A 144,179-nucleotide genomic window follows, 5' to 3' on the forward strand; every position below is an offset into this window, starting at 1 on the left:
ATGAGGGTGTGTGCACAATGTGAGCCCCATTTCCTCATCATGATACAGAAACAGAAACTTCTGGAGGTATGTCAACAGTTGGTGCAACATTACATTGCTGATGCAGCAGAGTTCTTTGAGCGTTTTGGTCACCATCGAAGAGTCGCGGCTCTTCTATGATCCTCTAGAGAACAAACGCCTCTCTGTGGAGTGGAAGCATACCAGGACCCTCGTCCCAACAAGTACTGGAAATGGAACACGGGGCTGTACGTTCAAAATGTTTTTGTTCAGGCGTCTAGTTTCGATGCTTCCCTTTGCGTCATCTTCACGTCCTATTATCAACGAAATAAGTATTTCCAGTCACTGGCTCATGTACAGTAGGATCCATTCCATGTGGTCACATGGGTGACTACACGTTCAGAATATACATTCCTGATAAACAGCAGTCCACGGCACCATGATAGATGATCCTTGACTGGAAGTACTTACTTGGTTGATAGTAGGACCTGAAGATGACGCAAACGTAACATTGAAACTTGTCATCGGAACGATAAATACTTTGAAAATACGGCAGTGGTTTTCCATTACCATTACTTGTAATGTCAGCTGCTGTCCTACACCACAAGAAGGATGGACTTTCACAAATTAAACTTGTCCCAAAAAGTCACGAAGTGCTCAAACAAATGACGACTGGTGGATTAGCGTCCTCCCAATACGACCTTCGACGGTGATCGGTACTGCAGATCACTGCACCAACTCCGCCGACGCATTCAGCATCGTCGCCACGGAAAATGGGGCCGCAGCCTTCTTCTCCAACACGACAACGCGCGGCCACGGACCGGTCACCAGATCATTGCCACCGTACGTGAACTAGGGTTTGCTGTAGTGCCACGTCCTCCATTATTCGCTGGAGCTGGCTGCTACTGACTACGCCCTATTCGACGCAATGAAACACATTATACAGGGTAAGAAACTCGCAACCAACTGCGAATATCATGCAGTTGGTCCACCAGTAACGCTGGGATGGTTGGAAACGCAAATACGCAGTCTGCCAGAACGATGGAAAATGCGCATAGACATTCGCGACAAATGGCTGTAATATAATCTGCACTCGTTAATTCAATAAATGATTCCTGAAAACACAAAAAAATTGTCGTGTCACTCTTTTTTATCGCCCCAAACATTTAAAATTGTAATCTATACCCGTCAAATTAACACAGTATTATTTTAAACTTTTGGCACGTACTGACAGAGGCATTAATTCATAATTCCCCGATATCTCTTTTCAATGTGTGGCAGTTTTTGTTTCTCATTATGAGGCACATCCTGTACCGTCGAACTTTCTGTCAGGGGAGAGCAATACATCGCTGCTATACCGGACAGATTTTGTACTCCGATACTTCCGTAAGTCAATTACTTCAATGTGATTGAAAACCATCGTGTTACCTCCTTAAGCTGCTGATAAGTACTTCAATTATACAACCAGTCTCAATTGCTGACTATCATAAAGTTCGTAAAAGTATCCACAGCATCAACTTAGGCGAAATATAAAATCGTTATTGTCATGAATAATACAGTTTTATCGTATCATAATGTTAATTACATCTCAGTTTATGAAAACTGTGCTAAGGAGTGTACATAATGACGTTGAAACTGTAATCGGTGTCAACATTATAAACTGATTTATGCCACACAAAGCCGCATTACGACATGATAACAGTGTATTACTCATGGTTTTATCACCTGACGATAACTATTTCTTATTTCGCCTACCATGAAGTAGTGAATACTTTTATACGCTAAATGATGGTCAGACGACTGAAACTGGTTGTGTAAATAAAGTATTTTTCCAGCAGCTCAAGTCGGTAATATGACTTTTTCAAATAGTCAACATAAGAGATGTGTGGCACCACCTCCTGAAAATACGTTCGAATAGGTTGTAGGAGTTACAACATGACATAAATCCCATTTAAACAGCTATAAATATCTTCACTTGACAGAATAATCTAGAATGATCGTATTGTTCATTATGAAAGTTGTAAAGCAAATTTTGTAGAAAAGAAATCGTTCGCTTCACACTCACATATTTTTATTCGGCATAGGGAAAACTGTTCGTGACTGTAATTACCAAACAATAGTGTGGTGAGCATACTGTAGGACCTTCGGTACACACACCATCAGATTATTTGACTTGTCGCTCTAACGAAGTAGGCGAGTGTCAGCAAAATGTCTCGTGGTCTCATTGTGGCGTGTTTATCTACTGCCGTTAGGTCATACGATAGAAATGACACTTGCACGCTTAGAATAGCAGATTGATAGTGACCAGCTTTAAACATAACTTGTTTAATTTTCACACACATTTATTAAAATAATAAAAAGCATTGACATTATGTAACTTGATTCTGGATGCTGTTTACAATTGACAATCTGAAGTTCCTTTGGTCTTGGTACGTTAATCTTCTTCTCACATATCTCTGATACGTGATAAAGTGTCTATTCATTTATCTTCATGGCTATGTACAGGAATATGATAATCTTACTAGGCGCAGACTAAAATTTGACTATAGACTGGTACACACTAATGTAGACTGGTACAGACAAATGTAGACTGGTACAGACAAATGCAGACTGACTAATCGGAGGTCTGTACACTCGTTATAATACCTCGCGCGTTCAGGTATCACTGCGCGAGTGTGATCTGCGAGGAGAAAGGGTTCTACGTTAGCAGCAATCTCATTGGCTGCGGTACATATTAATACGCGGATCGGTGGAAGCAGAATTCGGTCCGTCTCCATGGCAGCGCCATCTCGTAGTGCAGAGACGAACGAGTGCTGCGCCTGTGCTGTTGTGCTTAGCGGGGCGCGCTCTGGTGGGAAAGTTGAGTACGCGCTGACTACGCAGGACTATGTACACAACAAATAGTCACAAAATGTCTGCCGGAGAAGAAATTTTATAACGTACGTTTCCATGAGTACTGCTTCTATACACATTGTACTTGATACAAACCTGTAAGTGACCTGTGTGTAGGCATAAAATGTTTGCTTATGGTTTAAAAAGTTACTACAATTGAGATGCGCAACATCACATTTATAGTAATTTTTCTTGTGATTTAGCATTGGCGGTTACTTGTTTGTCACAATCTCATATTGCTACACCATATGAATTTACCCCAGATATAGACAGATAGTCGGACGTGTAATGAGCGTGGTTGAAATGTCTCCTGATGTTTCGGTTATTCTCACTTATCAACACATTCGTCCTCTACCTTAGTCGCCTGGGCGTGTGACGATCCGCCAGTATTTTCCTTACGGATGTTTATACGTGTACAAAATCTAGACAACACCATGCTTACCGCAGCTGCGGTCCCCATGTTGAACCATTCTATCATCATCACTGTCGGCAGTGATTCAATATTAATAAGTCGCCCAACAGTATAACGCGCCGGAACCTGTGGATTTAACAGCAATCGTTTTATGTTATGTCCCATCATATTCACCCCCTCCCCTACCACAACTCAACAGCTGTCGTAAGATGAAGAATATTTTATTCACTGTCAGCAAGCGCAGTAGGGCATAAACCCATCACATTTGCTAGCTATTAATCCTGCAGTTACTGAGTTATGCTCACGATAAACTATAAATGGCGCTTCTGTCACCCCTGTGTATTACTGCTAAAGGTTTTTAGATTTATTTGATGCCAACAGTAAATGTCTCCAGATAGTAAGTGCGATACGTATCAGTTATTTTTGAAAATAATCCAGATGTCTCTGTTACCTATTCCAACAAACAGTGATGCTAAGGATTTTTACTGTAGATCGTTTGTGAATAACGTACTGCTCCCGTTTAACTGCTTTTCGTATGGTATACATCTCATAGACGGACCGACTCTGTGCCAGAACATGTCGCTCTTGTTACATGTTGTCGGTTTTCATGTTCGGGTCCTATACCGCACATTACTGTGTACTTCATTGCAACCAGGAAACCGATAGACTGCCGTTAGGTGGTCGACGGTACCTTGCGGAAAACTGACAATCGACGCTGAAAGGTGTCGCTGGTGTATTCATGTATTACGTACTTAAAATTACTAATGTATTTCAAATACAGCACTAATCCAGTTACATGCACATAAAAGACTTCCTAATCGAATTTTTTTGATTACGTAAATTAATTATTAAAACAGAAACAAAATTTATTGTTAATACGTTCACTTCCAAAAGTGCGTCATATGTAAACCGAATGAATTATTACACTACTGGCCATTAAAATTGCTACACCACGAAGATGACGTGCTACAGACGCGAAATTTAACCGACAGGAACAAGATGCTGTGATAAGCAAATGATTAGCTATTCAGAGCATTCACACAAGATTGGCGCCGGTGGTGACACCTACAACGTGCTGACATGAGGAAAGTTTCCAACCGATTTCTCATACACAAACAGCAGTTGATCGGTGTTGCCTGGTGAAACGTTGTTGTGATGCCTCGTGTAAGGAGGAGAAATGCGTACCATCACGTTTACGACTATGATAAAGGTCGGATTGTAGCCTATCGCGATTGCGGTTTATCGTATCGCTACATTGCTGCTCGCGTTGGTCGAGATCCAATGACTGTTAGCAGAATATGGAATCAGTGGGTTCAGGACGGTAATACGGAACGCCGTGCTGGATCCCAACGGCCTCGCATCACTAGCAGTCGAGATGACAGGCATCTTATCCGCACGGCTGTAACGGATCGTGCATCCACGTTTTGATCCCTGAGTCAACAGATGGGGACTTTTGCAAAACATCAACCATCTGCACGAACAGTTCGACGACGTTTGCAGCAGCATGGACTATTAGGTCGGAGACCGTGGCTGCGGTTCGCCTTAACGCTGCATCACAGACAGGAGCGCCTGCGACGGTGTACTCAACGACGAATCTGGGTGCTCGAATGTCAAAACGTCATTTTTCCGGATGAATCCAGGTTCTGTTACAGCATCATGATGGTCGCATCCGTGCTTGGCGACATCGCGGTGAACGCACGTTGTAAGCGTGTATCCGTCGTCGCCATACTGGCGTATCACCCGGCGTGATGGTATGGGGTGCCATTGGTTACACGTCTCGGTCACCTCTTGTTCGCATTGACGGCACTTTGAACAGTGGACATTACATTTCAGATGTGTTACAACACGTGGCTCTACCCTTCATTCGATCCCTGCGAAACCCTATATTTCACCAGGATGATGCACGACGGCATGTTCCAGGTCCTGTACGGGCCTTTCTGGATACAGAAAATGTTCGACTGCTGCCCTGGCCAGCACATTCTCCAGATCTCTCACGAATTGAAAACGTCTCTTCAATGCTGGCCGAGCAATTGGCTCGTCACGATACGCCAGTCACTACTATTGATGAACTGTGGTATCGTGTTGAAGCTGCATGGGCAGCTGTACCTGTACACGCCATCCAAGCTCTCTTTGACTCAATTCCTAGGCGTATCAAGGCCGTTATTACGGCCAGAGGTGGTTCTTCTGGATACTGATTTCTCAGGATCTATGCACCCAAATTGCCTGAAAATGTAACCACACGTCAGTTGTAGTATCATATTTACGTCTAATGAATACTCGTTTTTCATCTGCATTTCTTCTTGGTGTAGCAATTTTAATGGCCAGTAGTGTAATTTCCTGGCAGATCACAACTGTGTGCCAGACTGACGCTTGAACTCTGGATCTTTGCCTTTCGCTGGTAAGTGCTCTACAATCGGAACTACCAAAGCACGATTCTCAACCCGACCTGAAAGCTTTACTTCTGCCAGTACCTCGTCTCCTATCTTCCAAACTTCGCAGAAGGTCTCCTGCGAACCTTGCAAGACTACTCTTACAAACTTGGAATGTAGGACGGGTAACGAGTCGTGCTTCGGCAGCTCAGATGGACGCCGGCACGGCAGCTCAGCGTGTTCGGGCAGAGGGTTAGCTGCCCTCTGTCATAAAAAAACTGAGTAAATGGATCAACCATTAACTAGAACAAGCATCATGGGACGCCCGCCACGCACAAATTCAACGACCTACAAAGAACTGAGCCGTATCTGTTTCATTTTATACATTGGATTAAACATTTGTTGCTATTCTGTGTTTAGTCTCCATCGGTTATCGCGATTATGCTGTTATCCTCTCTCTCTCCGCGAGTGGCAGCAGCGGTGTCTATCGATATTCTCACCTTGGACTATCTTTAGCCTGGCGCTGATAGTTCCGTCTGTGCTGTGTGCAGGCAGCTGGTCGGTTGGCGTGGAGCAGCGAGGAAATCTCCGCGGTGCATAGTTTGGCGGTGGCCACTGGCGGCGCGCACGAGCGGTCGGAGTGTGTGGTGCTGTTCCCATTGCTACGAGATCCGTGACTCACCGATCCTTGACACGAATGTTGACTTTTGACTTAATCTACCAGCAGGTCATGACTCTTCATTGTGTTGTTTGAATATCGTTGTCGGCTGTTGGGACATCCCCACGAGCAACAACGTGTATTTTCAAGTTGGCAAATTTTAGCCACCCTCCGATGGAGATTAACTGTTCATGGTTATCTTGAATTGAAGTGCGCCAGTAAAATCTTCTGCCTTATGGCCGTTAATGTTCTGATTATCTGCCTTGGGCAGTGATGTAAATTCAGGCAGTGTATTTTCCTCACTGTCTTGCACGGTATGTAGTTTGACAGCTCAATGTCTAATTGGTTGTGGGCGCCAATACCTTCTACGTTGTTCCATTGAACTCCCTGTTGTGCGCTAGTCGGGTGGAACAGAAGTTATCTTGTCGGTGGGTTCCGTTGACTATCAGTCGGTTGGGTTGTCGCCGGATCGGGAATGGTTGGTCTGACTGCCTGTCTCACCTAAGCGAGCATTTGTGTTTGAAATCCAGGCCGAGCCTACGAAACTTCTGAGCACCGTCGGTTTTAATGCATTTTCTTATTTGTTCTTGTTGTTTGAATTTGTATGGCTTCTAGCCGATTTTTAAATTATGGTCGTTTTGCCCTTAAGGCATAAGGTTTTTTGGGCCTTCGCCCTAATTCAAAGAACTGTTTTAAGGTAAGGCCTTGGCCTTTTAAAAATTTATTTTGGTTTGAGTTTTAAGTGATGGGTCTTCAGCCGATTTTTAAATTAAAGTTGTTTTGCTCATAAGATATCAGATTGTCTGGGCCTTCAGCCTAATAAAAGAACTGTTTTAAGATAAGGCCTTTGCCTCTTAAAATTTTGATTTTGTTTTTAAGAGATGGGCCTTCACCCGATTATTTAAAAAATAATTTTGTTTTGCTCTTAAGGTGTGAGATTGTTTCGGCCTTCAGCCTATTGAAAGAAATTATTTTAGATAAGGTATTCTGATTTTTAAATCTCTGATTTTGGCTTGAGTCCTACGTTATTGGCTTTCAGCCGATTTTAAATTGATGTGGTTTTGCCCTTAAGGCATGAGATTATATCGAGCATTCAGCCGGTAAATTAATGTTGTGTTTCTTGAATAATTTCTTGGCTGTTGTAATGTTTGGCCAAATAAAGTTGTATGTTCGAGTGTAACTGACAGCCACTTATTTTGGCCCCTTTCTACAATTTAAACTACCTGTCCTGTCTGCGGGTTTAGCAGGGCGTCGCACAAACAAAATGAGAAAAAAAAGATGATACAGCCCTAACCCGCGAAAGGCAAAGGTTCCGAGTTCGTGTCTCTGTGTGGCACATAGTTTTATTCTGCCAGCAAGATTTATGTAGAAACTGCTTTACGACTTGGTGCAGTTTCATTCGACTGACCGATTTCTGTATGATGGCACTTTATAATTTATATATATATCTACAGATATAACTGTGCAGTTACTGAAATCATAAAAATACACATTGTAGATTACTATCCAAATGACACAGCGGAAGCGTGATTTGTAACATAACGTCTTCATACTCTTATCGAAGCCAGTTTTAACTCGGTTTTTGCTCTTACAATGCATCTGTAATTGCATTTCATTTTATCTGTGTATAATTTCACGTCTTATGCATGCCTTCACTTATCTGAAGACGGTAACCATGCTCAAGGAAGCCGGTAATCGGTGATAAAGGTTATTTACAAGCGATTGAGGCTAAGAGGTCAACTTTCAAGTAATGACATTTTTTCAGGGCCAAATATGTAAACTGCATACAGAATATTTACTCTGTAGCTGATATTCGGGACCTAGGCAATCGTCAGGAAGCTGCCTGGACGTCTCACAAAAAAAAAAAAAAAAAAAAAAAAAAATGATCAGGTTTGATTCCATGTGGAAGTAGACGTGCTCAGCGACTGTATTTATTTCAGATAGCAAAGGGTACAGCAGGCTGTCCAAATAATGTTCTGTAGCAGTTGCCGATTAGTTCATGTAAGTACCACCACTGCAATACCTTAGCCACTGTTTTAGTTAGAGCCACCTGCCACCTGATTTGTTTTATGTACATAAATTTTCAAAAGTATAAAATAATACGTAAAATGACGAAGCATACGAAGTGTAACATAGTAAAATATATATAATACATGTTGTATATGTATCACACATGTTAAGATGGCACTGTACAATCAGATGACGTTCACCTAAACCAGTTATGTTGTACCTACAAAGAGTGGCTTCAGTGTGAACTGAGCGTCTGAGATGAATTTTTCAGTTGGGACTACGTGTATAAAGAAGTGATTTTAATGTTTTAACTTACATTAATTGGTATGTATTTTATCATTGACTCACATTTAAAGCTCATACAACTGTATATTTAATAAGGCATACATGTTACCTTATTTTTATTGGTTCCTTATATGTCTTTTAGCATTGAATATTGCCACATAATGACTGAAATCAGGATTTTCAATAAACTATATTGGCGACTGGTTCCTGTAGTATTTGCTACTTGACGCAAAAGACTGTTGAAAATCATTATCATCAGATAATAAATCAAATTATTTAAAGGAACGTACCCTCCAGTGGCGTATGTCAAATCCAAGAAGGCTATATTTGCAGTACTTACTATCTGATAATATTACGTCATTAAAATTTATTGGGTGGAAGTAGCGTATCATTTGTGCCAAACTTTTCAATTTTTTTGTCTCAGCATTCTTACTGAGACGTTCGTCTGTGAAGAGGCAGGAGACTGTAGTGCTCTGTCAAACGTTCACTTATTACAGGAGAGAGTTTCCTGCGGTTATCGACACAGATGTTGATAACTCGTTATTGAATTCCACTGCCGTGATCATCGGTGCCCTAAAGTCAGAAGGGCGGCTCGTGAGGGCTGTCTAAATGTTTGCATCCGCCTAGGGCGTCGTCATAGCAACGGGAGCAGACAGCAGATTTGCCAGCAGCATAACTTCGGTTCGCTCGTTTCACAACGTCTTCTTCTCTTGTGATATTCATTTCACACCGATGTGGCGCACATTAGAGAAGTCTACATCCTGCAAGCATCCTTCAAAGACAGTTCTCAGGAAGCTGGCAACAAGGGTATGCGTCCGTGACAAAAACAGATTAATATCAGAGTTGAGTCGTTTTAGGGAAGTATTAATATAAAATTGCTCTAATGCAAAGTAAACGATCAGAAGTGAAAAGCGTAAAAGCAGACAAAATAGAGAGTAAGCAGCACCGCAACAATTTGTGTTTTTCCCATTCACAAAGGGCATGCATACGTGACCAGAAAAATACCTCCACGCAAAAATATAAAGTAGAAACGACAATGTTTTCCGCCAGGACTAAGAACAAATGTATCTGTGTGTAAACTAAACGAAAAAGTGCATTTTCTTGTTTCATAAATCTTTATTTTTGTACGACCCAGTTTTCTAGTTTTTGGGTTGTATCGCCTTTTTCCAGTGCACGGTTGATTCCAAAGATCGCACCCTAGCGGTGACAAATACACGCCAACTTTTATTCCATTTTTTCATGATTTTAGTTACATATGTCACCTCTGTTGACTATTTTAACTATGGAGCAGTTACCTATCTGTTGTACAAGTTGAAATCCCGTGCTATACCCGCAGGACAGGACAGATAGTTTAATTTGTGGAAAGGGGCCACAATGAGTGGCTGTCAGTTGCACTCGAACATACTACTTTATTCATTTGACGAGCATTACAAGAGTAAGAAAACATTAAAAACAGAGCAAGCCAAACATTAATATTAGGACTTAATTCCTGGTTAAAGACACCATTCAGTCTCACGCCTCAAGGGCTAAACAACTTTAATTTAAAACCGGCTGATGGCCCATAAGACTAAAAAACAGGAATTTGAATTTAAAAAGCAGAAGACCTCTTAAAACATTAAATTAGGCTGAAGGCCCAAACAATCTCACGCGATAAGGGTAAAACAACTTTAGCTTAAAATCGGCTGAAGGCCAATAACTTAAGGCTCAAAACAGGAATTTGAATTTTAAAAGGCAGAAGGCCTTATCCTACAATTTCTTTAAATCTGGCTGAAGGTACAAACAATCTAACGCCTTAAAGGCAAAACAACTTTAGTTTAAAATCAGCTAGGAGCCATAAATAAACAAACAACAAGGGCAAATAAGAAAAGGCAGCACATAAAACGGCGCTCAGATGTTTCTGAGAGGAAGCCTGGAATTCAAACACTAACGCTCGCTTAGGCGAGACAGGCCCAACAATTCTCAATCCGACGTCAACCCAACCGACACACAGTCAACGGACCAAACGACACGATAACTTCCGCATCACCCAACCAGCACTCAGCAGAGAGTTCAATGGAACAATGCAGAAGGTATCGGAGCCCACAACGAATTACACATTCAGCTGTCAAACTACACACCGTGCTGGACAGCACAAACGACGAGGAGAATACACTGCCTGAATTTACATCAACGGCCAGGGTAGGTAACCGGAACGTTAACGGCCATAAGGCAGAAGATTCCGCTGATGCATTTCAATTCAATTCCACAGGAGGGCGGCTAGAAATTCGCCAACTTGAAAATACACGTTGTTGCTCATGGGAATGTTCCAACAGTGCACAACGAAATTCAAAAGACACAATGTGAACAGTTGGTGCTGGCTGGTAGATTAAGTAAAGACCCAACTTTCGTGTCCGGGATTGGTCAGCCACGGACCTCGTAACAATGGGAACAACCCCTCACACTCTGATCGCGAGTGGACGCCGACAGCGGCCCCAGGCAGATACGCGCCACAGAGACTTACTTGCAGATCCACGCCAATCGACCAACTGCCCGCACACGGCACAGCCGGAAACTAGAAGCGCGAAGCCAATGATAGTACAAGGGTGCGAATATCGATAAACGCTGGTGCTGCTATTAGCGGAGAGAGAGGATAACAGCATAATCGCGATAACCGCGGGAGACTAATCACAGAATAGCAACCAAGGTTTAATGCAAAGCATAACACGAGCCAGCCACAGCTCACAAGTGTTGACATTTATTATGATAACATGTACTGCAATTATTAAGGAACATATATTGCGCGAAGAGTGTCACAAGGGAGTAGTAAAAGAGGACGTCAGGGGATCCGAACACCCCTCCCCCTCCCCATCACCTATATTAAATTACACAGTACCTAATTGCTGTGTAGTGAAATAGAAAGATATTTTGGTTTTGAGTATACGACGAAAAAGCAGCAAGGTCAACGACTGCTTTACATTTACACGTCCACGATTCTATTGACTATCGCCAATCCTTATTTTAGCTGTTGCTTGTTTGAGTTCAGTTCTTGTTTCGTTAGTCAGATCGGTTCTTACCTGTAGTTGAATTTAAAGTAAGTGCTACCATTTATTGTCTTACTACTGTGTGCTGTTGTGACAGTTTCAAAATATGCCTATGTTTGCAACAAGAAAGTAGAGGAAAATCGATTTTTATTCATCCACTAGGTTATATTAAGCTAAAAATATGTACGCACTACTACAATAACCTAAGTATTTGTCCATAGGAGTTTCGTGTTAGCACTGGATTTGTTATTTGGATGCTGGTAGAAATTTTGGGTTGGAATATTTCATTATTTCCCAGTGAGGTGAATATCGTTGCAAATAGCATTATTTAAAATCGGTGTAAAAACATACACTTAGATTTGTCTGTGTCGCCCAAATATCGCGTTCATCAACAAAAATATTGCCCAAAACGTGATGGTCGCGCTTCTTTTAAAAATTGGTCGATGTTCTCTTACTAATAGCCCAAATGGAAAAATATCGCCCAATACGGTCACTTGAGAAATACAGTTATGATAATCAATTTGGATACGGGACGGTGGGAAGGGGTTTGTGGATAGCGGAAGGGGTATGTGATGACAGCACATTCTATAGTTTGTTCATTTGTAAAAGATTATTTTCAGAGTTGCTTCAATTCGTCCGAGCCGACTACGCTCTTGGAATATTGTAATAAAAGAAGGTGCACGATTAAATCTTGAAATATGCATGCAATCACGCACTCTAAAATGACTAAACAGGGACTACTAAAGGAAAAACATGCAGTGTCAGAGCTCAATCTTTTGGTGTTATGCATTTAATTTTATTTGAAAACAATGTACTACCAGTTTTTCAGAATTCTCCACCGACTTGGGGCAGTTCTGCGTGTTAAGCCGCTGAGCTGGCCATCGCTGGGTTTGGGAGGCGAGGTGGTCTGAAACCACCAAGCAGCAACCCTGAAAATAATTTTCTATGGTCTCTCGTTTCGAATTTAGGCAAACGACACAGCAAGTCCATTACTACAGGCTACAGTCAGTTCCTTCTCAACACCTTTGTTTCGTAACAGATTCCAGTTTCCGTAAAAATGCAGCCCCTCTGCCTCATTGAAGGCGAGCCGAACATCTCTTCAGAGACTTCCACCACTAAAAGCCAATTGATAAATAAACAATAATCCAAATTCTCCTCATTTAGGCTTATTCATCTTCCTGCCGGATCATTTTTAATGCCTAAAATTATCTTTCTTCAATTTCAAGCACTATACGAGACTGGAATAATACGAGACTGGAATAGAAGGGAGAACCGATAGAGGTACTCAAGGTACCGTCCGCCACACACCGTCAGGTGGCTTGCGGAGTATGGATGTAGATGTAAAAGAAGTTAGATACGCATACCTAAACGAGGAAATCTGTGGAAGTGTAACGTTGGATAATTCCGGAAAGTTTGCAGTTTTCACACCACAAATTGTTCTGGCTTCAATGTCGACCAGAGATCTCTTTATGCCAAAAGCCCTGTCAATAACAATCACTGTGACCCAAAAAATTAGCTCTTGTCTGTTACTGATCACGTTCTCAGCTCAAATCCAGACTGAAGGAAGAATAGCATAAAATGACCTTAGAGGGTGACTCGAGATGGGAGCCTAACTGCTTCTTAGTGGATTGACAAAATACAGCAGTCCTAGGTAACGCGATTGTATCTCTGATCATTGTCGAATAAAGTGGTATATGGTTATTTACGGAAATAAAAACAATCTTTTTAAGGTCTTCTTCAACAAATCGGACCTCCTCTTTGACTTGAAAGTGACGTGCACTTTTATGGCTACGTATGTACTAACATTTTGATGAATCAAGGCACCGAAGTTCCAAAACCGTTATCAGCTTCGCTCTTGCGTCGAAGGTACAGAATTAGCTGAAAGGGGTGCAAAACTGAATTAAGTGTACTCGCTCATGCGTAAATGGTGGGTTACACATCTCTGATTTTAAATTTCTGAAACTGCTTTTGAAACATCCCCTTAGAAAATTTTATAAATGATAGTGCTGGAAAACCTCTACGTTATTTGATTTCCAAACAGCTCAGCAGAACTGAACGTACTCAGACATTTCTCTCTTTGCTTATTCTGATCAACACTAAACTGACACACAATATTTTTTTAGCGCAACGCAATAAGACTTTGAATAATCCCTACAAAAGAATGGCCCTGACTAACAATAACCTACACCTTTCATGAATCACTTACCTCACAAAAATCTTCGTTACTCAAACTGCTGCAATACAGTGTGCGCCAATACTGCCAGCTGTATAAAAGATTCTAACTACTGAAGGCACTAACTACTTATAGGCATAGTTAGCGAATGAAAGAATTTGATAGAGAACAAACAATGTATTTACCTTAGTAATGTTCAAAAGTCATCATATATATATCAGTTCGTGATATCCATTATTACAAATTTACTCATTCTGATGGACACACGTCCAGACCGTCCGCTCTCAAAACTCCGCCATCTCTCTCACCACATCCACCACTGCTGGCGCCTCACCTCCAACTGCGCAACGCTATGCGCTGTTCACATCCAGCTGCCCAACACTACAATAGCGAATATTACAACAATGCAAACCAGTCACAGACTGCACACAGCACAGCCAGTGATTTTCATACAGAGCGTTACGTGGCGTTACCAACATAAAAACCTAAACAGCCTACTTACACTTTTAGTAAATACGCATCCATCTGTGTGTAGGACTTCTGCATCCAGTACGTATTTGCTCCTCTCGTTTAAGCTACGGTCAGTAAAAGATGGATCTGTCTTTCTTTATCTCCCGTTTCTGTCGTGTTCTCTGAGCCGAGTACAGTATGAGCAGCCAGTATTTTACAGCAAGACAAACACTTTTCGCATATGATTTTAGGAACCCTACTTTCCGGCCGGTCAGGGTAGCCGAGCGCTAAAGTCTGGAACCGCGCGGCCGCTACGGTCCCAGGTTCGAATCCTGCCTCGGGCAGGTTAGTTAAGTTTAAGTAGTTCTAAGTTCTAGGGGACTGATCACCTCAGAAGTTAAGTCCCATAGTGCTCAGAGCCATTTTAACGATTTGAACCTACTTTCCGTGGTGGCACTCTGTTTAGTTTTTCAACTCATAAAATATTCAACTAATCTCTGTGGAACACAGAGAAACACAGGGGATTTTTTTTTCTTTCAAGATGATACTTATCCTAAGGGGAACTCTTCGTATAACAGGCCAATAGTACTGTCACCTTTTCCACTGAGTGTAGTACGGATAAAGCATCCTTCTTCAGTTTTTGTTCGTAATTTTCCCAATAAATAAATCGAAGAAAGTGGACGTATTAAGGTGCAACTGTGATAAGATGTACAAAAGGAGCACAGGTCGTGTAGTTAAAGAACATCTAAATGAGCGGCTCAAACAACTCAGCAAGTCAGTTACAGTAAGGCGAAACTTGTCACGAAGATTGAGCCTATGGTCGTACTTGAACAAAAGTACCACACAAACGTAAACGAAGGTCAGATAGGCCAACAATTTTAACTGAAACGACGGTTTTGGGCTTCCGCCTGCTTGGTTGCCGGTCCGCAGCGCAAAGAGGATGCTACTGGTGCTTGCGGGTGCAAACATATACCGGAAGATGGCGCCACACACGAACAGGCCTCCATCAATAACGGCTGCTTCTTTAATTGCACAATTGTCGATACGCACGGGATATCGGTCCTTGTTTTCTGGAAGCTGGCAGTGATGAGAGGTGTACTGAAGTAATCCTGCGTCAGACACACAACTACCAAAAACTCCGTTACCACGAGCCACATCCTAGTAAAACTAGTTGTCTGCAATTTTTAGGTACTCCATTTATAAGCATGCTTGAGAAAAATTATATTTGTTTGAAAAAAAATTACTTAAATGAAATCTATTCGTGAAAAGGGCTGCACTTAAAAAATTAATCTATCACTGTCGTTAATAAATAAGAAATTTTATAAACTTTCGAAAAAGTGAAAAGTACAAAGCAAAACGTGGAAGCATCAACAGTACTAGCTGAAGACGCCAGCAAATTCCATGTCATCTCACCCTTTTATGCTTGCTTGTTCCACCATCAAGTCTCGTTCCAGATATCAGTACTTAGAAGTCGGCATAAATAGGACGCCTCCGACCAAATAGCGTATCTGCTTCATTACCCACTCACCGACTTTTAAAATTACTGTAGCGAAGTAGCAGCTAGAACGCCGTTGTTGAACGTGAATGAGCTGTGAGGGAGGGATCTGTGTGAACGATCCGCATTGTTGGCACGTAAACCATGTTAGCGATTGATGTTTGCATTTGGGTGGTAGTAGCCGGTAGTCGTCAAGAGAGAGTCTAGAAGTCGCTAAAAGGGGGGGGGGGTGGCTGATTGGCGGGGGGGTGGGGGAGGGGGGTAGGGGAAATGCAATATCGCTTCACAAAATGAGAGTTTGGGTCCTCTACCGACAAACTGGTAAAATTTAGTGTTGATTGAAGTTCGTTTTGGTAAGTATTTTGGAGTTTAGGGTAAAAAATGTGTTTTAATAAATAATAAGATGCCTATCTTAAGTTAAATGATATTTATTGGGTTAGATAGTAAGCTACTTTCCACTCTTATTCTTTTCCTAAAATGTGTTTTAAATACATTGTAGCCTATATTGCTACATCATTATTTTAGAAATAATGGAATCTGTTGGAGTAATACATTCGCTGATTTCTGAAGTCATTTTGTTGTATTCCATGGGTGGAAGGGGGGGGGGGGGTTATAGCTCCCATAGCCCCCTGCTTGCCAACGCCCATGGTAGTCGTTCCTTAAAATGCTACTTGGATGAAATGATACTTGCAGAAATGACACTGCGACAACCGGATAATTTTGAAGTCGTGAACTGCCCAATAGAGTTATTATTCATTTACATTTTTTTCATATTTACTTAAGAAGTTATAGCTCGTTGCAGTAGTTTTTTGGAAAGTAATTGAACTATTTCCTTAAGCCCAATGGTTTCTTATGTTTACCTGTCTATATGAGTAATGCCTTCATTTTTTGTTTTGGAAGTTACAAATAAAAAGACCTTATCTGGAGCATCCTCTATGTGACCCCACACGCAAGCGGTTGCACGAATTTATAAGGCATGCTACTTATGCGTCGCTCGGTTCTTTTAGGAACTGTAGATCTAAGGGTTACATTTCGCTGTCTTTGTCGCTAAACTCCAAAATGTCTGGATCACAAAGCTTAGAGTGTGGGTCCACCATTATGAATGATGTTACGGTAGTGTTGACCAGAATGTCATATCGATCTTAATGTCACACTATTCATGAGACTTCGAAAGAAATACATAAAGGAGATGCAGGGATTTCGAAGAATTGAATGTGTCACACAGTGTGCCCAGACCTGGGTGATTGATAGAAGTTTTGAATCAGAGCATTTCACAGAGATTTTCCGCCATCGTATTCTGTGTGTAAACGTCTTAATGCGCTAATATGGACACTACGAAAAGTATGTGGGAATCACAGGTTAGTGGTGTCTAGTTTGGTTAACGATGTGCCTAGATATACTCACGATCAGACAATCTGAAAAAGCAACTTAACCTCAAATAGGACAATGGAAAGAGATCAATTAAATTTATTAAATAAATATTTCACCAACTAACACACAAGTTGTTAACAAATGTTAACAGGTCTAAACATGGAGTCATGCAGCTTGCACACATACCAAGATGACATTGACTGTGCCGCGTACGTTAATACATCAGACACTACGTGGATCAGTTGTGTGGCGTAAGCCGTACACGTTCACCTGTTTTTCAGAAAACGATCCTTCGCTTCTGTTTTTCAGAAAACGATCACAAGAGATTTTATATAAAAAGTAGTCTATAGGCGAATGCGAGTAGGGTTGGGTGAGCAAGGTGTACACTAAAGGAAAGCATCAGGAACGGGAGAACGACGGGTGGCAACACCATCGATAGGTCTCAGAAAATTAATTCATTAATTGTAAAAAAGCAACATTCGCATACAAATACCTTACAGAATTAAAAATGGCGTGTCCTTGTAGGGCCTCATGTACAGAAGGTGTTTACGTAAAAAAAAGAATCACTTTGTGTAACAAAATTTAACACGGTAAAAACATGTTTGGAGAAGGGAAACCTGGCCATGCGAATCTGTGTAGCTTAGGTCATATAAATGATGCTATATAGTAGTTATACTGTAAACTTACAGGTCACCTTAACTAGCCGTGTTATCTTGACGGCACAATTCCATGTCTCTCGAATGTAAGCCCTGTTAACGTTTGGAATGTACTTTTCTATAACTTTTGACAGTTGGTGAAACATTTATGTAATACCGTTTTCGATTATTGAGCTGTTTCCATTGTGCTACTTGAGGTTTTGTTACGTTTCCTACTATCTGATGAGGATTATATCAAACCGCGTCATCATACAAATCACTCACCACAAATCCTGTGACCTTTGCATATTTTTTAGTCCTCATATTAGCGCTATTTCAGCGTTAAAAATTCTACAAATGGGGGCACATTTCGTGCATGACTCTACGTCATAGTTAATACGGCATTCTATTCTATGCACATATTTCTTAGCACACAATGCCGCTGACCACCGAACTCAGGCGCCTCTGGCTAGAAGGACGTCGACAGTAGACACAGGCAACACACGCACACCTTCTTCGTTCTCAACCATCGTTGCATTTCGATCTACAGTGATCACCAAGTTAGCACAACCGCTATGTAAATGAATTTCACTTCGATGAGGGTCTTTCCAACGAACTCTAAGTTTTACCGGTATGCTTGTATAAGCCGGAATTCCTGCTGTGAAATAAAACAATTGTCGTAACCAATTAATTATCAAGTATTTATGTCAAGCCTGCTCTTATTACAACTCTGGTAAGTGTGTGGGAATAGTGTCCCCGTCGTTTTCTTTATAATTCAGGCTTGCTCGTTTAGCGTAACACGCAATGCGCTACCTTGCGAGACAGGAATGGAACTCGTGCTGCCGTATGCTGGTACACTGGTCAGTCTGAGTATTGTTTTTCGATTGCTTTTCACATTTCTTTAGGTAAATATTGGGCTGATTCCCAAACTTCATGACAGAAAACACGAGGCACAGTCAGTTAAATTCAGGGTTGAGATAAACGCAGGCTCTTAAACAGGTCAACCCAGTGACAAAATTTGGTTTTTATGGATTTTTTTTACATTTTTTCATGCTGATGATTAAACAGTTCAGTTCCAATTCCTTTGATTAATTTATTCGAGAAAGTAACATTCTTTCAACTTCAATAGAAGCTCATTTCTTGCCCTGCCAGCACTGCATCAATTGGGAGAAACGTCTCCTTCAGTGGGGCTTATTTGCTATGAAATAACTTTGGAGGGAAAAGACCTGAGAAATTAGTGAAGATCTAAAATTTTCTGCATGCTTCGATAGTAAATTGCACTTAACAGTATTTACGATTCTAAATTAAGTTCAAAGTTTTTATTTTTTTTTTCCTTGAAGTGTAAATGGTTTTTTTTGTGCTTCTTATATCACAATACAAGTTAAACACAACATCAATAAAATAAGTTCTTTGACCGTAAATACTTGCCTCCATGAAATATGATGGCTGTTTTTAATTTGTGTAAGGCTAACTGCAATATATTTTGCATGTTAAAACATTTTCATAATTAAATATATTTGGATTTTAATGGGCATTTGGAGGCTTCCTTAATAATTCTTTTTAAGAAATCCGTATGGTTTTTTTGGGTCGGATTACACTGAAACAACCCCAGTTAAAAAACGATAGCAAAAAACACAGTTTACGCGATTCACAGAGATGATGGAGCACGTGACTTCCCGACCATGCATTGTGGTAACGAGATTTCAATCTTCCCATTGATCTGCGGGTGCTGTTTTTCACATAAGTTAAGTACTTCAGTCTGTGATTAAAAATGTACTTGCTTCACGTGCAGTAACAACGCGCGGCTGGAGCAATTGCATAACGCAGGTATGCACATGCTAATATGTACATTTTGTAGCAGTGTTCTCTTCGTAAACGGCGCCTCTGCCTTTATATTTGTTGAGACAACACGAAAAATTTAGAATTTGCATTTATGCACATATCCAAAAATATAAACGTTAAATATAACTTTTATTCTGTATCTACTATACTTTTATTTAGAGCACAATAAAAATAATTTTGTAACTTTTTCCGCGCATACTATGTTGCTAGAATATGATGAAATATATCGACCACTGTCAGAGTTTCCTCCTTTAACGCGGGATACAGGCGTACAAAACTGCCGTCCTCGATTCTCCCATGACATACCATACTTATGAACTCTATTACTTGCTTGTGATGTCTGTTCACATACTGCAATATATGTATAATGGCACTGCAGTGTCCTGGTTTATCTTTTCTATAGCGAGTTAGTTGATCATATAATCTAGACAACAATCACATTATACCTCTCCACAACAGCTCTGCTTCACGAAAGATGTATTCACTTAAAGAGATAGGACAGCACAGCTGTATGACCACATTGCGAAATCAGTTAGGGCTTCAAATATGGAAAGTTATTGAAGTTACGTTTCTCATAATAATGACTATCTATCAGTGTGGTCTCATGGGTTGCATGCATATTCTCCATGTTTCATTAAGCATATTAGTGTAAGAGTTCATTGTTTCGTTGTTGTGCATTGTGGCGCTAATTTTGAGGGTTTGGTGAGAACTGTTGTGATGCGCCTGCTGGGGAAGAACTTATGGAATACATGTGTATGCGTGTGAGCACGCGCGCGCGCGCGTGTGTGTGTGTGTGTATGTGTGTGAGTGTGCGTCTGTGTGTGTGTTTTTGTGTGTGTGTGTGTGTGTGTGTGTGGTGAATGAAATAGATAGGGAGAGAAGATAGAGCCAGAGACAGAGAGAGCTAGGGAAAGTAGGGTGGGGACTGGGAAACAGATGTGTGCCATGATGAAGACAAATATAACAGTAAAAAGTAAGCTGCGAAAATAAAGTAGCGCCTTCATTGAGTATGGAGGCATAGGTTTTGGCTCATTTCCCGTATTGTGCAAAATGTGTGCGGAGAAAAGAGAGTGAGAGTGAAATACAACAGAATGGTGGGGAAGAGAATGTAGAAAATAGAAAAAGAAATCCATCAGAGCTGCAGAACTGGACGGAAAATGTAAGTACAGTGATCTACACAAACACAACTACTGAAAATGTATTTCAAACATTAATTAATTTTGTCATGACATTATTGCAGGGGAACTGCTGTCAAAACGGCGGTAAAAAGGTGCAAGAAAGGCTATCTGTAAAATCTGTTTTCACAAGGAATGTAATTCCATCTGAGTAATTGAAATAAATTAATCTAAGTGATAATCTTGCAATTTTGAGCCCAAAAACAGAATAACTGCCATGAACTTTGTGTGGCATTGTACAGAAATAATTAGGGATACACAGAACCTACATCTAAGAAATGAAATATTTCTGGGCAAATAAAAAGATAGACAGTGTGTTTAGCATAAGGTGGAGTTAACAGAAGAAAACACGAAAGAACGTTAATGGCGGCTTCCAACCCGAACTAGATGATACTGTATTGGAACAGATACACTGGTTGTGCCACAGAAACTAGGCGACAATAAGGAGAAGGTCAGCAAAACAAAATAAAATTAATATGAAGAAAGGGGGCAATGTGTTTGGAATCTACCATCACACAGTGCAGATCACAATTATTGCTGTGTAACAATGAAACACATCGGTGTTTCTCTCATAAACAATGAAGGTCACAGTTTTTCCGATTCATAGCTCTCTTCTTGTGTAGTGGCTAACTGATAATTCATCACGTATACTGACTGGTAAGGAGATCCAGGTTTCTTACGTTCTTCTTCACAAGGTTCTTTATATTATCTGCGTGTGTATTTCCCCCGTGATTTCATTATTCCAGTCGACATGTACATTAAAGCAGACTACACCCAAGTAACACATGGTCTCCAGTTGTGGGATTTAAACTATTGACTACGTACGTCAACATTGTCAGTAATTTGACTCTCATTGTACTTGCTAATTCTGCTTCCAATAATTTATTTCAGCAATAAGCTGTCTGTTCAACCTACGCAAATAATTTTCTCCATTGATCCTTCCATGTTTCCTCAAGCTCATAATTACAGATGTACTCAGCACCACGCAACGCTTTCCTCAAGCAGTAACGTAAACCTATTTTCTTTCGGTGCAAAAGGGTAACCTGTCGCAAGAGTCCACAAGACACTGAAGAAACGCCCAGAAAACATACATTGTGTAGTTTATCACAGGTCTTTTATTCCTTTTAATAGTTCACAAATTTTCATAGACAACGTCCACACACCCAATTAATTTCATATTACAGTACAAAGTTATTCAAAGGAAAAGTTCCCAATGTATTGCGATTTTTATTAAAATACAGAACTGAACCTAAACTACACGGATTGGTTTTCATTCGTGACTAAGGTCACATTCAGCAGATATTTTCAGATAATTTTCAACATATTTACGAACTTACTCCTACGTGAACGTTTCTGTCACAGACGTTAGTGTGGAAACCTTAAAGAATAAGGGAAAGTCGAAATACATCACTTTTTCACTCACAATTTAGAACTCCTGCCACATACATTTAAATGTATACATACACAAGCGAATAAGATAATTTCCAGGCCATTCTGTTTAGGCTTTGTCCAAATAGAAGCAGTTTGCAAGGCTTGCACAGATCGGCAGCTGATTCATACGTTGATGTTACACGACAAATTAACAGTAAGTACATCAACTGATCGAGTTACGAAATTTATTAGTGAACTGGAAGGAGCTGTACAGCTATAAATTATTTAGATTACTGTGAAACTGTATTTTACTAGTTGCTAAACGTTTAATGGTATTTGTCACGAGATCGAAAACTGAATAACAGAGATAACTTTGTATCTAAAAGAATTACTAAAAACTCTTCATGAGGTCTCTTAATATTTCCTATATATATTGTATGAAATTACTAATGACAAATGTAGTTCATCAATAAATACGTTGAGGAGCAGCATACCATGTGCTTTGAACGAGGTCACGCAATACAGTCTTGAAACCACTTCATAAAGGATTCAAATTACATGACCTTCGAGGCAGGAAACTTTAAGTTGCTTGATGAGGTATCCCAAAATATGATACCATATAACATATTTAGTAGTAAATCCACTTTATAATAAGGGAGAAAGGGATAATGTAGACAATTTTAGACCTATTGAAACGTCCCCTTAGAAAAATTATGAGTAATAATGCTCTTACGTTATTTGATTTTCAAACAGCTGAGCAAAACTCAACGCACTCAAACAGATTTCTGTTCACATATTTAGATCATCACTAAACTGACACAAAATATTTTTAGCGCAACGCAATCTGACTTTGAATAATCCCTACAAAAGAATAGCCCTGACTAACAATAACCTATACCTTTCATGAATCATTAATCTCACAAAAATCTTCGTTACTCGAACTACTGCAATACAGCGAGCGTCAATGCTGCCAGCTAAATAAAAGATTCTGACTACTGAAGGTACTAACTGCTGGTAGGTACATTTACCAAATGAAAGATTTTGATAGAGAACAATAATGTAATTACCTTAATAGCATTCAAAAGTCATAGTCAAGGTCATGACATCCATCTTTATACATTTCCTTTCTCTGGTGGACGCACGTCCAGATCGTGTGCTTTGAGTAACCTCTCAAAACTCTGGCATCTCTCACTCCACATCCACCACTCTTGGTGGCTCATTTCCAACTGCACAACGCCACACGCTGTTCACATCCAACTGCCCAACACTGCACAATCGAATACTCCAACAATGAGTCCAACCAGCCAAAGACTGCAGCCAACGCAGTCAGTGATTTTCATGCAGAGCATTACGTGGCATTACCAACATAAAAACCTAAACAGCCTACTTACATAGCATAAAAACCTAATCAGCCTACTTACACTATTTCTATGCCATCAATGTTCGCTAAAGTTATTGAGAAGGCTGTGTATGTAAGGATAATTGATCATTTTATATCACATGATTTGCTATCAAAAGTACAGTTCGTCTTTAGTAGTCGTTTAACAACTGAAAATGCCCTATTCTCTGTGAGGTACCGGATCGGTTAAACAAAATCTGTCAAACGCTAGGCATTATTTTCGATTTAACTAAGGTATTTTTGTGTTGATCACAAAATATGGCTCCAGAATATGGACCATTTTGGTATAATGGGAGTAGCTCATAATTGGTTCACCTCTTACTTTGGCAACAGGCAGCAAAAGGTTGTTATTGACGTTGTTTAGAATGGCTGTGATGTGGGGTCTGAGTGAGGTACAATCAAGTGGGGAGTGCACCAGGAATCAGTGTTGTGGCTACTCCTGTTACTTGTTTACATCAATGATATGCCGTCTGGCATTACGGGTGAGTCTAAAATATTTCTGTCTAGTCGATCCCTCTTCACGAGTCTGGGTATTTTGACATTGGCCACTCAATATATATATTCCTTACTGTCATTTCTTGTTAACAATGTTAGCTCATCCCCAAGAATAAGCAGCTTTCTCTCAGTTAATACTCTGCAGAAATCCAACCTGCATTTGTATCAGACTTCCTTAACTCTTGCGTAGAAAGGTGTGCAGTATACTGCTGCAACAATTTTCAGTAACTTACAACTCGAATTGAAAAATCTTAGAAGTAGTCCACCCGCCTTCAAATTGAAACTGAGTTTCCTCATGGGTCACTCCTTCTATTCTGTTTAGGAGTTCCTTGAAAAATTAAGCTAATTCTTGTTGTACTGTTGATTGCGTTTACTTAAACTTATGGATTGACTTCTTTTGGGATCATAAACATTTTATTTTTGTCTGTTATTACTTTTATGTTGTAATTTCATGTATTTACACGTTCCATGGCCTTGGAGATTTGCTCCTCAATTTTGTCTTACGGAACTTGACTTGTTAATAAAAATAAATAAATAAACTATGGAATGAATGTAACTTATGTACGCCTTTTTTTCAATTTTTGCACCAATTTGGTCTCAACATGCGCAGGGAAAACTAAGATTTGTATAGGCATTTCGCCATGTCAGCTGTAGGCTTCTCCTGATTTAATTAATTTATTATTATTTATTTACTTGTATTTTATGGTCTTCATTGAACCAGTAATACAATACAGCACAATATTAATTCAATAAGGCAATTCAATAGTGAGACAGTTACAGAGGGGTTATTATAATATATTATTACATGAAGAATATTTTGCTCTTCTGTCTGCCCAACACTTCTGTACTCTTTCGGATATTTTCCTTCTTTCTTCGTCTGAGATCACTTTTTATGTAGCCCTTTTACTAATCTTCATTAGTACCCTAGTTACTGGGTCTTGCAATATTCTCGTTTTCTCTGTTTCATATTTTAAGACATCTGCTGAAATTAGGAGCTCTATTACATCTTTCTTAATTTCTGTAATCCACTTACTCTTCCACAATCTTTCTATTATTCTCTTACTAATTCTGTTTCCTGGTGTTCTCATCAGATGTTGAAAGAATGAGATACATTTATTCCTTATCAAGCTCATTATCAGTTCTATTTTCTTGAACACTATTTCATTTGAAGCTATTGTCCAACGTCCATTTACTTGATGTTGTTTATTTTTGCATGTCCCAATTATTATTATTCTTATCTTCAGTATTTTGTCGGATTATGCAGTAGTAGTTGTTCTGAAGATGACTTCAGCTGCAGAAGCTATTTCTGATTGTGTAACTGTTTTAAAATGTATTAATTTTGCATCTATGGATAGGCTATTTTTGTCTTTGGAAATATAATTTGCTTTGTCAAGATTTTTATTCAGGTTTGTCAAAATGGTACCTCATTTCGATTTTCAGTTACCATTTCACCTAAATATTTAAATTAAGAAAAATTTTGCATTATTGTTCTCCTATTGTAATTTTGTTTGCAAGTGGTGTGCCAGCATAATCTCTGTTTTTTTTCTGTGCTATATCTTGTAGTTATTTAACTTGTTGCCTAGTTTCTTGAACATTGTTGGCTAGGTAAGCAAGATCATCAGCAAATCTCAAGCATTTCTGACTTACATTACTTTCAGCACTTCGAGTTCTTATGTTCTTTGAATTATCCTTGTACATTGTCTCATTATATATTCCAGGGCACAGCTGAACAGCTATGGCGACACACATCACCTTGGCTTCAGCCTGTTTTTGTAAGGAGTGGTTCAGGAATTTCTCCTCTAAATTTTGCTTTCGATTTGGTGAAGCTTAGAGTAAATCTTGTTAATTTAAATAGTTTTGTGTGGAGTCCCACGTGTCTCAAAATTTTGGTTGTTGAAGGCGTATGCAGGTAGTTGTAAGCTTTCTTAAAGTCTACAAATATTACTGAAGGAGGTTTGTTCCATTTCGTGTAATATATCATAATCATCTTTAAACTAATGGTATACTTTGCACAGCTTGTTCATGAGCTGAAAAATCCCTGGTTGTCCCCTGACTCCTGTTCTAGTTGTTCCTTGATTCTTCCATATGGGATCTTGGTTAAGATCTTCTGCATCCAGTCTAGGAGAGCTGTAGTTGTCTGGATTGCTCTCATCTGCCTTTTTGTATTGTGGGTACATAATGGCCATGTTCCAATATTCAGGGAATTATTCTGTTATCCAATTTTTTGTTAGATCGTTACATCAGCAGATCTTGTCTGTGCCACTTGAATAATTCCACATTTCAAGAAAATCCTGAACATTTCCGCAATCCTTATAATTTTTTGACTTTTGAGGACTTCTTCGAAAGTTGGGAGGTCTAATTTGTAGGTTCTGTTTTAATTGTGGTATTTACGTCGATTTGTAAGAGTTCTTTGGGTTCTTCAACATGCAAAAGGTTATTAAAAACATTTGCCATGCTTCTAGCATTCTCTTTGTTGCTGTGTGCCACTCTTCAATCTTCAGGTTTCAGTATTGAGGATCGTACTGTTGTAGTTGTTTGCCAGAGATTTTGTAGTAGTTCATGGATTAGGTTTTGTGCAACTTATCTTCTGTAGAGTTTATTATGTGTTTGTGCAACACTCTCTTAGTTCCTCTACTGTTTTGCATGAATCTTTTCTTTTGTTTTTGAAGCTGATGATATTTTATTATGTTCTGCTTGTCTGAAACTAGCTTGGTGGCCTTCTTTATGATATTTGTCACACTCTGGAGGTAAGCAAGCATGTTTCCTTCACGATCCAAGGGAGCTAGATTTCGTCTTACTTCTTTAGAACTGGTACCAGTTATCATAGATAATCTTTTAATTCAATGGTTCATGTTACCTAAGGTTATTCGTCATTTTTAATCAGCTGATGTAATTTGTTTTTCTTGTTTTATTACTTTTTCCATTCTTTTTATTTTATGGGGTAAATGTGATTTTGATTTTAACTAAGTAGTACTCTGAGCCTGTGTCTAGTCCTCTCACTTCTTTAACGTTGTTTATTTCCTTAGGAAAATTTTAGATTATATGGACATGGCCTATCTACCATCCCCCCTCCCTCAGTCTGTGTGTTTTAAGTATATTTGGCTCCCTCTTGAAGTATGTAGATTTAAATATAAGGTTGTGTTCTCTGCAATGTTGTACAAGTCTTTGTCCATTATGCTTACAAAGTTGTGCCGAATCCATTTCCGAATTACCGATTTATTTTCCTTTCTTTTCCAGCTGGGCATTGAAGTCTCCCAATAAGACCTTTACGTTCCTTTTAATTTTTCTGTTCTACATCTACATCTACATCCATACTCCGCAAGCCACCTGACGGTGTGTGGCGGAGGGTAAGCTGAGTACTTCCATCGGTTCTCCCTTCTATTCCAGTCTCGTATTGTTCGTGGAAAGAAGGATTGTCGGTATGCTTCTGTGTGGGTTCTAATTTCTCTGATTTTATCCTCATGGTCTCTTCGCGAGATATACGTAGGAGGGAGCAATATACTGCTTGACTCTTCGGTGAAGGTATGTTCTCGAAATTTTAACAATAGCCCGTACCGAGCTACTGAGCGTCTCTCCTGCAGAGTCATCTCCGTAATGCTTTCGGGATTACTAAATGATCCTGTAACGAAACGCGCTGCTCTCCGTCAGATTTTCTCTATCTCTTCTATCAACGAATCCCACACTGCTGAGCAGTATTCAAACAGTGGGCGAGCATGCGTACTGTAACCTACTTCCTTTGTTTTCGGATTGCATTTCCTTAGGATTCTTCCAGTGAATCTCAGTCTGGCATCTGCTTTACCGACGATCAACTTTATATGATCATTCCATTTTAAATCACTCCTAATGCGTACTCCCAGATAATTTATGAAATTAACTGCTTCCAGTTGCTGACCTGCTATTTTGTAGCTAAATGATAAGGGATCTATCTTTCTATGTATTCGCAGCACATTACACTTGTCTACATTGAGATTCAGTTGCCATTCCCTGCACCATGCGTCAATTCGCTGCAGATCCTCCTGCATTTCAGTACAATTTTCCATTGTTACAACCTCTCCATACACCACAGCATCTGCAAAAAGCCTCGTTGAACTTCCGATGTCATCCACCAGGTCATTTATGTATATTATGAGTAGCAACGGTCCTATGACACTCCCCTGCGGCACACCTGAAATCACTCTTACTTCGGAAGACTTCTCTCCATTGAGAATGACATGCAGCGTTCTGTTATCTAGGAACTCTTCAATCCAATCACACAATTGGTCTGGTAGTCGTTATGCTCTTACTTTGTTCATTAAACGACAGTGGCGAACTGTATCGCACGCCTTGCGGCAGTCAAGAAACACGGCATCTACCTGTGAAGAACCCGTGTCTACGGCCCTCTGAGTCTCGTGGACGAATAGCGCGAGCTGGGTTTCACACGATCGTCTTTTTCGAAACCCGCGCTGATTCCTACAGAGTAGATTTCTAGTCTCCATAAAAGTCATTATACTTGAACATAATACGTGTTCCAAAATTCTGCAACTGATCGACGTTAGAGATATAGGTCTATAGTTCTTCACATCTGTTCGACGTCCCTTCTTGAAAACGGGGATGACCTGTGCCCTTTACCAATCCTTTGGAACGCTACGCTCTTCTAGAGACCTACGGTACACCGCTGCAAGATGGGGGGCAAGTTCCTTCGCGTACTCTGTGTAAAATGGAACTGGTATCCCATCAGGTCCAGCGGCCTTTCCTCTTTTGAGCGATTTTAATTGTTTCTATATCCCTCTGTCGTCTATTTTGATATCTACCATTTTGTAATCTGTGCGACAATCTAGAGAAGGAACTACAGTGCAGTCTTCCTCTGTGAAACAGCTTTGGAAAAAGACATTTAGTATTTCCGCCTTTAGTCTGTGATCCTCTGTTTCAGTACAATTTTGGTCTCGGAGTGTCTGGACATTTGGTTTTGAGCCACCTAACGCTTTGACATAAGGTCAAAATTTCTTGCGATTTTCTGCCAAGAATTTTACTTTCGAATTCATTGAACGCCTCTCGCGTAGCCCTCCTCACACTACATTTCGCTTCGCGTAATTTTTGTTTGTCTGCAAAGCTTCGGCTATGTTTATGTTTGCTGTGAAGTTCCCCTTGCTTCCGCAGCAGTTTTCTAACTCGGTTGTTGTACCACGGTGGCTCTTTCCCATCTCTTACGATCTTGCTTGGCACATACTCATCTAACGCATATTGTACGATGGTTTTGAACTTTGTCCACTGATCCTCAACACTATCTGTACTTGAGACAAAACTTTTGTGTTGAGCCGTCAGGTACTCTGTAATCTGCTTTTTGTCACTTTTGCTAAACAGAAAAATCTTCCTACCTTTTTTAATATTTCTAATTACGGCTGAAATCATCGATGCCGTAACCGCTTTATGATCGCTGATTCCCTGTTCTGCGTTAACTGCTTCAAATAGTTCGGGTCTGTTCGTCACCAGAAGGTCTAATATGTTATCGCCACGAGTCGGTTCTCTGTTTAATTGCTCAAGGTAGTTTTCAGATAAAGCACTTAAAAAAATTTCACTGGATTCATTGTCCCTGCCACCCGTTATGAACGTTTGAGTCTCCCAGTCTATATCCGGCAAATTAAAATCTCCACCCAGAGCTATAACATGGTGGGAAAATCTACTCGAAATATTTTCCAAATTATCCTTCAGGTGCTCAGCCACAACAGCTGCTGAGCCCGGGGGCCTATAGAGACATCCAGTTACCATGCCTGCGCCTGCTTTAACCGTGACCCTCACCCAAATAATTTCACATTTCGGATCTCCGTCAATTTCCTTCGATACTATTGCACTTGTTATCGCTATAAACACGCCCCCCCTACTCTGTCCAGCCTGTCTCTGCGGTATACATTCCAATCTGAGTTTAGGGTGTCATTACTGTTTACGACTGGTTTCAGCCAATTTTCTGTCCGTAGTACTATATGGGCGTTGTGATCGTTTATTAATGAGAGCAGTTCTGGGACCTTTCTACAGATGCTCCTGCAGTTTACTATTAGCACATTAATAATGTTATTCCCTGTTCCATTTTGCCTACTCCTACCTTGCCGCGTCTCAGGAGGTGTCTTGTCGGGCCTAGGGAGGGAATTCTCTAACCTAAAAAACCCCCATGTGCACTCCACACGTACTCTGCTACCCTTGTAGCCCCTTCCGGCGTGTAGTGCACGCCTGACCTATTCAGGGGGACCCTACATTTCTCCACCCTATAGCAGAGGACGAGAAATTTGCACCCCAGAACTCCGCAGAATCGTCTGAGCCTCTGGTTTAAGCCTTCCACTCGGCTCCAAACCAGAGGACCGCGATCGGTCCTGGGAACGATACTACAAATAGTTAGCTCTGATTCCACCCCGCGAGCGAGGCTTTCCGCCTTCACCAATTCCGCCAACCGCCTGTACGAACTGAGGATGACCTCTGAACCCAGACGGCAGGAGTCATTGGTGCCGACATGTGCAGCCGGGTGCACCCAGTGCTCTCTATCGCCGCCGGTAGGGCCTCCTCCACATCTCGGATGGGACCCCCCCGGGAAGCAGACAGAGTGAACACTGGCCTTCTTCCCCGATCTTTCCGCTATTTCCCTAAGGGCCTCCATCACCCGCCTAACGTTGGAGCTCCCAATAACTAATAAACCCCTCCCCCCGTGTGCCTGCTCGGACCTTGCTGAAGGAGCAGCCACATGTCCACTCACAGGCAGAGCGGGCGATGACACACGGCCAGCCTCCACATTTACCCTCCGCTTCGTGCGCCGCGAACGCCGCTGAACCCGCCACTCCCCTTAGGGAGAGGGTGGCCCAACCGCGCCCGGTACCCGCGGAGATGTCTCGACAGCAGGGACAGTGAGTGAAGCATGTAACACCTTGGGTGTACCTTGCGACGCACCAGACTCCCCACTGCCGCTACACTCCGAGGCAGCAGCCTGAAGCCGGCTGACCGCGGCCATCAACACGTTCAGCTGTTCGCGAACAGTGGCCACCTCCTCCTGCGTCCGTACACAGCAGTCACACATCCTATCCATCCTAAGGAATCAATTTACTGAAGAGAGTTAATCAACTTTTAACTAGACTGCTAATTCACTAAAGGCAGCTGATTATTGACTAAACTGTGATTGCTAGCCACTTCTTGTAGAAAACAATGAAAATAGCACTGTCTCTGGACTGTATTGAAAACAAACACTAACACTACTGGCACTGTGTTTGACAAAAGGGACCCTCTCTGTCTGTATTCAAAACAAACACGAAATCTATGGAACACTATTAATAGCACTCGACAGTTAAAGCTTCCTAAAAGCAAAAACACACGGAAGAAGAAGTGACAAGTAAGAAAAATACAGTTAATACTTAAATTATGGTAGCTCGCTGCACAGCAGACGTGAAGCAGACTTCGGTTTATCGTCTGTTTGAGAAGATGCCTAAATTTAGATGCCTCTCCCTCTTTTTTTTTTTAGAATTTTTTTATTTCTGGAGCACAAGCATGAAAATCAATTATTGAGTCTATCATTTTTATGTTCACTATAAATCCTCTTCAAAATTGGGGACACTGCTTCATAAGCCTCTGTACTGGTTTCCCATTTTAAGTTCTATATCCTCTTGATTCTATCATGTTTCTTGTTTCTTGGAGCCCTGATATTGATATGTTTTGTTTATTTAATTCATCTGTGAAGAGCCTGAGTTTCCAGCCTTAGGTAAGTTTATATTGTGTGTTGCTATATATTTTATTTCCTTGCACTGAATGCTCTTCTTGTGTAAGTATGCATTAGGGCGATTGTAAATGCTCCGATTCACTGGTGTCTTCTACACTCCTGGAAATGGAAAAAAGAACACATTGACACCGGTGTGTCAGACCCACCATACTTGCTCCGGACACTGCGAGAGGGCTGTACAAGCAATGATCACACGCACGGCACAGCGGACACACCAGGAACCGCGGTGTTGGCCGTCGAATGGCGCTAACTGTGCAGCATTTGTGCACCGCCGCCGCCAGTGTCAGCCAGTTTGCCGTGGCATACGGGGCTCCATCGCCGTCTTTAACACTGGTAGCATGCCGCGGCAGCGTGGACGTGAACCGTATGTGCAGTTGACGGACTTTGAGCGAGGGCGTATAGTGGGCATGCGGGAGGCCAGGTGGACGTACCGCCGAATTGCTCAGCACGTGGGGCGTGAGGTCTCCACAGTACATCTATGTTGTCGCCAGTGGTCGGTGGAAGGTGCACGTGCCCGTCGACCTGGGACCGGACCGCAGCGACGCACGGATGCACGCCAAGACCGTAGGATCCTACGCAGTGCCGTAGGGGACCGCACCGCCACTTCCCAGCAAATTAGGGACACTGTTGCTCCTGGGGTATCGGCGAGGACCATTTGCAACCGTCTCCATGAAGCTGGGCTACTGTCCCGCACACCGTTAGGCCGTCTTCCGCTCACGCCCCAACATCGTGCAGCCCGCCTCCAGTGGTGTCGCGACAGGCGTGAATGGAGGGACGAATGGAGACGTGTCGTCTTCAGCGATGAGAGTCGCTTCTGCCTTGGTGCCAATGATGGTCGTATGCGTGTTTGGCGCCGTGCAGGTGAGCGCCACAATCAGGACTGCATGCGACCGAGGCACACAGGGCCAACACCCGGCATCATGGTGTGGGGAGCGATCTCGTACACTGGCCGTACACCACTGGTGATCGTCGGGGGGACACTGAATAGTGCACGGTACATCCAAACCGTCATCGAACCCATCGTTCTACCATTCCTAGACCGGCAAGGGAACTTGCTGTTCCAACAGGACAATGCACATCCGCATGTATCCCGTGCCACCCAATGTGCTCTAGAAGGTGTAAGTCAACTACCCTGGCCAGCAAGATCTCCGGATCTGTCCCCCATTGAGCATGTTTGGGACTGGATGAAGCGTCGTCTCACGCGGTCTGCACGTCCAGCACGAACGCTGGTCCAACTGAGGCGCCAGGTGGAAATGGCATGGCAAGCCGTTCCACAGGACTACATCCAGCATCTCTACGATCGTCTCCATGGGAGAATAGCAGCCTGCATTGCTGCGAAAGGTGGATATACACTGTACTAGTGCCGACATTGTGCATGCTCTGTTGCCTGTGTCTATGTGCCTGTGGTTCTGTCAGTGTGATCATGTGATGTATCTGACCCCAGGAATGTGTCAATAAAGTTTCCCCTTCCTGGGACAATGAATTCACGGTGTTCTTATTTCAATTTCCAGGAGTGTAGTTGGCTACTATCAAAACCGATGTAGCCTTTACCTGCGCTTTTGGTCAGGACAGCGGTCTTCGTTTCCTAAATCTTTCTATATTTGACTTTGAGACGTCATTAACCTTAGCTGGAGCAAGCTCCAATTTATAGCCACAGTTGTTAACCGCAAGAGGTGTGTTTAGTCCATGAGAGCTATTTTATTTCACTCAAGTTCACCGATATGCCAGTTAGGACACCCCTAACCGCTACCTGGGACATGCCAAGTAGGAGTTTCATCTGTTGTCCTTCTATGACAGCTTAGCAGGTTATTATCAACTTTTCCAAGAATTTTAGACTTCACTCCTTTCTCTGCGAATATTCTCTTACATTGTATATACATTGAACAGAAATTACTTGCTAGTTTTGAAACGTATGTGGTAAGTTTAATAAAAAGGATATTAGATGCAAAGAAATTATTACCATCCAAAAAATTCTCTAAAATTCTTATGGTACATGATTTTTCATAACTTTTCTATTATTATCAAACAAATTATACTTTGATGACGTTACAGGTGAAAAATCGTAACAAAAAGAAGAAAAATATTTGGGCCCTGTGAATGAGCCGAATATGGCTCACTTGTAATTAAGCTGAAGACCTATTACAGGTCGATTTCCCATTGATTTACCATTGATTTGTGTTAAACAGATAATACTTGAAACATTTTGGAGACTTTCTTGGAACAGATTCTAACTTAATTTTTAAATATCATGATTTAAAGTGCCAAATGCTATAACAGCTCACACTAGATACCATTAATCTTCAACTTGTTGTCTATTTAATTAGGTACATATTGTCAAAGTGTGTATGAACACGTTTCAGTAATACCAAAACTGTCTTCAAAGAAACTTTATTTACAGTTAGGTGGTATGGAAGCCAGTTATGTATTAATTTTCATACATTTTTGAAAAAACTTGAGAAATAGACCAAAAATTTGACTGTTGTGATATCTCCTTTCTTGTACAGTACCTTCACATTACGCGATTCATAATTTAAAATATACGCAGTTTTAATGTATTACCTTACTTCCACACACAATATGTAACACTGTCGCAACTGAAGATGGTTACTACCCATAGTTGATTCTTGGGTTCAAACTTACCAATAAGTTTAACTACACATGTTCTGTACAAAAGGTCAATGCAAGATATGAAATCAGCTTAACCATAATCTGGACCACACAACAACAAATGCATCTGGAATAAATGTGAGTCTGCTTTATTAATTAGAATCGTCGAAAAGTGAACAAAATTAATGAACTGGAAGAACCTCACCAGTTGAAATGAAATGTCGTGTTACTAGGGTCTCCCGTCAGGTTGATCGGCCGCTGGTGCAAGTCTTTTGACTTGACGCCTCTTTGGCGACTTGCGCGTCGATATTTCAACAGTTGCTAACTGGTTACACGATACTGGCCTTGCCTTACTTCATGTATTTTGCAGCTTGTCAGTAACATCACTACATATAAGGCTTATGTTGTGCAGTTGATTCTCCTTGATGGAAAATAATTTTGCCATTTGTTACGGTCTTCGTATGATTTGTTATAGTACTCGTTACATTCCAGCGGGATTTCCTGAATTTTATTAGTGGTCATTTGATCAATAGGTTCTTTTCTTTTCAGTTAATTGTCCTGTCACATTCTCAGTCACCGATGTTAACGGTTTTCTCTTCCTTGTGTGTATCATTTCACCGGTTTTGATCCAGGAGTGACATCTTAAATATTGCACCATGGCAGCTTTTAATTTCCTCTGGTATGATCCCTTTATTGTTGTTTGTTTCTAGATTTCTCTCTTAACGTTTTTTTAACTGTTGAATTGTCTTGAAATTGTCTTAATTTATATCGAAACTTTATTCTGTTGCGTTCACACACATTCTACTTAATTTACATGACAACGAGTACCAACCCTCCTTCTATAACTTCGTAATTTGTAACTGATGTAGCATTCAAAAACTATTTCTCACTGAAACCTATTGCCTTGGATTCTGATACCATATCCTAAGACTAAAATCATTGTTTTTTCCCTCTTATTTGGAGTTACTAGTAGATCGTTTTTTGGTTAGCTACCGCCTAGTCGCCTGGAAAGGAAAGGGAATTAAAATCGTACTGAATATTCAAAATATAGCTCAAAGTATGTTGTCGCCCATGTGTGGTATGGTCTAAGTGCATGAGAAATAGTCATTGTTCTCATGTTGAACGGGGTCAAAAGATACATTTAAGCTTCTTGTCACCAAATTTCTGAACCGACTTCAGTAAGCTTCTAACACATTGGTTTTGGTAGCCGTCTTTATTCCCTTAATTAAATATGACGTGTGTAACGGTTATTCCTATGGTAATCTAAAAATCCTACAGAACTAATTTTAGATGTCCAAGAGTGTACTTTTAACATCCAGTGGAGCTCACATTATTAATTCACACATTCGTGCTACCCACTCAACAAGCTTTTCTACACTCAGTTGCTCAAAATATTTCCTTAACTTCTTCGTATGTTATAATTAGAAAAAAGAAAAACTTTGCAAATTCAAAGATTCTAGCTGAAATTAATGTGCAGCTTATTTCTAAATCTTGTGTCTGCGTGTATATGGGGAGCACAGAGGTAAACGTCAACGGCTCACTCCCAGAATGGTGTCTATGTTGGGTGCAGTATGGATATATTACTCTGTTTCGAGGGAGATCTCGGCGTTCAGTGATGCCCCAGCATGAAACGCTTCTGCCATGGATCTCAGCAGGCGACTGTGGGGTGGTCGTCCGTTGCATGCATTATGCATGAGACGGCTGCTCTGTCGCAGTGTGTCTTGACGTCCACACCAAACTGTGCCAGTTCAGTGTCACACCACCAGCTGTCGACATCGTTTGTGCAGAACAATATGCTGTTGAAAAGTTACTACACTTTTCTTGGCTCTACACTTCATCTACCATAGATTGAAAAGCTGTAATCCAGCTAGGGATTAAGTATACCACTTCTACATATAATCCTGCACTTATACTGAACCTCTAATCATGTTTTCAGTCTAGATCTCTCCATGAATTCTTATTTTAAATGTTTTGGCATTGCCTTCTTCAGATATGTAGGAAGAATACTGACATATATAGCAAAACAAAATCTACAGAATTACAGATTAGGAAAACGGAATGAATTAACAATTATAATATCCAAGCACTTGGACTCATAATTACGATGTTCCATGAACATTGTTTCATCTTTTCTTGTAATAATGTGAAATGGTAGCTTATCATGTGGAATCAATGAGTCAAAGCATACAGGGACATGACCAACAACAATGCAATGATTGGAAAAATTGAATACTACTACCTTTTGTACCCACACACATGCACAGTATGGTAATAAGATTGAAGAAAAAAATTAAAATACTACAGTAACATGTCTGATAACGTAAGAGTATGCACTCATAAATATGAAATATAGAGGGTGAAGTTAACATCTAGGGCACAGAAAATTAATATTACTACTAGAAGCAAAAAGGCCTTATACTTCTCTAGCCATATTTTATACAAAATCTCAATAAACAGAGTTTCCTTTACTGTGCTCAAATCTAGAAGAAGAGAATAAAAATAATACCTGCGTTTCATTACACTTAAGAATGAAGAAAAAACTGCCCTAAATCGGCTGGTGTGGTCTCCCCTTTCCATTACCACATCCCAGCTTTCACAGAAAAGACTATGACAGAAGGAAATTACTAGTTTTATGAATGTGTATTTATGCATCTGATTATGCGGGATGAATGAAACATATTTCTAAATGGTTCAAATGGTTCTGAGCACTATGGGACTTAACATCTTAGGTCATCAGTCCCCTAGAACTTAGAACTAATTAAACCTAACTAACCTAAGGACATCACACACATCCATGCCCGAGGCAGGATTCGAACCTGCGACAATAGCAGTCGCGCGGTTCCGGACGGAGCGCCTAGAACCGCGAGACCACCACGGCCGGCATATTTCTATTAACTGTTATTTCCAGTTCCATAGAAGAGCATACAATGTGGATAGAGAAATATATTTATTGAAAGTTTTATTAATGTATAATGAAGTTGTGACACTAATAAGAGTAAGATTGTAGTTCCGAATACAGTGGCGAGAGAAGTATACAACAATAGCATAAGTAGAGAAGTACACTGTAAGTATATGAAATACCTGAATTCTTTTCGTAGCTGATTAGATAATGAATAAAATCAGATACCTTTAATTTCTTCAGTGCTTTCATAACAAAAGATTAATTATGAAACGTTTTGAGATACGAACCAAGCTTCCTTTGATGCTATTCCAGTACTCCTTCTCTTGTAGAAAATAATTATTACTACTCAACTTCTGGTGCAGAATCTAATTTTTCTTCTTAAACGAGGATGTTTCCAATAATTTTTAAGCTTTTCTACGATCTACAAGCGAAATAATTCTTACAACAATCATTTAGAAAACTGAAACATAGTGGATAGGAACTGGATACGTTTCAATATAAATAAGAAAAATGCAAGAAAAGTTTCAGAAAACGGCAAGGAAATGAAATGTGTCTCATAGGGGCAAGGAAAAACAGTAGAATGGGAGGAAGAAAAGTTGAAAGTACAGAAACGAAATATTTCTTAGGAAAATAGACATTTTAATCAGTCCTCGATAATTTTTCATCTTTAACAATACTTACACATGTTTTTCCGGAAGTAACATTTAATGGCGATTTGTTTCTTAAGAATTTTGTCTCATTTTGGTGTGTTGTGGAGGTTTCTTTAGTGTTTCGCTGAATTATTTCATGTTTTTTAGTCGTTAACTGTTGACATGTTATTACATACACTATACTGAAATTTAACCATGATTCGTTAATAGCTTGTGAAGGAAATTGCGTTTAAGCTTTCGCCACGTTTATGGGTTGTGCGTAAGTAATGGACTAATTTTAAACTTTTACTCGTTCAAAATACTACAGTCGTCCACTCATTCAGGGTGACAACGTATAGCTTACACACCTAAATGCCGTCTCTGGTGGTGCTTTACATGATTTTCAGTCTAAAGGTTTCACTTGCTGTGTTGACGTCTTGTCTTCTTTGAAGCCCAATTTGGCTGAAACTGTGAAACCATTGTCATACCTCAGTTCTATGAAAGCAAAAAATAATTTCGGTTATTATCATGCATAAGTAATTTTTTGCACTGTGAAACCATCCAACGTCTTAAAGCTCTCCTTTCACTGAAGACAGTGTTTGATAGATTGATATGCAGAGATGTGAATGCTTGTTCTTTGACGGTTTCCATTATGTGCCAGTGTCATATTGGATCCTCTGTTTTTCACTGAACTTCACTGTTATCGTTTGCTACAGTGTAGATTCATCCTAAGAAAAGAAAAGACAAGTGAAAACTATATAGGGTGATTGATCTGCCCCTGGCTGTGGATTTTATGCAGCTTGTGAACACTTTCAAATGCCATGTGCAAGATTTTCGTATTCTTTACTCGCTGTCTGCCAATTATTAGACCAACACAAAAAAATAAACGCTATCTTTATGTAGGAAATTTAATGTCACTACATTTTGTACTGGAATACGTTTTCGCTGGAGGCTGTAGTTCTCGGATTATTCTAGAAAACCGTACAAAAGTGACCTCCAAACGCGATTTTCTTGAATTTCTTAAAAACTGTGGCCTCCAGCGTAAATGTATTCCAGCACAAAATTTTACTACATTAAATTTCCTACAGAAAGATCGTCCTCATTTTTTCTGTTAGACTAATAGTTTGAACGTAGTGAGGAAGAAAATATAAAGATCTCGTGCATGGTATTTGAAAGCATTGTGGTTTGCATAAAACCATTAACTAAGCGCAGCTGAATCACCATATATTACATATAAACTGAGATCTGTTTTAGTTTGAAGTCCTATAGACCAGAGTAAAAAAATCCAAAATATTTTGTTCTGGAAAACAATCCAACCGCATTTTCTTACAGTATCAATGGGACTGAATAGCTCAGATTATCTGTTCCCACATTCTATTGCAGAAAGACTTCCGTCGCGTCTCCCAGGAGGAAACGTAATTACACCAGTAGCATTCCAGAGGCTTATAGTGCATAGGGCTCTATGAATATTCGAGAGTGAAGTGCTACTCGGCTTTGGCGTAACTACGTTACAAGTTGCTTCCCCCGCTTGGCGGTGGACTCCAAACGCTACAACAAACAGCAAAGACCTCCATTAACGGTCTCTGTGAAACTCATCGCCGTCCAGTTAACTTACGTAACTCCTATCGACGTAGCTACGTGCATATCAAACTTCTGCCTGGTGGATAAACGCCTTTCCCGATAACACGACAAAGGCATAACACGGCATTCAGAGGCGTATGCAATCGATATTCCTCGTACACCATCAACTACCAATACCGCATCGCTACGAACTCCATGTCACGCGACTGCTTTGCTATGCTAAAGCATTCACATGGAACGATCCTCAGAAAGAGCATCACAAAGTATCGTTATCTCGTACCTTACTGTCAGGCGACAGTCGCCGTGGGGGCAAGAACCACTTACCTATCAAAGGGGTGTGAGTGGTGGTGAAAAGGGGGTGTAGCCGACGATGTGTGAATTCCCAGACATTATTGAATCAGCATCTCAGGATGAAAGCACTTATCGACTTCCAACAAACCCTACACATAGCTTCAAACTTTCATGAATTTTTTTCTCACTAACAAGCTCTATACAATGATGAAAGGGGAAAAATAAGAAGTGATGTTATAATTTATTACTCTGTTCTGTTAGCTGTAGACACAACACATTTTACAGACGGCATACACATACACTGTTGAATGTTAAATGCAGCATTGTAACATTGTACGACACACGTTTCAGGAGATAGTCAATAAAATTCGTCTGGTTCCAAATGGTTCAAATGGCTCTGAGCACTATGGGACTAAACTTCTGAGGTCATCAGTCCCCTAGAACTTAGAACTAGTTTAACCTAACTAACCTAAGGACATCACACACATCCATGCCCGGGGCAGGATTTGAACCTGCGACCGTAGCAGTCTCGCGGTTCCAGACTGAAGCGCCTAGAACCGCTCGGCCACACCGACCGGCAAATTCTTCTGGGTTTGAGGCCGCATTGTCATTGTAAAATTCCGACTTTTCGCCCACTGTTACACGGCGCCTTCCTCAGGGAGTATTGCTAACTGCTCGTAGCAGAAGAATTTTATTGAGTGTGACAACGGCCACCGAAGCCTACGTTTACAGTTCAGGAGATACATCATAACCTTAATAAACTCAAGGCGACATGCCCCATAGTACGGGTGTAGACGAACAGCTGTTAAATGAGTATTTCGGCAGCACCAGATTGCTCCGCTAGTAGTTGTAAATATTTTGGGGCATGGTTGTAAAGCCTAATTCAAGTAAGATATTCACGTAACGTGGGTTTAAGTACTAACGGTTGCAAAGTTATATCTGTGGGAAAGTACGCCTAACAAATATTCACAGAAGATTTTAAGACTCACTCGATTGTTAAACTGAAAGTTCTTTTCGTAAATTCCAGTTATGAGTCTATTACATTTTCGAATTATCTTGAGAATACCACGTGTGGTGCTTCCGCAAGGGCGCCTGCTGAAATTTATCCAACAAGGGGCAAGATTCCAACGGTTCCATTTTTTATACAACTGATTAGTTGAGTCTGACAACGTTATGTGCTCCAAGAACTAACATTAACAGGTGGTACACAGATATTGCGGCATCTTCAACGTGTCATGGTTGTACCGTCAATATGTACCTGAAGGTAGATTACTGGTAAAGCTTAAAGGTTAATCTATGTCATTAGTGTATCCAAAGTACGTCTTTTTGTATATTCAGTACGAATATGAATGTAAGAGATCTTCTAAAGCAACCATAAGACTGGCCCGTAGAATCAACTCTTAACAGTCTAAGGCTGAACCAAAATTGCCTTCGTCTCTCTGTTTTGGTACGTTATTGTGTGGATGTGGCACATTCGCTACAGAAATGGACGTCGTGCAGGATCGCATCCCATAGACTGTAAGCATAATATAGTGTAGGAGGGCTCACATGCCTTCTAAGGTACATTTCACAATTTTTTTTCCTGTCGTCGAGAGAATAAATTAGTGCTCCGATATAAGAACCCGCAGATGAAGTATAGGTGACTATAAGGTTGGGTGATTAATATTAACCTTTCGTTACTTAAGGTACTGTACAACGAGAACTAAACTGCTCGAAAGGGTTAGGAGAACATGACTTCGGGTGTCTGCCATACCCCACTGAACAACTGAGTAATGGGTATCCTACCAAATAATATAGTCTTCTTTAAAAATTAGGTACATAACAAAACACCATTAAATCTTTGAAATTGAAATGTCCGATAATCGTCGAAGACAAAGTGGAAACTGTGGTGTCACCGCCAGACACCGCACTTGCTAGGTGGTAGCCTTTAAATCGGCCGCGGTCTGTTAGTATACGTCGGACCCGCGTGTCGCCACTATCAGTGATTGCAGACCGAGCGCCGCCACACGGCAGGTCTAGAGAGACTTCCTAGCTCTCCCCCCAGTTGTACAACCGACTTTGCTAACGATGGTTCACTGACAAAATACGCTCTCATTTGCCGAGATGATAGTTTAACATAGCCTTCAGCTAAGTCATTTGCTACAACCTAGCAAGGCGCCATTATCAGTTACCATTGATAGTGTGAATCATGTACCGGCAAGACCGACGTTCTTCATTAACGGATTAAAGTTAAGTATTCCACCAGCTACGTCCGTTTTTCTAAATTCTAATTTCCTTGTCCTGTTCCAGACTCACGCCAGCCTGCGTGAGCTAAAATGCGTGCCTTTCGACCTCCTCTAGTAACACGTTGTTGGCTCTCCTGCCAACCAAAACAGAAACAATCATTCATTCCGTATTTGTGGGTGCTTTTTTATTGGGCTTTAACAACTCAATAACATGTGTAACCTCTGTGGGCGGTTATCACTACCTGACGCCAATGTGAAACGCTTCTTATAAGTCTAGGGCGGTCACTCTGTGGTATCCGTTCCCATTCTTCACTGATAGTCGATGAGAGTTCTGGGAGAGTCTGTGGTGGTACAAGACGACCCTGAACATCTCTGTCCAGTATGTCCACTCTGTGGGTCTGAACCACTGCCGGCTATTCCATTACTTGAATGCCAGGTGTCGCAAGACGTCCCTGCTGACACCCGCCACGTAGGCCCTCTCACTGTTCATTGCAGTCTGATCGGACACAGCGGCTCCAGTGGTCCTTCTGAGATCGTCTTACAGTATTCTGGCGGTATCCATACGACGGCGCAACGCAGAAAAGGCCAGATATCGATCTCTATGTGGGGCGGTAATGCGTCGGTGACCTTATCCTATTCCTTGTGTACTGAGCTGTCCCCCTGTAGCTTGTCCACAACCTACGAATGAAACATCGAGAGGCATTTTCATCTGCATCAACACGACGGAAAGTCCATCCTTTTGAGATCAAACAGACCGCCCTTGCAAACTGCACTTCATTAACATGTAGTATCGCACGTGATTGGTTGAATACAACGTCCACAAATGACAATGGCAATGTGTATACCTCACTAGAAAACATTGGGACACTGGTACTCATTTCCTTTTGAGGGATCACATGACAAAATATTGCATAGCACAGCCAACATGTGGCGAATGATTTTAAATATTGCCTTCAGTGAAAGCGAAGATCTCAAGTCATGCAACAGGACCACAGGTACTGTCAGTATCAAAATAAGTTTAACATCCGGTCATTTACACACGTGTTCCTCCGATTCTCTCGCACAGCTTGTTGACCATATGGATCCCCAACTTTATAGGAATGATGTTCGGACTGTGCCTTTTAGGCTTATTAGTAATGAAAGAGTCATTAACTGCCCTTAGGCGTCGGTATTGGTAAGGCGACTTATGGTTGAAACACAATCATCATTCTGTATTACAACTGCCGACAGTCAACAGGGATTTAGGTGTAGTTGGCAGAACTTCACTGATAAAAGTGTTTTATCAAACAAAATAGCAATAGTGCTGTTGCTCTTCGTGAGTATCGACGCATTAAAGGAATACCGAGAGGTCGTCTTTCCGCACCGGGGTTGAAGAACGTATTTCAGAATTTCCAATTAGTCGTCAGTACTGGAATTACTCCTGGGAGAAACCGACGGCCAATTGTGACCAAACTCGTGAAGACATTACTGTTGTCCTGGCTGAGAAAACTACGAGCACTGTGCGATCTTAATGTAGTGCACGAGCTGTGTTATGACAGCTAAAAATCCCGTAATCACATCCCACCTGAGATGTTGCAGGCAGCTGTAGAGCAATCTCTAGTTTGATTCCAGGATGTCGTGGATACTGATGGTCTTCACCCTGAGCAACGTTTATAACCTAGAACGTAAGCACGGTACGGAATTAAGAAATGTTACCTTCTCACGTGGCAACGGCCTTGCCGCAGTGGATACACCGGTTCCCGTGAGACCACCGAGGTTAAGCGCTGTCGGGCGTGGTCGGCATTTGGATGGGTGACCATCCAGGGCGCCCTCCGCTGTTGCCATTTTTCGGGGTGCACTCAGCTTCGTGATGCCAATTGAAGAGCTACTCGACCGAGTAGTAGCGGCTTCGGTCAAGAATACCATCTTACGACCGGGAGAGCGGTGTGCTGACCCCACGCCCCTCCTAATCCAAATCCTCCACCGAGGATGACATGGCGGTCGGATGGTCCCGGTAGGACACTCGTGGCATGAAGACGGAGTGCTTTTTTTTACCTTCTCAGTGGCCAATTAAAATGTGTTTCTGTCAATGGTCTATTCATTACTTCTTTTCCGCATGTTCTTACAAATGTTTCCACAAAGTTTCATTCTCCTACGACCAAACGTTTTTAATGTCTTCTCAAGCAGCGATATTTTAACTATAACCACATGGCAGAACACTATATTAGACCTGTCTAGGCTTGCCAACACATTTTTCAGTTTTACGTGGCAGAGCGATTGTCGCACATGCTATGCCACAATCGCTCTGCCACGTAAAGCTGAAAGATGTGTTGACAAGCCTTGACGGGACAAATGCAAGCATATTATTGAGGTAAGACGTGCGCAAGCGAAGGGACCGTTCTCATTAGAATTGGGGTTAGGTGTCGGGGGTGTTTAATGCAGCCATTGGTTATACCGTGATAGGTGTTGGAATTGTCTCTACCTGTAGCTTTTCACGTCTGTACGTCGAAACAGAACAGAAAAGTTCGGGCATTCTATTTTGGAAATGTTCTGTAAGGATTCATATCCCACAATGTTGCAAAACAACGACGGAACCACCCCAACGACGAAGAATAGGGTGTCATTTACCGGGACAACATCCCACCAAACGATGTAAGAGGGCGTGCTGAAAGGTAATGCCTCCGATTTTTTTTGTGAAAACCATTACAGTTTCTTTAAATAAGCAAATGCTGTTAACATTGTATAATTTTATTGCTCATGTCTACATATTTGTTTCTCAATATAGTCACCTAGGCGACGACAACATCTCGCCCAAGCAAGGACTAGTTTCTTGATGCCGTCACTGTACAATGTATGACTTCGTAGACGGAACCACAGCCTCACCGCTATTGGCACCGCTTAATAATTATCGAAGTAAAGTCTTCAAAGATTTTCCTTAAGATTAGGAGCCGGCCGCGGTGGCCGTGCGGTTCTAGGCGCTCCAGTCCGGAGCCGCGCTGCTGCTACTGTCGCAGGTTCGAATCCTGCCTCGGGCATGGCTGTGTGTGATGTCCTTAGGTTAATTAGGTTTAAGTAGTTCTAAGCTCTAGGGGACTAATGACCACAGCAGTTGAGTCCTATAGTGCTCAGAGCCATTTGAATTTTAAGATTAGGAAGTAGATGAAAGTCGGATGGGGCCAGGCGTACTGTTGCAGATGTCGCAGCGCTCGTGTGATTGTCATGCTGAAGCAGAGGGTGCTCCATTTGTGGATGAAGTCTTAGAATTCGAAACTCGATTTCAGCTCGCTGTTTCTCAGTAACCGACACAGTTACGTCACACACCGCCATGTTATACACTACAACCGGGAGCCCGATAGCGGCAGAGGGCTGCAAATACGACGTTAAGTCAATTATTATCCGCAAAGCAGTTATAAAATTTTATTGTAATCAAATAGGAAACTTTTGAGTACACAATTTTTTTCGACATAGTCTCTTTGAGTTTCAACGCACTTGGCCCATCGTTGTACAATCTTTCTGATGCCCTCATAAAGGAAGGTTCTCGATTGAGCTGCGAGCCAGGACTGCACCGCTTCTTTCACTACTTCGTCCTAGGCAAATCGACGGTCCCTTAATGCCTGTCTGAGTGTACCAAACAAGCGATAGTCAGAGGGGCAAGATCGGGACTGTATGGAGCATGATCCAGTGCTTCAAATTTGAGTTTCTGGAGCGTTTCAGCAGTGTGGGCAGCAGTATGCGGAAGGGCACTGTCGTGCAACAACACAAAGCATATTGACAGCAATCCTCGCCATTTGCTTCCAATTGCAGGCTTTAGTCTGGCAGTATGCATTTCACTGTAACGTACACTGCTTATTGTTGTGCCCCATTCTCCTTAATTTTCCAGTACTGGACCTTGTGCGTCACAAAAAACCGTAAGCATCAGATTTCCAGCGGACGGTTGGGTCTTGAACTTTTACTTGCAAGGCGAATTTGGATGATTAAAAAAAAAAAAGCTTCGAATGGCTCTGAGTACTGTGGGACGTAACTTCTGAGGTCATCAGTCCCCTAGAACTTAGATCCACTTAATCCTAACTAATCTAAGGAAGTCACACACATCCATACCCGAGGCAGGATTCGAACCTGCGACAGTAGCGGTCGCGCGGTTCCAGACTGTAGCGCCTAGAACCACTAGGCCACTTCCCTTTAACAACTGCAGCTATGTTCCTAAGGCATGTCTTATTACTTTTCATTGCAGAGAACAATTACTAACAAACATACACATTCTTGTGGCCTCCTGTTTGTGAAAACGAGGAAATCTGAGGGACGTTTCTACAAAATTCCAAGACTTTTTGTTGTACTGGCATTCGTCTTTGTGTATCAATCACACTGCAGGTCAATAATTCGTAGTTATAGTTCAGAACAAATCACTTCAATAGTCGCTGAATATGGAAGGGAGAACAAATTGAAATCTCTATCTAAGGACATCAGATCTTGAAATCAACGCTAAAGCTCTTCCTTGGGGATATGAAAAAATATGTGAATAAATTTGAAAGTCGTTGTTAACAACAGTATCTTGCACGGACGATAATTTAGGAAAACGAGTTTGATTTCCTCTTTCTGGCTACCATTTTGCACAGCTAGAACCACTCGGCCACATCGGCCGGCTTGGATGTTTCCACTGCATACTCTGCCGTTTACTCTCCGGGTCATAATGATGGATCCATGTTTCGTTATCAGTTGTCATCCTTTCTAAGAAGTTGTCCCCTTCGTTACCATAGCGATCCAAATTTTTCTGCAGATGTCCAAGCGTGTTTGTTTATGCAACTGTGTGAGTTGTTTCGGGACCCATCTTACACAAACTTTATGAAACTCGCGTCTGTCATGGATGATTTCGTAGGCAGAACCGCGACTAATTTGCAGACGATGTGCCACTTCGTCAATAATTAATCGTATGTCTAACAGAATCATTTCATGTGAACACACAGTGGTTTCTTCATTTGTGTCGGTAAACGATCGTCCGGCTCCTTCATCGTGCATAACACTTGTGCGACCATTTCGGAATTTTTCAATCCATTCGTAGACACTCCGTTGTTGCCGGCCGCGGTGGCCGTGCGGTTCTAGGCGCTCCAGTCCGGCGCCGCGCTGCTGCTACGGTCGCAGGTTCGAATCCTGCCTCGGGCATGGGTGTGTGTGATGTCCTTAGGTTAGTTAGGTTTAAGTAGTTCTATGTTCTAGGGGACTGATGACCACAGCAGTTGAGTCCCATAGTGCTCAGAGCCATTTGAACCATTTTGAACACTCCGTTGTTGTAAAACACTGTTCCCGTACTGTACCGAAAGTCTTCGATGAATTTCGGCCCCTGATACACCTTCCGACCACAAAAAACGGGTCACTGAACGTTGCTCTTCTTTGGTGCAAATAGACAGCGGAGCAGCGATGACTAACAGCACGGCAGCGAGTACCAAAGTAACCCAGCAGCTTGAAAATAGCAAAGATATAACAACAAATAAACAAAGCATGCATCATCAACGTAAAACGACAGTACTACCATAATAAACAAAATATAATTACATCGCGAATAATAATGGACTTATCCTCGTATATAGACATGAAAAATTAAAATGTAGAATGTTAATAGCGTTTGTGTTATTCAGTAGCCCTTAAGAGATTTCACATATAAAATCCGCGGCATTACTTTTTGTATTATGCCGTAGTATTTACTGAGTCCCCATTGCATGTGGGATGAGTAGAATCAGGGACAATTATTTCGAGAAATATGTGAGAATTTTGAAATTAACAAAGTGTCTACTACAGACACCAGGAGGGGCACCCGCTCCCCGCTTCCCCCCCCCCCCTCCCCCCCCCCCGCCCTTTCACCCTCCCCTGCTAACGCCTGCGCTCTTCAGATGTCATTGTGATGTCCTTAATGAGGGCGGAACTATTCATGTTCCGAACGATCAGTTCTCTTGTGTTGAGTGTTTCTCTGTACAGTTCGCCTTTCGGCCACCTCTGTATGCAGGAATCTAAAGGATTAGTCGGGGGATTTTGGTGGCATTTCAACTGATTCATATTTGACATAATTTTATGTTTAGGTGATGTGTCAGCTGAAGCTTATAGTGTGATGAAACCTCATCATGATGGAAGAACACATGCGAACGTATGCGAAGGAACATCTTTCAGTGATGCGTCGAGCTCATTATCAGGAATAACTAGATATCGTAGCCCTGTAAGAAGAATCTGCAACACTACAGGCAATACAACTGCCTGTCTGCCATAACAAACCACCGTTTTACAGACAAGCGCTCTTGAAAAAGTGTCCCCACAAAGGTATATGGGTTTTCGCAGTACCACTGGCAAGCGTTACAAGAGTTGCTGTATCTAATATCACGACTGAAATTGGTTTCGTCAGTAAACTGTGTTAATGGGATTACTCGGCGTTTATAATTAGCAGCCGACAAAATTACAATCGTCTATGTTCATTTTCCTCTCGAAGGCGTTAAATCCGCTGTAAACGATTCGGATAGAGCCCGTGTATACGTAATGTCCGCCATATTGTTGTATGTGTACGTGTAGAAGCTCCGCATGTGTTTGTTGAAGTACTAAGTTCTAACAACAGAATAATCTCTTCCTTTTTACCCACATTCAATTAATTTGCACGTACAGTTGAGATATGACTGCTGGCTACTGCAACGGTCTCACGAAGTTGAAGGAAAACGCGACTAAAAGGTCAAGAATTTGGTACTCTGCGATAAGGAAATTGCGTACCGAACTGGCTAAAAGCATTCTATTTCCATGAGAAAACCCAAACACAAATATATTTTCGGTGACCTCACAATTTGTAAATTTTTGTGGCATACTTAAACGATGCAATATAATCAGCCAGCAAATCACAATCATAGTTGAAAAATTAAATTCTGTAAATTCAGGCAAAACTTAACAAATTGTGTAAGGTATCTAGCTTATTTTTGGTAATCGATGAAAGTAACATGAGCTCTGTTTTTAATTTTTGTATCATAAAAATTTTACTCTGGGTACGTTTCGAACAGAAGCCTTCAGCAGTCGATACGTTATGCCACAGAGTTTCTGAGTACAAGCAAAGTCATCTCTGGTTGTCTGTAGCATTGTAGTTGCCAGTGTAGCATTCATCGAGAAGTGAGAGAGGTGGCTGTTGGTCACGTTGCTTAGTGGTCTGGAAATAACTGGTGGAACATAGAGATACAAATGCAGAGTATGTTGCTTTTTGGAAATATGATTTTGTAAGGACTGATTTTTGAAGAATGAAGAAACTCAGGTAATTATGTCGCTGCGTTGCTTGTTCACGCGCAGTTTATCATGAGTTTCTGGAAGGCAGATATTTAACTTGATTTCTTCTTTACTGTTTGGGTCAGTTAGTTTGATTGGTGGAAACTTGATTAAACAAAAGTATCTATTCACATAAAATAGTTCTAGATGCACCACTCCTTTGCCATTGCAGTAACTAATTTCATGACAGAGGTTCATAGTACAGTTTCGAAAACTTGTTTCTTCTACACCATTCACTGAATTAACTTTCTACCACCTCCAGCCAACGAAAGTTTTATTTTCTAATAGTGTACCACCGCGTTGCACTTAGCTAAACAGAGTTGTTCAAAGCATAACGCGTGCTGTTCTCGGCATAGCCGCTGTTCTTTTTGTTGCACTAGGGAAAGACTTTTTCTTTTGTCTAGCCGGTTTGCCACTGCACGGCATTTTAATTTTGACCACTTTCAAGCAATACCGAGTTCCCATTGCCACAAAGTAGGTCATCATAATTTGTTAGAGCCAGTTTAAGATCACAGATAAGCACTGCCTTTCAAAATTGTCTGCAGGGTGAATTTAGGTAAAGTACAGTTCAGAGTTCACCTCTTATGCAGATATTCTTACTCTCAGGTGTGTGTCACCTAGTGTTTGAAACTTTATTTACACACTTTGTGTACGTATATCTACAGGATAATTTAATAGAAGTATTTTGGACAATTATACGAGGGCTATGCAGAAATTAAGGTCCAATGGGACGCGAAATGGAAACCACAGTGAAAATGCGATGAAGCTTTGCGCAGACGTATTGGATAGCGTCTCTTGTACGTCTATCGATCGCGTCAAGTCCCTCTTTTCAGTTCTGAACGCACAGCGATCAGGTGCAGATGCTTAGAAAATAATGTTTGGCCGGTCGTGGTGGCCGAGCGGTTCTAGGCGCTTCAGTCCGGAACTTCGGGATTGCTACAGTCGTAGGTTCGAATCCTGCCTCGGGCATGGATCTGTGTGATGTCCTTAGGTTAGTTAGGTTTAAGTAGTTCTAAGTTCTAGGGGACTGATGACCTAAGACGTTAAGTCCCATAGTTCTGGTTCAAATGGCTCTGAGCACTATGGGACTCAACTGCTGAGGACATTAGTCCCCTAGAACTTAGAACTAGTTAAACCTAACTAACCTAAGGACATCACAAACATCCATGCCCGAGGCAGGATTCGAACCTGCGACCGTAGCGGTCTCGCGGTTCCAGACTGCAGCGCCTTTAACCGCACGGCCACTTCGGCCGGCCCCATAGTTCTCATAGCCAATAACGTCTCCCGGCAAATATGAGGGCTGGTGACAGATTTCGTCTGAAGTCATTCAGCTCACATAACATAACTGTCATGCGTTTTCTTATGCATGACAGTTCTCGACCGCACTCTCCTGGGGCAAGGGAGATACTCCTGTAGCGTTTTCGATGATAAGTGCTTCACCACCCACCATATAGCCGATAATTGGCTCCTCCTGAGTTTCATCTCTGCACGCATGGACTGCTGCCAATGAAGACAACATTTTGGCACAGACAACGAGCTGTTGTCCGCCATCTATGACGAGGGCATTGGACAGTTGGTGCAACGACACAATAAATGTCTAAGTCGAAGAGGCAACTATGTAGAGAAGTAGCTGGGAGGTATAGCTAGCTGTTGTAAGTAAACCTTTTTTGATTGTCACTGTGTTTTCCACTTCGCGACCGATCGGACATTACTTTCCGAATAGCCCTCGTAGTTTCGAAGTTCAGCTTTTAAATTTTTCTGCGTAAATTCTTAGTCTGCTAGTTTCGTGATTTGGAATTGCAAGACGCGTGCTGTGACGTCACGCCTTGTAACACTGTTACCACGCTGCACAATACAGAATATCGCAGGATAGCTTACTTAATATACGGTTTTAGGTTTTCTAATTATCTCTGGGAAAATTTAATTGCAGTACACTTGCACAGTTTCAGATGTATTTGGCGTTTCTGTAATCACACCTCTTACACTATGCAAATTCACGTTACAACACGGACACACACGGAAGTTAAACCAGTTTACATACACAACAGCAAAAGAAAAACTATAACGGTTGAACTTGAACTGAGAAACAGAAGTATAGATAAACCCCTAACAACCCCTGAAATGGAAACTTATCAGGGTAGCTAATGAAAATTGAAAACAAATTCTTTTCATTTCCATTAGTCTAAACTACCATTTGCTAATATATTTACACTCCCTTCTGAAACAACCTGTATGGTATACATTGTTTCGACTAGTATCTTCTCCATTGTTAATTAGACGCGGTCCTTTTCACGGCATCACTCCTGCTACGAAGTACTACACTATGTTTAATCTCTTCCTCATATGTTAGTTTTCGCCTGCTGTGCAGGTTTATTTACTTTTATTTATTTTTTGCGTCGCTGCTCTGTTCACTGTTGTACCACAGAAACTACCGGCGACCGATGGACAGGAGACAATATGATTGTTTTATTTTTTTTTTAATTTTTTTTTGGGACCAAATGACTTTCTTCCATTGCATTATAGTACGGGTTGTATGGCTTGGGCAACACGTTTTACTGTTACGGTCGTTTGCGTCACTGACGTGTTGTTTTTGAATGCTGAGCCAATGGAAATCACTCAAATGGTTCAAATGGCTCTGAGGACTATGCGACTTAACTTCTGAGGTCATCAGTCGCCTAGAACTTAGAACTAATTAAACCTAACTAACCTAAGGACATCACACACATCCATGCCCGAGGCAGGATTCGAACCTGCGACCGTAGCGGTCGCTCGGCTCCAGACTGTAGCGCCTAGAGCCGCACGGCCACTCCGGCCGGCATGGAATTCACTTTCTGTGGCCTTGGTGCGGACAGGGTTCGTGAATACGTCATTGGGTTCTTCAGTAACTATTGGAGCTGTCGTCGTCTGCCGGCCGAGGTGGCCGAGCGGATCTAGGCGCTACAGTCTGGAACCGCGCTGCTGCTACGGTCGCAGGTTCGAATCCTGCCTCTGGCATGGATGTATGTGATATCCTTATGTTAGTTCTAAGTTCTAGGGGACTGATGACCTCAGAAGCTAAGTCCCATAGTGCTCATAGCCACTGAACCATTGTCGTCGTCTTATTTTTAGTCACACTTGTCTACAACGATCGTCTGTCCCAATCACTCCACACAGATTGAAACTCCCCCTTAGAAAATTAAGTATTACTGTGCTGGTAAACCTCTGCGCTATTTGATTTTCAAACAGCTGAGCAAAACTGAACATACTCAGACATTTCTCTCTGTACTTATTCCGATAATCACTAAACTGACACACATATTTTTAGTGCAACGCAATCTGACTTTCAATAATCCCTACAAAAGAACTGCCGTGGCTAACAATAACCTATACCCTTCATGAATCACTTACCTCACAAAAATCTTCCTTACTCGAACTACTGCAATACAGTGAGCGCCAATACTGCCAGCTAAATGAAAGATTCTAGCTAGTGAAGGCACTAACTACTGACAGGCATAGTTAGCAAATGAAAGATTTTGATACAGAACAAACAATGTATTTACCTTAATAGTGTTCCAAAGTCATAATATATATATAAATTCGTGACATACAGTTTTACAAAGTTCTTTTTTCTGACGGAGACACGTCCAGATAGTCCGCTCATAGTAACCTCCCAAAAATCTGACATCTTTTTCCCCACATCAACGTCTGCTGGCGGCTCACCTCCAACAGCCCAACACTACAGGCTGCTCACATCCAACTGCCCAACACTGCACGATTAACTTCCAACGACTCCAACCAGTCACAGACTGCAGACAGCGCAGTCAACGATATTAATAAAGAGTGCTACTTGGCGTTGCCAACATAAAAACCTAAACAGCCTACTTGCAAGATTTTCATCCACATTGTGACTTAACGGATGATGCTCTTTTGATTTTCCTGTATGCCATATAAATCTTCGACACGGTGCCTCTTTAAACACCAAATGCAGCGGCTACATTCGTAACGGAAGCAACCACAGTATGAGCACCATGTGTTTGCTCACGTTCTAATTCACTAGCTCCGACGTAATCACCACACAAGTACACAGAACACTGTTCTGGCCACGACTGATATATATAACGTATCGACAGCATGGTACAGATCCCGTTCGTGGTGAAATACAATGTCACTTCCAGGCTTGGCTAGCATTTGCATTTATGTTCGAGCATGCATTTCTCGCGGTGTTTCTAATATTTTGTCCACCACCTGTAGCTCTGAAGGAGCTGCGAGTTAACCTGTTGGTACGCGGTATGAGTTAACTAATGATGACAAGGCGCTCTGCGAGCTTTGTGACGTCACTTCCTGCCATCTCACGCTGAGAACCAGTTTCGTCACATGAAACACAAAACAACCTCTGCGATATTTCGACAACGTGCCACATAAAGTAGAACTAGAAGGATGCAAAAACGCTCCCTAAGTCACAAGCAGGAAGCAAGACGCCATACTGTATTTCTCATGTTTAGTACAACCCTATTCGATGGGTTAGGTGTTATACGTTACGCCGTATTCTGTTTCTAAGCAGCAGCACTCTGAATGCCTAAAAAACGAATCATACAATTTGTTGCAATACAACGATATTTTTGTAGTTTTGCAATTTCCATGTTTAGCTACTTCAGCATTATAATTCGAGTGTTATGAGATTGTCGTTTTAAGGCAAGGAACCATTAAAGTTTAATGCAAGCTTGTTGTTCTTGTTCGTGTTCTTCATAATCAAATGTTAATTTATAACATTTCGGTGATTAAAACATTTACAAGCATATAATATAAAATACGATGTCACCCAAACCAGAATTTCAGTGTTGCGTAGTTAGCTGAGATGCCACATAATGGAAGCGACAGGTGGTCAGTAATGGGTTCCTGTCCTGATATACATCTTTTCTTTCACTTTATCGTTCTCTCAAAATTTGTGGGGCTTATCCCATGAACCATGGACCCTGCCGTTGGTGGGGTGGCTTGCGTGCTTCAGCGATACAGATAGCCGTACGTATGTGCAAACACAACGGAGAGGTATCTCTTGAAAGGCCAGACAAATGTGTGGTTCCTGAAGAGGGGCAGCAGTCTGGATGACTGACTAATCCAGCCTTGTAATACTAACCAAAACGGCCTTGCTCTGCTGGTATTGCGAACGGCTGAAAGCCAGGGGAAACTACAGCCGTAATTTTTCCCGAGGGCATGCAGCTGTACTGTATCGTTAAATGATGATGGCGTCATCTGGGGTAAAATATTCTGGACGTAAAACAGTCCCCCATTCGGATCTCCGGGTGGGGACTGGTCAGGAGGACATCGTTCTCAGGAGAAAGAAAACTGGCGTTCTACGAATCGGAGCATGGAATGTCAGATCTCTTAATTGGGCAGGTGAGTTAGAAAATTTAAAAAGAGAAATGGATAGGTTGAGGTTAGATATAGTGGGAGTGAAGTTCGGTGACAGGAGGAACAAGACTTCTGGTCAGGTGAATACACGGTTATAAATACAAAATCAAATAGGGGAATGCAGGAGTAGGTACAATAATGAATAAAAAAGTAGGAGTGCGGGTAAGCTTCTACAAACAGCATAGTGAACACATTATTGTGGCCAAGATAGACACGAAGCCCATGAGTACAACAATAGTACAAGTTTATGTGCCAACTAGCTCCGCAGATGACGAAGAGATTGATGAAATGTATGATAAGATAAAATAAATTGTTCAGATAGTGAAGGGAGATGAAAATTTAATAGTCATTGGTGACTGGAATTCGGTAGTAGGAAAAGGAAGGGGAGGAAACGTAGTAGGTGAATATGGATAGGAGATAAGGAATGAAAGGAAAGCCGCCTGGTAGAATTTTGCACAGTGCATAACTTAATCATAGCTAACACTTGGTTCAAGAATCATGAAAGAAGGTTGTATACATGAAAGAGGCCTGGAGGTAACAGAAGGTTTCAGACAGATTATATAATGGTAAGACAGAGATTTAGGAACCAGATTTAAATTGTAAGACATTTCCAGGGGCAGATGTGGACTCTGACTACAATCTATTGGTCATGAACTGCAGATTAAAACTGAAGAAACCCCACAAAGGTGGGAATTTAAGGAGATGGGTCTTGGATAAACTGACAGAACCAGAGATTGTAGAGAGTTTCAGGGAGAGCAGTAGGGAACGATTGACAAGAATGGGGCAAGAAATACAGTAGAAGAAGAATGGGTAGCTTTGAGAGAAGAGATAGTGACGGCAGCAGAGGATCAAGTAGGTAAATAGACGAGGGCTACTAGAAATCCTTGGGTATCAGAAGATATATTGAATTATATTGATGAAAGGAGAAAATATAAAAATGCAGTAAATAAAGCAGACAAAAAGGAATAAAAACGTCTCAAAAATGAGATTGACAGGAAGTGCAAAATGGCTAAGCAGGAATGGCTACAGAACGAATGTAAGGATGTAGAGACATATATCACTAGGGGTAAGATAGGTACTGCAAACAGGAAAATCAAAGAGACCTTTCAAGAAAAGAGAACGCGTTTTAGTTCACGCAGGGTGGCGTGAGGAGGGAGGAACTATACTGACGTGAGGTCTGGAACATGACAAGGAATTAGAATTCAGAAAGCGGACGTAATTAGTTGATACTTAACTTTAATCCATTAATGATGAACGTCGCTCTTGACGGTACATGATTCACAATATTATCTGTTCAGAATACATTCTATGAAGAATATGGCGCCTTGCTAGGTCGTAGCAAATGACGTAGCTGAAGGGTATGCTAAACTGTCGCCTCGGCAATTGAGAGCGTATGTAGACAGTGAACCATCGCTAGCAAAATCGGCTGTCCAACTGTGGTGAGTGCTAGGAAGTCTCTCTAGACCTGCCGTGTGGCGGCGCTCGGTCTGCAATCACTGATAGTGGCGACACGCGGGTCCGACGTATACTAACGGACCGCGGCCGATTTAAAGGCTACCACCTAGCAAGTGTGGTGTCTGGCGGTGACACCACAAAGGGAAAGCAGAAAGGTGGAAGGAGTATAAAGAGCGTGAAGAGCGATGTACATGAGGGCAATACTATGGAAGTGGAAGAAAATGTAGATGAAGAGGAAATGTAAGATTTGATACTGCGTGAGGAGTTTGACAGAGCTCTGAAATATCTAAGTCGAAACAAGGTCTCGGGAGTAGAAAACAATCCATCAGAATTACTGATAGCCTTGGCAGAGCCAGCCCTGACAAAACTCTACCATCTGGTGAACAGGATTTATGAGACAGACGAAATACCCTCAGGCTTCAAGAAGAATACAATAATTCCAATCCCAAAGAAAGCAGGTGTTGACAGATGTGAAAATTACCGAGCTATCAGTTTAATAAGTCACAGCTGCAAACTAACACGAATTCTTTACAGACGAATTGAAATACTGGTAGACGACGACCTTGGGGAAGATCAGTTTGAGTTCCGTAGAAATGTTGGAACACGTGGGGCAATACTGAATCTACGACTTATCTTAGAAGATAGATTAAGGAAAAGTTTCAAATGGCTCTGAGCACTATGGTACTTAACATCTATGGTCATCAGTCCCCCAGAACTTAGAACTACTTAAACATAACTAACCTAAGGACAGCACACAACACCCAGCCATCACAAGGCAGAGAAAATCCCTGACCCCGCCGGGAATCGAACCCGGGAACCCGGGCGTGGGAAGCGAGAACGCTACCGCACGACCACGAGATGCGGGCTAAGGAAAAGGAAACCTACGTTTCTAGCATTTGTAGACTTAGAGAAAGCTTTTGACAATGTTGACTGGAATACTCTCTTTCAAATTCTGAAGGGGGAAGGGGTAATAGACAGGGAGCGAAAAGCTATTTACAATTTGTACAGAAACGAGATGGCAGTTATAAAAGTCGAGGGGCATGAAAGGGAAGCGGTGGTTGGGAAGGGAATGAGACAGAGTTGGATCCTATCCCCGATGTTATTCAATCTGTATGTTGAGCAAGCAGTAAAGGAAACAAAAGAAAAATTTGGAGTAGGAATTAAAATCCATAGAGAAGAAATAAATCCTTTGAGGCTCGCCGATGACACTGTAATTCTGTCAGAGACAGCAAAAGACCTGGAAGAGCGGTTACTGGAATTGATAATGTCTTGAAAGAAGGGTATGACATGAACATCAAAAAAAGCAAAACGAGGATAATGGAATGTAATCGAGTTAACTCGGGTGATGCTGAGGGAATTAGATTAGGAAATGAGACACTTAAAGTAGTAAATGTGTTTTGCGATTTGAGGAGCAAAATAACTAATGATGGTCGAAATAGAGAGGATATAAATGTAGACTGTCAATGGCAAGTAAAGCGTTTCTGAATAATAGAATTTGTTAACATCGGGTATAGATTTAAGTGTCAGGAAGTCATTTCTGAAAGTATTTGTATGGAGTGTAGCCATGTATGGAAGTGGAACGTGGACGATAAATAGTTTGGACAAGAAGAGAATAGATGCTTTTAAAATGTGGTGCTACAGAAGAATGCTGAAGATTAGATGGGTAGATCACATAACTAATGAGGAGGTATTGAACAGAATTGGGGAGAAGAGATATTTGTGGCACAACTTGACTAGAAGAAGGGATCGGTTGGTAGGACATGTCCTGAGGCATCAAGGGATGACCAATTTAGTATTGGAGGGCTGCGTGGAGGGTAAAAATTGTAGAGAGAGACCAAGAAATGAATACACTAAGCAGATTCAGAAGGACTTAGGTTGCAGTCGGTACTGGGAGATGAAGAGGCTTGTACAGGATGGAGTAGCATGGAGAGCTGCATCAAAGCAGTCTCTGGACTGAAGACCACAACAACAACAACCTATGAAATTATAGAAACAATTTCTGCAATATTTGATGTTACGTAAATGTAACTCCGGTTCCTAGCAGGAGTGAGTTTGTTCGATTTGATGCACTTTTATGAACTGATGTCCTTACTGAATGGATAGTGAAATGCCTGGGCTAGCGGGCCAGAGCGGGTTAGGTTGTGGAAAGGGGCGAAAATGAGTTGCTGTCAGTTGAACTCCACATACAAACTTGTCCACACACAAGAATGCTAAACACTCAATTTTCTAATGGATCTCCTTCGATTAACCTTAGATCGGTTGAAGGCCACACTCAAAGTCCAAGACGCAAGGACTAAGTAAGAAATTGACATAGAAGTTTCTTCTGGAGGTGTCACCCTAAAATATTTTCTAAATCCTAAATCTAAACAGGTTGAAGGCCATAGCATTTTAATTTTAATGGAACTTGGCTGAAGGCTGCATATTAGGCAATACGAAGTGTTTCAATACAACGGCAGAGATCCTAATCTTAAAACAATTGAACCAAATTCGGCTGAAGCACCATCCCAAAACATCACAACCGTGTGCCTTAAGGGCAAGACAAGAACATTAATTTAAGTGATATTAAAACTCGGCTGAACGCCACACACCAACACAATAATTTAACAGCTTAAGGCCTTGAATGATTTGATGTAAGATTCGGCTGTAGGCCCCTATAAGAACAACAATCTCATATGCCTTAAGGTCGAAACAAGGACTTTAGTTCAGGATATATAAAACTCCGCTGAAGGCCACATATCAACCAAATAACTAAAACTCAAACAGGGAAGCTACTATGTAACAGACACGGAACAGTGCTCAGAAGTTCCAAGGGTCGGCCTGTAATTGTAACACTAACGCCCATTTAGGTGAAACAGGAAGCCTGGCGAAAAATCTCTTAATCGGATGGCAACTCAACCAAGAGACAGCCGACCGACCAAACAACCAAACCAGTTCAGCTCCACACAACCAGCAAAACGACCACAAGATTTCAATACAACAACACACAGAATATTGATCACGACAACGACAAACAACCTCTCAGCTATCAAACTAAATGAAGAAATGTAAACAATTGAGGCTCGATAATAAAGTTAAGTGAAGACTCAACTTCCATGTCCAAGATCGGTGGGCCACGAACCTCGTAGCACTCGCAGGCAGCACCTCACACTCCAACTGCGCGTGCAAGCCAACAGCGGCTATAGCCCGACTCCACGTGACGGGGGCTTGCTTGCTGCTCTACGCCAACCGACCGACTTGACTGCTGGTCCGTCGCGACTGCACTACCGGTGCGTCTCCCACTCACTTTCTTCCTTCAGATGAGCGACGTCCTGGAGACACTGGCCCTGACCCAACCATGCAGAGGTAACACAACCGACATCTCTGCACAGGAAGGAACCGACCCGAATACGCGTCGTCGATGAGACGACCGACAGAACGACCAACCAGCGGTCGTGCCCGCTGGTACTGGCTGTGTGGACCTCACTGGGGCTCCGTCTTAACTGCACTTCTGCCACGCTCCAACTCCAACCGCTACAGGTCAGATCTCCCTCCGCAACACACCATGACTGGGAAGTAATAGCTGTCCAGCAAAGATAATACGGCAGGGCAAATATCGATTCGCACTGCTGCTGCCACTTACAGGCAGACAAGACAGTAATTCAGTGACAGGAGTAATTGAAATTTAATATGACGAGGCGGCTGTATGGAAAAACGAGATGTTACATAATAGATGTCACGTACATGAGCCACGCACAGCTCAGATATGTTTTGTCCTATTACACTTTCAGGGATATTGAAGTGTTTATTTATGTGTACCACAGACGGAACAACATGACTAGCAATGGAGATTTGTGGTAAGTTCTATGGGACGAATCTCCTGAGGTCATCGGTCCCTAGGCTTGCACATTACTTAATCAAACTTAAACTAACCTACGCTAAGGACAACACACACACCCATGCCCAAGGCAGGAGTCGAACCTCCGACGGGGGGAGCCGCGTGAACCATGGCAAGGCGCCACCGACCGCACGGTTACCCTGTGCGGCAAACATGACTAGCGTATGATCAAGAACGGAAATGTGCATTTTAACCCGTTACCATATTCTAGTTTGAGATTGTTCCAGAAAATATTTTTTCTATTGATGAAAAACATCGTATAGTGAATTGCGTTTCAACAAGACACAAAAACATGGCCTTTAAAGCCCAAAACAATGAGTTACAAAATTTTGAAAACCACCTATAATAAAATCCCGACTGTGCTCTCTCAGTGGACTTGTACTAAAATATCCTTATACTTGAAGTCATATTTTAGTTTCTGTTTAGTGTACCCACGTGTTTCACAAAGGTTTCCTGTGAAAATATATCTTGATGTCTGTTTCTGGAGTAACAGTGGATGTATTTATCTTATACCACTGGCGAGCACTTGTCGATCAACTGACGCACTGTCACAACTTTCAGTCTCTAATAAAGTAACATCACTTTCCTCTTCACTTGGCGAGCCGCTAAATTCAGTGTCACACTGAGGTTAACTATAACCATCCTTTTTAGAAAGCATTGCCTAAACAACAATACAGGAGAGAGGCTGAAAGCACACGTTTTGCTGTCGAGTAGCCAAAGCTGCATACAGTAAAGACGATATCTAATGGCAACCACTTCAACCTGAACGTGGCAGCCAGCCTAATAATGTAGTCCCAGTTGCTCTCCAGCGATCAAACACTTAACTGTCTTTGCTGCAAGGGATGTAAACTACGTTTCATATTTTCGAATGTCTCTTATTAAGTTGCCTGAGCATACTCAGGATTTTAATAATACTAACGAGGTGACTCAGGATTTTATGTTAAGAGAAATAACATCGGAATTCCATGCGCATCCATTTCTGTGTGGTTTGTGAGCCAAATAAAGTCAACAACTGCCGCTGGAGAGTGCTCAGTGCGTAAAATCATGTTAGAATCCGCGCAGAATACCGTGGCCGGCATATGTCCAGATGCGTGTGGTGAGCAGTAGTGTTTGGGGCTGCTGGCAGGCGCTATGGGAGAAGTGCCGAGTGCTGGAGGGGAAGTGTCATTTTCTACTGAAACCTACATTTTCACATTTTTTGTAAACATTAAGCAGGATCCTTTCTTTCCCACACTTGCTTGGGGGCAATTGAAAACGATTTGTTTACTACCTAAAAATAATTCCTCCAAAAATGCCGCTATTTATTTTGGCCTGGCTAGTTAACCACTTGAAGAGCCACAAGTGGCGAATTTTGAGCAAAATCGCCGCCCTCCTATTGTTGCCATGTTAAAATTTGCTCCTTTTGCCAAAACACAGCGGAATTTACACTGTCTCATCTCTCTAACATGTTGTGCAGACGCAACTGCGAGAAAGTTTTGAAACAGTGGTTTATTAAGCTTGTTAAGTGAGGAATTGAGGAAATGTAACATCGGCATATTATGATAAAGCATATCCGTGGTAAACAATAAAGGTGTAATTCCTTCATTTATGTTGTTCCAAAACCCGTAGCATATCTCGTTTCATCAGGTACCGATGGCCCTAAAAAATTACATTCTTTCATCGAAAAAGTCTTTAGTTAGTGGAATAACGTGGTAGATAATGTTTTGCATAATAACCATATGGCAAAATACTCTCCTCTTTGTGTGGTATCTCATTTAGATATCTCATACCGTTTATGAAATATGAAGAACGTTGTGAATATCTCACTGTGGCCCTATCACTGGCACTGCACGACCGCAGGTGAGTGTGCTACTTCGGATCAAAGTTCTCGAGATTGGTGACAGGTCAAAGCCTCCATCCAAGTGTAAAGAAACATTCAATACGTTAACTAAAATTCATACTCAGCAACATAATATGTAATATGCACCAAAAGGAAAATCATAGCGACTTCTCTTTTTTATTGCAAACTTTTTCGAATTTCGTGCAGTGTCTTACTTCCATGTAAATATCACAATAACTATGACCGTTTGCAAAATGACAGGCACATCATAGTGAATCTGATATACAAAGCTACAAATAAAGTAAAAATGAAACAGTATCTATAAAATCGTTTCAGAAGTATTGCAGGGCGTGCGCTTCGATTCCGTCATTGGTGACCGGCCGAGAGGTGGAAGTCGGTCTTGGGTTCCTCTTCTGAACGAACAAATGAACTCGCCTAGCGCTTTGGGCGAAAACTGGTCACTGCGCAGCATTGGCCACTGTGTATCATGCACAGACTCTAGTCCGACGTTGCTGTGTCTCATAGCGGTGGCGGTTATAGCCGAAACATCCGGTTTTCGCTTATATTGTTTCCTTCCGCGTCATTTCAACCTGACTGTCGAAACCATTCAATACTACTGTTCTATGAACTAACGGATTTTCGGTTTTTTAATTCCTGTTGTTTACTGTAATAACCGTAGAAATCGAACAAAGATTGAAAAATTTTGACTCTCTCTGTTTCAAGACATGTAGAATCAAAGTAATAAAGTACATGGACAGATAAAAGAAGACTTAGTCCGTCCACTATTCGCTGTCTTCCCTGAAAAGTGATGATTGAATAGTACAGAAATTGCCAGTATTCTCCTACTGATTCTACTTTTTCGAAACTATGCTCAGAAATCATATTGTAATCTGGGATCATACCACCACTTGGGCATTATGAGTAGACAGTGCTAGAGTGTGAAAACAAAGGTCGAAGAACAATCTTTTTCATGTTAATTCAAGGACTACAAGCGTATAAAGGTATATTATGTAGACACAGGCAGAAGATCATCTACCTCCCACTTTTATTTTATACTATGTATGAATTGTTAAGTTTTTAATTTACTATGACAACCATAATTTCCTTCTTCTTTCATTATTTCCTATAAATGGGAGAAAAATCTTTTATCTTATAAAGCTAATGAAGCTCTGTACTTCATTCCTGCATCACTTCATAGGAATAATGTCAGACTATGATTGGTGCCATTCTGCAATACAACAGACGTCCAGCATTGAAAGCAAGAAACCTTTGATAGTCTCTGACACGGCATTGTTGTGCCAGGAGTTGCCGTATTAAAACAGCGAGCACTTTCCAAATGATTTATTGTTTAATAGCTACAGTGCCCCATTCACCTCAGTCCGCGTCACAGGGTCCTGCAGTGCTGAGGCGACCACTCCAGCGACCCAGTGCAATGTGCTGTGTCGAGCCGGCCCTGTACACCAGCTGCAGAGTTTCGATTAAGTCAGGATGGCTGCGCCAGCAGCCAACTCAGCAGCCACTGTCCTCTTTGTTTCCATGCTACTCGGCCGGGAACCGTAGGCTGGCCCCGCTGCTGCTTCTTCCTCACTGGCATCGCTGAGAACGTGGCCGCAACGACCGCTCTCAATCCGGCTTCCAAATGTGAGGCCCTCACCTCGTGAAGTCTCCAGCATGTGTCGGGAGCCGACACGACTGCCCGCGGTAGCGAGACGAAGAGTGGTTCGCCACTGGCTGGCTGCTGACCCCACATCGGCCTCAGAGGATCGAACCAACGACCCGGCGTGGACTGGGATGCTGTCGCCCCATCTGTTGCTGCGTGTAGCCCAGCGGTGTGACACGCCCCGCCTTCCAGGAGAGCTGCCACACTTGAATGAACCTCGTTAGAAAGCAGCACCTATTTATAACAGCACCTATTTATACCTCGCTGTGTGCCTCTGTTTCACTAACGCGCCTGGTTATGCCAGTGGGCCCCTTCCTCATGTAACCTGCAACATGCCAACCGCTGCGTTTACTCTTTTCAGCAGTTCGACGACTCTGTGGCCTCCATTCTACTTCGAAACCACTGGTCAGCGTGACTTACTGTAATCCAGTTGTGACTTGTGCGCTCCGAAATATTACACCAAATCTACCTTTCCTATCTTAAACCGTGGTGACGCTACGGCATGAAAATGTATACCTTAAACCACCAGACATGGAAGCAGGGATATTATTATCTGAGCAGTGCAGTACCAGTGCTTGTGCCATGTGTTTGTTGCTCGTTATGTCAGCATTGTTATTGGAATAAATCTGATGGTTTCCCCATTTTCTATAATATCGCAGTATTTCAAACCAATGCAAATTCTATAAATAAAAGTTACTCCTTTTTTTATGAAAAAAAGAAGAAGAAAGGTTTCTTCAAAAATGAAAATTTAGCACTGCTGCTTTGGCTAGTTGATACTTCGATTGTGTACTCGGTTATTGAAAAACCTTCTATAACACGGAACGAAGAAATAGCGAAAAATCCAGTTTATCTAGAGCTTTCCCATCCCTCGTGTCTAGTGACAATCCCATTTGCACGCATGTCGTTGTTCGCAGCCTCATGTCGTGTGCCGATGGTTTCACAGTGTGAAACGGCGACGCGCTGGCATTCTGGCGAAGTCGCTTCCTAGCGGCGTTCTCCTACGGGAGCAAAGGCGGCAGCCCTAATGGACGCGCAGCCTAGAGTGGGGCAGGGAAGGGGGAGCCGAGCTAGGCTGGCAGTGTTTGCCGTTCCCTCCGCAAGCCGCGCGCCGGCCTCGAGTGCACGTAGGGTTGGCGGGGGGGGGGGGGGAGGGAGGGAGGGAGGGAGGCGGCGATTGGCCGCCGCGACGCACAAAAGCCCCGCGTCCCGCCTTGCCTTGCCGTGCCCCGCTTCTTCTCGGCACTTCCGCGCTTCTCGCGGCGGCGGGCTCTTTCCATTACATGCCGCGACTCGGCTGCACAGCAGCGCACACTGCACAAGCTGCCGCAGAGGGCCTCGCCTCTTCCCTGCATCAACTCCGCCAGAAACGTCTCACAAACACTCCACTTAAATAAATACACCTACTTCGTCCACTTCGCACGTGTAATGTTAGATCATCCGAAGAGAAGGCAGAGGACATTTTCTAACTGTACGTCCACTTTATCAGGTTTGCCACTCCAGGCGAATAGAAACTAGGAGAGTCCGAACATCTATGGACCTAGTGCTAAACTTATGATTCAAGCGAAGGAGAATTACTTTGACCTGATGAGGAGACCAGTGATTTTCGTATCCACATAAATCACAAAATTCGTACTCTTGGGCGCATTTTATTTAATTTAACATATCCAGCTTTGGGCTGATAGTCCTCATCAGAGCTACAGCTGCAAAATGAAAACGAAAGTAACTCCGAATTTTTGAAAATGAAAAAATGGAAAAACAAGTAAGTGTATTACCTTGTGTGGTATCGCTAGCTACGATGCCACAACGTAGGTGCGCTCCCGTACGCTGACACTACGAAAGCGGCGGCCAAACAACGCCGACCACAGCGCCCTCTAGCTGACCCTGTGGATCTCGACCAGCGCAGCTCAAGATTCTACCCATTTGATCACGAGCAGACCACCAACCTACATTGTTCCATTTTCATAGTGGGCGAGCCACTACAGATTTTGCCTGTGTTAGCTTTGATACATCCGGCGTCGCACCTACGTGCTCGTCAGTACAAAGTTATGTATTCACATACGCTAGTGTGTTGAGATACAGTAGAATCACTTTTACTTTACTGGCAGTACCGTGATTTTTGTCTCACCTGCTCCTGCTCGCTTCCCACATTCGGCCTACCCTTCAGTTTTCAGGAGCACTCCCACGCGCCGCCTTCCGGGCGGGATACAAAACCTTGTAAGGTAGTGACAATGAGGACGTCCAGTATTTAATTCAACAGACTGACAATATATAAATGCATTTGGCTCGGGATTATACCAATGCTTCTTACCGAATTACGATCAGGTGGATTATTATACGCAATTTCTGACAGGATTTAGGGTTACATGGGAGAGACAAAGCAGAAAATTTTCCTCGATGGAGAATCATCGACAGACGTAAAAGTAATTTAAAATATACCTACATGAAGTTTGTTGAACCTTTCTAATTAATGATCTAGCAGACAACATTAGCAGACATAGGCTCATTGATAACGGGAAAATGCAGACAACTTCAAAGCAGATTCGTTACAAAAACCTGGCGAGAGCCCCATAGAATATGAATCTAATGTGTGGGTGTAATGGAATGGAGAAGGTTCTGGGCCAGTTTTGAGGGCCTCTACATTTGCATCATGAGGATCCAGGATGATCTGTTGCCTGTAACCCTCCTCCACCCCAACTCCTTCCACTCGATTCCCACCACCTCCTCTGCGTCAAATGCCTCACATGTAACTGGCAGACAGTTTTCATATTGGTTAGGAAGTGTATTTATTTAGGATCCAGTTATACCTCCTCTCTTCTCCCTCAACTCTCCAGGGTACTTTGTTACCTGTTATTTATTTAGAAAAAGAACCTGCGACCGTAGCGGTCGCTCGGCTCCAGACTGTACCGTCTAGAACCGCTCGGCCACTCCGGCCGGCACACAAAGTATGGTTCACCAGAAAACAGGAGGCCGTGATTATCAATTAGCAACCCTACGCCGATGCAGCAATACTTTACCATTTCACCTTGATTCAGGTGGCAGCAGGAAACGGTGCACTTTGGGTGAGGAGCCAAGCGCTGCGGCAGCTGTAATGTTCTGAAGCATCCACGAAATTTTGCAAACTACGCGGACTGTCGTTCTGATTATTAGAACGCGGGAATCTTCCCTAGCAGAGCCCTGAAATCCGAATAGATTTCAGTGTGAGTTGCACCCACACCCGTTCTCTGGTCTGGACAAGCCAACTAGGCTCACAAGCCCGACAGTTGTGCAGCAATTGTCAAACACCAGACGGCCGACTCATGAGGAATAAGTTCACCCTCGTAACGTACGATATGTCCGAGATGATGCGGATATCCACTGTCGGCACAGTTGCAAAGTGTCACAGGTTCTTAGTCCACTGCAAGTTGTAGACCACAAATTTCACCTGCTAGGGAAGACCTGAAGTTCTGCACCAGTGGAGAATCAGAAGACAAAGAGAGCATCATACTCACTTTACACCAAGCCTCGGTATGGGACAGCCTATAAAAATTAATAAATAAATAAAATAAATAAAAAAACCGTCTCCAAGTTGTACAATCTAATCGAACTACCCTCTACTCAGTGAATCTCCCTACTGTCCTACTGACCTGTTGACCTGGTAGCCAATGCAGACAGAGCACCGGGGTTCCCACGCCTCTGCTTTGCATATCCTGAGAGGAGCCAATCAGTGACACCAAATATCTTTTGTCTAGAAAAAGAAGATCTTAGGCTAGGGAGGCGTCGTTCTCACAGTGAGCATGCCCAAGTTTGGGCATAAAACGTCTACCTAGACGAGAGCACAGTTCTCATTTACAGAGAAATCTAATCCTTCCAGGCCAACCATTTCCAATTTCTGAAAGAAGCGGTTAAGCTTCCCAGAATGAGTATCTGTTTTTGCACTCGCTAAAAGAACCTGCCGACTTGCTGGCGTCAGGAAGCTACAGTCTTGTCTCCACTAAACATGTGCACCAGCCGGTCTGTCTGTATCTTCCCAGCTTCTAACATGAGAATGCTTGGAGTTTTATGAGCGTCCCACTGCTTGCACAAAAGCTCATATTACAGCAGTCTCCCTTAAATGGCTTCCTCCACCCACTTTCCGCCAAGTAGCCACCTTCGCAATGGTCTCTCACGTGGCCCAGGTAAAAGTTTGGCGAACTGGCGCCCTCCAGCTACGACCCCAAATGGGAAGAGGTGAGTGCCTTGGCCCAAAGTCCCTATGAAAGTACAATTCACAGAGAGCTGCTTCCCAGAGCCAGATTGCTGGACACAGCATTTGTGGTCCACAATCCATCTTTCCGTTTGCGCTGCGTCACCTCTACTACGGCCCCTCGAGTACAAGTTCTCTACAGAGTACGCATGCAGTTGGTTGAACATTCTGCACACAATTTCCTCATTTAAAAAGCCATAATCCACACGTACCCAATGCGGTACTGGGGAACACCGAGATTCTGACCTAGAATATTATTATGAATCTGACTGACAGCTTGTTAAAGTGAGAGAGTGGCATGCCACCTCTGACACATAATGCTCCAAATCTTCTCAGTGGGAGACAGATCTAGTGACTTTGCTGGCCAAGACAGGGTTTTGAAAATATGAAGAAAAGCAGTAGATACTGTCAGCGTGTGTGGCAGACGTTATTTTGCTGAAATATAAGCCCAAGACAGCTTTCCTAGAAGGGCAACAAAATGGAGCATACAATATCGTTGACCTACCGCTGTGCTGTAAGAGTTCCACAAGTGACAACCAAAGAAGTCCTACTATGAAATTAAGGGGCACACCGAACCATCTCTCCTGGTCGTGGGGCCATATTTATGGCGACAGTCGGGTTGGTATCCCAACCACCGTACTGTGCATCTCCAGACATGTCCTGGGCCAGAAACCACATTGTCTGTAGTAGAATTGTCATCAGTGATGAGTACCACTTCAAATTAAGTCCTCATGATCGGAGACCATTACTGCAACCTGGAAAACTAGTTACAGGGCTTCGTCCAGCACAAATTTCATTAGTTCTCACATATGCAACAGCTGATGCATAAACGTAATCACAATTTGCAAATCTTTTCTGAATTGAAATGTGGTTGTTGGTCATCAGCGCATTGTCTTTTCCTCCAGACACGCATCCAGCTCCGAAGAAACGTTGCTTTGGACTGTGTAGTACAGCACAGTCACAGCAGTACAGTACAGAATTACTGAGGTATTTTATCGCATTATTTACGCAACTAACAAGAACTTTTTATTTAGATCAAATACGCGGGTGCTACAAGAAGCTCATCAACTACTTGTGCTTTCCGAAGGAACGTTGCTTTGGACTGTATAGTACAGCAAAGACACAGATGTACAGTACACCATTACTGATGTATTTATTGCGTTATTTACGTAATTGACAAGAACGTTTTATTTGGATCAAATACATGGGTGCTACAAGGAGCTCATCAACCACTTGTGCTTTCACCTAATAGGTTTAACATGAACCGAGATGCTTCTGTTAATGTTAAAATATTCATGTGAACCTTTGCACATTTTAAAATAAATTCCACCACTGTCCAGCTAGAGGAGTGGGAGCTACCATCTGTAGCATGGCTCTAGCCCCAGCATAACGAGGGGCAGCCGGCAGACATGGCTGCTCTATATCAGTCAGTGCGCAGCCTGCCCTCAACCCATGTGGCTGCAGCCTGTGTAACCCCTCGCCAGCACTCTGATGGTGGCTGTGTCGCTTATCTGTACCAGATGCCTTGCACACACAGAGGTATTACTTATGAGAAAACACTCACTCACAAGTCCGTACAGAGAAATCGAATAATACTTACCTGACATTTCGTCACTATCGTGTCTAGAGAAAATGCCCTCCAAATGTTTGAACATCAAATGGTCTAATCATTCGAGGCCATCAGTATAACCTTTAGACATCTGGAGGTCTAGATATTTATGGCCAACAGCTGGATGAATCTTCATCCTCCACTTTCCCCCTACCCTCTGAGTGTATACTCGTATTGGGGGGGAAAGAACTTGTGTTATTGTATTGGCTATACATATAGAATTTAGCTGTGCCATATGCCATATCAACGTGCATTGCGTCCCCTCCCATTTACCCCTTCGTGGCTATATATAGGTCACAACCACAGAAAATGAATTCACATCCGCATATCAATATTAGTTTTTTTGCGAAGTACATCCTCAATTATTTGCTGGTTGCAAATCAATCTCTGTCTTCCTCCACAGTTCTTACACTCTACACCTCCCTCTAGTCCCATGGAAATTATTTCCTGATGTCTTATCTCTTATCGTATCATCCTGTCCTTTGTCAGTGCTTTCCACATATTCCATTCGTAGCTGATTCTGCGCAAAAACTTCTCATCTCTTACCTTATCAGTCCATTAAATTTCCAACATTCTTCTGTAGCATCGCCTCACAGACGTTTTAATTCTCTTCTCTGGTTTTCCCACAGTCCATGTTTCACTACCTTACAATCCTGAACTCCAAACGTACATTCTCAGAAATATCTTGCATTCATTAAAAATTGTGTTTTATTCTAGTGGATTTGTCTTTCTCCAGTGGTAGTCTGATTTTGTGTCCTACTTGCCGTGTTCGTCTTGGGTATTTTGCTGCGTAGGAAGCATAATTCCTTAACTTTATCTGCTTCGTAACCATCAAACCGGTTATTAAGATTCTCTCTGTCTCATTACTATTACCTTTCTCCGATTTACTCTCAATCAGAATTTTCTACTCATTAGACAGTTCATTCCATGCAGCAGATCCTGTAATTCTTCTTAACTTTTACTGAGGATTACAGTGTCATCAGAAAATCTTATTATTGATATCCTTTCCCTTTGATTTAAATTCCGCTCTTGTACCTTCCTTTTATTTCCACCATTGCTTCTTCGATGTATAGATTGAACATTAGGGGCGAAAGACTCTAAGCCTGTCTTATACCCGTTTTAATCCGGCACTTCGTTCTTGGCCTTTCACCCTTATTTCCTCTTGGCTCTTACAAATGTTATATATTATCCGTCTCTCCCTATAGCTTAGTCCTATTTTCCTCAGATTTTCAAGCATTCTGCACCATTTGACATTATCGAACGCTTTGTCCAGGTCGATAAATACTACGAATTGCCTGTCTAGTGCTTTTACCTTTCCTAGAGCCAAACTGATCGTCATTTAACACATCCTCAAATTTATTTTCTGTTCTGTATATTATTCTTGTCAGCAACTTTGATACATGAGCTGTTAAGCTGATTCTGCGATAATTTTCACACTTTTCAGCTGTTTAAGTCTTTGGAATTATGCGTATGATAGATTTCCGAATCTCGGATTGTGCTCGTATATCGCCAGACGCACACATTCTACACAGAACAGTTCTTTCTTGCCACTTCCCCCGATAATTTTAGAAATTCTAATGAAATGTTACCTATCCCTTCTGCCTTATTTGGTCTTAAGCCTTCCGAAGCTCTTTTAAAGTCTGATTCTAATATTGGTTCCACTATCTCTTCTATACCGCCGCGGTTTCCTTCTCTGTAAAATCAGACAAGTCTGCCCGCTCATATAGCCCTTCAATGCATTCTTTCCACCTGTCCGTGATCTTCTTTGCATTCAACAGTGGAGTTTATAACCACTCTTAATGTTAAGGCCCTTGTTTTTAATTTCATAAATGGATGTTTTGGTTTTTCTAGAGTATATGCCGAGTCAGCCCTACCGACGATCATTTCTGGTCCCTTTCTTCATATATTTTGGAGTCATTTTCCCTTAGTTTCTCTGCATTTCCTATGTATTCCATTCCTACGCGACCTGTGTTTCCTGAAATTCCACTTCCTTCTTCCATCGATCAGTTGAAGTATTTCATTTGTTAACTGTGGTTCCTTGGCAGCTACCTTCTTTCTAAAGCTGTTTTTCTTTCCAGCTTTTGTGAATGCCCTTTACAGAGATGTCGATATCTCTTCAACTGAACTGCCTACTGAGTTATTCCTTAAAGCTGTATCCATAGCCTTAGAGAACTTGAAATGTACCTCTTCACTTCTTAGTACTTTCATAAACCATTTCTCTGCGTATTCAAGTTTCCTGAGTGGTCTCTTAAGCTCGAACGGAACGCGGGAAAAACGAGCACTTAAATTTTTCTGTGCGAACCCTGATTTCTCTTATTTTATCATGATGATAATAATTCTCTATGTAGGTGGGTGCCAACAGAATGTTTTCGCAATCGGAGGAGAAAACTGGGGATTGAAATTTCACGAGACGATCCCGCCGCAACGAAAAACGCCTTTCTATTAATGATTGCCACTCCAATTCACGTATGTCTGTGACACTGTCTTCCCTATTTCGCGATAATACAAAACGAGCTGCCCTTCTTTGTACTTTCTCGATGACATCCTTTCTTCCACTCCTTTCCCTACGACAGCATCCTGTCCGCAAGACTATTAGATTTTCAGCTCCCTTTACACACGGAATTTCTTGTTCAATTTCCTCATAATTGGACTTTCTCTCTCCATCTTCAGCTTGCGATGTCAGCATATGTACCTGCGCTTTCGTTGTCGGTGTTGACGTGGTATCGATTCTTTGAAGATGAATCCTATCACTAACTGGTCACAGGACCCACTCTATGCCCTACCATCCCATTCATAAGGAATTCTACTCCCGTTAAATCATTTCCTGCTGCTGTTGAAATTACCGTATACTCACCTGACCAGGAATCCTTTTTTTCTTTCCATTTCACTTCACTGACCCCACTGTACCTAGACTTGAGTTTTAGCATTTTCCATTCCAGATTTTCTAGCTTCCCTGCCAAGTTCAAACTTCTGGCATTCGACAACGTTACTCATAGAACGTTACCCTTTTCTTAGTTGTTCAACATATTTCTCATGGTAGCCCTCCTCTTGGCATTCACCTCCCGAAGATCTGAATGAGGGAATTTCCGGAAATCTTTTGCCAGTGGGGTGACAAACTTTACACTTTATCAATTACAGGCCACATGTTCTTTGGACACACATTATGTGTCTCTAATGCAGTGGTTTCCATTGCCTTCTGCAACTTCATGCCGTTGATCATTGCTGATTCGCCCGCCCTTAGGGGCAGTTTCCAATCCGAACGGCAAGACAGTGCCCTGAAATTCTCTTCACTCCTGCGCCCTCTTTAACAATAAATGGCAGAATGAATGTGACTTTTTATGCCTGAAGTCTTCGGTCACCAATGCTGATGAATTTTTATTGGAAATTTAAGCAGTGGCGTGGTTGGCGCTCGGGAACGGGTACATCTTTTGGTTACTAATTAAAAATTCGTAGGAGGCCGCACAAAACCAGTCAGAATACTGATGGTCCAAAAAAAAAAAAAAACTTAAAGGCACCGCCCCAAGATCACGGGTACCACTAGTTTTACTGTCCATCATGAAACGTGCACATCACGGTAGCTCTAGAAAGGGTAATGAAGGCTGCATTATGAAATTGCAGGTAAGTCACTAAAGATGTTTTGTGCATGTGTTTGTTCATGTATAGGCAGGATCTAACGATTTTTTTTATGTTACAGGGACAGCATACTGCCACCACTGACTGGTGGCTGTACAGTGACCCTCCTGATGACGCTTATAGGAGCGTTGGGGTGTCTGAGTATGGGAAAACGGCTGCCACTAAGGAAGGACGATTGTTTCGATACATTTTTCTTTATATATGTGATGATTGCTTTTTTTATACTCAGGCATTTTGAATGAGGTCAGTCTGATGGGTTCCGCACCAGCCGCAGATGATGCTATTAATAAACAACATGAAACTCTCTCTCTGTCTCTGTATATATTTGTCTTCAATTTTTTTTAAGAAAAGAAATATCAAACCAATCTTCTTAAACACAGAAGGCCGCCAGTATACAATGTGGTCCCTGATGATAATGAACCACCACGCCGTCAGATAAACAATGATTTGGTGACACCTTGTATTGTACCATTATTTCCACAATAATAAGGGCCGCTTGCATGTAGTGGTTATCAGATATTTTTCTTGTTTCTAGAAGTGTTAGATGATGAAATGACTATGGCTGAACTTGTTGGCACTGGAGTCAGTGACATTGTCCAAATCGAACTGATGTTGAGATGAACTCCAAATTAAGCAATATATTACAGGTACAACATATGGATGAGGAGATGAAAGCTCTATGTAGTGACAGTGACCCAGATGAAATCATAAATAAGTCCCAGAAATCATTTACGCTTTCATATGATTCTCATATAATGTAACTTTATATCTTTTCAATTGTCATCCACGCAATACTTATTAACCATGTGTTCGCGTTTTCTATTGGAATGTTGGAACTGTCTGAATGAGTGTTAGCTTCACCTCAGCCTGGACTGTCATGATCAGCTAGACCTGGATCTTCATGGGCACCTAATCGTGTACTGTTGAGTCTGGTAGTCGTACTACTCTACTGGTTGGCAGTAATATCTTGGTCTGTCCTACTTTTAACATAGTGAATATATTTTAGACGTTCCTTTACTAATTTTAATATCCGCAAAATATGATGACAATATACTTTGTTCTTTACCATGTACGCTACACCTGACGACTTGGCTTTAGGCCGCGAAACTGGTTGTATTTTAATAACCAAAAATTGTACCAGATGTTAGTTGACATCCTCCTAACATCATGTCTTCCAGCCAGGAATATAAAACAAGCTCCACAGGTTTTATATGCAACAAATGCTCAGAAGGTGATAAGTAGTGAAGGAAGATGCGCTATCTATGATGCCGTTGACTCTGAAATTAGTTATAGGAAAACGAGTGCGGTCGTAAACAAGAGGACATAGGAAGATGATAAGATCAAGAGCATTTTGGGCGAGTTGTTTGTGACTAACGAAACGGTAGTGAGGAAACAGTTGTCAACAGGTAAGACGAGGTAGATGGTGACACACATTTAAGAATTATTGAACGGCATGAGCATTATACCAGATACGAAGTGAGAGTGGATGCCGTTACTGCCGATGAAGAAAACAGCTCAGATGTGGAGCACGCTGAGGTAGAGAAGGAATTATTAACGTTAGGAGAAAACCATGACCATAAACGTTTTCATATGATTGTGATGAAAATTTAGGTGATGGATTTAGCAAACAACAAAGAAAAGCAGTTTTGTTGGACTGTAATAGTGACCCCGAGTGGTCAGATTCAGAAGATAGCTCTGATCGAGAATATGGTGTGGCAATGAAATTCGATGAATGCGCGCCGAAATACTGAACACTAAAAATGAAGTATTTTCGAAACAAAGACCAGAAACCAAAAAGAAACAACCTCAGGATAATACTACATACTGTCAACAAGCAGTTCAGGTGATAAAAGGCTTCGAGGTCCCAAAACCTAAGAAACCTCTGGACATAGATAAAGTGCATGTAGACAACATCACTTGGGGTGAAATTAGACGCGACTTGTAGAAAGATCAGAAAACGCTAAGAATATGGGTATGAAGTAAAATTAAGTTGTGTAATGCTTAACTTTGTACAGTAATACAAAGTGCCATCACATGCAGAGCATGAGGGACAGTATTATATCAAACATTGCAGATATTTGTAAGGATACATTTGAAATACTTGAAATTCCTCACACTAATGCATATTATCTAGTGTACCCAAAATCAAAGAAACCATTAGGTGTTTACAGTAAAGTCGACTTGAAACCTTATGCCCATAGAGTAGAATAAGAAATGTCACCATCAGAAAGCAATACTTAAATACTGCACGTAATACTATTAAATATATACTACGCCAAAATTATTTTTTTTTGTTTTGATGTTGTACTGCTATAAAAATTACAATGATAGTTATACTAACACAAATATCTATAGGTTTAGAATTCTGAATGATGTAGTGAAATGAATGTTCCATAAAATGGAATGATGATCAGAGGACTTCAGTGGATGGTGATCTGCAGCATAATGATGTGAGTTCCTAAGCCAAGGACAGGCGAATGGATTGCTTATCCCTCCGATTCAAAATCAATGTAGCAAAAACGTGTTAAATAACTAATTTCTACAGTCAACAGCGAATATGATGTCTTACAAAACTTTTACATGACTGTGAACCCCAAAAGTGAGAAGTTACGAAGTTGTGTACTATGAACTGCCGAAAGTATGAATAGGCACCCAAGTGTCTTTTCAGCTGAATATGGTTTGTGACAGGGTGTTTGATATAGACCGCCTAAACTGAAAAAGGGTAGCATAAGTTATATAGTGTGTATAATAATGTTTTAATTTCTTTCAATTGACGGCTTATATTGAACAACAGACAAAACACACAGAAGTTTAAAAAAAAGTGCTTTGGTAATACATTGCTAAGTGAAGAACTGCATATATATATATATATATATATATATATATATATATATATATATATATAGTGAGCAGGCCAAATATATCACGAAATAAGCATCAAACGATAAATCTACAAAGAACGAAACTCGTCTGGCTTGACGGGTGAAACCAGATGGCACAGTTCAAACGGATGTCAATAGCGTTTATTTTTTAATAGGAACCCCCTTTTTTTATTACACATTCGTGTAGTACGTAAGGAAATATGAATGTTTTAGTTGGACCGCTTTTTTCCCTTTGAGATGCTCCAAAAACAAACAGTAATACTGTGCACTGACGGTGTGATTGGCTTCAGAACTGTTCCAGAGATTCGACAGCAGAAGACCGCTCCATTCACTCCATCAACAGAACAGGCTCTGCTAATGGTATACTACGCCTTCCAGATCTCTGGCAACGGGTTGTAAACAACGCTGGTGACTGCTTTGAAGGACAGTAACAGGTGCAAACATGTAACTCCTTTGTATAGGTTGCTAATAAATAGGTGCCACTATATAAGTTACATCCCTCGTATGTATATACTGTGACCTACATCTATTTAGTGCCGTTTCTGTAAAATCGAGTTCTTTTTGATAAAGCTTCCTTATACTGGCGCCCAACATTTTGTGAAGTATTATAGATGTTTCACTGAAGGTATCCTCAATAGAAACATCACTGAAAAATGTTGCAAAAGTGACACTTATGTCTGATATTGAAGTTGTCTCTTTTATGTTTCCCATATGTGCTATAATGTCTGTGTTGTTTGAACTAACACATATGGCAACTTGTTGTAACGGTGACCGGAACAGTCGCGGGGTTGAAGTGACGGAAACGCGGCGGGACCCGCAGTGTGGGGAGAGGATGTGAGAGACAAGTGGGTGAGGGGGGTCTACTTTACGGGAGGTGTAGAGGACCCGTATCCGTTCGAGGAAAAGGAGGAAGTGGGAGAACGGGATAAAGTCATACAGGATCCGGTGGGGGAGGGGAGACGGATACGATAGGCGAGGCGAAGAGCATGGCGTTCGAGGATTTGAAGGTATTTGTAAAAGGTAGGAGGGGCGGAGATCCAGGCAGGGTGGGCGTAGCAGAGGATAGGGCAGATGAGGGATTTATAGGTGTGGAGGATGGTGGAGGGGTCCAGACCCCATGTACGGACAGAAAGGAGCTAGAGGAGACGGAGTCGGGGGCTTGCCTTGGCTAGGATTGTCCGGAGATTGGGGGGTCCAGGAGAGGCGACGGTCAAGGTTGACGCCAAGGTACTTAAGGGTAGGGGTGAGGGCGATAGGACGGCCATAGGTGGTGACATAGAAGTTGACAAAGCGGAAGTAAGGGGTGGTTTTGCCTACAATGATCGCCTGGGTTTTGGAACGATTGACCTTAAGCAACCACTGGTTGCACCAAGTGGTGAACCGGTCAAGATGGGATTGGAGCAGGTTTTGGTAGCGCTGTAGGCTGGGGGCGAGGACAAGGAAGGCGGTTTCATCGGCGTACTGGACAAAGTGGATGGGGGGTGAAGGCGGCGGCATGTCCGCCGTATACAAAAGGTACAGAAGAGGGGAGAGGACGGAACCTTGGGGCACACCGGCGGAGGGAGGAAGGTGTAGGAATCCGTGTTATGGATGGTGACGTAGGAAGGACGTTGGAAAAGAAAGGATCCGATCAGACGGACGTAGTTAATAGGAAGGGCGAAGGTTTGAAGAGGAGACTGGAATGCCACACACGGTCATAGGCGCGATCGAGGTCGAGGGAGAGGAAGATAGTGGAGTGACGGGAATTGAGCTGTTGGGAGAGGAAATGAGTGAGGTGTAGGAGATGGTCCTCGGTACAGAAGGACGGCTGAAAGCCACACTGGGTAATGGGAAGGAGGCGGTGCTGGCGGAGATGCTGGTGGATGCGTCAGGTAAGGATTGATTCCAGGACCTTGCTGAAGACCGAGGTAAGGCTGATGGGACGGTAGGAGGAGACAGCGGACGGCGGTTTGTCGGGTTTAAGGAACATCAGGATGCGGGAGGGTTTCTGCAGGTCGGAGTAGTAGCCGGTGGACAGGACAATATTATAGAGACTGGCCACGGTGGAGAGGAAGGAGGCACGCAGGCTGAGCGACAGGCAGGCCCTCAAGTAGTCTATCGGGGACGCCGCTATTGGCCGCTGGAACCACGCGTTCCACTGTGGCGCCCTCACTCTAAATGCGGGCCAGGAGGCGCGCGCCGCCACAGCTTACTGCGCGATGGTGCAGAGACCTCTAGGGGTCTTCGATGTCCATGGCGTCTGGCGGGGATTCAAATTCCGCGTCGCGCTGTACCAGACAACTATTATTCTTACTTAGGTAACAAGTAGTGATTTATATTCGCTTTCTTTAAAACAGTATTTTCGTGGTATAAACACGCTAAAATATTATATCTAAAAGTGATTCATGCTTACGGAATGGGGACTGCGTGAAATGCAAAACCTGGAAGGAGGTCCCTCAGCAACGAAAAGGTTTAGGTGGACGTGTAAGAGGTGGACTGTCGCAAAGTACCATGAGTCTTTGTGTCAGATGTAGTCCGCGGTTCGCATCCACCGAATTAACATCCTGACTTCTTAACGACCGAATAATTGTAGCAAGAGTTGATCAATTATTCTTCAGATGTGGATGTATATTGGTTATTAGAGCATGACATTTATTGGTTTGATCTGAATCGTGAAATTCTAATACGAAGGTGGTATTATATAAAGAATTTTAATGAAGACCAATAATCCTGCCTAATAGCTTCATTCTTCAACCACAAGTCACCTGTCAATCAATACTGCTCCAAATGATTATTAACTTTCGTAGAGTATTTGTTCTCTTAGGTGGTTACATTATCTTTTGTGGGAAATGGTCCACGTGGTCATCAAAGCGCATAGAAAAGGATCAATTGAAGACATAAAGTCTGAAAATGAGTTCGTGATTTTTGGAACTCCGTCTTACAAGACCGTCTTTATCACATAAACTTTTACACATCATTATTAGCGCTTTCGGCTACTGCCAACATCACATCATAAAATATTCTGATGTAGTATCAACATCAGACTAAGCATGTAGGTGCATAGTGAGTGCACTACTTACTAGGAATTGCTTTGCCTAACTAGGCTGGTGACCGTATGCAATTACCGGCCGCTGTGGACGAGCGATTCTAGGTGCCTCAGTCTCGAACCCCGCTGCGGATACGGTCGCAGGTTCGAATCCTGCGCCGGCCGCTGTGGTCTAGCGGTTCTAGGCGCGCAGTCCGGAACCGCGCGACTGCTACGGTCGCAGGTTCGAATCCTGCCTCGGGCATGGATGTGTGTGATGTCCTTAGGTTAGTTAGGTTTAAGTAGTTCTAAGTTCCAGGGGACTGATGACCTCAGATGTTAAGTCCCATAGTGCTCAGAGCCATTTGAACCATTTTTTTTCGAATCCTGACTCAGGCATAGATGTGTGTGATGTCCTTAGGTTAGTCGGGCTTAAGTAGTTCTAAGTCTAGGGGACTGATAACCTCAGATGTTAACTCCCATAGTGCTTAGAGCCATTTGATCCATTTTGAACAATATGCATTTGGATGATCGTAGATTTACTTTTCCAACTTTAACACCCTTTGCTCGATTCCCTCTAAAATAACTGATGCTTCGCTTCTAAACGTAACTCTTCTTTTGACGAAACATAGTCCGATAAACTTGGTGCGTGTTCACGGTAGACGTAAATTCACGTCAGAGGAGCAACATTACGTGGCATTTGATCCCGTAGTAATAACCTATAGTGTTATAGCGGCCTACTCGATTATCCAGGACCCAGACGCACTGCGGCATGACATTTGGTGCGTGTAGAGAAGGCGCAGCTGCCACTCGCCGACGTTGGCAGCGAGACACTGTAAGTAGGCTGTTTATGTTTTCTTATTGGCAACGTTACGTAGCTCTGTATGAAAATCAATGGCTGTGTTGTGTGCAGTCTGTGGCTAGTTTGCATTGTTGTCTGCCATTGTAGTGTTGGGCAGCGACAGCTGGATGTGAACAGCGCGTAGCGTTGCGCTGTTGGAGATGAGCCGCCAGCAGCGGTGGATGTGGTGAGATAAATGGAGGAATTTTGAAATTTGTAAGACTGGATGTCATGAACTGCTATATATATATATATATATATATATATATAATGACTTTTGATGACTATTAAGGTAAATACATTGTTTGTTCTCTATTAAAATCTTTCATTTGCTAACTATGCCTATCAGTAGTTAGTGCCTTCCGTAGTTTGAATCTTTTATTTAGCTGGCAGTAGTGGCGCTCGCTGTATTGCAGTTGTTCGATTAACGAAGATTTTTGTGAGGTAAGTGATTTGTGAAAGGTATAGGTTAATGTTAGTCAGGGCCGTTCTTTTGTAGGGATTTTTGAAAGTCAGATTGCGTTGCGCTAAAAATATTATTTGTCAGTTTAAGCACAGTCATGTATAATTTTTCAAATTACCGCACAAAAATCTTCGTTACTCGAACAACTGCAATACAGTGAGCGCCACTACTGCCAGCTAAATAAAAGATTCAAACTACGGAAGGCACTAACTGCTGATAGGTATAGTTAGCAAATGAAAGATTTTAATTGAGAACAATCAATGTATTTACCTTAATAGTGTTCAAAAGTCATAATATAAATAGCAGTTCATGATATCCAGTATTACAAATTTCAAAATTCCGCCATTTCTCTCACCACATCCACCACTGCTGGCGGCTCACCTCCAACTGCGCAACGCTACGCGCTGTTCACATCCAGCTGTCGCTGCCCAACACTACAATGGCAGACAACAATGCAAACTAGCCACACAGACTGCACACAGCACAGCCAGTGATTTTCATACAGAGCGCTACGTAACGTTGCCAATAAGAAAACATAAACAGCCTACTTACAACACGATGATATTTTAGAGGTGGTACAGCATCCCCTACAGACAGTTCATGGAACTAGCAGTCTCAGCACGAAATAGGTCGTACTACCTCAACAGAGTGAGGGAGCTAGTGTGCTCACAGCCCACCTTGGGAAAGCGGCAGTCGTGTCAACCGCGCTTTCTCGAAGCGCGTGCCTTCTCACCTCGGACCCTGTTTAGACATCAGCCATCGAAGCTCGCCCAACGCCGCAGCAATTGTGTAGGGTGCACTGAGCAGCGCTCCGCGCTGAGATGAGCGGGAGAATGCCCGGAAATGCGCACACAGAGCTCCAAATAGTTGCTCCTCTGCCAATGCCACTATATTCTGTTTGTTCCCACACTCACTATCATGAGCAATCAGGCAAATATTACAGTGTTTGGTTAACGCAAAACTGCAAGCATGTGCCTAACGCATTGTTCAGCCGTAATGCTGAGTGACACAGTAAGACAAAAAGTGGCACACCATGAAGGGATTGTCCGAATGGTTCGAAAATCAGTAGATGCACATGTTCAGACAAAGAAATTATTACCATTTCATAAAAACTTGCATGAGTTATTCAACATGAACCGTTTCACAAACTGAGCACGTCAATTATGCGTTGGTCCAACTGGGCCCCTTATGTGAGTACTTATTCGCCTTGGGTGTCATTGATAGAGCTGTTGATTGTCCTCTTGAGGGGTATTGTGCCAAATTCCGTTCAACTGACGCGCTATAAACTGGAAATTAGTGGTACGTCCGATGGGACAAAACTGCTGAGGTCATCGGTCCCTAAACTTACACAATGCTTAATCCAACTTCAACTAACTTACGCTAAAGACAACACACACACCCCCTATGCCCGAGGGAGGACTCGAACCTCGAACGAGGGACGCGCTAGATCCTCAGATTCCCGGGGTGGTTGGAGAGTGATGTCAATAATGCTTCAAAAGTTCTCAATTCCGGAGAAGGCTTGCTATCTTCCTCTCCAACGTAGGGCTTATCAAGTACGAAGACAAGCAGTAAAAACTCTCGCCGTGTGCGGGTGGGCATTATCTTGTCGAAAAGTAATACCAGAATGACTTACCATGACGACCAAGAAAACGGGGCATAGAAAATCTCAACATGCCGCTGTGCTGCAAGGGTACCGCGGATTACAGCAAAAGGGGTTCTGCTATGAAATTAAATGGCAGCCTAGACCATAACTTCTAGCTCTCGGGCCGTATGTCCGATAACAAAAAAAAAATGGCTCTGAGCACTATGGGACTCAACTGCTGAGGTCATTAGTCCCCTAGAACTTAGAACTAGTTAAACCTAACCTAAGGACATCACAAACATCCATGCCCGAGGCAGGAATTGAACCTGCGACCGTAGCGGTCTTGCGGTTCCAGACTGCAGCGCCTCTAACCGCACGGCCACTTTGGCAGGCCTGTCCGATAACAGTCAGGTTGCTATCCCACCAGTCCAGGATCTATCCAGGTCTTCGCCGGTCATTGCGACCCAGTTCGAAGCAGGGCTTATCAGTGATTACAATTCTACTCCAGTCAGAGAGACTCCAGGCCACAATGAGCACCGAAGGCATGTCCAGAGACGTCCCGGACGGTGGTGGGACACCAGCGTGACTGTCACCAACCATACGGCGCGACAACCTGAAATGATGGCTTGGGGTGCTATTTCATATCATACCAGGAGCCCTTTGGTTGTCGTCTGCAGCACCCTACAGCACAGTGCTACGTCGACGACACGCTATGCCCCATTTTGTTGCTTTTAATGGCCAACCATCTTGAGGTTACATTTCATCAACATAATGTCCACTCGCATGTCTTAGTGCTTGACGAACCCCATCTTGGTCAGCAAGTTCGCCAGATCTGTCCCAAACTGAGATCGTTTGAAGCAATATGGGCATGGCCCTCCAACCATCTCGGAAGATAGTGTCTATTCTTGTTTACAAAATATGACAATTTACATGTGATGTGCTACAACAGAGAGAGGAGCCTGAGACCAATGGAGACTATTCCACAAGTTACCCCAAAATAGTAACATAATTCACACGTATAATACTCACGTATGTCATAGAAACATATGTAAATCCACCTGATGATACAGACTTAATACTTCGAAACATGTTGTGGATATAAGTAGACAGTAACTGGTAATTAGTTCTACAGCAATATTCTAGCGGAGGACGGACAAGCTTAGCGCATGTAGTCTCTTTAGAAGACCTCTTCCATCTTCTAAGTGTACTGCATCTAAACGTTCGGAGTGCCTTCACTACAACATCATGTACGTAATTGTTCCAATTTAAGTGGTTCGTAATTCCCAAGTATTTCGTTGAATTTTCAGCCATTACATTTGCATGATTCACCATGACACCGACATTCAATGAATTCCACTCATGTAGATGACCTCACACTTTTCATTGTTTAGGTCCAACTACCACTTTGCGCACCATACAGATAGTTTGTCTAGAGCATTTTACTATTGGTTTTGATTTTCCGATGGTTTTACTAGACGTTAAAAGACAGCATCATCTGCAAACAGCGCGAAAAAGCTGTTCATATTGTCTCCTAAATCTTTTATACACATTAGAAAAAGTAAAGGACCTGTAATACTTCTTTGGGGAACGCCAGATAAAACTTCTGTTTCACAGGATGTCTTTCTGTCAGTTATTGCGCGAACTTTGACCTTCCTGACAGCAAGTTTGAATCCAGTCACAGAACTGAGACGATACTCCGTAGGCACCATACTGTGACCTTCAATAACATACTCTTCACGAAATACAGAAAATTGTAATCTCTGCCTCAACGAGCTAAAGCAAACCATTTCAACACAGAAGAAGCGTACTATAGGAAATCGCTAGCTGAAAACCGATATGTGCCTCTTAAGACGCCGAAATTGTGCGGTTCATCTTTGCACGTTGCATTAAGTGCTCTAAAATTATTGAGAAATTCAAAGGTCCGATACCGAGTCCCCTAATGATAAACAGCCTTCCGAATCATATTTTCATTACAGTGTGAGCGTGTCGATCTGGCAACACCTGAGAATCGTCTAGAGATCGCTGTATCAGTCATGTAGTACGTAATTGCTACAGACTCTAAAGAAACTTAAAATATAGGAAGAAGAACTAACTTATTAGATTTAATTTATATTATTATACAGTATATCCAGGATAGAAGCAATCGATAATACAGGAAAACCACATTTTACTTAAAACCGGATACTAATTTTAAAAAAAATCACAGTTAGAATTAATAAATTACGAAATACAATGGAAACAGTCGCACTGCATACATTTTTGTGCTCGTGAAACTACGTATATAATCAGTGCCATTTTGTAAAAAACTGACATTCTGAGCCGGTGGCCGTATACAAAATATAGGATGATTCCTACATAGAAGAAAACAGCAACCAGCCACTTCTTACAGTGCTTTTTGTTTATTTAAATGTGGTGAAATTTCTTAATGTGCCAGAGGTGCTTTAGATTATGCGCATACATACACATAAAATAGTACATCATACAGTTTTCGCTGCTGCAAGCTAATAAGCAGTTTGCAATGGAACGTAATGGCGCAAATTTTTCATCGCCACCACCACGCCACGGATATTTGATCAGTTGGGATAACAAAAGGCGAAAGCTAATGTAAAATTTATCTTAACTTGAACTATCCGTCTAAAGATGAACCTGTAGGTTCGAAACCGGTAAGGTCGCTATTTAAATAAATAAAGAGCATTGAAAAAATTTGGCTGGTTGCTGTTATCTTCTATGTAAGAGTCAACCTATGTTTAGAATCAGCTTATGGAAAACTGCAACATCGACTGAAATTTCCTGTAACGGACGGGGACTTTAAACTGGAAGCTTTGCCCTTAATGGGGCAGTGCGTTACCGACTGAACTATCCACGCATGACTCCTTGTACTGAGCGAGGTGACGCAGTGGTTAGCACACTGGACTCGTATTCGGGAGGACGACGGTTCAGTCCCGCGTCCTGCTATCCTGATTTAGGTTTTCATGATTTCCCTAAACCGCTCCAGGCAAATGCGGGAATGGTTCCTTTGTAAGGGCACGGTCGGCTTCCTTCCCCGTCCTTCTCTAATCCGACGAGACCGATGAGCTCGCAGTTTGGTCTCTTCCCCCAAACAACCTCAAGGATTGCCCGTCACAGACTCAGTTTCTTCTGCAATTCCACCATGCTTCAAAACTTCACACGAGTCCTCCTGTATACGTTGCGGGCGGTACAAGGTCCCCTGGAAGAGAAGATCCTGCAGAATAATGGTTTAATCGAGCAAGGAATGCAGGAGAACTTCTGGGAAGATTAGATGCAGCAGGGAAGTTTTGGATGCAATGGCCTGTGTGGGGGAGTAGTAAGTCGTGCGTGGATAGCTCACCGTAGACTAATGACCAGTGAAAGGCGACCGTCTCACATTTGATTTTCGGTCCAGGATGAAGTTCGAATCTGTCAGAAAGCTTCAAATCAGCACACACTACGGCGTACATTATCCTTTTACCATTTCAATTTTCCTTTTAAATATCGTCATAGGTAAAGTTAATAAGCTAACTTTTAAGGCGAACGACGTGTTCACCACCTATTGCTTAATTTACTTTCATCTGTGAATGCTTGATCAGTACGAGAAAACGATTGACAAGACGTGTGGTACGTAACTCTATGTCGCAGAGTAAAGTATTAATGCCTATCATGTACGGTTCACTGAGCAAAGATCTCGAAGGTCTGAAGATAAAAGTCTGTACTGACAGTGTTTTCAAAGAATGGCGGACCAATAACTCGCCTACCAGAAACGACGCTCCATGATCCGTTTTTTCCTCTAAGAGGAATTTGATGAATAACGTGACAGTTTTCGACGGACCAGTAGGGATTAGTTTGGCTAATTACGTGGCCACAAAGGTGAAACTAAGGTTCAGTAGACATAAAATACAATGCCAAGTTAATCCACCTTTATTTATACGTTGGCAATAACCTCAACTTGTGATACGCATTAAGGTTAAAGAACTCCAGAATAGAAAGATGTGATTGCAGCATCTAATGTAGAATCCATCTGATTTAGTTTTCGGACTAGCAATAGTTTTTTGGTAAATATCTGCAACCGCTTTCTCAGTTCGGACTGATATTTTATGGTCAGGCTGCCGCTGGGCCACAATTTTGTTATCAATTTTGAACACTATGTCTTACAGAAAGACGAGAATTTTTTATTAAATATTTCATGAGATTTTGTAAATGAACCACTAAAAATGTAACCTTCAACTAATCACAGCCTTCTATTCACAGAATAAGGCATACTAAGTAAACGACGAAATGTCACTCAGAGCACTTTCAAATACCAAGAAACAACTGTAGATCATTAAATGTGGATGATCGGATCTCAGAAATATTACGTGTTGATTACTTTTACCTTGCCGATACTGCGCAAAGACAATATGCAACTAACATAGCATTTTTTTCTATAAATGTCAATAGTAGAACCAAAATTTTATAACATTTTCCAAGCAAATACTAACTGGGCGAAAGAGGAAGATAGGCCGTAGTGAAATCAACACTGCAGCGCAGAATATCTAATGTGGACTCGTGTAACGTAATGAGGAAGACCTTTTTAGCTGCTGTCTTTAAAAAGAAACAGTACCGAATTTTAAAGTAGATAAATTTCGCGTTTTAAATCGCAAATTATGTCAATTAATGACAAGTAGGCTGTTATATGGCTAAATAGGACAGCCCCGTTCGCACAAGATTTACTCTGAGGTCGATAGGTCGGGAGGTTTAATACCATGAGTGGTCATTGGTTTACAGCTATCTCAAGTGCTTCCGCCCACATGTTGGAAATATCACCTGTAATGCACGCACTGCGCATAAACTTCTCGTATCCTAATCTGAGCAGGCGGCACACGGGTCAGCCACCATCGCCGCACTCAATTTGCATATCGGAGGCTGTAATTCCTTCCCATCTGCCTGATAAGTGCGCGTAACTCATGCGCGGAGCGCAGAGCACGCGCCCTGGAATCTCGCGCGCACATCTGCGCTGCCCCGAGTGCGGTCCAGCGGCTCGATAACAGGCGAGGGGTGGGTGCCAGGGGTCGTTTGGGTGTTGCGCGCCGGGAGGGGAGAGGGTTTCTGGTGGCAGGCTACCGTCCGACGGCTGGTGTGAACGTAAACACTAGCCAGTCTCCCAGCTGCTTCCCCAGTCCTCTCGTCTTATCACTGGCCGTTGAAGTAATGTTAGTAGCGTCCCTTTCGTATGAGCATTTATGAGGCTCATTGCGTAACCAACAGTAAAGGTGACTTAAGAGGCCTTGCCATGTAAATGGAATGTTGAGAGACACATATGATGATACTGTTAGTGCCTTTTTACATGAACGTGACAGGTCATTGCCTCCATCAGATAGTACACAATATAACTAATTTATTTGTTTTGGTACATTGACACTGGAAAGAAAACTAACATTCGAGCAGTAGTCTAAAGACGAAACCTGTCGCATACAAGTCAGCACCAGCACCCAAGGCGTACAAGTCTGCAACTGCTAACTTTTTTCTTTAGACCTAATATACCACACACGCGACGTGGAAGTCTGCGTCAGCGGCCCGAGGATACATATTCGGAACCACATGCCTGTTTACATAGGTTACGACGTTGAGTATGAAAGTTCATATTATAAAGAAGCTGTTTACTCAATCAGTTGTTCCCGTCTTGTGCAGATATAACGATATTATGATTATACAGGATCATGATACAAGCAAATGATAACCTCTGTTTGCAGTTCACAGCATTTTAGATATAGAGGACGCAATTAGTTATATAGTATTTGCCCTATCGTTATCCGACTTAGTTGACAGGAGAGGGGTGGAACGCCGACGTAATACCTAGTTGCGTTTCTGGCTGGGAAGAAGGGGCGAACTCAGACACACATACGCCGTGTTAAGAAGGAGTTGAGGCCTGAAGATTCACAGGAATTTAGGAAAATCGTAAGATTACATATACCTTGTCGATCGTACAGGACGGGATTCGCAAGAGAAACAGCAATCAGGAAAGCTAATTCACAATACGGCAACTGTAAAGATGCCAAACTGGTCGTCGCCGGCGCAACTGCTCTTGCTCTTGTGGCTATTCTGTCAGTATTATTCTTCCTGGCACGCTGAAACCATACAAAAGATACAATCAAATTAAACACATGCGGTTGTTTCACCAAAGACGTCCATACATACCCAAACCGAAAGTAAAATCATATGCACATTTACGAAAAACGTTTCAAGAAATAAATATTTGTAAATGTACCTTATTATGGTACAGCTCTGCGCCTGAATAAGCAAACTTATCTCTTTATTTAATTCCATTTCTGCTATAAGAAGCTATCATTAAATACACAATTTTTCTCAACGACATTACAAACAAGAAAATTTTCATGTATTACTATAATAATTACTCACGGACAATTTTGTAGAGTTTCTCTCACAATAGCCAAATGAGTCCTTGCGAGCTCGTATGAAAACGGAAACAGGCAGAATGCGAAATGCTGCGTTCCCTGCATGCGCGCATACACCTCTTCCATTGCCGGCCGTGGTGGCCGTGCGGTTCTAGGCGCTTCAGTCTGGAACCGCATGGTCGCTGCGGTCACAGGTTCGAATCCTGCCTCGGGCATGGATGTGTGTCATGTCCTTAGGTTAGTTAGGTTTAAGCTGTTCTAGGGGACTGATGACCACAGCAGTTAAGTCCCATGGTGCTCAGAGCCATTTCATTCACTTTCAACCTCTTCCATTGAGCATGCGCGGATCCGCTGCAGAACAGAAGAGTTTTTGTTTTTCCCCGGCGGATGAACCGTCTGATGAAGTCGCATCTTCATCCGTTCTGCCACTAGGTGGCAGGACATCTACACCTAACTTGAACACGTTAGATGCGTCGTGTGGTACCGGCTTTACAGAATCAACGTCAATGAGGCAATATGTCAGAACAGAGGGGCTCTATGCACATGGCAACGTTATCCGGCGATTAACAGGTGGAGCTTGCAATCCACTGACAAGATTAGTGAGCAGCGTGCGGCTCGTGTTCGTGCCGTTTATTGCTTGACGTCTTTATGGTACTGCCGTTCCGTTTCTTATTCGTGTTACAGGCGTTACTAAGTTGCTGGCTTGCCTGCCCGTGAGTATCAGCAGCAACGCTTATCGATAAAAGCACTTTCGTACTACACTCCTGGAAATGGAAAAAAGAACACATTGACACCGGTGTGTCAGACCCACCATACTTGCTCCGGACACTGCGAGAGGGCTGTACAAGCAATGATCACAGCGGACACACCGGGAACCGCGGTGTTGGCCGTCGAATGGCGCTAGCTGCGCAGCATTTGTGCACCGCCGCCGTCAGTGTCAGCCAGTTTGCCGTGGCATACGGAGCTCCATCGCAGTCTTTAACACTGGTAGCATGCCGCGACAGCGTGGACGTGAACCGTATGTGCAGTTGACGGACTTTGAGCGAGGGCGTATAGTGGGCATGCGGGAGGCCGAGTGGACGTACCGCCGAATTGCTCAACACGTGGGGCGTGAGGTCTCCACAGTACATCGATGTTGTCGCCAGTGGTCGGCGGAAGGTGCACGTGCCCGTCGACCTGGGACCGGACCGCAGCGACGCACGGATGCACGCCAAGACCGTAGGATCCTACGCAGTGCCGTAGGGGACCGCACCGCCACTTCCCAGCAAATTAGGGACACTGTTGCTCCTGGGGTATCGGCGAGGACCATTCGCAACCGTCTCCATCAAGCTGGGCTACGGTCCCGCACACCGTTAGGCCGTCTTCCGCTCACGCCCCAACATCGTGCAGCCCGCCTCCAGTGGTGTCGCGACAGGCGTGAATGGAGGGACGAATGGAGACGTGTCGTCTTCAGCGATGAGAGTCGCTTCTGCCTTGGTGCCAATGATGGTCGTATGCGTGTTTGGCGCCGTGCAGGTGAGCGCCACAATCAGGACTGCATACGACCGAGGCACACAGGGCCAACACCCGGCATCATGGTGTGGGGAGCGATCTCCTACACTGGCCGTACACCACTGGTGATCGTCGAGGGGACACTGAATAGTGCACGGTACATCCAAACCGTCATCGAACCCATCGTTCTACCATTCCTAGACCGGGAAGGGAACTTGCTGTTCCAGCAGGACAATGCACGTCCGCATGTATCCCGTGCCATCCAACGTGCTCTAGAAGGTGTAAGTCAACTACCCTGGCCAGCAAGATCTCCGGATCTGTCCCCCATTGAGCATGTTTGGGACTGGATGAAGCGTCGTCTCACGCGGTCTGCACGTCCAGCACGAACGCTGGTCCAACTGAGGCGCCAGGTGGAAATGGCATGGCAAGCCGTTCCACAGGACTACATCCAGCATCTCTACGATCGTCTCCATGGGAGAATAGCAGCGTGCATTGCTGCGAAAGGTGGATATACACTGTACTAGTGCCGACATTGTGCATGCTCTGTTGCCTGTGTCTATGTGCCTATGGTTCTGTCAGTGTGATCATGTGATGTATCTGACCCCAGGAATGTGTCAATAAAGTTTCCCCTTCCTGGGACAATGAATTCACGGTGTTCTTATTTCAATTTCCAGGAGTGTATTTATACGCTGGGTCTGGCCTAGGGAAAACTATACTATCGAACGAATTCATCGATAGGTCGTGTGGAGAACGAAAGTGTTTAGGATCTTTGGCAGTGTTAACTCTGCCGCGTGGAGCGCGGGCTGAGCAGGGAGTCTGGCTGGAGTAGCGAGTGGAGCAGGTGTGTTGTGTGAAGCTCCCGCGAGTTGCCGCGCTTTCGGGGTTTGGCAGCACGTAATTGCGCTCGACTTGCGATGATAGTTTCTTACATGGTGTCGCGAACTGGAAGCACTAGCTTGCGCACATCAAGGGCCCGTTTCGTCTGGTGACCGTGTCGAGAAGAAGGCGCGCCAACATCCAGCTTCTGCAACAGCGGCGGCCGACAATGAGTGACTGTCGCCACCTCCTCGATCGACGGCTTCAAACCTTCAATCAGCCAACAAGGAAGACTGGAAGCACGTAAAGATTTAGAACTGTATGGCGGACTTCAGCTTCTCAAACTTTTAAAATTGTTGCATCACAAAATTACAGCAACTTAGCATGAACCTTTGTTGCTCATTGTCCCAGTTGCATTGCCAAGCAGGGCCCCTTCCTTTTCTGAAATGAGCCCGAGTGTCTTTGAAATTCAAACGCCAGCATCATTCGATTTCACTGCTTTAATTTCAAAGTTCAGTTAAGGTATTCATAGCTGGCTACAATATTTAGATTGCACAAGCACAAATTAAGAGAGCGAGTTTTGTTTGCATATTTTAGCTTACCTGTGACTCCAGCTCAGCTTGGTACGTACTAAATTTTACTATTGTTAATTGTTCAAAATCATTTAATTCAAGTTCAAAGTTAAATCTCTTATTTCTAAATTGCGTAGATTCAAGTAGCTTTTGAAATGATTGTTGAGGTAGTCCAAGACTAACCGTATTTTACTGAATTTCGATGTGCTTCAGAAAGAAAGCTTACTATTAACTTCAGTCACTAAATTAACTTTCGATTTTCCGGTTTTATTAATTCTTTTGCTAAATTAAGTCAGAGTGTAGCGAAATTTACTACTTCTGACAAACTTTCAGTTTTCATACTACACGTGTCAACCTTCAGTTGCCACGCTTCTAGTGCTAATTATATGTGTAATAACCTTTCTTTTTCAATTACTATAGTAATTGTCCATAGGACTGGCGACCGTAATTTTCCCCAAATCTCAAATATCTAATTACCGCCAGTTAATTGTTAACGTAATGGCCGCACATTTACTTTCTTTATTAACTTTATCCCTTTTCAAAATTAATTTCCACCAGTTTCATTTGCATTTTTCCTTTCATTTAGATGTAGCCCTTTCCTCCATCCTTACCGACAGATTAACTTCGGTGACGATTGCTTTTCCCAAATTTCCATTAGGTACACGTGGTTTAATTTTTCACTGTCATTAATGTCGATAAATGAGGGGGAGGTTACAAGTCGGTCGTCTCATCGGACGACGTGTATTAGGTCGCCGACCGCTTCTGGGTTCTCCGTGTGTGTCGACTTGTGATTCGTCCTTGTTGTTCCACATTCACTGTTTTTAGTATTGTTCGACTTGTTTGTGGAAGTGTTTTCGTGGAACCGTGTGTAGCTAGTGTGGTTTTGACTGAGCAGCTATTTTAATGCTGTCTGCATGCTCCATGCAGTTGGTCGGTTGCGACAGAGCAGCGAGGAAGTCTCTGTGGCGCGTAGTCAGGCCGGGAGCGCTGGCGGCGTGCATTTGCGGTCATATTGTGAGGCGCTAGCTGCGAGAGCTACGAAGTTCGTTGCCCACCGAACCTGGACACTGAAGTTGAGTGATCAGTTAACCTGTTATGAAACCTCTACTGCTGTGACATCTCTTCGTTCACTGCTTGTTGTTGTATCCTGGGCCATTCCAGCTAGCCGCAACGTATGGTGTGTTAAAGTCGGCTAATGCTTGCAGCTGTCTTCCTATACGGTCTTTAACTATTAAATTGATTGTTAGTTATCATTGAAGTGCACCGACATCTTTTTCTGCCTTGTGGCCGTCAGCGCCCCAGTTACTTGCCATGGCCGTTAGCGTAACTTTCCGGCAATGTATTTTTTCCTTGCCGTATTGATGCTGTCCGGCACGGCGTGTGGTTCGACAGCCTATTAGTTGCTTGTTCATATTTTTTTCTTAAGAGCGGTTATTGTGCCTTGGCTCGTATAGATGCCAATTTTGAGGACGTAGTGCTACTGGTATCTTCGTCCTTGGCTGATATTTTCCGTTGTCGTATCGTCGGTCGAGTGGAAGGGAATTGATTAGGTTGTTGGTCGTCACGTCAGCCATCCCTGCGTCAGGTTGCCATCCGATTATTTAGCCTTACTCTTGGCTGCCTGTCTCGCCTCACCTTACGTTACAGCTACCTCCTCAGGCCGACCCTTGGGACACTTCTGAGCACCACTGTGCTGTTGGTTTTGATTGTGATTTCCATTTTAGTTTGATGTACTGTGTGAGGCCTTCAGCCGTCTATTAATTCTGTTTGTATTAATTTTAAAATAAGTCCTTCGGCTGACTTAAATTAAAATTTGAAGATTAATTTGTTTAAAAACTAAATTTTGGAAATTTTATTCTATCAGAAATTCTTGTTATCCAGGCCTTAAGCCCTCAATTGTCCAATGCCCAGCGTCTGGCATTCAACCTTCTTAAATTAAAATTTTGAGAACTGATTTGTTTAAAACAAATTTTTTTAAAGAAGTTCCTCTATGTGAAATTGTTGTTATCCAGGCCCCTAAGCCCTGAGTTACTGAATGTCTTGTGTGTGGCTTTCAGCCGAGTATTTACGTGAAATATTTTTCTTAGTAAGGCCTTCAACTGCGTGTATTCTTTAAAGTAATTTTATAACTTGTGTTCAGGCCTTCAGCCGTTCTTGTTTTTGGTGTGGTTTTGGGCCTTTAGCCCAGGAGGTATGGCAAGTTTTCCTAACTAGGCCTTCAGCCGTACTGTTTTAATTTGATCCTTTTAAGGCAATGTGTAATTAAGTAGTTCTTAGAAAAATAAATTTTTGTGTTTTGTGCAACTAAACCTGAATACGTCCCCCTCCATAACCATAAGCTGATCTGCTATGTACTGCGAAACCAGATTAAAACTTGTGAAGTGCATCCTCATTTAACAATACAAATATTTCTGTGTTATCTGACCAGACGGCAAGACTCACCGGAGGAGAAACACCCCTCTGAAGATGTCCAGCGCAGCTCTGGACGAAACGTTAGGAGCTGAAGAGTTTCATGGACCACGACCTTACATCCCGGAAGGTTTACCAGAAGATATGTCACCCGGTCGTGAAAGCTTTCATACTATTTCTGTGTTACGTACGAAAACATAAAAGTCAAACTGAATATGTGCAATAACAAGCAATTAATTAACCTGTACAGTTAATTGGGAAATTTCCTTAATGACATTGGTCTGTCACCTTGACTATTGTTACTTTTATTTGAATAAGATTCAGTTTCATTGCCGGCTTGAATGGCCGTGCGGTTCTAGGCGCTACAGTCTGGATCCGAGCGACTGCTACGGTCGCAGGTTCGAATCCTGCCTCGGGCATGGATGTTTGTGATGTCCTTAGGTTAGTTAGGTTTAATTAGTTCTGAGATCTAGGCGACTGATGACCTCAGAAGTTAAGTCGCATAGTGCTCAGAGCCATTCAGTTTCATTACTACATACATTATGTAGCCATTTTCAACTGTCTGGCGTAATCTGTCAAATGGACATATTTCAGATTTAGATTTAACAGAACGCATGTAAGTCTTTCTCGACAATTTCCTACTGGAGAGTGGGACAATTAACACAGTTCCAGCTACAAGCAAACAAAGCAGAGGAATTGAAATACAGTACGAACCTGCCTATAGCACATGTTGAAAGTGACCATCATCCATCTCTTAGCACTTTTGGATCCTGGTCTGCGTTGGAGAAGGCCGATCGAAGCTGGACTGCTGGAATTGTTGTACTCTCATCGGAAATGCTCTACTACAGTTCTTGAAGACTAGGAGTGTTGTTGTGATACGCTTTCGACATTTGGGCTTCCAAGATAAGGTAATCGCACGCGGACACATTGGGTAACCTGGGAGGCCTGCTAGGACCGAGATCACAATAACTTCTGTTAACAACTCTGCCAGGATTGCATATTGTGTAAATGTGCTCCATTGTATGTATCTATTGGATCACGTGACGGGCGTACACGTGGTGTGCGCGTGACGGGATGTGGACACTAACGTCCGATCATATACGTATATATTTCCGGATCACTTTTGTCTGCCCCACCCCGTATAATGACTCTCGCACAAAAGGAATCGCCTTGTATGATCAATCACTCCATTTTCAAAATCGATAAACGTTGACTTCTGCTTGCCATACATTCCGCTTTGGTGAACATTAGGAAGAAATTTACAGAAATCGTTTTCTAAGTATTTTGCATCGTGCAACATGCCACGTGAGTAACTAATTTCATACGAGTTTCATGATGAATGTCAGATGTAGAGACTTTTTTGTCTCCTCTACCGGTAGGCGAACGCTTCCTGGATGTCGCAAATATATCAGAAAATGCTTTACCACGAACCGTTACTGAAACACTGTACGCATTCTTAATGCAATATGTGATAACTTACCTTTATTTCCTGTGTCAAAATATACACTGTTTCTGTACTCTCTGTTGTATGCTTAAACTTGCATAAGCCCTCACAAAAAGAACATTTTTGTCGATGACACTTTTATACTGCTTATACAACTCAGTAAAAAGATTCTCTTTATCACTCGCCATACATGCTTCACATTCGCAACAACTGAGTTTAGCTTTCATACACATCGAAGTACAATCACAAACGCTACCTTGTTTCCTGCCTGGAACAGTTTTGTTAGCTTTTCATTCACGTAATGCTTTCTTGGATTTCTTTCTGCTTTGCCTTTCTTTTCTGGCAGTCATTTTCATTTCCAGCAGGTTATCTAGATACCCCTCAAGTACAAGAGAAAGAATCGTCTTTACCGTCATCCATGATGTCAACACTAAAACTTGTAACTATATGCGCATGTACTATTGGCTACCACTAACTAATACAATGTTCCTATTTATTAATAATTTGAGGGTTATCTCACTCTCGCATACTAGCACACAAACGCGTAAGCATCCCGGCACTATATGAATCAAATGGTCCAAATGGCTCTGAGCACTATGGGATTTAACTTCTGAGGTCATCAGTTCCATAGAACTTAGAACTACTTAAACCTAACTAACCTAAGGACATCACACACATTCATGCCCGAGGCAGGATTCGAACCTGCGACCGCAGCGGTCACGCGGTTCCAGACTGTAGCGCCTAGAACCGCTCGGCCACTCCGGCATTCTGGTATTGAAATGATAGAACTGTTTAGTTTTCGTGCACTCGTTTTGAAACAGTTCATTTTGTTCTTCTGTAGAAACCTATAACCTATTTTACTTTGGATTCCAGTGACACTTCATGACTGTTATGTTGCAGGTAGGCAAGAAAGGGTGCAAGACGATCTTTTTTTCGCACTCTGAGAGACTAACAGCTGCATAGTTAAGGCATGCACAGTATGGGCATCCAATAATCTTCAAAGACCTGAGACTAAAAGATTCATCGCGATAATGGAACAAAATACTTCAATAAAGTTATCAAACAGGCCACACTATCATAGAAATACGTAAACTAACTACGTACGATGTGGAGGGAATCACAAAATATTCGCACAAGGAACGGTCGAGCTGTAATAACATTTTATAAAACAGACTTAATTATGCATAATATGCAATAACCGTATCTTAATTAAAAATCTGTCTGTCGTTAGCCAGTAGCCGTTACTGCTCCTTCGTTACCGGATCTAGCTTTGTGTTTTTACAGTATCTAAAGTCAAAACAATGTGGATAAACACACTGAACGCTTCGAATTTAATCAGGCAACAAAAGTGTATTGAGGCATTTACAATTACGCTAACAACATGTCAACAGACAAAAACTCAAGCAACATCCGCATACTATAATTTTGTGACCATCAAAAGCTACTGAACTTTCTTGAAATTAAGATATTTCAATGTGATTTCGTCCATTGTTTAAAAATAATTGTTGTTTCACTTTCATTCTGTGACCTATCAGATTTGATTCTACATCGCTAATCGGCCTACCAAGTAATAAACAAATCAAGTAGCAAATGTATGACATATCCTTTACATTTTACATTAAGTACACTCTACACAAAATTTCATTTCAACGCATCACCAAAAATTAATTTCTATAATTTAATTACGGCCAGTTGCAAACACCAGTTATGATTATAGACATATCATGGCAACAGAATGCACAGGATACTTTCAATTTGCAAAAGTATACCTTTCTAATAGTCGGCACATGAAACTTGTAGCCATTCCGTTGGTATTCTGGCGGATTTTCTTTTATTACAACATATTGAGTCTTCAGTCGTCTGAATAGTTTGATGCGACTCGCCGAGAATTCCTCTCTCTTGCCAACCGAGCCGTAACTTATCTCTCGAACGATTAGTGTGTCTGCCCTTTCTCGTGCCCGCGCTTTGTCGCTGTACAATTGGCCGCGACCGCCTATTTAGACGGAATGATTCAAAGGAGGTAGGTCTCCAAGGAGTTTTGTTGAAGTTTCGAGCTCGTCCAGGAGCGCGCAGTACACTCGTGTACCGAGCGTGGTACAGGTGCGGCGGTTGCAGCGAGCAGTTGTAAGTAGGCTGTTTATGGTTTCTTATTGGCAACGTTACGTAGCGCTCTGTATGAAAATCACTGGCTGTGTAGTGTGCAGTCTGTGGCTAGTTTGCATTGTTGTCTGCCATTGTAGTGTTGGGCAGCGGCAGCTGGATGTGAACAGCGAGTGGCGTTGCGCAGTAGGAGGTGAGCCGCCAGTAGTGGTGGATGTGGGGAGAGAAATGGCGAAATTTGGAAATTTGTAAGACTGGATGTCATGAACTGCTATATATATTATGACTTTTGATGACTATTAAGGTAAATACATTGTTTGTTCTCTATTAAAATCTTTCATTTGCTAACTATGCCTATCAGTAGTTAGTCCCTTCCGTAGTTTGAATCTTTTATTTAGATGGCAGTAGTGGCGCTCGCTGTATTGCAGTAGTTCGAGTAACCAAGATTTTGGTGAGGTAAGTGATTTGTTATGGTATAGGTTAATGTTAGTCAGGGCCATCCTTTTGTAGGGATTTTTGAAAGTCAGATTGCGTTGCGCTAAAAATATTGTGTGTCAATTTAAACACAGTCATGGATAATTGTTCTAAGGGGACGTTTCACACGTCGACCCTTAGCCGAGGATACCTCACTGGGACCTTCTGACTTTTTCTTGTAGTTTATGTAATTAGTGTAGATTTTGTTTACTGCTAGCGCGTAATTGTAGAGAAAATCTCCTTTGTAGTTGCAGTCTTTCATTGTTGTACAGTTAAACAGTTGTGGCATGCATGTAGATTTGCACCAAGTATTTCGCAGCTGCGCTTGCAATTAACTAGATATTATTTTCAGTGCTATGTTAATGTGTTTTCTTATTTTTGCTCTTCAAATTGTGCTTTTCTGTGTTGTCGTGTGAAATATTGTGACAATAATGGCGTGTGAAAAACGTAATACTAGGCTCCAAAGTAAACTTAGAAATGACAGTAATGACGAAAGCAGTGTGTTAGCGCCACCGTTTGATGAATTAACTAATGTTCAGCATAGTAATTTGGTAGCATAGGAAAATGGAGCGGGCGGCAAATAATGGTGTAGACAGTGAAACAATTAGTGAACAGGGAAGCATTATCGATCGATCGGTCAGCAACAGTTCGCCTCAGGAATCCGAAATGACAGGACACAATCTTGCAAATACTGTAGATTCAGGTTTTGGGTCCTCACCGTTTTCTCCAATAAGTCAAGACACATTTTCTGCTTGTCAAAATGTGAATGTTGCCGGTGCAACTTCACTGCCGGAAAGCACTGAGGAACATGTTTCAGACACCAGTGCATTGTTATTACAGTTAATGCGACAAATGGGACAAAGGCTACAAAAGTTAGACACAACGCTTGAACAAAATCAGAAACAAATGGGACAAAATCTTCAAAAGTCAGACAACAATGCAAACTAGCCACAGACTGCACACAGCACAGCCAGTGATTTTCATACAGAGCGCTACGTAACGTTGCCAATAAGAAAACGTAAACAGCCTACACACACAGACAGCCATGGAGCATTGCGGGGCCGCAGTTGATCTGGCGTGACGCGGAGCAGCAACGAAGCTGAGTGGGACGGCATGGCGAGGTCAAGTTCTCGTAGCTGATCTAGGATTAGCAGCGTTCGCAGTGGAAGCCGTTGCTGCCTATGGGCGATCAAGGCCTCGGTATGGCTGTGTCCTAGCGGGTGACCCGTTTTAAGTTATGTGATCCGAAACAGCAAGCTGGTGGCGGTTATTTTTCTGTTGGAAACCGTACCGTGTTGTGATAGCAGTGGTTCACTTTCTGGCTCACCAGCGACCGAGTTCTGCCCCTTCTATACTGATGTTTATATTTAAATCATTTTGCTGTAAGTGTTCATGTTGCTTGTGTTAACGGTTGTACCTTAAAATGAATTTCTATGGTTATGCCAGACACGTACTATATACAATGTTTTCAAGTGAAGCAGGTGAATAAACGCTAAGCACCTGTAGTTTCGATAGTGATTCTTAAATTACACCTAGTTAGAATTGTGTCATTATAAATGCCGAAATTTTCAGATCTTTTTGCTGAACGTTACTGGCATTCGGTGGTACTCAGGTTAGTTAAGCCAACTCATTGTCCATGAGACGTCCTGCTAAACCCGCAGGACAGGTCAAGTAGTAGGAATTGTGGAAGGGGGCCAGAACGAGCGGCTGTCAGTTACACTCAAAACATAACACTTTACTTAGATGTCCAAACATTACAGCGCAACTTCTAAGGCTGACTATCGACTGAAACCGTCTTTAATTCTAAAACGGCTGTAATTTCTTTTCTTTTAGAGGCAGAAGGCTCTAGGCTTTGACCTAAAATAGCATTTAAGCACAAGAGATGAAAGACTTGACTAGCCAGATAGATTAAGTTTTTAGAAGCGGCCGAAGGGCCATAAATTTAAAACAACAGAACTACAATAACTTTTGAACAGGGAGTAGGCTCAAGCTTTATGACCAACAAGAATCCTCACTTCAAAACGGCTGAAAGCCTTTGTTCAGAAAATAACTGCAACCAATTTTAGAAGGCAGAAGGCCCAAAGCTTTCAACCTTAAATAGTATTTCAGCCCACGTGATTTAACACTTGATAAGTAAGAATCCAAAATATTAAAACGGCTGAAGGCCCATCATTTTAAGAACAACACAACTACAATATATTTTCAACAGGCAGAACGCCCACAGCTTATCTTGAAAGAATGCAATACTTGATAAGTAACATCCTTAAAACTTAAAGCGGCTGAAGGCTGATTCTTTTAAAAAACAATACAATAAATTTTCAACAGGCTGAAAACCTTTGATTTTAAAAACACAATCACATACAAATTCAAACCATCGGCTATGAGCCATTATAAACACACAATTAAACGCCAATGAGAAGGCAGTATAGGCAACGGCGTTCAGAAATTTCCAGGGGGCTCGGTCTGCCCTTGAAATCTTAACGTTCGCTTAGGTGAGACAAGTCGGCACAACTATATTCGATCAGCCGGCAACACAACCAAGAGACAGTCAGCGAACCACCGACAAGACGACTTGCTAACCACCGACCAGTATACGAGAATTCCAAAGCCAAAACGTTGCAGACATAGCCGCCCACAATCAAAATACGTTAATCTGTCAAAAACTACACGGCATGTTGGACAGCGACCAGGGCAGGTACTGGAACACTAACGGCCACAAGGCAGAAAATTCCTCTGGTGCACTTGAATTTCAAATCGACAAATATAGTTAATTCCACCACACGGCGGCTGAGTCTTCACCAGCTCGAACACTCGCTGTTACTCCCAGGAGTACCACCAATAGCGAACCACCAACCAATGTGACAACGTGATCAGAAGTGGCTTCGGTAATTAAAATCACCACACAACTTTTATGTCCTGAGTCGGTGAGCCACGAACCTCTCAGCACTCGGAAGAGCCCCGACACGCTCCGACACTGCGTAGAGACGCCAGCGGTCCCGGCCAACTGCGCCGCGCGGTCACTTACTTGCTGATCCACTCTAACCGACCGACAACTTTTAAAACAAGTTGTCAGTGGAAATGACAACAACTACACACACAGTTTGCCAAACACTTGCGCGAAGACTTGAACGACACTCAGCAGTGGCTGTGCAATCACCAACACAAATCGTAAGTCGATACACACACACAGCCAACTCTTACGCTATCGGCGAGCCAATTCACGTCGTCCAGTAGGACGACCAACCGACGATCCACGAAGACCGTTCCCAGCTCAAGTGATGCGTGGCGGCAACGGTCGGGTGAGCCATGGATATCGGGGTCTCACTGCTGTTCCAACGCGACTGTACTAGTGGCGCGTTCCAAGTCCACGACTGGCAGCTTCGAACTGCCCTCCTGGCACGTTCCACCCCACTCCACGACAGACGACAACCGGGAAGTAATAGCAGTGCAGCAAAGATAACACGTGAGGCTATATCGATAGGCGCTGCTGCTGCCACTGATGGGCAGACAAAGCAGCAATTCAGTGACAACAGAAATTGAAACTAACATAACGAGGTAGCAACACGAAAAAAACAGGATGTAAAATAAGAGATGGCTCGAGCGCGAGCCACGCACGGCTCAGCTCACTGCTTCTATACCTTGTGTAAGTAAATGTTAATACGCCGTCAGTTTTCACTGTATCTAAAGAGGAAAGGTAGAGTCGGATCAATCATAATTAATTTTCACCTCCTTGTCTGAAAGTTGATATTTATGAGCCACAATACGAGTTGTGTGGTATTTACCGAATAATTCATTCCTCTCATCAGTTAATTCAGTGGTTGCTATCTTCATTTGGTGCTACGTCAACGGCTCACGCATTCACAAGAGTCACAACGCTTGGCTGTATGTTTATATGTTTTTCCATATGTTGTAGAGTGCAACTTCCTTGTCAACGTCGTCAAGGGCTGCCGTGGGTGATGACACCGTATGGTGCAGTTAGTGGGGCCTACTGTGTCTCAAGGGTGCCGTAATGCATCAGCATCATGTTGATCAGAAAATGCTTTCTTTTTCTTTTTTTAAAAAAGAAAGGTTTTTAGGTGTAAATCAAGCTACTTTATGTAACAGGAAGTAAAGGGTACTGATTCTTCTGGGTCCATCAAGCTGCAGAATATACAAACTAAAATTGCCGTTTGAAGGATTTTATGTATTTTTTTTCTAAATTAAGTTTATTTAAACATTGTAAAACTGTCTAGTGTCCTTGTAATGATAATTTCTTACGGAACTGCGATATTTGAATCTGAAATTTAAATTCAGTTGGGATATAATTTCCCTAGCTATGCCTAGCATTGATTTTGTTTTACATTGAGGCATTCATAGACAAACATTCTATTTCTTCTTAACAAGTTACGTTTTTAATTACTGTATGTGTTATATTTCACGGGCTGGTGGTTCCAACCTGTATATTCGATATATTGTCTGTTTTAGTTTTCCATTTTATTCCTTCCTTTTATTTAAATAAAGTTTACCGGCCAAGAAGCGGTTACTGCTATGCTGACTCCATTTTGCCGTGTTACTATGCTATTACGTTGTGGTAAACAAAATTTGTTGTTGAGAATCCTCTATGGACTTGGTCCTTTTACTCCCCGTACCCTTGAGACCTGCTAACAACATATCACGAACCACTCATCTCAGAGTAGCACTCGCAAACTGCAACCTAATTATTTCCTGGATGAATTACAATCTCTGTGTTCATCTACAGTTTATACCCAATACAGCTCCCTGTAGTAGCATGAATGTTATTCCACCTTTCTCCAGTTTACTCTCAATCCATATGCTGTACTCATTAGATTGTTCATTTCATTCAACAGATTCAGTAGTTCTTTTTCACCTTCACTAGGATTGCAATGCCATCAGTGAATATCATTGATATGCATTGCCTGGAATTTCAATTCCACTCTTGAAACTTTCTTTAATTTCAGTCATCCCTTCTACGGTGTATATATTAAACACTAGGGGCAAAAGACTGCATCTCTGTCTTATACCCTTCTCAGCCCGAGCACTTCGTCCTCGTCTTTCATCTTCATTGTTCCCACACGTTTGTATATTATCCGCCTTTCCCTATAGCTTACTCTTAATTGGGTCAGAATTTCGAACGTCATGCACCCCTTTTCATTTCCGAACCCTTTTTTCAGTCTACTTAAGCTATGATTGCATCTTGATCTTTTGTCAGTGTCGCTTCCAACATCAAGCGCTAATTCAGTTCTGCGCCACTGGTACCATTAACCTTTCGTAAAATCAATCTGTTCGTAATCTAACAGATGCTCGATTTTCTTTTCCATTCTTCCGTGTCTTAATCTTCTCAGGTACACGGATGGATGGGCTCTTACGCTGAGAGTGCGATACTTCTCGCACTCATCTGCCTCTGCTATCCTCTGAACTGCATAGATGATGTTTTCCGGTAGTCTGATCTTACGTCGCCAGTCTCATTGGTTCTACACACAAACATGAATAGTCACTTAACAGCTACTTCAACCAATGATTACAAATTCTGATCGAATATTATATTCCCCTTCTGCCTTATTTGGTCGTAAGTCTCCTAAAGCGCTTTTAAATTCTGATTCTGAAACTGGGTCACTGTTCATTCCAAACTGACTCCAATTGCAGCTTCTGTCAAACCGTCAGACAATTCCTCTCCATCTTAGAGGACTACAGTGTATCTTCCCACGTATATCTTCTGCGTTTAAGAGTGCAATTGCTGTTAGACTCTTAATGTTTCTGCTCTTGTTATCAATTTTACTGAAGACTTTGTATGTGCTCCGTCACTCCTTCCGACCATCATTTCCTTTTCCATTTATTCATATCTTTCCCACAACCATTTCGCTTTGGCTGTTGTGCACTTCCTGTTTATTTCATTCGTATGTGACTGTTATTGCTGTATTCCTGTCTCTGCCTGAAAACTTGTTCTTGCTTCTTTCATCGATCTTTTGAAGTATACACTCATCACCCAGAACGATATTACCACCGACATACTATCAATATAAACCAGTCCATGCGGTAACAGTGTCACCTGGCGAGTAATTACTGCTAGTCAGATAATTAGTACTAGTCAGAACACGCCCAGTGCATGTAGTATCAGTTAGCATGCCGTCCGTGTACGGGATGGGGAAGACGTCCGCTCTGTCTGAGTTTGACCGAGGGCAGTTTGTGATGGCCCGGAGGCTCGGCACGGACACTGCATTACTTGTCAGGAGCTTGAGGAATGATATGGTGAGTGTCATCAATACGTGGCGAAACCAAGATGAAACTACGTCGAGATGTCGTGGCGTTGTGTGGGCACCCTTCATTACGGATGTCGGACGTCGTAGGCTGGGCAGCCTGGTGAAACAGGACAGGTGGCGAACTGTGGTGAAACTAACACCAGGCTTTAATGCTGGGCAGAGTACATATCCGAACATGCAGTGCACCAAACACTTCGAAGGATAGGCCTCCGCAGCCGACGACCCTTGCATGTGCCACTGTTAACGCTACGACATCGGCATCTACGACTGAAATGGGCACGTGAGCATCGTGTAGCAACAACGACTCTGTACTGTTGTACATATAAGTAATTCTTTTCATCTGATTTTACGATAAACTTGTGTATTTGATGTTCTGATTTCATTTGTTTTTGTTTCGTGCCATTATGTTGAGAAATCTGTAAATAAGTTTCAATATGAATATTAATGTTTATGTCAAATGTCAAATAATATTGTAATAGAATTGAAATCTAACAAATGTTGGAACTGTTGTAAGATGTTTAAAATTGTAACTGTGCGTCTGGTCCATACGTACGTAATGTGTTAGGATATGTAGAATGCAAAACCTCAGGTGAATACCCGGTCTGTCAGGGAGCGGTAATAGGTGGATGGCAGGCGAGCGCGGGAAAATGCGCGCGGGCGCTGCACGGCACAACTGGCTCAGTAGTAGTAGTTTGGAGTTTGTCATTGGTTTGAACAACACCTTCTGGAGCGAGGAGGCTCTCTTGGAAGACAGAGCTTCACTGATCCTCGGGTATGCCGTTCCAATGCCCACACAGCATGGCAAAATTCCATAGGCACTAAATGGAAAAGTACTGCGACGCTAAGAAGAATTAAAGTGCCGATACGTCAAGAGTCACAGCTCTGGTTGTATGTGTGCTCTGTGCCTCGCCATCTTGCCGCCCGCCAACCGTCGCATCGATACTAGCAGGTTGAAACTTTTAGTACTGCATTCGTATGGATCAGAGAGTGAACTGTGTTTGTCTGGTGCAATTATAACCTAAATTTTACCAGAACTTTTCCATCATTTAATTATCCTCACAAATAACCCAGACAGGGTCTTCTCCAAACGTTGTGCAATCCGAATGTCCCGAAATGAAAATTAAAAATTGTGTTAGCAATAATTATTTGCAGAACTAGCTATATTAGAATGGTGTTTAAAGAAATGTTTTGTTAATGAACCAGTAAATGAACAGTGAAGGTGTAACAAAGCTGAAAGATAACTTTAGCATTGATATAGTAATGAAGTTTATTATTTCGAGACAGATTTAAAGGCATTTAAATGAGCAGTAAATAAGATGAAAAGAGTAGTAACTTACATACTGGAAATCTTGAATGAATAATGAAATCAGTAATCATTTTTTTAAATACAGTGATCATAACAGTTTCAGAATGCATTTGAATTCTGAAGTGATATAAATTGGTTTGACCAGCAAAAGTTAAAGTCAATATAAGAGTCAAAATTTATCAGTGTTTTATCTTTATCAAAATTGACATTTTGTGTGTGTGACATGAAAGTACAATATCTAGGGTAACCTATGCCCGATTTTAATCAGATTAATAGACAGTATAAAGTTTTGTATTTAACATTATAGTGTAGTATTATGTATTCATGATTTTCCATGTCAGTACAGAACGTGAAACTATCAGTTCAATAGATTTTCTAGTCCTAAAATTCTACTATATTATGCAGTGTTACAACCTGTTGTTTTGCATGAATATATACCAACTGGTATAGGGAAGAAACTCAGTTAATGCCTAATTAGGCTGGCGACCGTATTATTGTCACATTGGTAGTATCTTCTGGTTTGCTTTTGATCCATACTGACGTGTGATAGCATTTCGAACTTACTTGACGGATCATTGTTATTACAGAGTGGATGTAAGTCTGATTTGCCACCATTCAGGTACACGCGGTCGATATCTATGCGAAAATCCTTTCTCATAAGGTGAATCCCGCTCACTTCCCATATCACAGGCTTTAACGAGTACTGTGTCAGAGATTACAATCGGCGCTGGTCGTTTCATTGTCTTATGACTTCCAATAACTTCATCATGCCGTTGAGAACTCGCGAATTCGTCATCTTCCAGGGGAACAGCTCCTTGACACCAGAACTGTGGGATGGAGACAAGCTGGGGGCGGCTTCATTATGTTCTGCCGGACATTCACGTGGGCATCCATGGATCCATTGGAGCTCGTGCAAGTTACCATGACGGCCAAAGAGTGTCGTACACTGGCGATCATGTGTCCCGACGGCGGTGGCGTTTTTCTGTAAGATAGTACACCTTGTCACAGGCACCAGGAGTGTGATGCAGTGGTTGGACTAGCAGAGTGGTGAGTTCCAATTGACGCGCTGGCCCTCCAATTCGCCATATCTGAACCCGATCCAACACATCTGGGATATGACTGAAGGTAGCATCAGAGCTCATCGACATCCTCCCTGAAATTTACGGTAATCAGGTGACTTGTGTTTGCAGATGTAATGCCAACTCCTCCAGTGACCGACCATGGGCTCGATCTTTCATGCTACGACGCGTCGTCGGATTTATCCGTGCCAAAGTTGGACATACCGGCTATTAGGTAGGTGGTCCTAATGTTCTGGCTCATCAGTGCAGCTTCTATGACGCAACGTTTCTTCGCAATTTCCCTTTCCTACATTCGTGATTCCACATTTTGGATATGCACCTTACTGGTCTACTGAAATGCCTACTGTATTGTTCCTTATCGAAATTTAAACACACCTCACATTCCTAAGTGCATCAGTATCCCACTTCCTACCACGATAACTCTTCCGCACGAGTGACTTATGCATAGTAACTAATTTGTAATCTGAGTCGACTCTGCTCCTGGCCACTCCTTACAATCTAATACACGATTTCTAAATCTTTGTCTGACCACGATGGAATTCAGCTAGAAACTTACCATGCAAAAGGTCTTTTCTACGCACTACTTCTTGTGTTTATTGAAAAGTGTATTTGCTATTAGTAGCTGAAATTTATTGCGCAGCTCAATAACCCTTTAATTTGAACCACCCATCATAATTAGATTTTCATCTCCCTTTACTTACTGAATTAATCGTTCAGTATCCGCATTAAATATCCCTTTCTCTCTCTCCCTCTCTTTTCTGCTTGTGCTGTAGGCATGTGAAACTAACCTGTTGTTGTCGGCGTTGGTTTCCGGTCGATTCTGATGAAAACAACCCTACCACTGAACTGTCCACGGTAAATCACTCTCTGTCCTAGCTTCCTATTCGTACTGAATCCTCCCGTTGTACGACTTTCTGCTACTGTTACTATTACGAAGTGCTCGCCGGAACAAAAATCCTTGTCTTCTTTTTCACTTCTGTCACCCCCCACCATATCTAGATTTTGTAGCCTTAGCGTTTGCCTGTTCTGATTTTCTAACTTCCCTGTCACGTTAAAACTTCTGACATTTCACACCCAAACACGCTGAACGTTACCGTTTCGTCCGTTATTGCACCTTTTTCTGATGGTGAGATACCATTCGGAAGTCATCGCCCAGAGCTGCCAATGGGGGATTAATCCGGAACCTTTTACCAACGCGTAGATCGTCATGACACTTTTCCACTTACAGATCACATTTCCTGCTGATACAGCTAGTGTGTTTTTAATACAGCGGTTTCCACTGTGCTCTGGATTCTCTTGTCGATGATCATTGCTGATAAATTTGCTTTTTACGGGCAGTTTCCCACCCCAAGGGCAACAGCATCCACAATCTCTGTCCGTTCCATCTCCCTCTTTGATAAAGGGGTTGGCATAACGAGGGTGACTTCTTGTGCGATTTCTGGTGATTTTTATACAAAATTTAAGCACTAACTATTTTCAAACTCTGGTCTCAAGTTGTTCTGAATCTTATACGAAGATCCTACTCCGAGACCAAGAGTCTATCATGTTCTCAATCGAATTTCTCCTTCAGGAAAGAAAGAGTTAAGCTACAGCCTCGTTTATGTGCTAAAAAACTGTCCTAAATCTTCCATCATAAACGGAATACCAAGCAAGTAAATCAATTCATGTTTTTGTAAGGTTCTATTTTTCTTAATTTTCGAGTAGATTTGAGTATGTAAACATACTACCCGATTAAACGCAAATTATTTGAAATTTTCAGGATATTATGGTGCAGCCAAATGCTGCCTTTGCGCCTCGAGGAGCTGTAGATGATATTTCGGAGAACAAGTTAAGGAAAGGAATGATTTCAGTCACATTACGAAAATCCCGGTTGCGGTCATAGCTGTAACAACCAATAACTGTTGCCAAACTGGTTGCATAGTGATAGGCGTTGCTTCACTGGAACTTCGTTTCTGTGTAACGTCTTTGCATGACGCTCTCCTCTCTTCACTTTCTTCATGAAGATACACTCTGCGATACCTCTCAACTTCCCGGAGTAGCACTGATGACCCATTTAAAAGTTGCGAATTACCAATATTTCCTGAAAGCATTATAAGGAAGTATAATTCATCCATGAGCGCGGCCGCTTACATCATAATTATTATTAGGGTGATTGACGGAGGAAAATTTAAAAGAACTTTGGAAGACTTAAGATCAGATCAGGCGGAAGGGATGGATAACATTCCCTCAGAATTTATAAAATCATTGGGGGAATGACAACAGAACGACTATTCACGTTGGCGGCATACCTTCCGACTTACGTAACAATATCATCCACACAATTCCGAAAATTGCAAGGGCTGACATGTGCGAGCATTATTGCACAATCAGCTAAACAGCTTATGCATCCTAGTGGCTGACAGGAATAATATACAAAAGAATGGAAAGGAAAATTGAGGATATGCTAGATGACTATCAGTTTGGCGTTAGGAAAAGTAAAGGAGCGAGAGAGGCAATTCTGACTTTGCGGTTGATAATGGAAACAAGACTAAACCAAAATCAAGACACGTTAATAGGATTTGTCGACCTGGAAAAAGCCGTCGATCGTGTAAGATGATGCAAGATGTACGAAATTCTGAGAAAGAGAGTGTAAGCTATAGACAGCGACGGGTAATATACAATACGTACAGGAGACAAGAGGGAATAATAAGAGTGGACGGCCAAGAACGAAGTGCTCCGATTAAAAAGGGTGGAAGACAGGGATGTAATCTTTCCCCCCTAATGTTCAATCTGTGCATCAAAGAAGCAATGACGGAAATAAAAGAAAGGTTCAGGAGTGGAATTAAAATTCCAGATGAAAGTATATCAACGATAAGATTCGCTGATGACTATGCTATCCGGAGTTAAAGTGAAGAAGAATTACAGATGTGGTGACCGGAATGAACAGTCTAACGAGTACAGAATATTGATTGAGAGTAAATAGAAGAAAGACGAAACTAATGAGAAGTAGCAGAAATGAGAACAGCGAGAAACTTAACATCAGGATTGATGGTCAAGAAGTTAAGGAATTCTGCAACCTAGGCAGTAAAATAACCAATGGTGGACGGAGCAAGGAGGACATCAAAAGCAGACTAGCAATGGCAAAAAGGGCCAAGAAAAGTCTACTAGTATCAAATATAGGCCTTAATTTGAGGAAGAAATTTCTCAGAACGTACGTCTGGAGTACACCATTGTATGGTAGTGAAGCATGGACTGTGGGGAAACCGGAACCGAAGAGAATCGAAGCAATTGGGATGTGGTGCTACACGCGAATGTTGAAAATTTGGCTGACTGGGAAGGTAAGAAATGAGGATGTTCTGGGCAGAATAGGAGACGAAAGGAATATGTGGAAAACATTGGCAAGGAGCAGGGGCAGGATGAGAGGACATATGTTAAGACATGAAGGAATGACTTCCCTGGTATCAGAGGAAACTGTAGAGATCAAAAACTATATAGGAAGACAGAGTCTGGAATACATCCAGCAAATAATTGAGGACGTAGGTGGTACTCTGAGATGAAGAGGTTGGCACAGGAATTCGTGGCGGGCCGCATCAAACCAATCAGAAGACTGACGTCCCAATCGAAAAAAAGAACGATTCTTCAATATACTCAAGGAGAAGTATCAGGTGCTCTTTTGGACGTCATAGCGCGAGTTATTGCATACTGTTGACGGACATAATAATGAGGATAAGAAACTCTTCTATGGGACGTATTTTCGATAGACTTAAGGGTAGTCGCAAATACTTCAAAAACTTTCTATGAAATTTGTGATTTGAATCGTGAATTAGAAGCAGGGTGTTTTATTGCTGCTACGAGCATATTCGTTTTCATTTACATGCAATATCTCATCAATAAATGGTATGTGAATGTATTACCGTTTCTCTTATTCACATCTAGGTACACTATACACCTGTAATCTTACACTCTATCGTCTTACCACACACTGCAGTCCTGCATGCTGGCCGATTCATTTTTTGTGTACCTCGAACTTATTAAACACCAACTCCACCCATCTCATGTTTGGTATACACATGTTTCTGTTGTTCTACCGGTCTAAGGCGCTGCAGTCATGGGCTGTGCGGCTGGTCCCGGCGTAAGTTCGACTCCTCCCTCGGGCATGGGTGTGTGTTTGTCCTTAGGATAATTTAGGTTAACTAGTGTGTAAGCTTAGGGACTGATGACCTTAGCAATTAAGTCCCATAAGATTTCACATACATTTGAACAGTTTTGTTGTTCTCCATTACTGAATGCGTGCTTACCTTAGGCTTATACCGTCCAACCATAAACATCCCATAGCTAAATTTTATATCTTTGATCTGCATTCGAGTCCCAGTTGTGATTCGTCTTAAAAGAAGATATTTGTCGAGAAAGTGACGACAGTCTGAACGTAAGATTCCACGGACATTGTTGTCTGATATACGATTCTACATAGTCATGCTGCTTTTAAGCTCCAATCATACGGACTGTGCTGCGAGTGGCTTTCATCAGGGTGGTTCTTTTGCTATCCTGATTAAGGTAATTTGGAGTAATGGGCGAAAAGTTTTTCCATAAAGCACGATGGCGGTGTCTCACATCAGAAACTTTTTATCAAATGAGATGCAGTTCTGCCCAGCAGCCGTTCACTGAGTCCCACTTTCTAGTGAAAATTAGCCAAGGATGAAATATTGGCACAGGCGTTATTGTGCATGCAATGAACCAGTGAACCACATTATGAAGTCCGAATGTGAGTTCGATCAATGACGCACCACTATTCTTGCTTCGTTTTAATTGTCTGCCATCTTGACTAAATCAGCAGGCAGAATTAATTATGTACATCATGTGATCAAAAGTGTCCGGACACCTTCGTGGCGCCCTCCTTCGGTAATGCTGGAATTCAATATAGTGTAAGCCCACCACTTAGCCTTGATAACAGCTTCCACTCTCGCAGGCATATGATCAATCAAGTGCTGGAAGGTTTTCTGGGGAAACTGAGTGCGGCACTGAGGAGAGGTATCGATGTCGGTCGGTGAGGCCTGGCTCGAAGCCGGCGTTCCAAAACATCACAAAGGTGTTCATAGAATTCATGTTAGGTCTCTGTGAAGGCCAGTCCATTACAGAGATGTTTTTGCCGTGTAAGCACTCCGCCACAGGCCGTGCATTATCAACAGGTGCTGGATTGTATTGATATATGCAATCGCCATCCCCGAATTGCTTTTCAACAGTGGGAAGCAAGAAGGTGCTTAAAACATCAATATGGGCCTGTGCTGTGACAGTGCCACTCAAAACAACAAGGGGTGCAAGCCATCTCCATGAAAAGCACGACCACACCATAACACCACCGCCTTCGAATTGGCACAACACACGCTGGCAGACGACGTTCACCGGATATTCGCCATACCCACACCCTGGCATCGGACCGACACATTGTGTACCGTGATTCGTCACTCCACACAACGTTTTTCCACTGTTGAAACGTCGAATGTTTACTCTTCTTACACCAAGCGAGGCGCCGTTTGGCATTTACCGGCCTGATGTGTGGCTTGTGAACAGCCGCTCGACCATATATTCCAAGTTTTCTTGACTCCCACCTAACTGTCATAGTACTCCCAGTGGAGCCTGATGCACTTTGAAATTCCTGTGTGATGGTCTGAATAGATGTCTGCCGATTACACATTACGACCTTCTTCAACTGTCGGCGGTCTCTGTCAGTCAACAGACGAGGTCGGCTTGTACGCTTGTGTGCAGTGCGTGTGACTTCACTTTTCATTTCACGATAACATCGGAAATAGTGGACCTCGGGATGTTTAGGAGTGTGGAAATCTCTACCACAAACTAAGACACAAGTAACAAACAATCACCTGACTACGTACCAAGTCCATGAGTTCCGCGGAGCGCCCAATTCTGCTCTCACATCTACATCTACATCTACATCCATGCTCCACAAGCCACCTGACGGTGTGTGGCGGAAGGTACCTTGAGTACCTCTATCGGTTCTCCCTTCTATTCCATTCTCGTATTGTTCGTGGAAGGAAGGATTGTCGGTATGCCTCTGTGTGGGCTCTAATCTCTCTGATTTTATCCTCATGGTCTCTTCGCGAGATATACGTAGGAGGGAGCAATATACTGCTTGACTCTTCTGTGAAGGTATGTTCTCGAAACTTTGACAACAGCCCGTACCGAGCTGCTGAGCGTCTCTCCTGCAGAGTCTTCCACTGGAGTTTATCTATCATCTCCGTAACGCTTTCGCGATTACTAAATGATCCTGTAACGAAGCGCGCTGCTCTCCGTTGGATCTTCTCTATATCTTCTATCAACCCTATCTGGTACGGATCCCACACTGCTGAGCAGTATTCAAGCAGTGGACGAACAAGCGTACTGTAACCTACTTCCTTTGTTTTCGGATTGCATTTCCTTAGGATTCTTCTAATGAATCTCAGTCTGGCATCTGCTTTACCGACGATCAACATTATATCATCATTCCATTTTAAATCACTCCTAATGCGTACTCCCAGATAATTTATGGTATTAACTGCTTCCAGTTGCTGACCTGCTATTTTGTAGCTAAATGATAAAGGATCTATCTTTCTGTGTATTCGCAGCACATTACACTTGTCTACATTGAGATTCAATTGCCATTCCCTGCACCATGCGTCAATTCGCTGCAGATCCTCCTGCATTTCAGTACAATTTTCCATTGTTACAACCTCTCGATACACCACAGCATCATCCGCAAAAAGCCTCAGTGAACTTCCGATGTCATCCACAAGGTCATTTATGTATATTGTGCATAGCAACGGTCCTATGACAGTCCCCTGCGGCACACCTGAAATCACTCTTACTTCGGAAGACTTCTCTCCATTGAGAATGACATGCTGCGTCCTGTTATCTAGGAACTCCTCAATCCAATCACACAATTGGTCTGATAGTCCATATGCTCTTACTTTGTTCATTAAACGACTGTGGGGAACTGTATCGAACGCCTTGCAGAAGTCAAGAAACACGGCATCTACCTGTGAACCCGTATCTATGGCCCTCTGAGTCTCGTGGACGAATAGCGCGAGCTGGGTTTCACATGACCGTCTTTTTCGAAACCCATGCTGATTCCTACAGAGTAGATTTCTAGTCTCCAGAAAAGTCATTATACTCGAACACAATACGTGTTGCAAAATTCTACAACTGATCGATGTTAGAGATAGAGGTCTATAGTTCTGCACATCTGCTCGACGCCCCTTCTTGAAAACGGGGATGACCTGTGCCCTTTTCCAATCCTTTGGAACGCTACGCTCTTCTAGAGACCTACGGTACACCGCTGCAAGAAGGGGGGCAAGTTCCTTCGCGTACTCTGTGTAAAATTGAACTGGTATCCCATCAGGTCCAGAGGCCTTTCCTCTTTTGAGCGATTTTAATTGTTTCTCTATCCCTCTGTCGTCTATTTCGATATCTACCATTTTGTCATCTGTGCGACAATCTAGAGAAGGAACTACAGTGCAATCTTCCTCTGTGAAACAACTTTGGAAAAAGACATTTAGTATTTCGGCTTTTAGTCTGTCATCCTCTGTTTCAGTACCATTTTGGTCACAGAGTGTCTGGACATTTTGTTTTGATCCACCTACCGCTTTGACATAAGACCAAAATTTCTTAGGATTTTCTGCCAAGTCAGTACATAGAACTTTACTTTCGACTATGTGTAATGACAACTGAGATCACTGATATGGAGTACTTGGTAGTAGGTGGCAGCACAATGCACATAATATGAAAAACGTATGTTTTTGGGGGTGTCCGGATACTTTTGATCACATCGTGTATGTGTGAAAGCGTGCTGAAAAGTAATCCTTCTGAATTTGTTATTCTGTTCTCAGTATTGGCTGAAGTCTTAAATGTCAGGAATACTATTCGGTCGACTCTCCTGCTTCGCTGACGCAAGTTGCAAATCTCTTCCACTAGAGGGCTCCGAACTGTAACGTGTGACAAGGCGGTCTGTAACGTAACTATGTCGGTGCTTGAGAAAGAGTGTGCTGTAATCGAGCTTCTAACTGCTGAACAGTACATCCACACATGTAGCACACTCTGTTTCTGCATGACAATGCCAGATCACACTCGAGCGCGCCAATATCTGCGACAATCCGACGCCCTTGGGTCACCGTAATCGGTGATCCTCCATACAGTCCCGACTTTGCCCCACCCGATTTTCATCTATAGGGATGAAGCACTGCAGGCAGACATGAGGTTGTGTTTCCATCAACTAAGACAAACTTCCTCCAGTGACAGTATCAGCAAGTTAGTCTCTCGTTGGGAGAAATGTGTTTGTCACCAGGGTGACTACTTTGACGTAGAAATATGTAGACGTGAAGACTAAAGATGTCGAATGTTAATAAAGTCCAATTTATTTTAAAACTTTTAAGAGTTTTGCACATAAAAATTCAGAGGTATTACATTACAGTAAGCCATAAAAGACGATACACGTATTGTTTAGAAGCCAAGCGTCAGCAGAGAGAATACTAAATGATATTTTTGTGCAATATACTGGCTGATTTCACATAAGTGAGCTAGCTTTCAACTTGAAAAAAAAAAAAACACAGTTCTTTCAGTTTTGTATTGTCAAAAGCATCACATCTCGTATACGAACATGTAATATAAAACACAAGTAAAAGTTCGAAGTTTCTAAGAACGCATACAGGTGAAAAGTTAAGTTGGAGAAACAACGTGGTAGACCTGTCCTATAGCACAGATTCGCCTACTTTTACCATGAAAATAATTTGCAAATTTTTGCCATTGAAGTCAGTAAATTAACGTTTACAACATGTTTTCATTTAGTTATATGGTATGGGACAATATTCTGGGGTAACTCCTCACTTAGGGAAGTATTCATTGCACAAAGGAAAATAATTAGTCATGTTAGGGTTTCAGATACGTACATCTACCAAGCGTCTATTTAATAAGCTGGAATAATAAGCATAGACTTACAGTATATTTATTCACTTATGAAATTTGTTATTAACAACCCATCTGGGAGAGAGTGTGTTAGACATGTTCAGAAATACAACACTAGAAACAAAAATGATTTGCAGGGATGATATATACACTTATGAAAGTCTTTGACAATCTACCAACAGTAGTTACATAAAGAGCAGAATTTAGTGTTGTAGAATATTCTAATATCTTCCCTGAAATTAGTTCACGTAAGATTTTTCTTGGTAGATTTTCATGAGGTTTTGACGATAGAGACTTCTCAAATGTTTCCAACTCTCTTTACATTGACAAGATTACTACCGTCATTGCTGCCGTTATTTGCATTAGGATTGTTTGGCTGTAAGATTACTGTGATACAGACATCGTACAATTCTTCGGTAATCAACTATACTACGTGTAAGTGTTTCAAGCGTTTATTTGGGATACAAACCATATTTATACAGTAAAATGCCAATAAAATAAAATAATCATGTAATATAGTTTCCGCGCAACCGAACAGTGTTCAGCTATATGTAATCAGATGTTTCTTAAGTGGACCACCAAGAACGACAGGGTTTCTACACACACACACACACACAGATATATATATATATATATATATATATATATATATATATATATATATATATATATATATATGACCCTGACGCACCGGACGCAGTACATGCGATGATATTGGTAATTTCTTCAGATTATTATGGCTATGAAAGCTAAACAGCTGTCATCATGTAACGTTCATTTCCACTGAGGTTCCCCACCATTTTAGATCATCTTGGAAAGTAGTGTCTTCTAGTGTTTCATACATATATGATGTCAGTCATGTCTCGTTATTTATATTAGATTGCGTAGCCATAAAAAAGGGGTAGATTTAAGCAACTGATCACTAATATTAGTCAGAAAATTAATTTGTGTCTCTTTATGTCCATTGGACATTAATATATAAATATTTGTGATTTCTAAAGGGGTTTTAATCTACAACAAATGTATAAGCAGAAGCAGCATTTATCATTTTGTAGGATATATATATATATATATATATATATATATATATATATATATATATATATTGTGTTTGTGTGTGTATGTGTGTGTTGTGAGGAGGGGGCTGGGAGTTTCAACTTTGCACCTTTGTTGACTCTCAGTACCAAGATGCTACTCCAGTCGGACGTAAAACGAATGTGTGCAATGGAAATTACTGAATGCGAAAATGAAGATTTGGCCCTGTCGGACTACCCCCTGAAGCAGATCTTAGGATCTCTTGATGGTGATATTATGTCCTCCTTCTTGCTCTTTAACATATAAATGAATGATTAAGGGAACTAATAACTACAAAATGATAAATGCTGTTTCTGCTCATACATTTGTTGTAGTTTAAAACCCCTTTTAGAAATCGCAAATATTTAGATATTAATGTCCAATGGACATAAAGAGACACAAATTAATTTCCTGACTAATATTAGTGATCAGTTACCTAAATCTACCCCTTTTTTATGGCTACGCAATCTAATATACACAACGGGACATGACTGACATCTTCTATGTACGAAACACTAGAAGACACTACTTTCCAAGATGATCTAAAATGGTGGGGAACCTCAGTGGAGATAAACGTTACATGATGACAGCTGTTTAGCTTTCATAGCCCTAATAATCTCACGCAATTACCAATATCATCGTATGTACTGCGTCCGGTGCGTCGGGGTAATGGTTCCCGTACACGTCTTCGACGACGTAAGAACTCCAGCCACAAAATATAAAAACAACTCATTCAAACACGAGGACGGCAGGAGACGGTCCTCCGACTAGTATACCCTAATACTGTCTTCTCCTCTCTGTGTTCTACAGGTGAGAAACACGAACTCCCAGCCTCAAGGACGGAGTTCAGATAACGTCTCAACGTCAGTGTAGGCAGAGGAAGTGCTCTCAGTCATTGAACGCTGCATACTCAATGACGATTCCCTAACCGGAGGGGAAGTCCAGACTCGTATAAGTTCACAACAGTACAGTGCCTAACAGTTCTAACTATAAAATCTCCTGAAAGCAAAGACAGCAAGTCCGTCTGTACCAATGAAAGCTGATACTAAGGGACTGTCAAACACGGCTCTCAAAACGGAAGACGTCTATATCTCCACCGCTGGCTTCCCAGCAAAACTCGACTCCCCTCCTTGGTAACTGCAGAAGGCGAATCATATGCTCGAAAGCAAGGAATACTCTCCCTCTCTACAGATTCTTCCGATCGCAGACCAACCACATTTTGGACTTTTGTCGTCCAGCACGCAAAGTTGGCAAGGATATACCTATCCCTGTTAGTTAGGAGTTCATACAATGGCACGCTTCTCAGAGTAAAAATCCTCGGAAATAACACAGCCTGCGTGATTTCTGAAGTGACACTTACTTGATCCTCCCTGCTGCGTCCAAGATTTTCAGTGTATGCAGTCATCCTTCCATCCTAGCAACCACACCGGCCAGCCGCCGCTGTATTGTGATTCAATGCTGACGTGCCCAGAACGTCCCTCTGGGCTACTTCCTATTTTTAACAGGACCAACACACCTGTGTGGGCTTCCCTCCCAGGGCCTGAGTTACGCCTGCTTTTTCATTTCCACTGGCGTTCCAACCTCTGCTAGTATAGACAATAATTCATTATTCCATTTTGATAGTAAAGGCAGTCCATCACCTTTCATGCAGTAAGCATTAGCAACTATTTACAATGTCAGTCATCTTTAAATATTCATATATACACTAAACAACCTATGAGGCGATATCTAATTACGGTTTTAAATCAGGGCAAGGTATGGAAATGAGTGCTTGTAAGGTGCGAAATTATAGAAACCTCACACAGTATGTGGAATTTTACGTCATGTTTTCTTGGGAGTATCTGGAGGGCACTATCTTGGCTTTATTTGCTCTGGATCGTCCTCTGTAGCTGAAAATATTCCATGAGGTAAGGCTACTGCTTCTCGACGTCTATGACCTGGTTGCACAGATTAATGGAGGAATAGTCGCCCTTCGTGTGGCAGCAGCATGCCATAAGCAAACCATTGCTCTCTACAGCGACGTTGTTGTGCACGGGATAGTGAATAAAAGACGGATGAGTCATAAAGCCACTGCTGTATCACCGACTGTGAGGATATCATAGGTACCTTATTCGGTAGGCAGCAGCCATTGCGGTAATGGTGTTTTCATAAGCTATAGATATGGGCTCATTTCTTACAGTACGTTACGCAGCGTCATATTGTCAAACGCTGATGGAATAGGAGGCCGTGAAAGAACATGAGCAGTTCTGGCAGCTCCAACATGTGGGTACCTCAAAGGCAAAAGCCATGAGTAAACAGCTTTTCATCTTTCATAGGTCTCTTCGATCAATATTAGAAGAAGACTGCGAGAATTCACGTGTTACATGGAGTTTTATTCACTGCTGCTTACGTATATACTTATCCAGAGACACTTTCGCGCTGTTCAGTGTACATTCATAACTCGCTCATTTTTTGCCAATCAAGTGAACAATATCGTAAATCCATGGTGCTTAATACCATAGTCTTTTGTACTCTGTTTTTTGAAGTCAACGAACTGTCTTGGCAAGTTACGTTGATTATATTTTCTGACCTGCTTATGATTTAAGATCCAAACCACTAGAAAATAATGAAAAATAGGAACCGTAGAATAATGTGGTTGCTTACTGGATTTGAAACTCATTTTTAGGGTTCTATGCCTCAACCGGTAAAAACGGTGCCATTACAGTATTACCTGTTCTCTGTCTGCCGGACTGTTAAATACCCTTTTTCTCGGGAATCGGCGGGAGCGTTGTGATGAAATATATGTCACGTAGTATGGCCCATCACTTTTTTGCCGTATAATAAATGTAAGCTTCTAAGTCAATAAAATTTATATACACATTTTTGCACTCGCAAACTCATTCATTAAACAGTACATGGTTGTTCCCATTGCCGAAGAGTCATGGAATTTGGCAACAAGCAAGATTTCACAGTACAAGTAAATGAAATAAAATCGTGAGTTCTGAATTTGTAATTAGATTACTTTTTTTTTTCTTTTGTCTCAATGTCGTGTCTGTTCTTTCAGACACAATACGCAGTCATATAATTGATTCACCTTGATAGACAATGGATACACCACGTTTGGTGCGGATTCACAGTTACGTTCAACCTCCTGCGGAAGTCTCCTAGTAGTGAACATAGAGCACATGGACAGAGACTGCAGATAGTCCACACTTGGTGTCAATATGAGGTGGCCGAGAGGTGTGCCGAGATAGTCGGCGCAGGTGGGCTGAACACTGTGCTCGGGTAGAGCAGTGATTAACGCAAGCGCTTAGTAAGCAGCAGACACTGGGCTCGAATCCCGATCCGGCATACATGTTCACTCGTTGCCGCTAACTCCGCATAAAGTCCTGATGCCGCTGCTATCAGTATTCCCGACCCTTTCCTTTCTCCGAACCCCCCCCCCCCCCCCCCTCTTCCTCCAATTCACGTATTAAACTTCTTTTGTCATTTCTTATCCGACTTAAAATCAAAGCATCCTCAAAAGATGTGGAATTCTCGGGACAGATATCTTACCAATATCAATGTCGTCGAGAGGCCAAAATCTTCGAGATTTTCGATTCACGTAATGGATCAACTGTCTAGATACGTAATTAAGTTTGTACGGAATCACCACATTGCGAGTTCTACGCCCACGTGGCCAATTTTTCTATATGTTTATAGTTTTCGCTCACTCTCCTTATGAGATTTATGAATAACCCTGTGCAAAAAGGTGCATTCATGTACAATAGACGTCTGAAAGTTAGGTAATTCAGAAGACTGCAGCAGCACCACGTCGCTGAAAAATTAAAATCATGTAAAAGACAATCATGACTAGCACATTGACACGCACCGCACGACCGCTACGGTCGCAGGTTCGAATCCTGCCTCGGGCATGGATGTGTGTGATGTCCTTAGGTTAGATAGGTTTAAGTAGTTCTAAGTTCTAGGGGACTGATGACCTCAGAAGTTAATTCCCATAGTGTTCAGAGCCATTTGAATCATTTTGTACTTCCCAAAACGGAAGTTGCTGTATTGTTGAATAGTCCTTCCTCGTATGTCATCTAAGCGCTAATATGGTATTTCATTGAAGTGATAAAAACTCAAGAGGATGAAACTGAACATTGTAAATACGTGGGTAAGTGGATCAATACGGGTTTGGACAATGGACTACTGCACTGCTGGTATATGAAAATCATGTAGCGTGCCTACACGTTGCCCTTGTCAAATGCGTTTATTTTCTTTTAACAATTTTAAGAGACAGCAGCACTTTGGTTCTTTACATTCCATCTAATCTCTTAGCAGATACAGAGACATCTCTATTGGCAGATACAAACTTCTTTTAAGTGATCGTATTTTTCACCAGCAGCGCTTTTGGGACACCAGGTACCTCAGTAGTATTACTGTAAGCATTACTTTCTACATTTTCGCTTTTATGATACTGCGTGTGTCACTACAATGAAGGTCTCAAAGAAACCCTGTCATCAGGTTTTATGGCTGGCTGTAGTCACGATCTAGTGTGGAATCCACTGGCATCGATAAATAGATTAGTTAACGGACATTTTTATGTCTCTATGCAGCACCACAAACTTCCACACACGTACATAAAACAAACAAAAATTCGACCATTTTTGTCTTGTATCAGCTAACAACTAATGCAATGGGCTCTGTCATTTCTTTTTAGACGTCAGAGGTATACTTGACCAGCGCATATTCGTATGAACTTATCTATGCTAATCATGCGATAGAAAGATCGTAAATCACTGTTGTGTGTAGCTTAAACAATACTGCACACCGTCGGTACCGGGTCCAAACACATAGGTGCCTGTGCTTACTTTGCTTCCGAAGTTTCTGGTGTGACTACCAGGGCTGAAACTGTTACAAACACCAAGGCCAGGCCTTCTGTTCATTACAGCGGTTAAGTGTACCATACATTTTATGGTTCAAATGGCTCTGAGCACTATGGGACTTAACATCTATGGTCATCAGTCCCCTAGAACTTAGAACTACTTAAACCTAACTAACCTAAGGACAGCACACAACACCCAGCCATCACGAGGCAGAGAAAATCCCTGACCGCGCCGGGAATCGAACCCGGGAACCCGGGCGTGGGAAGCGAGAACGCTACCGCACGACCACGAGATGCGGGCCATACATTTTATAATCTGAAAAGATGCTGTTACACTGGTGAGCATACGCGGAAAGTCCTATCACAGCAAGAGGAAGATGCGTTCGAAGACGACGAAAAAGTGGGCTCGAGAAGAAACTACACGGTTATCCGAGGTACACGTGGATGAAACAGTGTCTCTTCATAATGAAGGTGATGACAGTGTTACAGCAGTGTCTCACTCAGAAAATATGAAAGGGCCTAGCGATACCAGAGAAGTGAAGTGGAGGCAACCATCAAGAGCGCAATATGTATACTAAAGTCGATCTTCATGAAGATCTCTTGAAAATGCGTAATTGCAGAACTTTTCTGCTAGAAGACGATATATTATATTAATTTGATTATAATAACCAACAGCCTCAGTTGCACCGTTTACCCAGAATTTACCTAGGTTTCAGTCGGGATAACCCGACCTTCTTCAGAATAACAGTAACTACCGTTTGTCCATAGTGGACATCGTCAAGCTAAAACTACAAATCCATAAATTATCGTCAGACTGTAAAAACTTATTTGGCACTGCCTCGGCCCCACTTCGCGACCGCGATGAGGCAGCCACGAGTGCTGTACTGGAACTGACCGTAGCGTCATGAGGCCCGCCTAGGCGGGCACAATACCTTGCGCCTGCGCATAAACTGTGTGATGGGTACTTGTTGGGACAATATGCGAACTTAGCTCCTGACCTTGAATTTACTAGTAAAGTGAAATAAAAGGTATAGCCGATGAAATGGGCGTATATGTTATCCTGTGCAGAACGTACTTAGATCGACTGTCTTAACATTTATGAAGTATTCATTGGTCAGGACATGAGGAAGACACCATGTACTTACAAAGTATGGCCTGTATAGCAAAATTTTGTGCTTAAGCATGAATTTTAATCACCTAAAAAGAACTTAGGACAGGGAAGGATAATATAAAGCAAACATAGTCATTATTATGACTAGGTCTAGAAATTTTTAAGACGTAATTGTTAAGCACTTGCTCAGCTATGGTTACAACGCATAACATCCTATTGAATAGTACACAAATGATCATGATTGAACTTATGAGCAAGTCAGTATCTAATCCGTAACATTCGGCAATAGGGACCATATAAAACATATGGTCATTATCCAAGATTAGTATATTTGACCTGAAATGGTCTAGAATCAAGCCAAAAACTAATGCACGTGCCTGATTGAGCGTCTTGACGAAGTTATGGTTATGAGTTGCAGAAAACACAAAAGTAGGGAATAATATGGCGGCAGTGGGGTACTCATTTTGCCTTCATGGAGGTGATCGACACACACACTGTAAAACCTGTGTGTGGAACACTGCCATCATTATTCGGGCCTGGTTACCACTGCCATTGAACTTAGGGAATGACAGCGGAATTATGTTTAAAGCTAAACTGTGACTTGGAGAACATCGCTCCAGTCACCACACTTAAAACTATTGACCGAAAGAGGTCAATTATGCTCAAAACTAAAGAGTGACTTGGCGAACTTCGCTCCGGTCAACACACTTAAAGTAATTCACCGACATAGGTGAATATGTACTTAAAGAACTAGTCTAAATTACGTGAGGATGAAGGGAAAATGGTTACATTATGATGTTATTTGGCGAGCAACGCTCCAATGACGCCTTTAAACGTCATTGAGTAAAATCAATTCAAACTGATCGGACTGGTCTGATACAGTTTGAATTGATAGCGATCAGACTCTGCAGAATCGTGACAGTTTTTTGTCGAACATTGTCACAGGCGACGAAACATGGGCTCGTCATTTCCAATCGGAAAAAAGCGGCAATTTATAGAGTGGTGCCACATGACCTCTGCTCCGCAGAAAACATTCTAAGTCGCACTGTCAGCCGGCAAAATCTTGGCGACTGTCTTCTGGGTCTCTGAAGGGGTTATGCTCTTTCATGTCCTCCGTCATGCTGCAATGATAAATGCTGAAATGTATTGTGCAAGCCTCAAGACGTTGAGGAAACGACTTCAGCGCTTACGTTGGCACAAAAATGCTAAGAAGCATCTTCTTCGTAACAACGCAAGGTCTGCCACTAGTCTGCTCGCGCCAGGGTAGCTCACAAAACTTCATTGCTATGTCCTTCTTCACTCTCCCTACAGCCCGGATCTCGTATCTTCCGACTTCAATCTGTCTGGCCCAATGAAGGGTGGACTCCGCGGAGAGAAGTACGTGGATGATACGAGGTAATGACGCAGGAAGACGTTGGCTCCGAGGTCGACCAGTAGAGTGGTACCATTCCAGCATACAGTCCATTCAGTAAGGTGTCGTAATGCTGTCGCACTGAACGTAGATTATGTTGAAATGCAGGGTTTTGCCGGTCGGAGTGGCCGTGCGGCTCTAGGCGCTACAGTCTGGAACCGGGCGACCGCTACGGTCGCAGGTTCGCACCCTGCCTCGGGCATGGATGTGTGTGATGTCCTTAAGTTAGTTAGGTTTAATTAGTTCTAAGTTCTAGGCGACTGATGACCTCAGAAGATAAGTCGCATAGTGCTCAGAGCCATTTTTTGCAGGGTTCTGCAGTCAAACGGGTGTGGAATAATACAATGTATTGGAATCCTGAATAAAGCCAACTTGCTTTCAGAAAAAAAAACTGCATTACTTATTGAATCCCCACTCGCATGTTTCAGTATACTCCACCGACTTAAGTGCATTTGTGAACTCTTCTCAGAACACGTTTTTTTGCTTCTCTGAGTGACTCTGCACGTTCTCTAATGAGGGCAGCGTTGTCCTTGATACGACCGAGCAGTTGCTGTCACGTATTCGCCTTTCGTCTGCACACCTTAGGTTTCATACAACCACTTCATCCAACAGTACAAAAAGAAAAAAAAATTGATCGGTGAACGTGAGGCCACCTTGATGGCCAGTTAATTGCACCACCATGATCAATCCTGCGAGTAGTTTAAGTGCTGTTGAGATGCTCCCTCATATATCTGGTGGAACGTAGAGGGGCGCCGTGATACCGGAAGCACATTGCAATTCCTGTGGCAGTTCCTCAGTGTGTCCGAGAAACGAATTTTCCAAAGAATATGATTAACTCCATCGCGTCCCCTTTCTAAAACAACTGAAGCTACCAACATGTTACCGACCATATTGCACCAAACAGTGATCGAAAAACAAACCTGGAAGATGGACTGTACTGATGCGTGTCGATTTTCCTGCGACCATCACTGATTACAGCATGTGTTGCTGCTTAAATTCCTTGTAGACGTGGCTTCATCAGTGAACGGCTTTAATGGAATAAAATGGCGATTTTCATTTAACCAGTGACAAAATTCAAGTTTTGAGGCATTGTCGCCAGAGTGAAGATTGCGAGCACGTTTTATGTGAAATGGGTGCAAGTTTTTGGCATGTAATGTTCTCGTACACGTGTTCGTGGGACACCGACACGTGTAGAATGTCGCCGACCGCTGGCGGTAGGGCTACGCCGAACCGTTTCAACAATGTCTTGGTTTTCCTTCACAGTATGTTGAACTATACATTCAGAAGAAAAGAGAGAACTTCTTAGAATACCTGTATCACGTGATGTACAGAAAACTGTGGTAAACAGTCTAGGATCGTGAATTCGCTGTGTCGGGAAGCCCTGACGGCATTCTTCAACAGCAGTAGGAGTATTACTATAACAGAAGTCGCAAACAGACACAATATCTGGATACTCTTCAATAGTGTAGATGTGTGGCATTTTAGCCTGCGCGTGTACTTCACTTTGATACACTCTCAGTCCCTCACGCTACCTCATTCATAAAACAGCATGCACAACTGCGCGTTCATTGGGCTAGTTCAATGGTAGAAAGCCATTACGAGCGAAAAGGTTGAAAGCAGCGCAGTAAGTTGGGCTAGAATGAAACATAAAAGAGATTGTTGGGGGTAAGACATAGATATGCTCGCCACTTGCCAAAAAAAAAGACCATCAGATGTGTTCTACTTCGGAAACCATTCGTATTACGGCATCTCTCCATATAAAGTTATTCGCTTGAAATGAGGGCTCATCTCATACCCCTGAACGTTGACCATTCCGCCGACGACACCCTGCATGCATGTGTGTGTGTGTGTGTGTGTGTGTGTGTGTGTGTGTGTGTGTGTGTGTGTGTTTGTGTGTGCGCATATGTATCATAGACATTTTTGCATATGTTCTTAGAACGCAAGTAGTTTACAAGAGCTATCGACAAAATGTTCTTCTTCTTGTTCGCCACGTATGACATTTATACATCCACTCTCATTGACATGTACCATAGCCTTCAGAATTCGTTGACAGAACTTCTGCGATGAGTATAACTCAGTTACAAAGGAAATAATTTTGATTTGGACCACAGTAGTTCATATTGCCACGGTTATTTAAAATATCTCTCTTCCCTATCCGATGTACACCTCATGAAACAGAAACAAACACGTTTGAAAAATGTGTGCTATGACAATCGCCTGCAAAACGTCAGCAGCAACTTGTATCTTCACGTCTAATGGTGCCAATAGTAAACACGCAGCGTTCGTCATCTCGTATGTGTGTAGGTATATCATACATGATATTTTATCACAAGCTTTTAATCACAGGCTTCTGACGGCGTACTATTAGGACTGTAATGCTTGACCATTAAACCAGGGACATTGGCGTCGATGCCATTTACTTTTAACTGGTGTATACTGTCGGTTGTGATTCGTGCTGTTCATAAGCGAACAACGACAGCTGTCGATGTCATGTTTCAAATGAAACATGGAAGGTATGTCCGTGAAAGTCCGGTCTGTTGGTAACGTGAAAGAACACATTCCCTACTGGCGTAAGTTAATTTATGGCTCTTATCGCACCACTAGATTTTAATTAGCACTGTCACAGTTTGATGGTCTACGAACAAAGTACCGATGCACGCAAGTTGTCCACACCGTGAACAGCGATCTTTATGAAATGGATGTCATTGCACACAACGCAGTGGCATTTGTCAAGCTATAGAAGTGTCCCAGATATTCTTAAATTTATGAACGTCAAATGAAACAGGGTTCAAATGGCTCTGAGCACTATGGGCCCTAACATCTCAGGTCATCAGTCCCCTAGAACCTAACATACCTAAGGACATCACACAAATCGATGCCCGAGGCAGGATTCGAACCTGCGATCGTAGCGGTCGCGCGGATCCAGACTGAAGCGCCTAGAACCGCTCGGCCACCAGCGGCCGGCAATAGATATGGTCATAAGAGAATAACCACTGAGATATTAGTGCGTGTTCAGAGAATAAATAATTTTCAGCCCGAGAGCATGGGCATAAAGACTGGGAAAGTTAACCTAAGTGCATTCAAGTCCTCTAGATGCGTCGATATATGTGGGTAGTTAATGCATTAATGCACTAAATATTTATACTGACGCAGAGAAGAGTTTGACAGATAAAGTAGTACTGCTGCCAGTTCCAGTTTTATGTTTGATCCAACACAAGTAAATTAACAGATACTGTTAAGAAATAATTACTGTAATATAACACACTCTATCTTTGGTTTTACCGAATCGTATAATATCCCTTGGCCCATGCTAGCCGGTGGAATTTGTGGATCGATCGGCTGATCGTTTCGACGATCTTTCTAGTTTTATTGGTTTAAAGTGAAGATACGAGGGTTGTCCCGAAAGTAAGTTCGGATCGGTTGCGATATTGAAACCACAGTGAAAACCAGAAACGTTTTATTTGCAACAGTTAACTACACCTTCCACCTGCTTCTCCACATAGTCACCGCTACAACTTCGAGTTTTGTCGTAGTGTTGTATCAACTTCCCAATATCCTCGTCATAGAAAGCAGCAGCCTGTGCTTTCAACCAGTTATCTGCACTGGTCTGCAGGTCGTTGTCTGTGGAACAATTTTGTCTTCATAGCCAGCGGTTCTTGTGAGCAGCGATGAGACTCACTGGAAGCCAATTACGGACTGTATTGTGGGTGATCAAACACTTCTCATCGGAAACGCTGCAGGAGCGTCTTCATTTCCCCTGCAGTGTGCGGCCAAGGATTGGCATGAAGAAGGAACTGCTCGACGGTTGTGTTATGTGGGCTGCATGATATAGGCGAAATCTGAAACCAGGCCCTCATACTTGGAGACGCTACTCCCCACGCATCTTCACATGCTCACTGCTCACTCAGAACTGAAAAGAGCGATGCGTCACGATCGACGGGCATACTAGAGACACTGCCCAACACATCTGTGCAAAAATTTACCGAATTTTACCAGTGCTTTCCATTTCGCGACCAGTCGGAACTTACTTTCTGGACAACCCTCGCATATCGCGGGGTAGTGCGTTTCGCTTGAGAGAGCGAAATGTTTATTCATTGACTTCGAGTTGCTCCATGGGTGAGCGAAGAAAAGTTAGAAAATCGGAATGTGACGGAACTTTGTTACGAGACTGGATAACGAGAGCACGTGTAGGAATTGTGTGCAGTGAAAGAGTCATTGTTAGCCGCCATATTCTATAATTTGTGCTTTTTGAAATCACAAGCGATACGTAATTTTAATGTGGAGTTTAATAACGGTCATAATACAATTTGTTGTTTTTCGAAAGTAATTGCGCGTATTTAAATGTGGTCGAAGGATTCTGTGATGAAATATTATCGACTACAAGCTTGTATAGGACTTCCAACATTTAGTAGTCGATGTTTGCTGTAGAACCCGCTTCAAAAACACGGTCAAAAGCATACAGAAAGTTTTCCCTGCTAAAGGAACTCACTTGACCCGCAAACAATCATCGAATGACCAAATGCGAATGGCATGGTTCCAATTCGAGAAGATCCTATAAAAGCTTTCTTTCTCTTACATTTCAAGAATTTTACAGGCAAACGTCGGAGTCGGCAGCTGCTTCTCCACAACGAGTGTGACTTGTCTACGTATACTACCTTACGAACGTTGTGGGGGTCTTCGACGCTGCACGGAATATTGTATGAGGGTTATTCGGAAAGTAAGGAACGATCGGTCGCGAAATAGAAACCACAGTGAAATTTTTGTACAGGTGTATTGGGCAGTGTCTCTAATATACTCGTCGATTGTGTTAGGTCATTCTTTTTAGTTCTGAGCACACAGGGACCACATAAAGATACCTGGAAGAACAGTGTCTTCCGCCAAGTACGAGAACATGTTGAGAAATTTCGCCTTAAGCTATGCAGCCAACATTACATAACTGTCGTGCGTTTTCTTCGTCAAGCAAATTCTCAGCCGCATTCTGCAGGGGCAATGAAGATGCTCCTTCATCGTTTTCAGTTGCAAATGTTTGATTCTCACAACCGCTGGCTATGGAGACAACGAGCTGTAGGCCAGCGTAGAGAGTTGGCGGGAAACACTGGCGGCTGCCTTCTATAACGATGGTATTGGAAAGTTGATACAACGCTACGACAAACGTCTAAGACAATGGAAATAGGTAGCTGGAAGTTGTAGCTAATCGTTGCAAGTAAAACACTTTTGAATTTCACTGTGATTTCCATTTGGCGAGCTCTCGTTCCTTACTTTTCGAATAACCCTCGTAGTTCACAGACATCCAAACAGAGACACTACACACACTAGTTCAATAACAACGAGTTTAATATTACCAGCTGCAAAGCCACTAAATTCTTCTTATGAGCAATAAAATATAATAAAATCGTTCAGCGATTTTATAATGACCCGGACTTGAAAAGATATTTTCAATGTTTCCTCTGTCGGGGTAAGAACCACCTGTCTATCATAGTTCAGGAAATATTCGTCGTAAACACTGACATCCGTGAAAAAAGGCCGCAACATGCATTAGGTTGTAATACATTTATTGTTTACTACTAAGACACTCCAGCAGTTAGTAAACTTCAGGAAACACCTGACATTTGGCAGCGCTTTTGACGGCTTTCAGCTGCGAAGCGCGAACGGATTTAGCCGAAAACAATCGCCGTCTACGGAAGCATGCAGAGATATGGCCATAGAGACGATTACAAACTCGCGTTGTAGACACGCGAAGCAGTTGCCCCTTCATATAGAAACTGTATTGGATGTTACACTCCAACGCAGTTGCTTTCTTTTGCTCTCGTTTTCATTAGAAAATTGCAAAAATGAATACACGGACAGTGCTGAGTGTGTCAGCTAGTTGTCCAATAAATTGCCTCTCACATGAATAACAGGTAATTGCTTGTTTGAAGACTCTACGCAATAGCTGCATAGGGCGTTAATCCACTACAGATGATGCACTAGAGCCGTGATTCATGTCTCACGATTTCACAGTCGTAAATGAAAAAAAGAAAACTGACCAAATTTTGAGAGCTGCGCTACATTCTCAGCATGCACCCTTTCACAACCAAACCACGTGGTCATGATTTTTCTCTTTAGGCACGCTCTCCCAAATATACGACTGGCTCAGCTGAAATTTTTACTACATAGAATGGGTGGGATCCCCAACAGGGCTTTGGTAGTCAAGGTGAGAAGGCCGCCTTGTGCCCACGCATCGATATAGCTGGTGCCTAACACATGTACATATTTCAAAGGGTACTTCCTCTAGTAGAGATGCGACGGCTCCTGAGACAAACTGTGCGCATTTTTACCCGTTAAGGACTGGTGAAAGATGTATGGAACAATCGCGCAGTCTGCGTTCCTCAGACGTTGCCACTCTACTGCCTCTGGTGTTCACCCCGTCTCAATCAGTACTGATTCTCAGTAGCCTAAAAATACTTATTTCCCACCTTCATAAAAAAAATGGTTCAAATGGTTCTGAGCACTATGGGACTTAACATTCTGGTCATCAGTCCCCTAGAACTTAGAACTACTTAAACCTAACTAACCTAAGGACATCACACACATCCATGCCCGAGGCAGGATTCGAACCTGCGACCGTAGTAGTCGCGCGGTTCCCGACTGAGCGCCTGAACCGCTAGACCACCGCGGCCGGCCCACCTTCATCTTTCCATGTTTTATAAAGGTAGCTCCATCAGTAAACAGACTTCTTTGAACAAAGAACTTATTGTCCTGATGTTGCATGAGAACGGAGCGACCGAATTCCATGCGTCTCCTGCAATTCCGCAGATTAATCCGCTGGTGAGGTGACTCATGGTACGGGTGGACCCTGATTTGCTCCAGAGACACTTGCTGTTTGGTCTCCTACCAGAAATCAACCAGCCAATCACCAAACATTTCGTTAACTTCGCTCGCTCCACGCTAGCTCCATATGCTCTGCATGGCATTCCACCGCCTTTTCAATAACAATTTTTTGCACAATCGCTGAATTGTTATTCTTGTCGGACACGGTGTGTTATGATACCTTTGTCAATACAGCTCACCTGTTCACCTTGCGTTCCTTCAGAATTCTCAGTAAAGAAGTAACATCTTTACGTTCGCTTTGCTTGTGAAAGACACGTCAATCGAACGTGAACGTCACAGACAAAATGAAAGCTACATTTCCTTCATTCCCCTTTTTTTACGGCCCCACAACTCTTTTCCTTCTCACCTGACGTGTCGTATTTCCTTATCTGGGTATGATATCACTTCTGAATAGCGCACCTATCTGTTTCATGTAAAATAGTATAAACGCTAATCTCTAAACACTGTATTTACTCCGAATGTGGTAATCGAATTGTGAATATTGAAACCCCATTGCATTGTTATCTTTAAGAGCTTCTTTAATAGCAGCAGAATTTACCATTGTTCCATTTGGAAAACCAAAGTCAATACCGATACCTCTGTAATTAATATACCTATTAAAAGATATATACGTCATTTCGTGAGGATTTTGTCACAATTCCTGTGGGTGAAAACAGAATTAACTATCACTCAGGATATTTGACGACAATAAAGCTGACGAAATAGCAGAAGTGGCACATTCACTACTGATAGACATACTACTCATACTAACGTGTTAGTTCGTGTGTCCTCTCATAGCTTGTGTTAGCGTATTACGACCTGATGACACGCGAGATTTAAAGAGTTATCTCTTAATTTGTGAAAATACCGTAAAAATTTACCAAACAACAAATATATAATTAAAATCCTCTTGTTACATCACTGTGAAAGTATTTGCAAACTTAATGTTTTCGGTGGATACATGTTTAACGGTCAGAGCAATTAAAATATGTTTCGTTGCAATAATGTTTATTAAATACGTGTTTCTCTGTGTGCCAGGCTATCAAAACTCTCCCGCGTCATCAGCAAGATAAGAAAAGGTAGCATTAGTTATAATTCCGAGCCATCGTTGAAACACGAAAAGGTCTACATCGCAATAGAGACACAGAATTTCTGATGTGATTTAGAATCAAGTCTTTTTCTCGATATTGTCTTCGCAGGTATCAAATCGCTAGCAACGACTGTTAAAGGAACGTCGTTGGGATATTAATCTCAGCACAGTATTTAACATTGGAACTAATGCAGCGATCCAGAAAGAAATTTTCAGTTTGCAGCGGAGTGTACGTTAGTATGAAACATCCTAGCAGATCATACTGTAATTGTGTGCCGGCCCGAGACTCGTACTCTGGCCCACGCCCACGTCTCGCAGGGCCCAAGCCTGCAACCGGGCTACTCCACATCAGCGACAGCCCAAGAAATAGTGGCGCACATTTTTCATTTTCATTTTTTTTATTTCAGTGACTAAGCAAATAAAAACCTTGTGTGCTCTAAAATAAATGACGGTCTTCTTCATAAAATAAAAAAAAATATTTCTTGAAAACATAAATAAATATCCTTTTTCAACATCAGTTTCTTTCAGATTATGTATCATACCAATTTACTTTTATTTTTGTAGTTTATTCATTTTGTATGTTTGCTGAGATCACATAGGATTCCCTCCAGACAAAAGCTGATGCTGTGTAGTGACTATCAATAACAAATAAAACATAAAAGGAATTAAGAAAATTAAAGAAAACGCCCTCCTGGCAGAACAAATTAAATGATATCCGCGTCCCGCCAACTTGTGGGTAGACGCACACTGAATCCCAAGTCAGTTAGGCACGTTCCAGGCACGTCTTCACGAAGAATATTGCATTTTACTGGTTCATTGGACCGAGTATTATACAATCACACTGAAATCTCCTTCTCATACCTGAGACGCCCCAGCTGCGGGGGGGATCAAAGAGGGAACTAGACAAAAAGTTGGCATGGTGCTGACGGTATCGTGGATGGTGCACGAGAAAAGTAAAGCGACCTTGCAGGATGGTGTATAAATCAAGAACACTTTTACCACCTTCCATCCTTGACGGACCGACCGCATGACACTAATAGGGCCCGCCACACGTCCACTGACCAGCCCTCGTTACGTGGCACCTCGGAGGAGTCGCAAGACGATGGGTATAAACCTGTGGGGGGAAGGCCATTCGTCGGAGTACGTTTTCTAGGAAGTCATGACTCACTCTATCAAAGGCATGGTAGAAGTCCACTGTCACTAAGGCACCGCGACTGCGACAGATCGTGGCCAGGACTATGACGTCGCGGTAATCGATAACTGGGGTCTGAATGTTACTGTAACCACCAAAGGACGTTTTCTCCCGAGAAATGACTTGAGGGATGACCCGTCGAAGGCTGGCGGCAAGAATTCAGGTAAAAATCTTGAAGCCACAATTTAACATAGCGAATGGCCGTTAATGTCCAACTCCGCGAACTCCCAATGGCTTGGGTACCAAGTTAAGCAAGCCTTCTACGAATTCTGGTGGGAGCAGAAGGTCAGGGTTCATCAGTTCTTTTACATCGCTGTCCGCCGAAGGCCCATGATGTCGTGGAATGTGCGGTAAAACTCCAGCGGAAACACTTCGGGGCCTGGGGCTTTGTTCGCCGCTCCCTTATGAAGAGCATCAGCGACGTAATCAGCCGTAATTATCGATGTGACAATCTCTGCAGCAGCCCGGTCAAGGATACCTGTCAAGCAACTGAGGACATCAGTCGTTACCGCCATGATCTGGTCCTCTGCTGCATAGAACTGGTTGTTGTGGTCCACAAAGGCATTTATGATGTCCTTCTGGCACGTCAATCGACAACCATCTGGCATGTCGAGGGCGTTGACCAGCCTTCTCCGACACCGCTGCTTCTCTCGGATAATATGATGTATGGACGGGGGTTCTTCTAGCACACAATCGTGACATCTTGCACGTACTGTTGTGCCTTCAATGCGGTGACGGATAAGAGAAGTTATCTTCGCCTTAATCCTTGCATTTCAACCTGTCGTTGAACAGAGGGGACATGGTTCGAGAATTCCCGGAGAATTGTGAAACAGTATTCCATGGTATGTCGTTACCACAGCATTCTGTCGCGACCGTAAATCATCAAACGACATAAAGCAGCCTTGGTGCAGTCGAGCCAGCCCCGGAGTGTTGAAGGATACGGTGGAAGGCGTCCCACACATTTGTTCCACGTCGTCTCCATGACCTGCTTGCGTTCCGAATCCTTGAGATGGGCGACATTCAGCTTCCACAGGCTTCGACCGCGACATACCTTCTGCCTCTGGAGTGAAACAGTGGAAATGCAGGCGATCTGGTGGGAGAAGGCGCTAGGCCATAACTCAGCGTCAAACGTGGCAGTTACGATTCCACGGTCAAGGCGACTTGCTGAGTGGCTTGTGACTTACGTATATCCAGGTCGATCACCATGCACGCGGTCCCAAGTATCGGTGAGGTTCAGTTCATGCACGAACAGCTTTTCCTGGCACGTGGTGAAATGGGGATGTGGGTCCTTCTTGGATAACGCACAACTGAAGTCGCCGCCAAGAATAGTATGGGCGTAGCGGCCTACAAACAAGGAGCCACATGTTCTGAATAGAATCGCGACCGTTCCCGTCGTTTGGCCGTGCCCCAGGGAGCGTAAACGTTGACGATTCGGACACCTCACAGCATGACCCCTAGCCGACGGTAGGCAAATCACGTCGCCTACCGCAATGCGTTCCTTTTAAAGAATAGCTGTCCCACTGTCACTGTTAGCACACAGCATGAGGTAGGAAACATAGCTGTAGATATTAGGAAACGTCGCTAGGCGAACTTCCTGCAGAAGGGCAATATCGAATTCCGACGCCCTCAACATTTCAAGTAACAATTGTAGTTTGAGAGGCGTGCCAATGGTGTTGACATTGATGGAGATAATCCTGTAAGCTTGTCGTGGAACTGGGACTCCTGGGACGCTCATGGAGGCACGAAGAGCAGCAGCGAGAAGGAACGTTGTCCCAGCAGGCCGCACATCCCCAACCAGTCATGGATTTGAGCAGCGGCATTGGCTGCTGTCACAGCGGTGGGTGTTTCGTCGTCTACATCGTCAGACCACGTAAAGGTGCGTGGATGATGTACATCTAGTGGGGTACATTTGGAGTCCGAAGGCGGCGTCACATCGGCGGTGGAAGAGTAGTGATGGCTCAGCTGCTGTTCAACGTCCATAGATACAGCGCCCGGTGTATGCGAAGATGGTTGTACCTCCGACCCCGGTCAGACTGGTGGTTCCACCACGGAATCGTCCAACGGGGAAACATCTTGATAGTTGCGATCCTCATCGTCTTGAGGCTACGTCCTGTAGGTGTCAGACGGGGCGATCCGACGTTTCCGATGTCTCTTCGGCAACCGTTGCTTGCGCACTTGATCATCAGTGTCCGAAGACGCTTGGGGATCCATATGGTCAGGCACAAAAGCAGCGGTATGCACAACCATGGAGTCAAGGGCTATCCCCTTCACTAGAGATTGCACACAACTGCACATGACGGGAGGAGGAGGCTAGGGCGTCGGTCCGTCCGCAACAGTCTGAGACATTACCGGGGACGACGATGTTTCAGTAGCAGGAGCCACTGGTGATCGCGGTCGGGGGTCGTTATGGAGAACTTCGATAAACGTCATCGGTAGCGTCGTCGGAGCGGTCTTTGCCGCATCCCGAGCATGTCCTCGGCTTCATAATTTATAATTGCATGGCAGCCCCCAACATATAAGTAGGACGGCACATGTTTGTTTAGCTCTATGCGGATCTATCGTACTCCATTGAGAATCGAGTATGTAGTGAACTGTACCCACTTTTCAGCTCTATGACTAATCACGTTTCCATATTGGCGGAATGCAGATACCACTACCTCTGCAGGCACCTCGACAGGGAGTTCAAATACACGGATTGTCCGCAGTCCAAGTCATGCATGTTCCACAGTTACGTCACCGATGTGTCCATCATAGTGACGGATCATCAGATCACTTCGAGTTGCACTTCGAAGTTTGTCACATATGTCTTCGTTAATCAATGTTACGTATACCACACTGCTCAATATAGACAGGTGGATGCCAACAAGATCGTTGCAACCAATCTTCATCTCTGATAAACCGTTCGATTTCAAGTGCTTTTGTTCGGGCATATTCAGGTGAAAAGCCAATCTTCAGCGTCGATTTTATGTGGGCATAAGCAATTCTCTTTCGAAGGAAATATAGCGCTCTAATGCGGCGGAGTCACCTCAACAATTCCGCGATCGTGCGGCGAGGCGAGGACGTAAACGAGATGATAGCGCCGCTAGCGTGCCGAAAGGCGACTGCCATACGAGCTAACCAAGCACGATTCACACCCCGTCCTCACTGCTTTACTTCCGCTATTACTTCTTCTCCTACTTTCCAGACTTCTCACAGCCCTCCCCTCCCCTTCTTTCCCTCACTTCGTCCTCCTCTCACCCATTTGTGAGTTGGTGAGAAAAAGAATCAGTCTGTCCCCAGCTGCTGAAGAGGATAGATGTAAGGTAGTGCCTTATTTATCTACTTTGTATATTTTTGATGCTTTGAAAAAGATGTAAAAATCTGCCAACCAGTTGCATAGGTTTTCTATATACCTTGACCAGGTTTCATCAGAAGGTAAGGTAGGAGACGAGGTACTGGAGGAACTGAAGTTGCGAGGACTGCTCGCGAGTCGTGCTTGGGTAGCTCAGTTGGTGGAGCACTTGCTCGTGAATGGCAAAGGTCTCGAGTTCGAATCTCGATCCCGCACACAGTTTTAATCTGCCAGGAAATTTAATGAAGAGATCCTAGCCGGCACCGGTCAATGGTCGTTTATAGGACTGCATATGTAGCGTAGCAGCAGCCAGTCATGATGTAATCTCCTCAAATAGTGCCAATTACGAATCCGCATCGATTTGATAGCATCAAAAAATTTTTAAAGAGTAGTTGCATTAGTAATAATATAATGATAATGTTTCCATTAATTTCACCACTAATCACATACTTTTGTTTCCTACAAACTGACTCGTTTCACATAATTTCGGTAAAAGAATGGTTCAAATAAGCTATGGAATATGTAACTTTCTAACTAAACATGCTTGCAAAGTCTTTGTCCACATAATAGTCGGGTAGAAGTGGAATATCATACATTGCAGACTTAGACAAACAACAGCAAGCGACAAAAGTGCAGACAACGATCATAGTCATCATAACAGGTACCGACTCCTGACGCTAATGCACTGAAGAAGTCGAAACCAAGTGAAATGCATGGCATAATGACGTAATAGTCGTAGACATGGTAGATACTGCAAATATACACAACACTGTGGAAGTTGTGAACATAGCACTAGTAGTGGGGTAAAGAGAGAACTAATCCATTTCGTTTGTGTGGGTTGCATACATTCAGAGGCATGCTTACATTCAGGGATAAATTATTCCTCTGCCCCTCCCCTTAATCTATTGTTAGACCACTTGATTCATGACCCCTTTGGTGTAATTTGTCTTTCTGAAGAAACCCTCACCCTTCCTCCTCCCCTCCTCCTCCCCCAACTCTCTGGGAAAACAGACACTTTTTTTTAACTTTCCCCAGGTCACTCCTGAGCCACATTTCCCCCTGTTGGGAAATCTCACAGCCCTCCCCTCCCCTTCTTTCCCTCACTTCGTCCTCCTCTCACCCATTTGTGAGTTGGTGAGAAAAAGAATCAGTCTGTCCCCAGCTGCTGAAGAGGATAGATGTAAGGTAGTGCCTTATTTATCTACTTTGTATATTTTTGATGCTTTGAAAAAGATGTAAAAATCTGCCAACCAGTTGCATAGGTTTTCTATATACCTTGACCAGGTTTCATCAGAAGGTAAGGTAATTACATGAAGAACATGAGGGTGTTATCCTGCTGCTGTATTGTCCTACAGCTTCCTCCACACTCCACTGCCGCCTGCGCCATTGCCCCATCCCAACTTTTTCCCATCTCACATGTCTATGTTCACCTTGACTGCTCTAGTCCACAATAGCACCACGAGATAGTGCCCTCAACTATCCTATTACTGCCGCTATGCACCCCCACTTTCCTCTGTCCCCTGTCTCCCACTGGTGAAATGGTGGGGAAAAGGCTGCAGTCGGAGGCACTGTCTCAGTTTCTGGGTGAGAATGCTTTCACTTGATAATATTCTGGTGTTAGACAGAGAGGAGTGTAGTAAGTGCATTAGCTGTAAGCATATAGTCAAGGACTATGTATATTGCCTCCTACACAAGGAAACGAAGGAAGTGATAATGGATGCATGCAGGGAGACTACTGTTCAGCAAATAATGGTGACTGTAATAGGGTGGACTGAGGACGCATTTCACAACACATAGAGACTATTGCCTGTGCTGGAGCTGTTCGAGTTTCTTAAAGTGGTTAGTTAATCGACAATGCAGGTGACAACTTCATCCTATACCACTACCGAAGACTAAATGAACCAGGGGTGCGACTTGGTGTATGGGGCTCACCTGAGTATTCTTGAAATGTGTATTTCTCATCTTTCCAACTGTGAGTATGTGTGTGTGTGTGTGTGTGTTCACCCTGCTGTGTGCTGTAGTCCACAATAGCACTCGAAATTGGCGAGCAACTGTTCTAGAGCCACTGCTGGAAGAATTGCCTCTTACCAAACTACAAGTGTATAGCTGCTGAGGAAATTGTACACAGATACATTACAAGAAGAGATAGGGCAGCAAACTAATAATGAAGAATAGAAAGGTCAATGCACGGTAATGCAGTTGATGGAAATGTTTCACTGCTTTAATTACACATCTAAAATCCCATGAAAAGTACCACAACTTATAAAAAAGTGGCTAATAATGAAACCCAATCACTTGGGTTTGAGGAAAAATGTTGTAATATCACAACTACTGCAAAACCGAACTCAATAGACCTCACTAGGAGAGAGTGCTGACAGCAGCATGTGTATTCACCTCCATGTGTGGACACAGATTATGCAAGCCTAGAACCAGGCTCACCTCCCCTACTACCTCCTTTCCTGCCTCTCTCACCTCCTCCTGTAAGTAGGTATACCAGTTCCCTGGCTTGTTCTGGCCTGTTGCTGATGGTACATAAAGAGATCTATCTACTGGTGGTGCCATACTGTTTCCGATCTGCTGGAATCAGTAATAAATGAAGAAAAAAGAAGACTCAAGAAAAGACACTCCCTATAAGCATGTAAATATATTTCTCTGAAAGCCTGAATCCCTGGAACAACACATAATACCAATCGTTCATGGATGAAGAACCGAACAGTCAACAGTGGCGCGCTTTTAAGAGTTGTGTATGTGCCAGCACTGTCTGAGAGTGGTCATCGACTAAGTAAAATCAAACTCATATAGGAAAACATTGAAACGATATGCCCCACATAAAAGAGATACACACTGATCTTTATAGTAGTCACTTCACTGTGTACTGATCACCCTCAACAGATGGAGAGCAGTCCCTGCACTCTCTAACTTCCACTGGTGCACGCTTTTATAACCTGTCATCGCTCAAACTTATTCTGCTTCTTCGGAAAAACTGCCCTAGACTGCCTGGTAGACGTTTCAAATGCTCTACTATACCGAGTAACAGCCTTTTGCATGTTTGAGATTCATGCTTCACAGACGGTGGAGGAATAAAATATGGAGGAATTTTACACAGCTCACTTGTTCTGCAAGGAGTAACACACTGTATCTCTGTCGACAGTGTTGCCGTTCTTAGCAGCTCATCTGCTGGTATGTCAGTTCATTAATTTAAAAAAGCGACTGAATAAACACGACAACTCGTTTGCTCCATGAGATATTACCACTGTGTATTCTCCACGAATATTGCACTGACAGGACAGACATAACCTCACATGGAATAAATAGTGTAGTGTCACGCTTTTAAAACGAATCTGTTCAAATAGCGGATGTAGTACTAAAATCATTGAAACCTCCAGCTGTGTAAGTATAAACTCACACTCGCGGTATAGTCTTGTGCTTACAACAAGGAATACTGAACTTAGAGAGGGACGATGATTCGAATCCCATTATTTTCAGGTTCTGTGTAATTCAGGCTGGTCCTAAAAAAATAAAAATTTGGCATAAAACTAGAGTAAAACTTGTTTTCATACGTAGACCATATGTATGTCATACATACTTCCGAATGTGTTACTTTTTGAACTTTCTTTCTGCAGACATGAGGTCCTATATAGGTAAAATTGTCCCACTTAGGGTTTTCGATCACAGTGCACAGAAATAACGGCTTCAGACTGCTAATGGATTTCTATTACAGATGGACAGGTACCACTGCATTTCGAGAAGAGCGCTTGCTCTTTCTTTGTCAACGCTTCACTAATTAGGACTGCCTGACAATTGATTGATTGTTTGCTTTGGCGGTGGGAGCCAAACAGCGGGGTCATCGGTCCCATGGGATTAGGGAACGATGGGTAAGGAAGTCGGACGCGCTCTGTCAAAGGAACCACCCCGGCATTTGCCTGAAGCAATTTGGAGAATCATGGAAAACCTAAATCAGAGTGGCTGGATGCGGGTTTGAACTGTCGTCCTGCCGAATGCGAGTCCTGTGTACGAACCCCTGCGCCACCCCACTCAGTTGCCCGACAATCAGTTTCACTGTAGGTACCATTCTTTTTGTTACCCTATTGTTGTGTCTACTCAGCAACGGTGGTCATGAAAATACACCTAGGTAGCTATACAGTACAGTACACATTTTACAACAATGGCTGACAGTTGTTGTACGTATTGTGTAGTAACATCTGTACTGTAGTGAGCCCACATGTGTCACGCTAGTATTAAAGTGTTGTATGTATGTACACGTTCTATACATATGTAGCTGTGTCTTTCTTAATGTTTTAATTCATACATTACAATGAGCAGTAGGAGTAAGAGAAAATGTGTGCTGTTGAATAAGAAACTGGACTTTTTCAAAATTCTAGAGACAGGGAACGCATAAAAAAAACTGGTGCTGAGAAGTTTACATAAACCAAGTGTTCTATTTCGTCATCTGAACGGAGGTCAACGAAGAATTCTGAGTGTCAAGAAACGAGTGAAGCTTTGTTCGTTTCACTTACTCAACAAAATAAAAAAGAAAACCCAATTTCAGGGCCCATTCTTCAAGAAAAAGCTGTATTTTTCAGAAATGTATCAATGGAAGGTGAGGACAACCTTACAGCAAGTTCAGGATGGTTGAATAGCTGGAAAAAGTGATACGGAGTAAGACTGCATGAAATTTGCGGTGGAACACTTTCTCCGGATTGTCAAACCGTTACACAGTTTTGTGAGAAATTTAGAAAAATTGGAGAAGGAAAAAATTTTACTCCTGATGAGCTGTATAACTATGATGAAACGGGCTAAATTATAAAATGATTCCATCTGAAACTCAGCCTCAAAAGAAGAAAAAGGCTACCTCCCCTACAGGTAAAAAATTATTACTGCATCGAGTCAAAGTGGAGACCACAAACAGAAGCTGCTGGTAATGGAGAAGTCTGCTGAGCCTAGAGCTTTAGAAACCGATCACTGCTTCTGCACTGACTGTTACACATGACCACCGAAATTCTGCCTTGGATAGACAAAAATATTTTTAAAAAGTGATTTTGTGTCTGAGACCAGGAGATACCTAAAGAAAAAGTGTTGGCCTTCCAAAGCAATCTTAAGGACTGATAACGTTGGTTCACGCCCTGGCGAGGAGGATTTACAGTTTAACGGCATGCGCGCATTGTTCTTTCCCCATAACGTGACGACTTAAATACAGCCTATGGACCAAGACGTTTTACAATGCTTATTTACGGTACCGCCGTAGTTTGCTTCAGACGACTCTACAAACAACAGAAGATGAAGGAACAATCAAAGAATATCTGAAAAAAACTACGACAAAAGACGTAGTGTAATGGCTAGCCGACTCGTGGTCTAAAATAACGGCAGGGACAGTAAAAAAGCTTGGAACCAGATTTCACGGAATGAAACGGATACCTACAGTACAGACGAAGATGAATAACCGTTGGCGGAACTGATGAAAAAATTTGCTGGATGTTAAAATGCGGATGCGAGTGGTAGTTCAGAGTGGAGGAACAGTGATGAACGGTTTGGAGTGACCACTCTTGGAATTGTTGAAATGTTTAGTGAACCCGCTGAAGACAGTGACGACGTGAAATTGCCTGAAGAGATTGTACTAGTGATCACTCACACCTAGGGTTTCGGCAGCGCTAGTTGTGGCATTGCGTTACATCGAGCAGCATTCGAACTGACATCATGTTTCTTATAAAGATAACGTGATATTGCTGCTGAGAAAGGAGGTTCTATTTTAAAACAAAGGACTGTAGAAAATTTCTTTAAAATGTAAGTTACATAGTTTGCAACTTGGAAATATGTACACATATATGCAAAGATAACAGAACTATGTGTTATATTTTTTATGTGTTTCTTAAACATTATTGTGCTCATTAAACATTTATTCATGATTTGCCAATTGATTTAGTGATATTTCCGTATTATTTAAATATTTTGTAATTCGAAGTAGCCTCAACCCCACATAGCTCGAAGTACTGAGGCTCCACTCACTACAAAATAACCACTTAGCACCATCCAGCAGTCCGCTCCCGGTAACTGAGTGGTCAGCGCGACAGCATGTCAATCCTAAGGGGGAGGTTCAATTCCCGGCTGGGTCGGAGATCTTCTCCGCTCAGAGACTGGGTGTTGTGTTGTCATAATGATCATCATTTCATCTCCATCGACGCGCAGGTCGCCGAAGTGGCGTCAACTCGGAAGACCTGCACCCGGCGAACGGTCTACCCGACGGGAGGCCCTAGCCACACAACCATCCAGCAGTCCTTAAACATACATTCAGCTATTCATCTAACAAGCTCCACTCACTGTACTAAGCAGAAGACTTCACCAGTAATATAACACTGGAAAGAAAGAAACAACAAAATGATAACCAATTCCGAGATGGATGGACTTGTTTTTCTTGTGAGTGGTACCAGTGGATATTAGGGGAATAGAGACGTAATACTCTTATAAGCGAGCAACCGTTAAAGAAAGAAAGAAAACACAATAGCAGCGACTATGGTTCTGCAAGAAGACGAAACACAATAATAACAAGAAAAAACTATGGAAAAAGAAAATCTTCGAATAACATACGCACGCAACCGCAAAGCTCATACCATCTGCTGACTGCAGGGCTGTCCAGGATCCATGGATGCATCGACATCTGCACGCCCATCTCCAGCCATACGAGATGCACAGAGGCTGGAGAGAGCATCGAGGTGACCGCCCAGCCGTCAACCGATCAGTTCAATGAGGAAAACAATCATCCAGCACAAACATTCGCGGTATTGAATCATCTCAAATTTCCACATAACACGCATGTCCGCTAATGCCGTTGTTAAACCAGCATAATGGCTCGTTCGCTTTTCTGCTACCCATAGGGGGCTACGAGCGCCGCCACTGGGATTTGCCCCTGTGGGTGAGGGCAAGGGCCAATTAGTTGGAGTCTCTCTTTTCCAGTCCAACCAGGCTAACCACAACTTCTGGTCGGCTGTAGCCTCATATCCATTACTGTTACTGGCTGCGGCACACTATGAGACAAGTAGGCGTGACTTGGTCGTATAGTTCTAAACGCACCTCCACCCTATCATAGACTTCCCAGTATAAAAAATCCTCTTTACCCAATCCGAGCCGGCCGGTGTGGCCGAGCTGTTTTAAGCGCTTCAGTCTGAAACCGTGCGACCGCTAAGAAGGCAGGTTCGAATCCTGCCTCGGGCATGGATGTGTGTGATGTCCTTAGGTTAGTTAGGTTGAAGTAGTTCTAAGTTCTACGGGACTGATGACCTCAGATATTATGTCCGATAATGCTCAAAGCCAGTTGAAACGTTTTGAACCCAATCCGAAATGGGGATGTTGTTGTCCACAAATGTCAAACTTTTCACAAAAAATGTAGATCCCTATCATTTATAAGGTTTGTTTTAGAAGACAGAAGAAACCAGACATTCCTCCATTTTCAGATCGCTGAATTATAGTTGCTTGTTGTGATGAACATGTACGGCAGTTTCTTATGATTATTGCACTGTAAATATTACAGTGTACTGAAGTCAGAGTCTTCGTTGGTAACATAATGTTTCATCAGACACCTTTTCTCAGACGGGTCATGCCTCCATAATATGAATCTAACAGTATCACAAAGCTTCCAATACATTATCCATTGAATCATTTACGTCATTGTAGCTTCCTCACAGCTCCATACGTAATTCAAAGGTACCGCAAGAGTAGGTGGAGGTTTGTGAGCTAGTAACAACGTTGGTTGTTTTTTACCCTCACATGTTTTTCGGTAGTGGACCACCCACGATACTGTATTCTTTAGTACGTAGTAGAGCCACATGGGTGGTACACACATGCGTAGGGCTAGTTATTTATTTAGAATCAATTCCAGTACTTACACATTTACCCAGCTATCGTACAGCGACAGCCAATTAACCAACAAGGACAAGCCAGTGTCAATGTTTCCTCCAGCAACAGCACTCATCTTAGTACCTCTCACACCTATATCTGAATTGTAGCATTACAGCCTCTAAGTGACATACCGACAGGGTTTGTGGGCGGATCAAAATCCCTGAAAAATTCATGCAGAGAATTTCATCCTGGTATATACAAGATGATCAAAAAGTCAGTATAAATTTGAAAACTGAATACATCACGGAATAACGCAGGTAGAGAGGTACAAATTGACATACATGCTTGGAATGACATGGGGTTTTATTAGAACCAAAAAAATACAAAAGTTCAAAAAATGTCCGACAGATGACCCTTCATCTGATCAGAATAGCAATAATAAGCATAACAAAATAAGACAAAGCAAAGATGATGTTCT

This window comes from Schistocerca piceifrons, chromosome 3 (genome assembly GCF_021461385.2).
Source record: "Schistocerca piceifrons isolate TAMUIC-IGC-003096 chromosome 3, iqSchPice1.1, whole genome shotgun sequence".
In the NCBI taxonomy this organism is placed as follows: Eukaryota; Metazoa; Arthropoda; class Insecta; order Orthoptera; family Acrididae; genus Schistocerca; species Schistocerca piceifrons.